This window comes from Thermobia domestica, chromosome 1 (assembly GCF_964235325.1).
Source record: "Thermobia domestica chromosome 1, izTheDome1.hap1.1, whole genome shotgun sequence".
NCBI lineage: Eukaryota > Metazoa > Arthropoda > Insecta > Zygentoma > Lepismatidae > Thermobia > Thermobia domestica.
Window position 1 is genome coordinate 289,415,461 of NC_137454.1, and position 127,101 is coordinate 289,542,561.

At 35.9% G+C, this 127,101-nt stretch overlaps 1 protein-coding gene across 1 annotated transcript; it reads left to right on the plus strand.

Moving 5' to 3' along the window:
• Positions 1-41,681: 41,681 nt before the first annotated feature.
• On the plus strand, positions 41,682-114,141 carry LOC145667665 (uncharacterized). The gene is made up of 10 exons (XM_081735125.1): positions 41,682-41,839; positions 42,172-42,223; positions 53,356-53,492; positions 60,253-60,349; positions 64,736-64,824; positions 69,663-69,698; positions 97,374-97,518; positions 104,268-104,344; positions 106,867-106,897; positions 114,005-114,141. The coding sequence occupies exons 1-10, from the start codon at positions 41,792-41,794 to the stop codon at positions 114,079-114,081; spliced, it is 789 nt and encodes a 262-aa protein (XP_081591251.1). The 5' UTR covers positions 41,682-41,791; the 3' UTR covers positions 114,082-114,141.
• The last annotated feature ends 12,960 nt before the right edge of the window (positions 114,142-127,101 follow it).

A 127,101-nucleotide genomic window follows, 5' to 3' on the forward strand; every position in this document is an offset into this window, starting at 1 on the left:
GCTAACTTTCTGTACAATATAATTTATATATACCTGTTATGTCTTACACAATTCATAGCTACATATAAGTAACAACATCTGCTTAGCAAAATGTTTGTCGTACGGCTTTTCACGTGGAAGAGTCCTAGTTCGATTCCCGGAGCGCATTCTGCTAACTTTCTGTACAATATAATTTATATATACCTGTTATGTCTTACACAATTCATAGCTACATATAAGTAACAACATCTGCTAAGCAAAATGTTTGTCGTACGACTTTTCACGTGGAAGAGTCCTGGTTCGATTCCCGGAAGCGCATTCTGCTAACTTTCTGTACAATATAATTTATATATACCGGTTATGTCATACACAATTCATAGCTATGTATAAGTAACAAGTTCGCACTGCAAGCAAAAATATTTAGCGTACGGTTCTCCACCTGGGAAAATACTACTTCGAGTCCCGGGGGCGCATTCTGCTAACTTCCTGTACAATATAATTTATATATACCTGTTATGTCATACACAATTCATAGCTATATATAAGTAACATGTTCGCACTGCAAACAAAATGATTGTCGTACGGTTCTCCACATGGGAGAATACTCATTCGACTCCCGGTGCAATCATTAATGTTGATTCCCTCCATATTACACTACACTATATCTTAGTCATGTTATAATTCCATAAAAGTACACCGAGTCATATCACTTTCAATGCCGGAAAATCCGCAATCAATTCCCGATTAAAACCAAGCAGTTCCGTCCCCTTATACTTCCAACAATTACAATATGTCCCTTTTCCATATAAAAATGAACAAGTATACTACAAGAAATCTTTCCAGAAGTTTCGAGTGTGTTCTTTCCCCTATTCCAACAATAATAAGCTTAGAAAAAAGACCTGGAAGCTTCTAGTGCTTTCTTTCACTCATTCCGACGACCAGCATCAGCTGTCGCGTTACTTGTGCTGCATATTAATGAATTACCTTGTTCTACGTGTGTGATCTGCATATTTTATTTCCGAAAAGGTCTTTTCTGTATTCTGCTTGTCCCATTAACATTTCTTTTCACCCGAAACATTTATTATATGTCATGTTACCTCCGGATACACCTGCATACATTATGTGTCATTAGTATGCGGGGAAAAAGGGTGTATCCATTTTTTAAAACGTGCATTACCAAGTGCTACCATGTCAGAAAAGTACACACTCATGAATATTCATGATTGTTTACTTTTATTTAACATACTACTGAAGTCTGCGTCCCATCTGAACGGCGCATCCACCGAGGCAACGTTTCGAATATCCCATTCTAATAGCTAAAGAAAAAATATGTGACAGACTCCATAGAGATCTTCTTGGCTAAGTGGATTAAGTCATGGTTCGATAACTAAAAGTTTCGTGGTTCGAAACCCGGATTAGAAACTGAGGATTTCATTAAATTCTTAATTCCCTACATCTTAAGACCTTTCTCTCCCTTCGCAATCATCCGATGTTCTAAAAAGAGATCTCTGTCTTAATTCGAGAACTGCTTAATGTGATTCTTGCAGTTTGGAATCTTTCCTTCTACAGTTTGACAAAGTCACAATTTTCGTCATAATACGGATGCTGTACGATAATTTTTTTCTCCGATTCTAAACTTGTATAAGTAGTAAATCACCCCTTTCCGTCGCCCTATTTAAATCTCTCTCTCTCTCTCAATGTCGAACATGAACTCATATGGCTTCGGATCAAAGTAAAAAACATGAAGAGTTACGTCCAACGATTATGGCGAGTAGGTTAAAGGAGACGGTGATGATGATCAATGGAGTAAATGGTAGAATGAAGAAAGTGGGAGGAAACGGGAGAACCCACGCACAAGATGTTTGTCACCACAAAGTTTACTTGGTGCGAACTGGGATCAAACATTTTTCATTGGTGTATTACTATACATTTGATCAAACAATATGTATTTATCAAGCTCAAAGCATGGAGCAATTACACCCTTCTGGTTTGCCCAATTGACGACAGTTGGAACATTTGCTTGCAATTACTGAAAGAAATGAATAACTCATTTTTTCAATAGTTTGTAGAGTTCTTGAAAGACAGTTCTAGAAAGGCCAAAGGTATTCAGGCCCTAGAAAGTCATTTCAGGACAAACAAATGACAGAGATGATTTTAGAGCTATAAACCTTGTAAACTGGTTTCTGTTTTTTTAATATTACTATTAGTATATTACTAATACTAATTAGTAGAGTATATTACTATGGACGCGCACGAGTCGAGACATGTCTCGAATCTAGACTCGGCTCGAATTCGAGTCGAGATTCTAGTCTAGACATACTTTGTAAAATTCGAGATGAGTCGTCGAAACAAACGTATTTCTTGAATCGAATTTTCGAGCCGAGACACGAGTCGAGCCGAGACTGCTGGTAAAAATCTCGACTCCACTCGAATGTCTTGAAAATGTTTCTATAATTTTTAATATTATTTTAAATAAAGTATTCATTCAGAAACAACCTTGAAACCAATTCTATCATTTATTACCTTAGAAAGGTAGAGAACACATAAACATAATAGCTAATCTTTTGAGATTAAGATTTAATTTTCAGCTCAATTCAGTTAATTAAAACTAATAATTAATGTCGTGATATTTGATTGTACTTCAAATATATTAATAATAATAATAAAACTATTGCGATAGAGTGAACTTCATAAATTCTCTGAATGATATAGTCTATAGTAATTTAGCATAGTTATAATTATTGTGTTTTCGTTTCCATAAACGCAATAGGGCTACATCATTTCTGGGTTATTCGCTTCCCCAACTATTTTGAGGCTCTAATGTGTTCCAGCATATCACGAGTTACGGGTAATATATATAATATACCATTTGTTGTACATCAGATATGATACGAGACTACATAGTTCTGGCTGATGTATGCGTATATTTTAACTCGTATATTTGGTCACGACTCGAATTTCGAGACGAATTCGAGCCGAGCCAAGACAAACATATTTTCGAATCGAGACACGAGTCGAGGCAGGCTTAAATTTCGACTCGACTCGACTCGTGTCTATCCCTATATATTACGTCACACACTGCTTTAGACAATGTACATGTTCACGGTGTAACTGATCTGCCACGACAAGTTGTATGTTGGATACTCACACCAACAAGTGGCCTTCGCCTTATCTGGATTCGCATTCAACTCACGGTGTGAGGGCCACAGAACTTTCTTGGTTACCTTAATTTAAAAATAACAAAAGATTTCGAAGATTTCATTGTTGAGTTTGTGAAATGTTACTTTTTAATTGCTGTAAAACATATTCTTATTAATTTCAAGATACAATTTCAAAATAAAGTTAAGATAGCAGTATTTAAGATAAAGATAAGTTATTTTCAAGTAGATGTTCCATGACATTATAGATTGCTGCTTCTCTCCTCAACAAAACACTCAGGTAGAACAAGGATCATACAGAAAACTTGGCGTAAAAATAATGGTGAGGGGCAAATAACAAGATGATTGTAGATTGTTGTCATAGTAGACGATTTTGTAGATATACTACTTGTAGATCCCTGACTACTCGAACATCATAAACACTTATTTATTCCAAGCGTGCTCCTGCGTCCAGCGTCACAGTCTGTTCGAATCAATGGCTTCTCGTGAAGTAATATTTTGGTAATTCATGAGGTTAGTACTTCAGTATTCAAAATAAACAAGACGATAAAATCAATGAACCATATATACAGGTACTTATTCCAGTATCCATGGAACCTGTACTTATTCCTAATGAAGAATACCCGTTCATAATAAATGCTCCATTTCATTCGTACATGAAATCAATTTTACTGTTCGTCTGGGCAGCCAACGTGCCAATAGCTCTTTTGAAGTATCGTCTTAACAAGTTTTTCTCTGTTAATACTATAACTAATACATTGAAATGATTAAAGCAAAATGCAGTTTCTCAAATGGCCATCGAAAATATTTACATATGATTTTCAAGTTTCGTTGTGTGCTGGAAGATCCATAAACCCTTATGTTTTTTTTTTTCTCTATGAATTCAACACCAATTTCACGACAATACACTAACGACATCTCCATTGGACTCAATACGTCTGATATTGGATGGTGTTCTCGAAAGGCTCTTGTTTCCTCCCACATTCTCATTCCACCAATTTTTCCATCATCACTTACTTACATTAATCATCCGTTTTCCTTAGCCTAAAGGGCATAAACGTGGGACGTTAAAATAAAAGATTCCATTTCATTTCATTATAATTTTCGAAACATTTGCTCTCTCGTATACTTGAATTTCCGAGTATCTTTTTCTTTAATTGTTAAGAGTATACACTCAACATGCAATGCAGCAAATTATTACGACAGTTGCATAGGTACTATAATTACGAACACGGTCCATGTGTTCTTGCATTGTTCTATGTCAGAGGTTAGACTATATAGGACGAGATTTACAGTTTAAAAGTGAGATTAATGCACTGTGTTCGATATTCTTCCACAGAGAATTAACTCCAGGATGTGTACACCAAAGACACATACTAATAACTAGACAACTGAGGGCAGCAGGACCTTTCCCGACCTCAACCAAATCACACAAAACAAGAGAGTTATATAAATCTTCGAACTCATAATGGAAACATAGAGCATGTTCAAACACTTCAAAATTTCATACAAAAACGAATGTGATTTCTTTTCTACAAGATTATTATGAATCTTAGTAGAAATGATGATATGAACCAGTTTATGATAGAATATTTGGCGTGCTTACAGGCGGGCACCCAGAAAGTTTTGTTAGGATGACTCCAAAATTTTGAGCGAGGGGCAACAGTATAGATGTAGTTCTAATACTATAAAGCATTACGTCTATATTCTGTTGACCCAGTGTAAGTCAACTTTTGAAACAAGCAATTTTTTTAAAGGAAAATGTACAAATGTACGTCAAGTTACGAAGTCTTGAGAGGAATCGGGATCTGGTGAACTAACCGCATGGGTGCGTTCCTGGTTCACACGAGTTACATCCAGCATAGTGTTAATGTTTTTCTTACAATTCTTACACTGAGAAAAAAATGTATGTGGCTTACGTAAAATCGTCTGTTACATTTGTAAATCCTGTAGCTTTTGACTTAACGTACAACAAACGTATAACTGAAAACGCATGTTTTATAATACTTTCTGTATAGGTTTTCCATCTGTATAGTAAATTTGGATGACAATCCCTGAATCCGGACATCCTAAGCTTACGATAATACTGTTCTTCGCATGTGTAATGTGGAGACTTGTTGTGATGCCTATTTGAAGCACTGTACCTTCCTACAGTTCAGTGCTGAATAGGAAGTGCAAAGAGTGTTATGCGTAGTTCCGACGGTGGTTGAAAGAAGAAGAAACAGGAAAGTGCATGCACATTTTTTGACCTGATGTAACTTTTTAGTGGAATATGTTAATGTTTTGCACAGAAGTGGTTATCAGCAAATGGTTAAGTAAGACATATATAGAAGCAAAGATCCTACTTTACTCTTTGCATATTTGAAGAACTATTACTTTGCAAGTGGCTGCTCAACGTGTGCACAAGTTTACAGCGCTCAAAACGGGTGAATCCGGAGGTTTAGGGAAGGGTGAATTCGGACACGTTTATGACGTTAAGCAGAATCCGGAAAATGTGGTTAATGAACTAAGAGGATTCAGAACAATCTCTTCTCTCTCACTTTTCACGTTTATGAGTGTAAAATAGTACGTGAGGTCTATTGCTTATATCTATTCATTTTTGCCATAAATGGACTCCGAGGAACCACCAGAAAAAGCTATTAAATTATCTTAGCATCAGAGTCCTCAGTTAAACAGTTCATATCTTTTTCTCCTGTTGCTTCTTTCAAACCCACATCCCAAAAGTCAGGTATTGCTAAAAGATTAAGTGTCACGAATTGCAGTTTGTTTTAATCTGTAGTTATCATGTTAGAATGTTAGTATAACAAGATAGTAAGCTAAAATATACCTATCATTTATATATCTTCCTTCAAAGTTTAGTGTCCGGAATCGCCAACCTACTGTCCGGATTCACCCTTCCAAATTTGCAAATCAAAAATTTTGTCAACTTTTAGAAAGTTATTTTTTATTTCTTAACATGCTATTCCAGGAAAACATTTTCAGTTGTATATGCATACCAACATATCATTAAATAATACGACGAAGTATTGGATATTTTCATTGAGCGTGGTAGTAGTAGAAGAAAGAAACATCAGAACTGTCAAGATTCAACCAAACTTACCATACTTACTTTCCGTATGAAACAATATAGGCGGTCAGGATCTCACAAACAAATGGACGTATATAACATAGAGCTGACGAAGGTAACATACATATATGCATTTAATATAAGGAAGACTGTTAGATATCAGACATCCTGGGACGGCGTGATGTAACAGTTAAGGGCAGTGCCTATGTAGCATACGGATAATGTATGCTCCATACTGATTTCTGTACCAAGAGGATGCCGTATATTTGTGCAATATACCGTTATCGGGAGAACGGATTTTTCTCAGTGTACGCTTCTTTACTTTTCAATAAAAATGTCCCAAGTACACATCTAAAATTCAACGCAATTTCCCTTCAAATAACAACCAGGGAAAGAAAACCATTGATATTTTCATTTGATAATCTATCGACCATATATTGTTTTTTAAACCAAATTTACAATTTCGACACAGTTTCACTTGCAGATGATAGTTAACTTTAGTCGATTATATCCTAACTTATTTTTAATTTTTCACAAGCCGTCAGTGCACTAAATGATATACAGTAGTTTGCAATCACTCAATAGGATTCTCTACACAATTGAACAGTGACAAGATTCTTGCTACAAGAAATCTTCCGAAAAATGCTTCCATGTCAAACAGGCCTACAGTCACTTAATATTCAGAGAGTATTTTAGGAGAACCTAATACTGTGAACCTATCAAGGATGTAATGGATGGTATACGAAGTATACCCACCTAGTATTTTTATAGTTCAGTATGCACTTACTTTAATTCAGGGATATAATTGAGGTATAAAGGTGAGTATGAGTTATATTTTTGAAAATAGTCGAACTTATACCAACCAAATTATAGCAATACATAACTGGAACCTATGGAAAAGAAATGATAAATACTAGCAAACGTTTATAAATCAATCAGTATACCACCAGACAACAAGCTTTCATTTTTGTCACTGAAATACATTGAAAGAATCATGTCTCAGCGCATCAAGTAGAATCTCCGAACTTAAGTAGGTTACTGGTACACCAGAAAAGACTAAACGTTGATGTGGCTTTATTGTTATACGAGTACCTGATTGTACGTTACTGCAAACAAAAGTAATACCCTTTTTCTATTTCGCATTAATCCGGTAGCAAAAAGACAAAATTTAAGTGAGCCTTGTGATCTGTGGAATGTTTATACATTTTCTTGTTCACGTAACCATCGAAAGTGAGAATCCGATCGACGCGACAGCTGCCACCTTGTCATCTTTGTATATACAATTTTCTGCAATGGTGATGATACTTGTACGAATAACTTTAGAAAAATCTCGAATACTGCTTCTACCATTGACAAAGAAATGATAGTGAAATTCACAATTCACGATAATACGTATTTCTTCTGAAAAATTGAAAAGTATACAGCGAAAAATAAAATGTATATTATTCACATGATCAGAAAATTCACAGGTATATAGCATAAAAGTTGAAAACTATGTAGTGGATGTGTATAGTGGACGTTCAAAATTGCATAATGATGTGTGTAGAGTAAAACTAGGAACTTCGGAAAATTTCTCTTTTCCTAGCCTTAGAAATTGCTGTTAAATCAGTTTGTAAGATACATGTATAACTTTAGAATGAAGATAAGAAAAACGTTTAACAGTCATATTGCATTCGTCCAAACTTTTTTAGATAGAATGCCAAGTTTCATTCCACTTTATTTAGTTTGCTCATGTTGGCAAAACGTAAAATAAATACGAAGCGTCTTTTAAATATCGTTCATTGGAAAATAAAGATTTTCCACTTATCAATTTTTATTGGCAACTTGGTGTACCAAATAAAACATACCAATCTTTTAAGGTACCAAATAAAACATACCAATCTTTTGATGTACTAAATAAAACATACATTTACTTAAATCAAATTAACAATCTAAAAAATATCTACACGATTTACGATTATTGTAACCGTTGGCTCATAATTTTGCAATACATGATTGAAACGCAGTTCGAGAAGAAACTAAATTCAATATTTTTTTTTTGTTAGTAGTTTTAAATATGAGTAACAATAAGCGATATCGTATTTTATATTGTTTCTCCTGCACATTTAGTGTTTTAACAAAGATTGGCCTATTAGTTTGTCAGATACAAGCATTCAAAGCCAAGACGAGCCGAGCCGGTTGACATCACTATCCGGATTAGGCTTCTGCTTGGCTCAAAAATTCGAACGTGCAGGTCTCAGTCTTGATGCTAAGAACTACATACTTATATTGGTGCTCATGACATTTGAGGCTGTCTCGTTATCAGTCTTGGGAAGTAACGTAACGCAAGTAACGTTTCCTAGTAACGCGTTACATATTTTCCAAAGTAACTGTAACGGTAACGCGTTACAAATTTTTAAGTAACGTACCTAGTTTGCGTTACTTTTACGCGTTACATTTCGGATAAGTAACTACACTAAATGTATATTTTTTTCGGAAACAAATGTTTCTTTCCTGTAAGTGAATTTCTCAGAATGGAACAATGGAGCATGAACGATGTCAGTGACCGACAATTCCTGCACTGTTCGCCTTTTCCCGTTTCGCCTTATGGCCTCTAGCAATGAAATTAGCATGTAAAACCTGTTATCACTTTTCATCTTAATGCAAGGCGGAACGGGAAATTTCGATGTGCATTTCCCCGTTTCGCCTTACGAACTTTACTTTGGTAGGCTTGCAAATACATTTATAGATACAATTTGATTTTTTTTATTTACATAACAAAATATAGGGCCACTTGCTGCTTTTGGAAGATGAGGACAGCCTCAGGGAAATCACGTGTACTGATTGCAAGCGCCTGGAAGATTTTGTCTTAGATTTTGACAGCTCCAAATCAATACATTCAAAGAGTGAACTACGAGTGCAATGGTACTGGTAGTCTATTTTACTTTGAATGATGTTTTTTATAAAGATGGAGAACGAAAATATTTTATCGTTCGAACATTTGAAAGAATACTTTTTCTTAAAAGTTGAAGATGATGGAGAACAGCAGTGGCGTATTTAGGGGTGGGTCTTCCGGGCTTAAGTCCCCCCTCCCCCGAAATCTTACTTACTACAGTAAAGTATATAAAATATCTTGCAGAATTTTCACATTTTCAGGCAAAGCCCCACCGAAACAAAATCGTAAGTATGCCACTGCTAAACAGAATTTAAAAGTAAAGTGGTGCCCCGGTGGGAAATATTTATCAACAATTAGGGTGCCATAATGAACGACATTCAGTAAGGGTGTAATATGAATAAACGGTGTTCTGATGAGCAGGCCTACTTTATTGATGTAATGTTGATGGTATGTAATATTAGGGTTCTTTTAGATCAGTTTGCATATCCTAAAGTCCCGTTGATTATAGAGTTTGGAACAACTAGCTTTAAAAAGCATGTATCGATTTTAGAGTTATTGGCAATTTTGATTCACCCCCAGTCCATGTGTTCTCATTTCGTCAGTTGTAGTGTAATGTTTCTCTATATTCTGTATTTTTAATTTTACATAGCAACATTGCTATTATTACATAATTAGTTTAGCAGAATAATAATAAGCAACCATTTTTTCTAACGCATAGGGATGGGCACGAGTCAACCTAAAACTCGACTCGAATCCAAGTCGAGTTTCGAGTCGAGTCAAAACTAATATTCTCGAGTCGAGTTCCGATCAGATTCACTGTTTTTGGCGTCGAGTTTGATAAGTGACTCGCTCGTTTCAACTCGTTTTGAAATCATGGGCTGATTACAATGGAAACGAAAGCCATGAGAAATGTAAGCTAAGCAGTAATATGGAATACTTTTAGTGTTGCTCACGAGAGGGGACACTGCTCGCATCTCGTCTCGTCTCAATAGCGAGACTACAAGAGATTTTTTATAACAAGCTTAGCTCGGCTCGGCTTAACTAAGCCGATGGCTCGAGCGGGCTCGCTTGGGGTGAACCATCGGCTCGAGCTGGCTTGGTTGGGATAAGCCATCTGCTCGGTTCGACTCAATTGAGCGAAGGGCTCTAGCCGACTCGGTTGGGTGAGTTGTTGGCTCAACTCACTTCTCGGTTTGAGTCAATAGTGAATGAGCTGTGAGCCGATCTGCTCGAGTCGTTGACAATTCTAAACCCGGGCCGAGCAGTTTTGAAGATATTTGGCCAGTGCCCTATAACTTTTAACAACGTTTGGCTCGAGCCCGAATACTCAACTTAAACCCTAAACTCAAATTCAGAAGCTCGTGAACAATGTCCTTGACTCCTCGACTTCACGACTACCAAGGTTGGCCATCAACTACTTTTTTAGTATTCATATATAAACAGCTTAATAATAATAATAATAATAATAATAATAATAATAATAATAATAATAATAATAATAATAATAATAGAAGAAGAAGAAGAAGAAGTTGTAGTAGTAGTAGTAGCCTACCATTGATAATAATTATATTGTCTATGTAAGATACTTGAAGAGAATACTCGAAACTATACACCAGATTTGACTCGACTAGACTCGAAACTCGACCCGAATTCGTGTCGAGTTGGAGGAAATTTTTCAAGCCGAGTTCTTGGGTCGAGCTCAAAGATGTCTGTTTTTAGTCTAATCGAGTTTCAAAGAAAACTTGCTCGAATTCCAAGTAAAAATTTGTCTTTGCATTTACATAACTCAAGTCAGAACGTGCAATAATAATAATAATAATAATAATAATAATAATAATAATAATAATAATAATAATAATAATAATAATAATAATAATAATAATAGCGGTACGGAAAACTGAAGTAATAAGATTTTTTCCACATATTCAATGTTTCGGACCTAAAAGTAACGCGTTAGTAACGCGTTACTTTCGAATTAAAGTAACAGTTACTTTTTTGAGGCAAGTAACGCGTTACATTTTAAGAGAAAGTAAAGTAACTTGTAACGCGTTACATTTTTACAAGTAACTTACCCAACACTGCTCGTTATAATAATCTATTATCGTCTCGTTATCGTTAGCGCGGTGGCTCAGTGGTAAAGCGTTCACCTCCGGTGCTTGGGGTCCCTGGTTCGATCCCAGCTCGCGCCGTGTGGACTTTGTGGTGGACAAACACCGTGCTCGTGGGTTTTCTCGGGGTTCTCCCGTTTCCTCCCACTTTCTTCATTCCACCATTTCACTCATCTCTCATTATCACCGTCTCCTTTAGCCTAACCGGCATAACCGTGGGACGTTAAACTTAAAGATTTCATTTCATTTCATTTTTGTAGGTACGGATTTATTAACAAAAATTTCGATTTTTTTGGCTCAAATTTAGGGCAATTTTTATGTACGTAGTTGGTAACACTGCGCGCGAGCCGGTCCAATCGATGTCATCAATTTGGTATCCATCCCAGGCATCTAGCTTACAAGTCTTAAGGAGATCTGTCTACAAGGAAATTCGACACCCAGAAGAAAAAGAAACTAATATGATAAACTATGGTCCAACCATATTTTACCCACAGAATTATCCTGATATCTTAATTGGTACCCACACAAGAGCGGATTTAAAAAGTGACACAGCCGTGTCTGCCACTTTCGCCACCTGGCTCCGAAAGGGTTAATCTACGCAACTTACACTTTCATTATCCACGTAGTAATCTATTGAAGTAAGAAGCGAATGACTGAAGACCCAAACAAAATCAACGGAATGATGTAAAGACGACAGAGTTGAAGTTTAGATTTGATACGACGAGGATGAAATTGTACGGGCTATGATTTTGAGTCTAGAAGTCCGGATCTTACCTAGTCAAGAAATGGTAATATATTTTTATTACGTTGTCTAATATCTGATAAGAATGTCCAAACATTTGAAAGAGCTTTCGTATTTGGATAAAGTTCATCGTCGCTGAAATGTCAGGCTTTCTATATATTCGTGTCGCACTTCCATTTGTGTCAGCTGACCATCGGCTATATATAAAAAATGAAGCAGAGAGAGGGCAGCTATCTCATTAGAGGAGTTATCGTAGGACCACGGAGAACGTCAGGTCTACTGTGCCTAGTAGATTAATCCTATCCTGAACATAATCGTTTCTTTTCTTAAACAAAAAAAAAAAAAATCTTTTTCATCCCCAGTAACATTACTATCTGTATCCAATTTAAATGTGTTATATATCATTTACAAAACAACTCAGATCTCGATCTCTTTGCCTTTTGCTTTACAAATTTAACTTTGTAAAATCCTGGGACGGCTTGTCAGTTCTAAATCCCCAACACCATAAGGTACTATTAGTTATCTGACAAGGAGGTTGTCCGAAGTGTAAATCTCACATTTCAAAAATGTTTGTGCAAATCGTTACGGGAGCTCATCGAATAAAGATCGGAACAACAAATTTCGGCGGAGCCCCATATTTGGATGGGGCAGTGTCCCATTTGAGATTTTCGGTTTCCATAGTAAAAATCGGATTTTTGATTTGAAAATTGACTTATTGTTGTCGACAATCGTTGTAGTTTGTCTTCATTTGCGTAAAGATACTTCAATTGTGGGTCGGGAATCTATGTGTGTGCGGAGTCCCCCTCACAAGTGTAGGGATGCGCTCGAGTCGAGACACTCGATTTTTCGAGTCGAGATACGAGTCGAGTCGAGACTGCTCGTGAAAATCTCGACTCGACTCGAATGTCTCGAAAAATCTTTCTATAATTTTTAATATTATTTTGAAGAATGTATTCACTCAGAAATAGCCTTGAAACCAACTGCAGCATTTATTACTTTAGGAAATTATAGAACGCATTATTATTATTATTATTATTATTATTATTATTATTATTATTATTATTATTATTATTATTATTATTATTATTATTATTATTATTAGATATTCTGCCTTTCGGCAGATCCTGGGACTAATGAGGGTTTTTTTACTCAATTTTAGATTTTGGCCTGGAAATGTTTCTTCCACTTTTCTCGATCTTCAGCTCAAGAATATTTTCTCCTATCTTTCAAATCTTGGATCAGCTGTATTCTTCTTCTTCCTATTCCTCGCTTCCTTTCCATCTTTCCTTCTATGGCGGTGTTAAGAAGACAATTTCTTCGCAAGATGTGTCCAATCCAATTGGCCTTTCTACGAAGAATGGTGGCTAGAAGTGTCCTTTTCTCTCCTATCCGTTTTAAAACATCTCCGTTTGTTGCTCTCTCTGTCCATTTTATCTTCCCCATCTTCTTCCAACACCACATTTCGAAGCTCTCCAAATATTTCTTCTCTAACTTCCGTAATGTCCATAATATATAATGTAACATTTGTTGTACATCACATGTTATGATACGAGACTATTTTACATGGTATATTACAATAAATGGACTGCTTGGATGCAAAGACCTAGTAGAGATAGGTACCTTTCACTTCTATAGATAGGTATTTTTTAAAAGGATTTTTTAAAACACTAAATCATAAAACAATAAACTACGTACAGTAGTTACGGTTTTGTTCTCAACATAAAAGAAACTTGGATTGTCCATGAGATATTGATCTTCAACTTTCACTCCTGGAAAATTTCAATCTTGCAGTTAGGCCACTTGGCATCAAAGCAGTTCACTGTAAGATAAATACACTCCTTACTTTACTCTAGTAACATAGTTGTTCAGGAGCCTGGGATTTCCATCCTCTCAAATGACAGCTGAACGATTGCTTGATACATAGGAGTAATAGTGTATTAAGTTTTCGAGCTTTGGTGCGTCTCTGTATTTATACACTGATATAACTTTTGATATGAATTTATTTAGCTTTCTTTTGTTATTGACTTAACACCGACTTCTCTCTGTTATCGTGGAGGTGTTCATTGGCTAGACATTGATTCTGCGCACTGCTGAAGGAGAAATGGGTTTAGTAATTTTTATTTTCCGAAATTTACGTCCGAAATGTATTTCACTTACTTACTAATCTTTTTGCAACGCTATTTGCTTTTTTTTCTTTTCATGACAGTTCCAAATAGTTTTGTTTGGTGCTGGGAGTATATTTTATATTCACCTAATTAAATTTCGGGTTCATTTTGTAATCAGTTTTAAATTTACAGAAACTATTAAGTCCACAATCAAATCGCGCTAATTGTTGAATGCATTTCAAAGGCTTTTGTTTTTATGCAGCTCATTAAGGAAAATCTATTTCATAATCGTAACATTCATTACTTTAAATACTAAGAAACTATAAAGGTAAAGGTGACTCGACCTAGCCCCGGGGCCGCTGTGACTCAGTGGCACAGCTTTCACCCTTGGTGTGTGAAGACTCTGATTCGATCCCAGCTGGTACCAAGTGGGCTTTGTGGCATAGAAACACCGTGTGTGTGGACTTTCTTGTGGTTCTTTAGTTCCCTTCCACTTACTTCATTCCACCATTTCATTCATTCTCAACATCACCGTTTTCTTTAGCTAACAAAAGACTGTTTACTTGCCCACTAGTTTTATTATTGTGAACTAAAACTCAAGTGCGCAGCTGTCTTGGATATTTCTGTCACTTTTTACTTTACAACTTGAGGTGGGATGAGGGTCAGGATAGATCTAGTGATATACCGCTGAAAGAAATGCTTCAGTACAGTGTCGGAAGCGGTATGTATTGTTTATGTTACAATGTTACTTCCCTATAAAATATAAATTCACCCTTTCTCCCCTTCCCTTATTTGAATACAGTGAACCGACTCTTTCACAGTGAAACGACTGCTGAAGAAAGATGCTAAGGGAATATTGAACTATCTTGTCTTAAAATTTTCTTTGAAGTGCAGTCTTTTGTGTTTGTAAGGTTTTGCGAGTATGTTTTCACATCGATATGAAAAGATACCGAGCCAAATGTTTAACCATGGACTCCTGCTCTGAACTGACCGTGACTAAACACCTGATCTCGCTCTGCTCATTTTCTCTCGCACACGTGAAGTGGGTTTGTTGTTTCCAAAACAAATGGAAAGACAGTTATCTGGTGCTTTTGGGTATTTTCCCCGCACACAGGCATCATCGTTATGTTTTAATGATCAGAAGAAATATCAAAACCATCCGATACACATGATACGAAAGAGCGAACAGAGGGAGGCAAATATTATAATAGACCAAGTTTTCCGCGTGGTACCGCGTGGTAACAATACTTCATATAATTTGGTGCACATCTCTATGAAGTTGTTTTCCACATAAGTATAGCTTACTTATTTTCGAAGTAGCTACTTCGTGTCACAGCTGTGTTTAGTTTTGTTTCGTGCTAGGATAAAAGGGAGAAATGCAACATTTGCTTCTCGGTGAACTTATCAGAGGCGGATCCAGGGGGCGATCGGGCCAATCGCCCCCCCAGAAGAGGAAACTTTCTTATTTTATATATATAAATAAAACCCATCCCAAAGTTTGGAGCCCTTAAAAGTAGCAGTATGACAACCCATCGCCCCCCCTCCCCGAAGTCGGTCCTGGATCCGCCCGTGGAACTTATATATATTATTAAGATGAGCGGTAATAAGCGAGGTTTAACAAAGAGTGGCTTTCGGATTTACAATTTAACGTGTAGTTGCAATCCGTGTTGAGAATCAAACCAAATCTATGTAAGGCCTGTTAACATTGAGCTTTTTTGTGGTAAAAGTAAACTTCAGAAACACACAAAAGACTTGAAACATCAAGCTAATGTAAAGGAATTGCAAAATGTACTGCATCTTTTCTGTGGCAAGGAACATGCGTGCACAGCAACACAAGAATTGTGTTAAGGCCAATATTTTTTTCTTCTTGCCGAACTTAATATCCCCTTCCACACCATAAAAGAAAATATAATGTTTGTTAAAAGAAAGTACACCTAATATTTTTAAATTTTGTATTTTTAGCACCTCTAAAGCGATATTTTTCAAACTTATTTATTGTTAGATATTGTAAATTTACGGTATCTATCTTATTGGGTGGGAAATTTTGCGTCTAATCGGAAAATTTCATGACTTCGGACAGGAATTCGCATTTACGAAATTTGCATCATTGTCTCCTGAAAGGATGTCTAGGGAAAAAAAATACTACTGGGAAATAACTGAAAACACAAGACGAATTTGATAGTCAAATTTACGTCATCTTGGTGACTCATCATTTTTCTTTAAATACTTGTATTTATTATTCGATTAGAGTTTAGTATACGTTTTAGCATCGAGGCTATAGGAGATGTGAACTTACAAATTAACTGGGATCAGAACTACAGGAGTTCCCACCGGAAATCAAACGTGGGTCTCCCGCAACAAAGACGCGTACGCTAACAATATGGACACAAGAGGGTTCAATATTTGGTACTCTGTACATAAAGTTGTGGAATTGCGCTTGTATAATGTTAGTAGTTCTACCTAGGTACTAACATAAATTTTCTACAATACTCAGCTTAATAAAGTATCTTTAAAAAGAAAATGTCACTCTTTATGTTTCAGTTTCTGGTTCGACTGAAGGATGGTACAAATTCCAATGACCTTTTTTGGGATCCTACTTTATGCAGTAGATCCATCATAAACTGGGTGTTTGATACGGATATAAACTAAAAACTTACAAATATAAATTTAAGTCACATTCAAATATCTTTAAACTAAAATTGAATGTATACATATGATGTGCCATTTACTAATTCATTTTTATCGTTTGTGTAAGTCATGTTAGTTCTTTAATACAAGTACATGAATACAGTTAGCTCCTCTTAATGAAAGTAAGTGGTGCCTGGTCTTTAAAATTAGTGTGGAAAGATAAGTAAAGAATCTGGCATAATTTAGAAAAATCTATCGTAATTCAGGCGCGTGTTTGGCATCATTGATTGTCTCAAGTGTAGTAACCCTGACTTAAAGGTTTTGCTTCGAGAAAGATGCATTCTCTGTTATATATCAGATATATAGTCTCAGTTGGAGCAGTATTCTCTATGACAGTATATTTGTTGAAATAAGTTATTTCGAGTGTATGACTGGAATTAAGAACTATTTTGAGTCAGTTCGACTTGTTTCTAGTTAAGGCTAGGTAAATCAATCCCCAGATAGAGAAATGGATTACTCTTATGTTATTTCTTAGCAGGGTGGGAAAAAATCATGATTTTTTTTAAAAAATAATTTTTGCTGATTTTTTTTATTTAAATCGATTTTTTTGATTTAAATCAAATCTTTCTCCTCGTGTAATACAAGTCGTGAACTGAAGATAAAGCATCAGGAATTAGTATTAAATGCTAATTACGCCATTTAAGTGAAAGTATTGGGGTTGAATTTTGAATTATCCCCAATCGTTAATATATATCAATCCCAAACAATGTTTTTTAACCCTTTTAAATTATGGCTCTTTTTAAAGGTAAATTATAGACTTCCAGTCAAGCAGCTACAGCATCATCCCTATTTATCCAAGGATCATGGTACATACATCACTCTCTTTAGAATAGAACAGTTTTTCAAACGGTAATATTCACATTTCCCAATCATGTCACTGAAGCGGGAAATTTTGAGAGTAATCGGAATTTTTTAATTTTTTTTTTTTAAATTGATTCCCTCTGGACTCCCCTGTGTTAATACACAGATCTCAAAATCAACTGGGAAATACTAAGGGGTGTACTAAATGTGTGTACGAAATTTCAAGCTTCTATTTTGAGTAGTAAAGGTGAGGAAACTATTTAACAATGAGCTAAGAACATTCCCACCATGCCCCAGATGACCCAGATGTAATATAAAAATTTCCTCAGACATCCCTATTTATTGTAGGATCATGATTTGTGCATTATTCTCTTCAGAATAAAACAAATTTTCAAACGGTACCCTTCACATGTCTACATTATGTATCTGGGGCGGGTAAATAACGAAAAAAGGAATTTTCTGTTAGAAATATCCTTTTTTTAAATTTTTACTTCTGTGGACCCTCCCCCTGTTTTAAGGCAAAGATCTGAAACAAATCTGAAAAATACTGAGGAGTGCACTGAATAAATGTGCAAAATTTCAATCTTGTAGGTGCAAAAGTAAGCCCGCGAAAAACAATTTTCCCCAAATACCCCAGATTTCCGTATAAAACAGGATCTCAGGGAACAGTTTCCTGAGACATCCCTATTTATCCTAGAAGCATAGTATGTACATCATTTTCTTCAGAATGGAACATCCTTTCAAGTGGTACTATTCATATGTCTCCATCTGAGGAGGGAAAATCACGAAAAAAGCTATTTTTGTTAAAAATATCTTTCTTTTTTAAACATTTTTACCCTCAGGACCTCGCTGTTTCCACGCAGAGATATGAAAACATCTGAAAATTATTAAGGGGTGCACTGAACGAGTGTCCAAAATTTCAGTCTTCTGAGTGCAAAATGTAACCCGCTAAATAATAATAATAATAATAATAATAATAATAATAATAATAATAATAATAATAATAATAATAATAATAATAATAATACGCATAACAAAAAATATCTTTTTAAATTTATGATATCACACACTATGCCTCAACGCAGAAAAGCGTGAAAGCCAGGGGTGTAGCCAGGAGGTTTGTGTAGAGGGGGCCCGTCGTTTTTGAGGGGGGTCCAGCTACAATGTACAAAGCCAAAAAAAATGTGTTGCTGCTAGTGTTTTTGAGGCCTGAAAGAAAGGAAAATTTTGGTTTCCTTCTGGAAAACTAAAAATATTATTATTATTATTATTATTATTATTATTATTATTATTATTATTATTATTATTATTATTATTATTATTATTATTATTATCCATATATTATATTCAAGATAGTTTTTATTATGCTTAATCAAGAACTACTGCCCGGGAACTACTGCCCGGACGCTATACTTTTGTGCATAACTATAAAAGGTAACCAAGAAAGTTCTGTCCCTTTTCGTGGAGGTCTGTGTTCAATTGGACCTTATACCGTGAGTTGAATGCGAGTGAAGATAAGGCGAACGTCAGTTGGTGTGGTTATATCCAACATACTACCTGGTTGTGGCAATTCGGACACACCGTGAACTTTCGTAAAGACAGAGGGAACATGGGACATCCACAGAGCGTCATAAGAGCATGTATGCTGAAAGAGTTCAAATGGAGGTCAAACGCCGCTGTAGCGGGACAGAAGATATGCCAGGCCTTTGGTGAGGGTGTCGTGACGACGCGGACATTGCAGCGATGGTTTAACAAGTTTAAGGACGATGACGAAACACCCGAAAACACCACGTACCAGAAGACCAACACATGTACAAAGAGGAACTGGGACTATAACTCAGTGTGTGCAGAAACCATTCAGCAGCACATCCATCAACTTGTGAAGCACTACAAGTTGGGTCGATGGGTCTCTCATATTTTGACTCCAGGCCAGAAGGCAACGCGGCAGTCGCCTGTGTTTATTTACTGTTTCGGAGCCATTTCTGGACAGGGCGTTGACATGTGATAAAAAGTGTGTTCTATACGACGCTCCACGGCGCCGTCATCATTGGTTAGCATCCCATGAACCGATTTCAAAACAGCCGAAACCAGCACTGTCCCAGAAGAAGGTCCTTCTGTGTGTTTGGTGCACTGTGTCGCAGCTCCAGTACGCGAGCGGAACGTACTTTATAATTTCAATTTCAGGATTAACAGTATGCGAGCGGTCACACGTGAATAAACAACAAACATATTTAGTCTCTCTTAATCTATAGCTGCAGACAGATCCGGGGGTGCAAGTACACTTTGAATAATAGAGACGAATTTTTCTTGCCCATTTATTGTTAAAAGAAAAAGTAAAGTTACAGTTGAAGTCCGTCGGTTAATTTAGATGTACAAACGCCGAAAAAGAGATTGACCGACGGACTCCCGAGCTACATAGTACGACGTGTGTCTACGAAGTTACAACAGTTTTTGGAGACACATCACCTTTATACTAAATACTAAAAACGTGACAAGTTTCTGCAACTTACGTCAGATCTTATGACTATTTTGTACTTTGGTCACCAATGTTAACTTTCCATATACACCCTTTTGTGCACCCAACACTTTAGCTGCGTGCGCACATAGACTATAAGTATTTTCCCTTTTCGTACACATTTTTTGTTATATTAAAAAAAAATGGCACATTGATATTCAGTGCTTACGTCCTCATCACGTGTAAGGCCTGGTGACCATTTCTTAACAAACATCTCCAAAAATCTTTCATATCCTGTTCTGAATTACCCCTTTGACTTTGTCTCACCCTTGAAGTCTCTTCTACGTTATACAATGTTAATCGGAATTTTCCATTGAGAATATTCTATCATTGATACTGAAGAACACACACATTGAACAGATTAAATAAACGAAACATACATATATACAATATAAACAATTGGTAACTTCTCAATTAAGAAGGGGAGATCGGCCGTCCTTTTAACATCCCATAGCATAATTAAATATAATTAACCAACAACAACAATCACATACTATTCAATTAAAGAAAAAAAGAAAAATTCAATAATAAGATGTACGGCTGTGACATCTCCCTCCCCCCTTAATTGAGGAAATTTGTTATCTATACAAATTTCCGTAGACAATATTGTTTTATTCAGGTTTAATCTTCCTTTCATATTTGATAATTTACCTTTTCAGTTTGAAATGGTGCAACCTTAATATTAAAGCATCTCACTCAGTTATATGCAGTACTTAACTTTTCGCATATGCACTGATATGCCTTAACTCATTACGAGAACTAAACTCACTTATTATGAAGGATTGCATATATATATCTATGGCAATAATCGACAATTTTTCAAACAGGACGTCATTGAGGTAAGAATAATACCATAAAATCAATCAAAATACTCCTAGCCACCAGTAGGTCACCAAAAGTGGAATAATTACCCGCGTATAGTATCTTACACTGTTGATCAGTTTCTTAATTTTTCTGTTTGTTATATTTTGGTAACTAGTAAGCTTTACGTCTAAAGCCGGATTACTATATTATGAATATATTTGTCTTTCAGTTATATTAGTATGGAATATTTGGAAACCTTCTGCACAGTAATTATTTCGAAAACTATACAATCCACATCTAATTTCAATATTCCGGTACTAACTACAATCACATAGTACTGTTCATGCGCTGTATGAACTACGATTAATTTTATGACTTTAGAAGTAACATATGACAGCTCATTATGTTTCAGAGTAAACAAAATAACTCAGTTAATCGCATTGTGTTACAACTTCGTGAATTTTCAAATTCTTTTGCAATTTAGCTTCGCAATGTGATGCAAACGTTTAACTATAAAGGAAAAATTCAAAATTCAATTTACAATCAAACCGATAATAAGTTGTAGAAACACATTATTCCTATTACTTTTAGCTAGCTCAGCAGAAGGTTGCCTCAACTGATTTCAAAACTACGTATTACTTTGAAGGTAGAATAACAAAGCAATTAAAAATAGTATAATTACATACAACAAGCTACTACCTCAAAATGCAATATCTTTAACATAAAAAATCCATAATCATATCTGGAGGCAATCTTTTACCCTTAGAACAGCTTTTAACAACTTCGTACTTTAGAAACAACTGTTTCACATACATTTTGATGGAAGAATAACATCTTTAAGTTAGTTTCCAAATTCAATTAATCTGTAATATTCTGTTTCGATTGAAATTAAAGAAATAAGCGACCTTCTCGAGACTATTTTGTTTCAAAAAATTCTCATTCTGAGCAACATTTGCAAATGATATTTAAGGTAAACAAGATAAATTTACTAGAACCACTTGTTCTTTTCTCAGTTTTTAACAATCAAACTTTTCTGGTCCTACTGTTTATTTTACTATTGTATTATTAAACATCTCCTTTATCTAGGATACCCAACAATAACTTATTCACATCTCCATTCAAACTGAACAGTTTTTCTCTTACTGCAAGTCCGTTGATACTATTAGGATTACCTCATCTTGGCAAATTTCACTTATCCATTTTGCCAACGTAATTATTTACTTGCCATATATGTTATGATTTGTTTAATTAACAAAGCTTATTTCACAAGGACGACAATTTCAGTTTAAGCACCATATATTGCACCAATTCAAACACTTGATCGAGGGCAGTAAGATTTACATAGGAGCCTTTTGAATATTTTTCTTACAATCTTAATAAATCTCTGCAAGATTGTCCTAGTTCTGTAGTTGAATTCCCCTCTTAAAATTCCTTTTTGTAGAACACACAAAAATGGCGACTATGCGAAATAGAAAGACAGTTTTCATCTACTTAAAGTACTCAAAATCTCATTAAATCATTATTATTTTTATATAATTTAAGCCTCTTAGTAGCTTTTCGCTTCTTGCCTTCTCATTGAATTACGCAGTTCAAATCCTAAGACTGCATACGGACCACGCCAAAAGATCCTAACATTTTTTAAGTACTCCATATACTATGCCATTAAAAACAATTAAGTTAAAACAGAAAATAATTACATGATCTTTCTACTGGACTAAACCAATGAGTTTCAAGCGTTAGAGTGTATTTCTTATATTTTGCTTCCTAAAATCTTAATAAAATTTCCATACGAGCAATGCTCTTCAATAAGAATTATTTGCAATAATCCTGGAATACTTACACAGGAAACAACATTTCGAGTGAATATAGGAAATGGGAGTGTGCATAATCACTCCATACACAAATACGGCATACTTTATTCATTGGTACGCCAATACTCAATGTCAAAGAAACTGAACTAAAAAGGCATAACTACATTCAAGAGCTACCCAGTCAGGTTACTTCCTGTCACCTTTACTCCCAGATTTATTTCTCCGTGTCTAGTAATTTATTACGTTTTAATTTTATTATGGTAATTTGTACTACAATTATTCAATCATTTGTTAAAGATTAGTTTTCTACATGATTTTCAAACCTCAAGCGACAGTCTCACCGTCCTCTTTAGACAAGGGAGTGACTACTACAAGAGACTACGACAAATGATTTTCCCTGTGAATAAACATGTTTCCATTAACATTGTCGGGAAGAATTCCCATTATATTTAAGATACACATTCTTTTTTTTTTTTTCAAATACCGTGGTGAAGTATCGAATATAACTATTCGCATTTTCTTATCATCAGTATTTTTATTTCACTGACAAGAATGAGAGGATTTCTTACTGTTGAATTTTTTCTTTAGTTTGTACCAAGAATTCGGGCTTTCAAGAATCGTAAATAAACTTATCCAATCTTATTATGATTTGTCTCAAACTAGAGATCATGTAAAGGGTTCATGTGAAATTCATATAAAATAGCTTTTCGTTAATCTACTTCTAATCGGCCACTTTAATATCTATGTTCTGGTGTGCAGATTATATCTTCCTTATTGTCTTTGTTTACTGGAAAACTTTTATTCAAGACACGTTTATGTGTTTATTTATTTAATTATTTAATCTGCTTTAAATACTATAATGTAATCAAGTCTATTTTATGAAAGGCAATTTCAATTTTACTAATCTAGAGAGAGAATTTTTTTAATTTTATATAGTTATGTAAGATATCTACAAGTCTCTAACCAACTTGAACGCAATATCATAATAGTGCATAGCCTAGATGTATTCACTGCAAATAGAACGGCGATTTTCTTTTTACTGTTATCAGTAGTTTTAATTCACAGTTAAATACTCTGTTAAGGTGATAGAGAGGTATTTATTATTCTTTTCTTGTGGTAATATGCCGGTTAAGTAGCATCGGTAATGACGAACGCTGTCGCGAAACTATATTGCAAACTACAATTGCAATACATATCTTAACAGTGCAGGCCTTAATAGAAGTCAGTTTTCGCTTTAAGGTAACAAAACTAATTGATGCTTATAGTTTAGATAAATTTTATCTTTTTTTTTTTTTTTCAAAGGGACCGTAATGCTATTGTAATTTTTTGTGAAACGACCATAGCAATGACGCAACTCTAAATATCGTTGCGCTTGTCTCTTCTTTAGGAAAGGGGTAGTTAGGAATTTTGTCAATTAAATGAACATTTATTTTCCACAACTCTGCTCACTCGATTCCTAAATAGAAGGCATAGTCCTATAGGTCTATAATTTATGTTATTACTATTACTTTATTTATTTTTGTGAGCCTTCCAGATTCATTAATTGAAATGAATCAATCATTTGCATTAATACTAAATGATTTTGCTTCTAACGGCTTCTTTGTTTTACTAGAAGACCAGAACTGAAATTTTCGCTAGCGTCTGCCTTGGAAATTAATACATTTCTACCGTAAAACCTTGTAAGGCATGTTCCTAAAAACTGAATCAAACAGGATTCTTTGTCGGTACAACCCAAGAGTTACTCTTGCATCAATATTATTTTATTATATAACTTTCTCTGTGTATTAAGGAATTAGTTGTCATTGAACTTAAAGGGTACAAATTCCATTTTATTTTGAAGATGCTTAACAATCAAAAATGAATTTAAGAATGTAAGAACCCGCTTTGAAAACTAACCTTCACTGCAAACAAATAAATATACATATTGGTATTTATTATACCTTAAATTGAAATCTTTTATTGGTCGGTCTGAAGGCACCTTGAAGTCAAACCGCTGACGTTAAGATAATGAACTATTGTAGTCTCCCAACTGTGTAATTACTTTCTACATGTTTACTAATGGGAACCGTATCGGAACTGAAAGTTAGATTACGGTCTAAAATTACAAGACTATACTTATCGACACTTGGCACTTCAGATTCTCATTTACAAAGAAAGAAAGAGTATTCGATACACTGGCGTGTAATTTAATTATATATACTGCTTTAATAATTATCGAACTTGTCTTTAAATATTGTTACTGTGAGTATGACAGCCTACATAAACGGTCTACTATTTCGCGTTCATGTTTGGATGAAATCTGAACAGCTTGTCTTCTGCGCAAGCTATTAATACAATTTAACTTATCGCCTAGCAGATAGTGAAACTTCAAGTCGTTAAGTTATTACTGGCAATGTTTAATTATTTTTCGCTGAGGTGTGACTGTTCTAACCTAAGTATTAAGTCTAATAAGGAAGCTTATTTACTTGCTACTGTCAGATTACCTTTGCAAAACTCCAAAATCATTTTGGAGGGACATTATCTCAATCTTCTGAAGGTACTAAGGCTAAGGGTTGAAGAATTACATATTTTTTAAGTGTATCTGTAAATTAGGACAAGGACACTGATAACTATTTGCTCCAGTGACACAATTTCCCAAACTACTCATTTTTTTAAAAAAAAGTTTGTTTATTGTTTCTTTCTCTTTTTCTTTTTTTTTTTAAATACGTAAGTTAATAAATTTCCTGTGACCTATGGACACTGACTGCCTTCTGGAAATTGACGATAGTTTCTTTTCTCTCTCTCTCTCTTTCTTCTTCTTCTTCTTCTTCTTTTTAAGACATATAACTCAACGTTTGTCTACAACACGACCGTGTACGGACGGAAGATGGGGATGTCAGAGGATATCTGTGACCTCCCCTGAACCCGAATTTTTTTTCCTAACAGTGAGAAGTAGGGATACAAACTACGAAGGAAGAAGAAGGATAGAGAAATTTAAAGACACATTGGTACGTAAAAAGGAAGTGTCTCCCTAACAACTTCGAGTTTTCGAATTTACTTTCACCTATCGATACTTTTGAACGTACCCTTACTTATTGATATTTGACATAAGAGCAATCACGTTTCGAATGGTCACTACTGCATTGGCCATTCTACTGAATTCAAAAGTTATTTTTGCTAATTTTATTTTTCTTACGTGACAACAACCCAGACCACCAATGGAGATATTTATACATGCATTTTCTTCCCAAGTAATGAAGTATCTATGCATTCATGTATAATGAACTTCTTTCTATAATAAAATGCACAAACGTTATAACTTCTCCTTTGACGAAAGAAATTGTCTGTATGTGTTTTCAACCTTTTTCTTAGCGAGGCCGTCAAGTAGTTGAGGTACTCATCTACTGTACCTACACTTTGAAACAATTTCCCGAATTATTTACTAATTTTCCTTGTATTCAAAAATAATTAGGACACTGTCTTTCCCTCCTGCATGGGATCACCATGCCCCGAGGTGGCAGTAGCCTTTCCACCCCCTTTACTCTACTTGGCAATGGCTTCCCATTTTCAACGGAATCTGGCGCCATTTTTACCTCGAGTCCTCTTGCAGACTCCTTACAATCGGACGACCCTATACATTCGTCCCCACAGATTCCGTTTTCCCAGTGAGTCCTGCCGACTCACTACTCTCGGAGACATAATCTTTGTCCCCTCTTTCTTCTCTAGGTATACCTATCTCTCAACTTACTGAGGGTTCCCTGTTCCCTCCACCTTAGTTGTCTCTCGCCAAACAACTACCGTAATCACTTCCTACCTGGCTACATTTCATGACGAGATCGTTAAGGGGCTCTTCCCTTCGACTTACGGACCTACCTCTCCGTGTAGTCACAGAAGTGATTACCAAGGGCTCTACCCTTCGACTCGTGAACCTATTTCCGAGTCAACCTGGGATTCATCTACAGAACACAACGTGCAACAACGAGCACTTACATTACCGCAACAGCATCGAGCACTACTTACATACATCTAATTGTTAACAATGTTGGTAGGAACTGAGCATCACGAATTAATTTCTAATGTTACAAGGGCCTTGCCTTTTGCCCGTTCAAATAATGGAAACAATTTAATGTTTTACCTTTGAATTTTACTTTTCCTTGTTTCTCATCAAATTTAGAAAGGTTATTTCCTACATGCTCAGTTGGCAACACTTTTGCCCTTCTTCCTACTGGCAAACATAATAGCCAACAGATAGGCTGTAGTGATAAATAATTTTAAACTGTCTAACTTCTCCAACATCTGTTGCCACACAATTAATATCTTTAACTTAGCTCGGCTCGTTATTCTAATTTTACACATTTAAAGAATTTCAATCTTATTGCTCCTCAATCGTGACTCTACCTTTGTGAACTATTACAAATTGCCCTTTCAATATTGTTCTTTAATCAGAAATAAAACGTTATTTCCCCTATATAAGGCATAAATTGTATGGATTAAAAACGCTCCCAATTTGTACACAATCTGTGATACAAATTTTTCCTCACCAATTTATACACAATCCGTGATACAAAATGGCTTCTATTGTTTCACCTGTACGTTAATACCCGGGAAGGTGAAATACAGTTCAATCTTACGGGGACACACACAGAGATTTTTTTCTAATAATAAATTGAAAAGATTGTACTCACATAACTGTCCGCTGTAGAAAGATGTACTATGGTTCTCTCCGTGGCAGGGCGCTGAGATGTTAGTCCTATAGGAATTTCCTTCCACATAAGAGAACTTTGTTGTGAAAAATCAGAACACTAACCACACTATCCAGTCTATTGCTTCGATGCACTGTGAAATAACTCACAAGGTGGGAGTTACTGTCCTGTGCTGCATGTGCCTCCTGCGTCCCATACTCTCCTCCAATTTGTAATAGTTCAGCTTCCGATCTTCAACTAATACATTGGCCTTCTAGTCTCCGTACTTGCTCGGTCCTCCGCTCGGATCTGAACCACTGGACTCCTGCATTTACGCCACAGGACTTCCATCACGATCTTCTCAGGACTGTCGGAATACTTCACAAACGAATCACAAGTTGTTCCCTGGACTACCACAACAAGCCAGTTCATAAGTGACACCACAGGCCACCCCACAAGTACACCCCACAAGTGGACCCCACAAGTGCACCCCACACCTGACACCATTATTGATCTGTCGCAGCTCCAGTACGCGAGCGGAACGTACTTTATAATTTCAATTTCAGGATTAACAGTATGCGAGCGGTCACACGTGAATAAACAACAAACATATTTAGTCTCTCTTAATCTATAGCTGCAGACAGATCCGGGGGTGCAAGTACACTTTGAATAATAGAGACGAATTTTTCTTGCCCATTTATTGTTAAAAGAAAAAGTAAAGTTACAGTTGAAGTCCGTCGGTTAATTTAGATGTACAAACGCCGAAAAAGAGATTGACCGACGGACTCCCGAGCTACATAGTACGACGTGTGTCTACGAAGTTACAACAGTTTTTGGAGACACATCACCTTTATACTAAATACTAAAAACGTGACAAGTTTCTGCAACTTACGTCAGATCTTATGACTATTTTGTACTTTGGTCACCAATGTTAACTTTCCATATACACCCTTTTGTGCACCCAACACTTTAGCTGCGTGCGCACATAGACTATAAGTATTTTCCCTTTTCGTACACATTTTTTGTTATATTAAAAAAAATGACACATTGATATTCAGTGCTTACGTCCTCATCACGTGTAAGGCCTGGTGACCATTTCTTAACAAACATCTCCAAAAATCTTTCATATCCTGTTCTGAATTACCCCTTTGACTTTGTCTCACCCTTGAAGTCTCTTCTACGTTATACAATGTTAATCGGAATTTTCCATTGAGAATATTCTATCATTGATACTGAAGAACACACACATTGAACAGATTAAATAAACGAAACATACATATATACAATATAAACAATTGGTAACTTCTCAATTAAGAAGGGGAGATCGGCCGTCCTTTTAACATCCCATAGCATAATTAAATATAATTAACCAACAACAACAATCACATACTATTCAATTAAAGAAAAAAAGAAAAATTCAATAATAAGATGTACGGCTGTGACAACTGCTACCAGCTGGTCAGAGTATCAATGCAATTGTGTAGTGTCAGCAGTTGAGCTGTGCTCAAGAAAAAACTCAAAATTCTGGAGCCATCACTTCTGAATTGCAAATGGGTCCTCGTTTACGGGACAACGCTAAATTCCACGTGGCTAGGATGACTCAGGACACCATTTTTCGCCTTGGATGGGAAACAGTATTGCAACCACTATATTCCCCGGGTATTGCACCGTCCGATTATCACCTGTTTCATTCTTTGGACAATTACCTTAGAGGACGCCAGTTCAAATCCCTAGTAAAAGTCCAAAATGCACCTGATACTTTCTTCGTTTCATGACCCACCAAGTTCTATCGTGGTGGATTCCATGGCCTTCCAGAACATATTCATAAGGTTTTCGATGCTGATGGGGACTATTTTTGATCTTCCAGGATAGGTGACATATCGATGTTCGAAGATGGTGGGTGAAAAAGCAACAAAACTTTTCTTGGTTTCCTTTGTATTTAAATTTAAGACCTTGTATACAGAACCTATCTACACAAGATTGATTTTCTTTGAAATTTCACTTAATTTCTTTACGGTTTCCTGACAAAAATATTTATTTATTATTCATGACTAAGAAAAACATAATTATTTTATTACGCTGAGTAGAAATAAAAGAGAGAGCGAATGAAATCCAAATTCAATAAAAGCATTGTTTCTCACCAAATTTTCCATCCTCTATGTCTTTTGAAACACTTGTTAAAGCATATAAAAATAAACTGTACTTACAAATCAGTTTAGTACCTTTGTTTTATGGCTGTATTTGTAGTACCTTGTTAAAACGTTTGTCTTCAAACTGTCAGATATAAATCGCAGTAAATTGTGTAATCTGCTGTCACAAAAAAAGTATCCTATTTTTCGATCGGTATAAGGAAGAGATACTATACTATTTTTCGATCGGTATAAGGAAGAGATACTATACTATTTTTCGATCGGTATGAAAAAAACAATATCTCTCCATACTATTTTACCATAAATTATTAATTGTCAATAAACTTTGTTACTTTTAAATGAATGAAGTGAGATAATTTTACTATGATGTTTTAAAAGCTGGTCATTTGGGGCGGGGGGGGGGGGCAGGAAACCATTTCACAAGGCCAGGAGTAATGGAGTGATTCGAGGAACATAGGGGCGAGTTCCAAATGATGTGCTGGCCCTCCAACTCGCCTTATCTGAACCAAATCGAACGTATCTGGGATGTGATTGAACGTGACGTTAGAGCGCATCTTCCCCTCCCCAGAATTTACGGTAATTAGGTGACCTGTGTGTGCACACCTGGTCCAATTCTCTCCAGCGACTACCAAGGATCATTGCGTGCATGCCAAAACGAGTCGCCTTTGTTATTCGTGCCAAAGGTGGACATACTGACAATTAGGTAGATAGTCATAATGTTCTGGCTGATGTGTGCGTATATTTTAACTCGTATATTTTGTCTCGACTCGAATTCGAGTCGAGTCGAGACAGAACATGTCGAGTCGAGACAGAAACATATTTTCGAGTCGAGACAGGAGTCGAGACAACATTTTCTCGAGACGAGTCGAGACAGGCTTAAATCTCGACTCGACTCGACTCGTGCGCATCCCTACACAAGTGCGATACATGTTACTCCTTCATTTTGAAGAGCTAAATTCAAATATGTCATTAAAAGTACTTTGTGGAGCACATGTGCGGCACAGATCTGTACGTAGTTTCTGGGATGCTAAATTACAAGTTGAAAGAGAACTGAAGGGCTTGAAATAGGAGTTTGGCAGAATCCGTGCTTACTTTATGGATTGTACGTTTTACAGAAATGAAACTGCTCGAAAAAGTGTTTCGTGCAAAGATTTTTGTAGCACCAATTACATTTCAGGATTGTTATTTCTTCTAACTCATCGCATATGATAGTGTCGTTTAAAGAAAATGAGAAATTCACTGGATTAACAAATTCTGGCGGCCTCGCATCTACATATCCGGATTTATACCAACTATATTTGAACACACAATGGTGCCTTAGCGATGATAGGTATTCATAAACTAACGATTGCAATTTTATAATGTTGTTACGTTAGTCATTGCGTTTTCCTTGATTATCAATTTGAGCTTCCCACCGGTAAAGTTATGACACATGCACGCAAAACCCATGTAAAATTATTATTTTATTGTCTGTATTTATTCTAACTTAAAAAGCTGGATGTGAGTTAATCTAACTTGTTAATTGTCTGTAGCTTGGTGGGTAAGTTTGGTTAGTGGGGCTTTGTGTTATTTTTTAAACATGCAACTTGGTCCTTGGCCTCGCCTGGTCGTTATCGGTTTCCAGAGGTCGCAGCTGCTCAACTTCACTCCTTTTCCTCCGGTTGTATCTTTTTAGTGCCGCTCCCTCTGCCTTACTTGCTTCTAGTAGCTATCTGTGATTTGGTTACATATACCTCCCCAGTCGTGGTTGATATGGTGTTAATGGTTAACTTAAAGATCTTTTTGTTGCTATTGTTATTGCGTCTGTAAGTATTTTCCTGCTTGCTGGTAGTGTTGTCATAGTTAATATCTATGTTACCCATGTTACTATTTGCTGTGTCGTTCTGTTTATGGCTTTCTCTATTGTTTGATTTGTTATGTGGTTGTGGGTTTCTTTTTGTCTCTCTTCTGTCTTTAATTGTTGAACATTGCTGTTTCCTGTCTCTCATAACAGCCTGAATATGTGTACTGTTCTTCAGTGATGAGCCTGGGCATGGGCACCTGAGTTGAGGTTTTTCGTCTCTCAGGACATTCACTGCTTCCTGTCCTGTGACCATTTAGTTTGCATGTTGCACAGAAGTTCCTATTTACTGACTGGCTAAATGCGTCTGTATGCATGCCACCACATCTGTGGCATACTCTCTTACTAGTGCATTGGTGCTTTCAATGTCCGTATGCGTAGCAGTTCCACCACGGTGACGGTTGGAGCTGGCTTCTGGATTGCTCCACTTTGTATGTCCTAGTTCCGGTGGGTAGGCCGTATGTAATTAGTCTATTTATTTGATCTCCGTTGGTAGAGAATAACTTTATAAGTGGAGTTGGGCCGTTCTCTGACTGGATCCTGGTAATTGCGGTGTACTGGACTTTTTGGTTGAGTAGTTCTTCTTCGAGGGTTGTTAGTTCTTTGTTAGTGGGAAATCCCTTTATGACACATGTAAACATATGTGGTTTCTTGGTCTGATTCTTCTGACTCCTCTTCGGTGATTGGTTCGATGCTCTGTCTTCAGTGGTTTCTGATTGGCTATTGTTCGTGGACTCGTTACTGGCAGATGCTGTTTTGTTTAGGTCCTGGGAAGGGCGGGATTTCTGGTCTTCACTTCTGCTGGGTTGGTTTCCACCTGAGTGGAGTTGCTCTTTCCTGTTGGTCCTCAGAAGGGCCGGGCTTTCTAGTTTTCAGCTGTGTCGGCAGTTTCCATCTGTGTGCAATTGTTTTTCACCTGTGTGCAATTGTTTTTCACCTGTGTGTGAATGGTTTTCTCCTTGTGAGATTGGCCTTTTCTTTTGGTTTGGCTTCTTCCTGTGTGAGTCGTTTTGTTGTTTTCTCTGTTGGTGCATTTTTCTTCCGGTGTTCTCTTGTTTCTCCCTCTCCTGTGGACCACTTTAAAGTTGTCGTCTTCTTGATTCAGATTCTCGCTTCTCGTCTTTGGTTTGGCCGTGGCAGCTTGGCCTTCGTGTTTATGCAAGACTCCATCCGTAAATGGTATCTCTGTTCTTATGGGATGGTGATCCTCATAAGGGCCGGCATCTTGCTGGTTTTGTGTGTGGCGATGCTGGTCCAGCCGACAGAAAAACAATGCCTATTCCTTCTAAATAGCGGTGTGTGTAGTAGAATGTTGTCAGTGGTTTTAATTTCCAAATTAACTCTCTGTAGCCTATCTTAAGAAAGACTGGCTACTTTAGTTTCTCTACTGCAACTGCTCCTTCAGTTGGTACCGTTAGGTTTCCGGAGTGTTAACTGAAGATAATATTCATCTTGATCTTGTTTTTGAAGATCTTCTATCTCTGCCACTACTGCAACTCAGCTTCTCTGTGTCAGCACTCTTGTGTCACGCGACCCTTTTTTTGTCCGTCATCCCGGTTAAAGGGTTGTGTTTTTTATTTGGGTAAGTGCATTAATTTGACTGATTGAATTGAAGGAAATGTAGGTGGTCTAAGAGGTTTCTTATTTATCATTTATTTATTCTTCATAATAATATTAATCATAGACACACAGATATATAAAAAGAAACACATACATAAACGATAATATTTTAGGTGCTATAAGTGAATATGTTAACATCGCCAGGTATTACATGAACACTAATCATGGAGGTATTTGTGAACTCAAAAAAATAAAGGTGCAAATGTAATCAATGGAATGGATGAAATGAGGTGCTCTGGACGTCACATCACTGGGTTATGTTAGTTCAGACGAATGAAGTTATCTTCTGTTCCTGGAGCGATTCAGGAAGTGATGAGAACACAGGAGGCCCTTGTTAATAGGTACTTACTGTGCGTATGATGGATAGATATGAGATGAAAGTTCATGCGGGCGATACACTGCAAAGATTTCGGGGTCCAGCATATCGTTATCTAATTGTAAATAATATAGTGTGATGAAGTGCTGAAGGGGAGTATCAAAGTAATGAGGCGTTGCATTATTATCACGGTCGTAGCGGAGAATTTCAAGCATCAGGGGATGGTGCTGAGCAATTCGTTTGCAGATAAAACGTATACGAAGTTGTTCAAGATGATTTAGTAATGGCGGAAAGTCGATCATCTCATAAAGTAATCTCGTTGGATGAAGCAGACTTATACGATATGTTAGGCGTAGAGCATGGCGCTCGAGGATAGCAACTTTTTGGTAGAATTTTAACGGTGCAGATATCCAAGCTGTATGTCCGTATGTTAACGTACTCCGCATGAATATTTTATATGTATTGATTACGGTACGTGCTCGTAGTCCCCAAGTTGTGCCAACTAGCCGTTTCAGAAGATTAAGTCGGTTTTGTGCTTGGCTAATGAGTTTGGTAAGATGTGGAGTCCAGGTAAGATGAGTATCAAAAATGACACCGAGATACGAAATAGTAGTTGACACGGGAACAGGCGTAAGATCAACCTGAAGGCGAAGTAGATTCGGATTTCGATGGATTCTAGAGCGGCGTCTAAGTGGCAAGAAAACTATGGCTTGTGTTTTGGAAGAGTTAATGTTCAACCTCCATATATGACACCAACGCACGAATGCATCAATAGCTGTTTGCATGGTTTTATTAAGAGATCGTACTGTGCGGGCAGTTGTGAAAAATGCAGTGTCGTCCGCAAACTGGAATATTGTGGTGGTATTAGGAACGACTAGATCGGCGATGTACAATAAGTATAATAAAGGAGACAGAGATGAGCCTTGCGGTACTGCAGAGTGTAAGAAGATTGGATCAGATAGCGTTCCATTGATTGAGATACAAGCTAGTCGCCCTATTAACAAGGAGTGTATGAATCGGATGTACGAGGTTGGTAGAAGGTAATTACTAAGTTTGTATAGTAAACGAGGGTGCCATCTGTCTTGTCAAAAGCTTTTTCTAGATCAAACGTTACAAGGGTAGAAGGAAAGCCTGTATTAAACTGATTATAAATGGCTGTGGTGAGACGGAATAATTGATTTAGAGTGCTAAAATGTGGTCTTAATCCAGCTTGGTGAATTGGAAGAAGGTTATGTGAGTTGAGATGGTCGTGCATGCGACGTACAAGAATTCGTTCCAAGATTTTGCAGAGACGTGAACAGGACGGTACGGTGTGACTTCTGATGGAGGATTCTTTGGTTTAGGGAAAAGAAGAATTTTGGAGTACTTCCAGTCGATCGGAAAAAAATCCAGTTCGTAGAATAAAGTTATAGATGCTGCTAAGAAAAAGGAGAAAAGAATGAGACGCCTGTCTGACGAGAACATATGTAACAGCGTCAAAGCCTGGTGCTGTATTCCGTTTGCCTATAAGTGCGTTACTGATAGTTTCGGGGTGAATTGCCAAGGTTAGAGGATTATTTGGTTCTAAAGTATGATCAGCTCATGGTCGAAAGGAAGTTTAATTTGCATCGGTATGTCGGTTGATAGCTGATTGTAAGCGGTCTGGTGTATACCAACCGGGTAGTGGGGTAAAGATGCCTTGAAAATAAGAAGCAAATATATTGGCCTTGTGTGTATCCGTAAGGAGTGCTTGATGGTGATGAACGATGGAGTATAGCGTACGAGAAACTCTACCAGTTAGTTGATGAAATTTGCGCTAATATTTTGTAGGATGTGCTTCATTAGCAAGTGTGTTCAAGTTTCGATCCTGTAACGTTTCTTAAACGCAACGATATAGTTATGAGTTATCCTTAAGTATTGGCGATGAAGACGAAGCGCTTCAAGGTTGCCCGTACTTAGATATTCACGGAAAGTTCTCCGTCAGGCTGTAATAAATGGTAAGTATTGCGGAGGTAGCTTAGGTTTATGTAACTGAACTTCAATTGTTGGAATACCAACGATTGAACGTTGTGCTGTGTCCTGAAGGGCTGTACTTAGATCAGTTATTGTCCTATCGAGTTCGTATTGTGTGCTAGGCATAGTGAATGAAGTTACTGCAGCGTCTAATTCGGAACGATATTGCTCCCAATTTGCCCTTTGGTAGCAGTAGACCTTCTGAGGAGAGGGTTTAGGCTGAGTGCTAGGAGAACAGTGAAGTTCGACTTTGATGGGAACATGGTAGCTACCTATGTAGTCTAGCACAGATATATGGATGGACTGAGAGAGAGAAGATGACGTGATGACTACATCAGGAGTAGTGCTACTGATAGGACGTGTAGGTTTCGGTAAATTATGGAATTCAGCTCCTGTTTCATTCCGAACAAAATCTAAAAAGTTGTCCTTGTCACGTTGTGAGCGACTATGAAAATTTAGGTCGGCCATGATATGTAATGTCGGAAATTGGAATCGATGAGGCGGAAGAAATCATAATTAATAGCTCCTCCTGGACGATAGTAAATGGTGACGAGGGTAACTGTGCGGCCTCGAAAATAGACCGTCGTGATGTTGTGTTCGGGAAGGTGAAGTGCAGTTGGAACCGTAACTCCATGATAAGGAAGATTGTACCGGATACCAATAGCTGTGCTCCGTAGAGACGTGGGCCTGTTGGAGCGTCGTGGCGAAGTAGATGATACTTTGATATATAACACGTTAAATGTGGTGCAAGGTAAGTTTCATTTAGTGCAAATGCGGCAATTTGTTCTTGCTGAAGGAGTTGGGTGAAGAGTACTTGATGTGTCAACAGAAATCGTATGTTAAGAAAAAGTAAGTTGTAACTAATAATGATAAAGAATATAAGTGAATAGGTTGAATTATCCATATTAAACATAAACCTCAGGTGGTTGGATTTGAAAATGCACTGTTGGTCCCGAATGAGTTGCATGTAGTTGTAAATTAAACAATAGTTTAGCTGCGTGCATTGTTTGAGTTAGAAATGGATGAATGTTCTGTAATGAAATAGTGAGAAAAGGAAGTAGATCTTCTACAGTAACTGGATGACGTAATGAATTTGCTGGTGGAGTTGGTGCTTCGACCGAACGTATAGGAACAACAAGTTCAGGCTTAGCTGGATCAGGCTGAGGCTTAGCTTTACATTTATAGCTGTATGTTGGGTGACGCTCAGAACAGCGATCACAACGTGGTGGTTCTTGAAGGTTTGGGCAGCTTTTAGTAGGATGTTCGCGGGAACAATAACCACATTTGATGTTTGTGCATTCTGCTGTTGGGTGTGAATTATACTGTTGACACTTCTCGCATCGAACAGGCAGAGGTGCTGGCGTGCGAGATGGCTCGACCTTAATCGGCGTCGATATATATAGGCGCCCTTGGAGAGAAGTTGATCAATCAACTGTTGTTGATCAGTTAGAACTCGTAAGAGATAGGTTGGCCCCTGGTTGTTCTTGATCCTAATACAACGTTTTATAGGTACCCCTTTCTGATGAAGTTCAGCAAGAATTTCGTCATCAGTAAGATCAGGTTCTACACCACGAATTACTACAGACAGCATAGGAGGTCGCCGTGGTGGTGGAGGAGTTTTGCGGGAACTCGGTTGCAAAGTAGAAATCTTTGCTTTCGTCCCAAAACTTTCATACGTTGCCTTGTTACGAATATGCGTGGCGAAATTCGGGTTACAGGATTTCAAAATGATGCCACGGCGTGTTTTAACAATTTCACGAATCTCAGGACGAGGGGCATACTTGGTTAATTGCTGGAAAACAGCACGAACAGTGTCATACTTCGAATCATAGTCTGTTAGTAAGAAGTTGTATACAGGATCTGATTGGTATGGCTGCAGTTGATTATCGGCAGAAGTGGATGTCCAATCCATAGTATGGCTAGCAGCTGGAGGTGTAGTTTGGCTAACGTTGGGAGTAATTCGTTGCTTCTTGGGATGGAGGGTTTGTTCGCCATCAGAGAGAGATCCAGAAAGAATCCGATGTCCTTTAGTTATGCAGTCAGCGTAGGTAGATGGAGAAATAGTGTTACGGTCTGAACTACATGTTCCCGTAACAATACGTGGCTGCGTTTTCTGGCGACCGTTAGGCCCCATGTTAAGAGGTAGTGATCCTAAATCCTGACCGAGATTCGAAGTTACGGTATCTTCGCCAAAGTCTGTCATCGTGATGGAAGAGCCGAGGGCCGAAACCCAAATGACAATGAATAAGATGAAAAATATGTTAGATGAAGTTCAAAAAACAAGACACCTTCCGAAAGTGAAAACTTTCGTCAGACCCCTAAGTGTTGTAATTGTGCTATGCTCGCAAGTACGTATGCTATACTTGGTTCTCGCTGGCACAGTAACTGACACAAGAGAGGTTAGGTTTCTTGGTAAGGTATTTTTGTGTCACGCGACACTCTTGTAAACAACTCATATATGAAGTATGTAAGAATTAACAGTGAGAGTTTGATTGTTACTCTTTCCTACAAGCAAAGCTGTAAAAGTTTTTCGGTATTTGTACCGTAAAGCATCGTACAACGTATTGTTTTCTGTAGTCATCACGAAATTATTGTTGCGAATGTATGAATTATTTGACTGTAGTTGCACTCTTAGAAATGCTACCATCTATTGTGATTATTTGTACTAGAATGATGTTTCTCAGAATTATTTTCATTTAAATATCAGAAAATACATAAACCTTCGTAATTTCCTTCACATTTCTCTATTAATTCATGTACAATACATATTTTAATAACAGTTTTCCTATTCCTGCGGATGTATTCACAATTGTGAAAACTTTTCGTTCTTAAAATTGCTATATATAAAATTCTAGTAATGCAATGTTACCAGTAAACAAATGCTGGAGGGTTAAGTTTACCTTGTGAGAAAATCGATTGATAACAACAGTGTTTTAAATTAAATTAACCTTCTTGAATTGGTTACCTTCTTCTAACCTACTTTATAGGTTAATAACAAATAAACACTGGATTGTTTCTTAAGTAACCTTTTTCGATTGATTACCGCAGTGACCAAGTAAAATTAACTTCGCATTCCGGATCGTCTACGGCTATGGATAATGTTAAGTATTTGGTCTAGGAATTAATTCGAGCGGTTGGTACGCACACATTGAAGCTGTAGTACAAACACAAAATACATAAATACCTTAAGAAAAATATTGTCCATCGCTAGCCACCACTTTCGCCCATCTGTCAGGCAATGTACGGATTCCGTGGCGAAAGAAGTCCTCATCCTTGGAAGCGATCCAGTCAGAGACCCATGTTTCGATATCTTCTGAAGAAGTAAACCGCTGTCCAATCAAATCGTTGTTCATGCAATCGAACAAGTAGTAGTCCGAAGGAGCAACGTCTGGTGAATACGGCGGGTGGGGTAAAACTTCCCATCCGACATTTTCTAAATAGGTTTTGACCGGTTTTGCGACATGTGGGCGAGCGTTATCATGTTAAACAATAAGTTTATCATGTCTGTTCTCCCATTCTGGTCGTGTTCTGGCCAGAGCTTGCTTCAAACACATTAATTGTCGTTGATAACGTTCTCCATTCATAGTTTCACCCGGTTGCAGCAGCTCATAGTACACCACACCTTTCATATCCCACCATATGCACAGCATAACCTTTGCACAGTGAATATCTCGTTTTGGTTGTGATGGACCTGGTTCACCTGGTTTCACCCAGGCCTTTTTTCGTTTAGGGTTCTCGTAATGGATCCACTTCTCATCACCAGTAATAATTCGATGCAGAAACCCCTTTCTGCTCTGTCGTTGAAGCAGCAATTCGCAAATGGTTTTTCGTCTTTCAACGTCTCTGTCTTTCAATTCATGTGGAACCCAATGTGACATCTTTTGAATCATTCCCATGGCTTTCAAGCGTTTGGAGACTGTTGTTTGATCAACGCCTAATGCTGCTGCAAGTTGTTCCTGCGTTTGACACGAATCCTGCTCGAGCAATGCTGTCAATTCTTCGTCTTGAAATTTTTTTGGCTGTCCAGCTCGCTCTTGGTCTGCCAAGCCGAAATCACCACTTCTAAACCGTGCAAACCACTTCTGACACGTTCGCTCAGCTAGAGCATGGTCACCATACACTTCCACCAAAATACGATGACTTTCAGTCGCACTTTTCTGCATGTTAAAGTAATGAAGCAGAACACCCCGCAAAAACACTTTATCAGGCACAAATTGCGCCATGTTCACTTAACTACATACTGGTGTTGTTGACGCTTTAATCCACTGCCCTATACTACGAACGATACGCGATGATAGGGGTTTGCAACACATGTGTGGATACACGGAACTGTGGGACGCTCCGTTCGTTGCGCCATCTCTTGTCCACCCGCACGAATTAATTCCTAGACCAAATATTTACCGATGTCGAGTTCTGCCATCTTTTTGACAACAAAAATTAGATCTTTCATATCAGATTCTAAAATATCAATGAAATATGATGCCAATTCTTTTTCCTTATCTGTAATAATTATTGCTACATATTTTCCAGAAGGAAATGCAGTTGTAAAAGTGAAATGATATTCACAGGATTCATTATGAGGCTCCACGTGTTCAAAACGTATCCAATTTACTAACACGTATGTAAACACATTGAACCTAAACGCCAGCAAAAACGCAATTCATAACGTGCCATAAGACACTGCCTTCCTAATGACAGACATTCCAGATATGACTCTATATAAAACTATAACTCGAAATAACGTCTGTCCAAGGACGCGTGCACTTCGCGAATGGAGTATACAGGTTTGCCGTGCATGGTTTAAACAGCGTCAAATAGCGCCAAATGAACTGTGAGTGTATTTAACGTTGTGCATGCAACCTTTTCGTTGTTTTAACAGCTGTTTATCCCGCCTGGGGTACTTTTCAATTTTGTTTGCACAACAATATAGAATTGATTGTGCTCTGTTTTTGAATACTAACTTTATAATTTTAAAATACTGACAAGTGCCAAATAAATGCATGTACAAAGTTTGCCCATGTCTAAATTAGTTTATGTATTGCTTATGGTCAGAGAGGCTTCGTTGAAGAAGTTGGGTAAGCAAGTGGAGAGGGGTCCTCGTTCCCGCACCCTGGGTAATCCAAAGTCATTGAATTAGCTGACGACTCTGCACTTTTCTTTCGTACTTTACTTCTTCGTTATGTACCCTATACTATTTCTATTAGTCACGAAGTGACTAACGGGCTTTCTAGTACAGGTATCAAAAGGTACATACTTGCTAATCGTTAATTACAAAATATCAAATATTAACACAATTTTAAGTGAATTTGACATCACCTACATTGTAGTATCGTTGTTGCTACTAATTCCGTACGATACAGTCCATACACAGTCCATAAGCACTGATTCTGCCAAACTCCTATTTCAAGCCCTTCAGTTTTCTTTCAACTTGTGATTCAGCATCCCAGAAACTATGTAGAGACCTGTGCTGCACATGGGCTCCACAAAGTACTTTTAGTGACATATTTGAATTCAGTTCATCAAAATGAAAGTGGAACATGAATCACACTTGTGAGGGGGACCCCCTCACACACAGGAATCCCCGACCCACAATTGAAGTATCTTTTTGACAAATGACAACTATTGTCGACAACAATAAGTCAATTTTCAAATCAAAAGGCCGAATTTTAATATCAAAGCTCAAAATCGCTAATGGGGCACTTCCCCATCCAAATATGGGATTCCGTTGAAATTTGTTGTGCCGATCTTTATTCCATGAGCCCCACTAACGATCTGCGCAAACATTTTTGAAATCTTAGATTTACACCAAGGACACCCTCCTTGTGAGTTAAAAGAAGTGACGAGACGTGATTGGATATTATGACGTCCTAATTCTCTGGCACTTTTTTTTTTATTATATGAAAGATCTTCAAAGAAAAATTTACAGTAATTTGTAACTTTAAATGTCTATTATAATATTCTTCAGTATCACTAAATTAATATTATTAAATTAAGAAAAAAATGAAAACTTGTGAGGAGAAGAGTAGTGATGCTAATTCCTTTTTTTTGAGGACCTTTTGGTTGTAGAAAAATTTCTGTTCCAATATAATGTAAAAGTAAATATTTATTTTGCCGATACTAATAAGCATAATACTCGAAAAAAATGCAATACAATTATTGGGTACTTTCACTGTTTTAATCGCATAAGAGTGTACAATTTTTAAAAGAAGTTTTATGTTCTCTAATGAAAAAATCTATTTCAATACATATATGCGTCCATTGAACAGTTGAGCAATTATTATAGATGGTATCAAAACAGGAAGGAAACCGCTTTTCTATTTCAAATGTAGGAAAGTAATAACACATATAGAATGTTATATACACAACGGACTTTCCCATGATCTCTGCGTGATACTGTCCAGGATGTTTGAATAACAGGCTAAATATTACTCACTATGGCATCTTCCGATGTTTGAAGTTTGTCGTTGGTGTGGTTGCAACATTATAATATCCACAGTTGAAAAACTATAAAATATTTTTAGTTGTAGTCTTTTGAATATAATAATATTCTTTTTCAAATATGGAGAAAATTTGTGCAGTCGTTCTAGTAGCTGCAGCAGCAATTACGGTAAGAATTACATAAAAACAAATAGTTCTTAAATTAACTATAATAATTTGTTATATTTACATACAAATATCTATTTTTTTTACATATATATCTATATGAACTAAATAAGGTGGACTAAATTCTCTCGTTTCCAATAAGACCGTGTGCCATAAGGTATTATTTGATCAAATTTAGCAAAATTCTTCACTTATCACTGTTAAATCTCGATTGCAATTACTTTATTTTGTAATGAATATTACTCATTCGCTCGAATCATAATTTTTAAAATGACAGGAATACAAGTAAAATTATTTGAAAAGTTATTAATTGCAACATCTTTTTTAAAATTTCAGTTATGCTATGGTTTGTTAGGAGGACTTTTAAGCCTGCGGGATGATCTTGAAGGTAATCAATCACTATTTCATATCACAAAAAGCAGAAGTATTGGTATTTGAAATACTTAACTTCGTAGTTAGGTAAGAAGGTAGCACATGATAGTATAATGACCAACTTTTCTATTTCTGAAGTACTGAATATGTTATTCGAGCAAAATTCTTAGATTTAAAGGCTTCTTGGTACTATATTTTTGCGGCAAGTTTAAACGATTTTTTTATTTTTCTTTCACGAAGACCAGTGATTGAAGAATATCATTCCTTATTTTTTTTAAAACTTTATATCATGTTTAACAATAAAAATTCATAGGAAGTGTCCTTCTCTAATTGGAAACTAGTGTTCTGTTTAACATATAATACTATCATTATTAAGATTCAGCGTCCTTTTTTCAGCACCAAGAAATCAGGTGTTCAAAGTTAGATTTGACAACTTTCGATTGTATAATGGACGTAATTACTTGCATGGCTACCGAACCCAAGATCACGAGCAAAGTACGCGTCTCAGCGACTCAATCATGAAGCCCTTATAGAAAACTCCGCAATTTGTGTAGAAAGTAGAGATGGTTACAAGACCGAGACTCGTCTTCGAGGCGAGACAGATACTCAAAATAATGAGACTGATTCAAGATGAGACCGAGACTGAGATAGAAACTTGTATTTCGAGATGATACAAGTTCAGTCTCTAAAGTCTCTGTCTCGGCTTAATTATTACTGAAATGGCATTTCTTACTAAAACTTCGTTGCAATGTAAGATAGGGAAAGATTGTTCTTGAATGCTCGAACTCATTGGCGTATACACAGGAGAAAAGGGGGTGAAAGACACCACTAATCATTTGGTATCTAGATATATCGAGAATATTTTAAACACAACATAATTATTGTAGTTAAGATTCAATATATTTAATTCTCTATCCAGTCATTTAATTGACTCAAAGATCATAATGCCAAAATGTCCAGAAACTTCATTTTGTTATTGAAACCTGTGTCCTTTCAATTTACCAATATTATTTTTCCTCACAGCTGAAAAAAAAATATACTGGGAAACACGAATTTAAACATTTTTTTTGTTGTTGTTTTACTGCAACTGCTTGTGTAAGTAATGTCACATACCAACTTTGTTCTGAAAATGAGGGTAAAATGTTCAAATTGTTAGAGAGTAAAAGCAGAAATTCTAGAGTAGGACTGGGTAAGATCATGGAAAGAGAAAGAGCATCAGAATAAATCAAAGAATTGGTTATAAGTATCAAAATATAAATAAAGTACGTAGTATAAATTGGTTGGTTGGCTGGATTGAAATGTAATATCCCTTTCAGCACCGAGGCTATAAGATACCTGAATTAACACTTTAAGATGGAATCCGAATTGCCGTTATTCGCTCAAATTATTCAATGCTCTCCCATAGAGCCGGATTTAGATTTTATGAGGCCCTAAGCTATTGAAGATTAATGGGATCCTTTACATGCTCAGCTACTCTTTGTCAATGACAAATTGCCTGCACTGCAGTGTACAGCTGCATGCTACATGTTGCCATGCAACCAGTTCATGAAGAACGTAGGCACTCTAGGTGCAGAAATGAGCAAACTAATGATATTTTTGGGAGCAGGCGAGCAGCAGGGACCCCATTACTTTCATCATAGAAGACTACACAACACAAAATATTGGTCTATTCTATGTACGTTTTACAATTTGCATTTATCCTATAGTTTGGAAATGTACATGAACATTTATCTGTATTTTTCTGGGAGCCCCAAGAGAGTGGGGCCCTAAGCTATAGTTTGGATAGGTTATACGTAAATCCGGCACTGCTCTCCAACTGGGAATAGACCACGGATTTCCGCGCTCCAAAAGTACATGTGCTAGCCAGTAGATTATAAAGTAATGTAAAATACTGGAATTGATTGATTGGAGTTTATTGTTCCTTTTCGATACTAAAGATAAATTAGGTGTTTAAAGCTGGATCTAAATCTTATTCAGGTTTCATTCAAGGTTTGATCTATCCAATGGGGACTGAAAGCACGAAAGGTTTGATCTATCCAATGGGGACTGAAAGCACGAACATATGTACAGAAAACACAACTATTAGCAGCTCGACTACAAACGAGTATTCAGCCTACAATTGTTCTACAGTTAAAATTGAGCAACTAAAAGAATCAATAGAGTACATGTTATGCTGTAATATTGCAACAGTTTTGAAGTTGATCATAATGCAAAGGATCATATACTCTGACTTCACATGGTATGGTTGAACCTAGACCCTTTGCAATATATAGTTTCTATTTTTAAAATAGTCTTTATGTTCTATTCTCAAAGTGAGTAAATCCATCGATTGTTAACAATACTTAGACACAGAAGCGTATTACCTAAGTTAATAGCTTTAGCTTAGACTATCTTTGGTTAAAGTAACAAGGGTTATTTCGTAAATTATCATTTCTGGAAATTCTACTTAATTCGGGAAACATTCATCTAAAAGTAGCAACAAAAACGCGCACAAACTCAAAGGAAATACTGTGTATAAAAAACAGTATAGTGCATCCGTATGTACAGGTTATGCAGTGATTTCCTCGTGAGATAGTTATTTATATGTATAGTTTTCAACAAGTAAGACATATGAGATCGCGACACTGACTTGTGAGGATGCGGCTGCAGCACCTAACCGTTTTAAGCTGGGTGTTAGATAATAGTCAAAGGTACTTTAGCCGAGGGAAAGTGGAGGTATGCGTTAAAGGGAGGAGACACTAGTAATGATGAGCTCATAATTTGTCTGACCAGTGAGTTTCAAAGAGACAAAATTGTAAGTGTGAAGTTAGTTGGCTCAAATGTGTTTAAGGTGGCCAGTGTGCGAGATGTATGGTGAGGAACAGTGGCGTCATGGCAAAGCAGATCGACGCCAACGCTTTAGTACAAACAAAATGGTGTTGAGAACATGCAAAGACGACCGCCGATGTTTAAAAATACGTAACATGGTTCGATGATTCATCTGTCACTTATTTAGAACAAAAAAAAAAAAAAAAAAAAAGTTTTAAAGCAAACGCACAAAGGAGCTTCTGCTCCGAACTGTCTTTCCCACGTACTCAAAAACATAACTACAGCTTTGTGATGGTGTGGGCTACAACTCCTTGGGTCGTATAATTACATTCATAAAACTAGTGTTGTAAATAGAAAAAAAACGTTCGTATTTTTGCAGAAATGTACGTTTTTTAAAGGAAAAAAAAACATTGCCTCTTTTTTTCTAAATTTACTTTTTTTCAGATACCATATTTTACGGACTATAAGACGCACATTTTTTAAAAATCGAAGAAAATTGCCTCCAAGATTCAGGTCCATCTTATATTCGAAATTAATATAACAATATCCAGTGTTTGATTTAAAATTCCCGCCAGTCTTAAAAATGGCCATATAGTCGATGCCGCAGGAAACCTAACTCTATTGGATTCAACCTAGCAGCAGCAGTGCACCGATGCGACGAACATGAGTTGGGGGATTTACAAGCTTGCTAACACTGTGTGTCTTTGCAATCTAACAACAAAAAAATGCTAAAAATATTACAGTTTTCTTAAAAATTGTTAAAAATTAAGGTGTACCTTATAGTCCGTAAAATACGGTAGTCATTTGTAATGTATCTAACGTCTATATAAGTAAGAGGTATTTTTATGTTGGTAATTACTATAAAATGTAACATAAATTAAATGCTATAGTTTATAATATATATGAAAATGAAATCTTTGAGTTTTAGGTCCCACGATTATGCTGGCTAGGCTAAAGGAGACGTATACAATACGTATGAGCAGCATACCTACTAATAATCCGGGTTTCAGCAGTGTTTCACTATAGTAGGGGAGACCGGGTATGGTTGTAACACGTTTTGGTTGTAACAAAGCGAGTAGTTTCTATGCTAATCACTATATGTGGTTCATGTTCCAGTCAAAACACAAGCCCTTCATGCACGTTCAGTCATTGTTTTTGTGTGAGGTAACGCGTGATCGTCTTGAAGTTGTCGCGGTTTTGGTGTTTTTTCGGCAGTTAAGTAAATTTTCTATATCCCTGAAAATATGTAATATTACAATATGTGTGCGAAACATTTAGATAATTTGAGTAAAATATTAAAAAGGATACTAATGAGTATTTGTTTACGTACGGAAACCAAACACAGAATCAACACAATTTTGCAAGTACTCTGGCAAAGATGGCTACCGCAGTATGAGGTTGGTTGTAACAAAAATAATGGGTCTGGTTGTAACGCTGTTACAACCAGCCCCCACAGAGTAAAATAATGCATATATAATTAAGTTTGTATTATTTACTTGAAAATTGTTTACCTAAATAGTGATTCTGTTACATGAACATTGTTCTCTCTCTCTCTCTCTCTCTCTCTCTCTCTCTCTTTCGTTCTTTGTAAAATATTTCAATTCTCTTATAAAAGTTATGTAGCTACTTAACGACACACAACAGCCTAATGTTTGCTAGGTATCCGCTGCTGTAAAGGATACTGGCTTTACCTTTCTATTGAAGCAGATGTAATTTTAATCTTTAATAGTGAAATATATGTTTCATCTTGTCATCTGACGAAGACGGTGATAACGCAATTTGCCTAGTTTATTGCGAATTGTTTTCCGAAAGTGCGCCAAGAGAGAAATGGATTCAATGTAATTTTGTCATGGATGGGCTCATGTTGTCTGCACCACGGTGACGATGAATACAAATATCACAACTGTGATTCAAATGATTCAATGTAGGTAAAGATAAAAGTAGACTAAGTAACTAAAAGTGTAAATTTGAGTGTCGAAGTGCATAGGGTACTAGAGTAGATGTAGATGTGCATAGGGTATAGTACTATGTTTCATATTATGGTTATTATAACAAATGATCTGTTGACATTTTTAAGTTAAAAGAAATATGTCAAGGCTAGTTAGGGTTACATTTCTTTAGGTAAACCTGATATATAAAAGGCAAAGTAAACCTCAATATATCATACAATTCTGTTCATTCATCAAACTATTAACTATTTTATTGTATGTATACTGTAAACTGCAGACCTAGCTATCCATTCGCTGCTAAGATATATTTTCAATGTGAAGAGAGAGTTAGATATATATATACATGTAAAAGAGCACAGTACTTTCATTAGTCATAAAGTTCTCAAACGTAATCTATGTCACTCTCTGAACCTGTAACAGAGGAACATATTAAATATCGATCTTATAATCTAATTTTGTGTTAATATTGTGATATATGTAATAGCAATTGTATCCACTTACCAAAGATACAGTGCGTTACAACGAACCCCAATCACTGTTACAACCAACCTCAACGTCGGGGTTGGTTGTAACATTTGGATAGTCTTTGTTTTTCCACTATATCTCAGCAAATGCTTTACATTATCTGATATTTGCTAGGTATTTTGAGAGAAGGATGTCCAAACTTCCGATCACGTGCAAAAATTCGTATTTTTCTTCAATTGGAGTCTAGTTATGGATAAAAATGTAAAAAGTGTTACAACCATACCCGGTCTCCCCTACTCGCGCCGTGTCGTGAAGCTTGACCTAGATCTACGGACTTCACCACCCATTAGAACGCGAGGGTGTGTTCCAGTGGTCAACCCCCACCCATTAAATTTTGTCAGTGTCTTCTCTCGCGCTACACGGAAAACATCTTCCGAGAGTACAGTATTGTCGGATTGGCGTCAAGTTCCGTTTTGTTATTATTATTATTATTTTTTTTTTGTTGCGTTATATTTTCGTTGTTACTATTTGTGCTATTGTTACCATTTTAGAATAGTTGTTACAGTAGTTATTGTTGTGCAGTGTTATTATTGGTAATTTTTAAATGCCTTTTTTATATACTCTTTAAGACAAATATTTTTGGTGAATTTCAGGTGTTCGACGTTTCCCCAAGTGTGCGCTCGGGAAGCGGCTCCAGGCGTCATTTACGGGGGGCAGGGAGGGACATTTGCCCCCCTGAGTTTGAGATGTATATAGATTTTATCAATAGAATAATACAGTGACAAACGCGAAATTTCACTTATATCATGGGATCTTGCCCTCCCCCCCCCCAAGCAAAATCTGAAATGACGCTCCTGCGCTCCACGAATTGTACCGAAGTTTTCCGATGTGTTGGAGCTCATGCAAAATATTTTTATGATTGGTTTAGAGCCAAAGCTTCACGACTCGGCGCGAGTACTATAATATCAAAAAAGAAATAAAAGTATAAGTGAAAATTTGTTTTTTCGCGAAAGCAGGCCTTTAATAAGTACGAAAATAATATCACGTACAGTATAAAATACAAATAACTTCTCTAAACATAAAAGCTAATACTAATTTGCCTACTAGTATTTTCCTAAATTACACATAAGTGATTTGTCAACTAGATATATGTGATATGCAGGGCAGGCTCTACCATATGTGCAACACGTGCATTCGCACGGGGCGGCAAAATCTGTCATAAGTATATTATTTAAATTAAATATTTCTTGTTGGGAACAGGTTTCATGATTATGGTAATTAAATTTACTAAGCTTATATTCTATTTGAATACTACCTTCATATATCATATTTAGGTCGCATTAGTTTAAGGTCACATGGACAGTGCTAAAGCAAATGGTCAAATAAATCCCAGCATGAATTGCTTGATTTTTGTCAAATACAAGAACTCATTTCTCAAACAGTAGCGTACATCTGTTTCGTTTAATTAGTTATCACAGTTTTGATATGAAAATTAGTTTTGTGTTTGTCACAAACAAGTTCCTTATCATTGAAGGTGGGAACAAGTTATTTATTTATATTTTTATAACAGATGTAGAGGGAAAATCAAGAAATAAAGATAAAATAGCTAGTTGCACTGGAATTGCAAACTGATATATTGAGATTGAAGCTTGATATTGAATTCTATAAATAGGGTTGCTATCTTTCAGGTGTGCTTGCTTAATCTTTCTCTTACATAATAGATTATTATTTAAAGAAAAACAGACACAAGGAGATTGTATCCGTAGTATTTGAGTCCTTCTAAGTGCAAGTGCACTTTCCCTCTCTTCGTTGTTCATGCTGAAATAGCATACTTAAAATCGCGACTTTTAAGATTTGTTCTTTCTGGAGAAAGGGGGATTCGTTAAATGATGCCATTTGCACGGGGCAGCAAATTGCCCAGGGACGGCCCTGATATGTACGTACAACACATAAATATAGGATGTCATAATTTGTGGCAATGCAGGATGTTTCAAAATGAATATTAGGATTTTGAAACTTTGTAGTATCAATTACAATTAACTTACAATTATAAATAATATCAAACGAAAGAGCAACTGAAACAGTTTTGTACACACGCATGCGCATGCACTGTTTGCTCTGTCTGCCGTTAGGAAGAGCTAGTATCAAAAATGGCTACTGGAGAGCAAAAAGCTTTTTGTGTTTTAATTCTGCAAATACTCAATCTGTAGTTACAGTGCAACCGTGTGTGTGAAGAATTTTAAGGGGACGCTTACAACTACGTCCTTATAGTTTGCAGTTGCTATACAATATCTAAAGCCTACAGACTACGGTTCACGTGCCAATTTTGTGAATGATATATTGGTGCCTGATGAACATTTTTTGGATCGTTTCGTCTTCAGTGATAAATCGCCATTTCACCTAAGTGCTATTGTGAATACTCATAATGTTCACATCTGGGGATCAGCAAATTCTGACGAAATGGTGCAGTTGCAACGATACTTCCCTAAATTGAATGTGTTTTGTGCCATATGGTGGAAAGTTTATAGGCTTTTCTCGTCTATCGACTCGATGTGTGCCGTGTGACGAATGTTGCTCACATTGAACACTTGTAGCAAAAATTGTTTGAGTTGCTCTTTTACTCGTTTTAGCTATTACCCTTTAATTCCCAAAATTCATTTTGAAACACCCTGTATTTCCCAGCAACACTATTATAACTAAAATGTAAAAGGGAGAGAAAATTTTTCTTTGAAGTTATTGTTTACAACAACGAGACTATTACTAGTCGAGAGCGAGTCTATAACTAGTAGAACAACACGAGTTACTAGTGAAGATAATGTAATCAAATGTATATACAATATTCACACAATTTTGCTCGTATAGGTACAAAGAAACAAAGGATTTGTAAGTTACGAGGGCTTTGACTCAAGTTTTGCTGATTATTTCACTTATCAGCAACATAAATCAATAAACAATAGTTATTATTTGGTCTAGGAATTAATTCGTGCGGTTGGTACGCACACATTGAAGCTGTAGTACAAACACAAAATACATAAATACCTTAAGAAAAATATTGTCCATCGCTAGCCACCACTTTCGCCCATCTGTCAGGCAATGTACGGATTCCGTGGCGAAAGAAGTCCTCATCCTTGGAAGCGATCCAGTCAGAGACCCATGTTTCGATATCTTCTGAAGAAGTAAACCGCTGTCCAATCAAATCGTTGTTCATGCAATCGAACAAGTAGTAGTCCGAAGGAGCAACGTCTGGTGAATACGGCGGGTGGGGTAAAACTTCCCATCCGACATTTTCTAAATACGTTTTGACCGGTTTTGCGACATGTGGGCGAGCGTTATCATGTTGAACAATAAGTTTATCATGTCTGTTCTCCCATTCTGGTCGTGTTCTGGCCAGAGCTTGCTTCAAACGCATTAATTGTCGTCGATAACGTTCTCCATTCATAGTTTCACCCGGTTGCAGCAGCTCATAGTACACCACACCTTTCATATCCCACCATATGCACAGCATAACCTTTGCACAGTGAATATCTCGTTTTGGTTGTGATGGACCTGGTTCACCTGGTTTCACCCAGGCCTTTTTTCGTTTAGGGTTCTCGTAATGGATCCACTTCTCATCACCCGTAATAATTCGATGCAGAAACCCCTTTCTGCTCTGTCGTTGAAGCAGCAATTCGCAAATGGTTTTTCGTCTTTCAACGTCTCTGTCTTTCAATTCATGTGGAACCCAATGTGACATCTTTTGAATCATTCCCATGGCTTTCAAGCGTTTGGAGACTGTTGTTTGATCAACGCCTAATGCTGCTGCAAGTTGTTCCTACGTTTGACACGAATCCTGCTCGAGCAATGCTGTCAATTCTTAGTCTTGAAATTTTTTTGGCTGTCCAGTTCGCTCTTGGTCTGCCAAGCCGAAATCACCACTTCTAAACCGTGCAAACCACTTCTGACACGTTCGTTCAGCTAGAGCATGGTCACCATACACTTCCACCAAAATACGATGACTTTCAGTCGCACTTTTCTACATGTTAAAGTAATGCAGCAGGACACCCCGCAAAAACACTTTATCAGGCACAAATTGCGCCATGTTCACTTAACTACAAACTGGTGTTGTTGACGCTTTAATCCACTGCCCTATACTACGAACGATACGCGATGACAGGGGTTTGCAACACATGTGTGGATACACGGAACTGTGGGACGCTCCGTTCGTTGCGCCATCTCTTGTCCACCCGCACGAATTAATTCCTAGACCAAATAGAAAAAAACAGAATTTGAAAAAAAACGAAAAAGAACGATGTTTTTTATTTAAAAAACTTCACAGAAGAAAAACTTTTTTTTTTTTTTACAACACTCATAAAACTCATAGCTAATAGTGTTTATTTATAACAGGTGTATCTTACGGTTCAGATATTATTTCCATCCAATCTGGCAATTTTCCAAGATTACAAGATCACAATGCGGTAATTGACACTGCTGTAGCTGTTGGGGTGTGGTTTCATTAACATTGTGATAAATTGAAGTACCTTCCATGGCTCTCCCAATTCCGAAAACTCAATGATCAGACTTCTCTTTTACCGTATTTCGAACATACTGACTGTGTTTACGTACGACGAATGCTCAAAGAAGTTTATACTCTTAAATATCTTCTTCCTCCCGTGAAACATGACAACAATCCTGGGAGCTGCTGTGGGCTGTAATATCCTGGAATTTCGTGGATTCTGTGATTACGCTCACTGGACACGCTATTACCAGTGATTTCAGATGTACGAGTATGTAGATATTTTACACAGCATAGTACAAACTGATCACATGTGTTAAATGGTCGAAATCCTGTTTCCGGCAAATAAGAACATTTTCTAAGATAACAATGTGCCAAATCATACTGCTGGAGCTGTTGATGCGTTGGAATGAATTATAGCACTTCCCATGGTTTCTCAAATTCCCAAACCTCAACATTATTGAATACCTGTGGAGTTCTGAGCTCAGACTCCAGGGTGAATATCTTCTCCACCCTTGTTGAAGGAACTAAATGTTGCAGTACACCAGAAATAGTACAATATTCTTTTCTCTGGACACCATTCGTGACTTTTGTTCCTCCATTCCAGAATGAACCAAGCTATTTTGCACTCTAATGGTGGTATCACATCATATTAGTCAAATATTTTTCTGCCTCCCTCCCTCCCTCTCTCTGTATATGTCTATACTGCACTTATCTAATTAGGATCAAACTTGCCATTATGTTAGATCTTGAGCTGTTATATAAATGTGTGAATATTATTGTGAGTAGGATCCTGATTCTTAAATTGTACACATTCAAAATTCTAAATCAATTCATTGGGTATAACAAAACCGTAATAAATATTGTTTAAATAGCAATAAAAGGCCAGTCTTGGGAAGAAAAAAGTTAGATGGAGGACATTTTTATAACTCTGTGTATTACAGTTGTTTGTCAATAATCTTTAAAAGATTTTATACCTTACAACGTGAATAACGTTAAGATTAGTCTTATTTTGACTTGTACTGAAACAAGAGCTACTTGATCTTTGTCTTGTTACCCAGTAGCGTAATTCTCCAAGAGATTAATATGACAAGTAGTGACAAAACAATATAGTGAGCTAAGAAGTTTAAATGTTATATACAGACAGAACATGTAATATGAAAGCACTTTTTAAAATAGATCCAAGGAGTTATTCAAGTGAAGTGGTCTTCATTAGTGTTGAGGATATTTGAAATTGCAGTGAAGAAATTTTTAAGTATTGTTGTATTAAATTGCACTCATATATCTTGTAATTATTTTGTTGTGTGGTTTCTATAGCTTTCTAATGGTGATTGTTGCTACTATACAACTTAAGTTACGTCATCATTTGGATATACAATAATAATAGCTGTTTGATTTAATCACTTTTCAATGTTATCATTGTGTTGGTTCTAGGCTATGAACGTATGAGAGAACAGAATATGGATGAAGATTCATATGAAATAATACCTGTCAGAGTGAAAAGAAGTGAAAAAAATATTAGTGAAAATAGTAGAGGGCCGGATGATTCCGAAGATATTTCTATAATAGAGGTTTGTATTCACTTAATGTGCATTTGTTTCATACTTATATAAATTTTCTCTGTAGATTAATTCATGTATAGAGAATATTTATTACGTTTGAATTTTGGTATTATAATAAAGGGCTAGTTTTTACTTTAGGCAAGGCAGTGACAGTAACCGATTCATCTGAACCGGTTTCCATAGTTACAGTTCCCAAGAACGAAAGCCAGAAAACAACGTGCCTGGTGGGACTCTAACTCGCTGACGCTCGCTCAGCAATACTGTTTGTATCAGGAAAAGCAACGACATTACTGAAAATAGCTACTAATAGCATTATAGGCGATGTGTGATTTCAAGATCTACTTAAAGATGGAACGTCACATACTTTGCCAATCAAGTAGGAACTTTTATCATTACTCAACGAACTAAAGAATGAATTGCTTTTGATCGACAAATCTAGTAACTACGGTACCCCGCTAAACTCATAGCTTTTACGCAAGAACCATCTTTTTAAATACCGTATTGCCGTTTTAAAAGTATTCACCGATTATTACTCTTTTTTAGTTCGGAATTGAAACATTACAATACATTAAGTAGAGACCTACAAACGCAATATATTTTTGACATAATAAATAAATAAAGCCGTTTAGAAACTATATCTTTTTGAAATGGAAGTTCTCATAGTTCCTCCTTTCTAGCTCGTAAACAAATCTTTTCAAAATGTTTAGTCGTTAGCCGGCAAACTATGGTGTCTTAGTTCCATCTAGAGTGACAGTAAACGTGTTAAACCTATTAGTTCTGTATGATACCGAGAGTCACCTCCAAGAATAATACACATCCTTCTTCATTCTTCTCATATTAATGAACTTGGAGTTTATAGCAAACCACATTCAGATGGTTATCAGCAGGGCCCGGATCTGGTTGAGAAATCAATCTTTTTCTGTTACGCATAGGATAAGGCAAGTTCAAATAAAAACGTTATCCATCAACTCTAGGTTCTAAAAATATTTTTTTAAGGGTCAATTTTGGTCACTTTTTGCCGTTTTGCAGTTTCAGGTTATTTTTTATTATTTTTTTAAATATTTTAAGTTAACTTGTAGGCCACTTAGGGTATTCTTTTCTTCTACATAAGTAAATCTTAAAATGAACACTGTTTACGAATGTGAAAAAGACCAAGTTAAATCATCTCTTTTCATGCTTCCTGACTATAGTGCAGTAAATGAAGCTCAAATTTTAATGAAGAGAGGAACAAATTAGTAACAAGCTGAAAATTAGTACAGATGTTGGGAATGATGTTGTAAACAACATACTAAAAGTTCCCCGAAATCTCAAGTGACCTTCGCCGTCATATTGGAAAATGGCCGCTGGAAGTGTCAAATGAACAATACCGTCATACATCACTTCAGGCTATATATATATATATATATATATATATATATATATATATATATATATATATATATATATATATATATATATATATATATATATATATATTCGCTATGGTTGAACATAAAGAGATAAACTTAGTGTCGTTTTATAGAACATATAAACATAGAATAGATAACACAACATATTTATGGCGAAACAATTTTTCATAAAACGCATACTTTTAGAAATATTTAGCTCTAAATTCTAAAATTCCGAAAATTACCATCAAACTGATTCAAAATTTTATTCAAGTAGGAAGTAATTATTGACAAGTTAAAATTTGACATAAATGTTGGTACAGATTATTTAAAGGACACACTAAAATCCCACTACTTCTCCGTTAGCCATATTGGAAAATGTCCGAAGTAGTTGAGAGATTATATTTTGTTAAATGAAATACAAAATCTGGACCTTGCGAAATATTTGAAAAACTGTAAATGCAGTCCATTCGGAATCAATTGGGATCAATGCTGATGCGAAGGGGGACACATTATGACATGTTAAAGGTTGTCGTCCGCTATCTTGGTGGCCACAATCTTTTAATTAACTTGTTTATTTTGAATGGCAACATTGTAGTGTGACATATTAAACAACATCCTCGTTCGAAGAGAAACCCAACGGCAAGATTATTTTTCCAAACTCTGCAACGGTTTTGAAGTTATGAATAGATTTAGGATATGTTGTGCGTGTAATGCTGTTAAATGTGCTGTGCGAAGTTTCGAATTGAAGGATAAAGTATATATATAAAAAAAGCTTTGTAACATCTTACATTACCTATTCTTTAATAACAAAGAAAAGAAAAGCTAACACACATAAGACAAATACAATCACATGACATGTTCAACGTGCCCACCGTTCTGTTCTATGCACATCCTTAACCGTACAACCCAGTACTTGTGCACTCTGCGAAACATAGTGGTGATATTTGTTCATATGCCGTAATGACTCTCCTTTTCAGGTAGCCAATGTCATTAATTTTACACTGGTAGACAATAGCTTTAAAGTTCCCCCAAAGATAGAAATCCAACAGAGTTAGGTCGGGGCACCTTGCTGGCCATTCAACTGGTCCATGCCGACCTATCCAGCAACCGGGAAAGTGTTCATTGAGTCACCCATTACATTATGACCATAACGTGGCTGTGCCCCATCTTATTGCCAATATTGATGAAATCACCCTTGTTGAATGAGTCTTCTTCAACAAAAGTGTTTTCAAGCATATCTCCATATTGTGCAGTTCCGAGGTCTCTTTCTCACACAGACAAACACACACACTTTATGTAAAGGAAACAAGTAAAATCTCTTTTTTTTCTTCTGCTTGTTACTGAGTGTAAATCGAATCACCAGGTCACTATGGGTTCGAATCTTCGACTCAGTGGTTGTCCATAAGTTAACTCACATCACCTGACTGATGCGATGACCCGTTTCAATTCTAGCGTGTCCATTCTATCATTGCTAATTACAATGTTATATACGCAATAGTTGAAATCGAGAGTGAATGTTTGGAACAGAAAAATGTTCAGAAATTACTAGAAAATGACCCCTTTTTGGTTATTTCAAGAGAAGATTTTATTTATGTCGGTTTGGCACAAAATTCGTTTTCATCCTTTAATTCAGTTTGCTTTATCCAAGTATGAAATGCGAAATATTCAAGATTTGCTACATCTACAAGGAACATCCAATTTTCCTTTTGAAGATTCGTAACTTTACATTTTGAAACAATATGGACTTTTAATATAGGTTCTTTCTGATAAAAATTTGGCAGTAAATAGCACGCATTCAATTTTTTCTTTCTGACTTTTCCCTTTGTTTCAGTATTTTTTGATCAGTTAACATTTGTAGTCTGGAATGAAGGCATGACCTACGCTACCTACTGGGTTTATTATAATGTATTTCGGATCAGTACGTTGAATGAACTCTACCGAATTTGCAACTGAACCACGCAGGCACAAAGTATGTGTGTTAAACTCTTGTCACTATCTGGATGTGTCTCGGAATTAAACAGTTTCAATGGAAATTGAGTATTTAATTTGACAACCAAGTTTGGTATTCAGTTTGAAAGTGAATTAAAGAATTTTTCAAGTATGTTTTATATATTTGAATAGTCCTGAAAAACATAAAAAAACGTTATTTCTATATTACTGTTCGCTTTCTGGAAACGGAATTTATAATATTATTGTCTTTTCTTACTACGTTTAAATTCGATTTTTTTAATCTGTGCTCCCTTTTCTTTTCTTTCTTCTCTTCCCTTTTCTTTTCCTTCTTCTCTTCTCTTCCCTTTTCTTTTCCTTCTTCTCTTCTCTTCCCTTCTTTCTCTCTCTTACTTCTCTACCTCTGTCTAACAGACATCGATTGGTTTTAATTTTTCATTGAGTGTGTGTTTAAGTTTCTTCCTACATGAACTTATGAAGCTTGTTTCGTCTCGCTTTTTTTCTTTCATTTTATCGATACTAATACATGTATATTTTGAAATTAGAATTGCGCTCATGTTATTAGCTGATTTTAGTATGGGAGAGAGAAGAAATGAGGAGTGAGAAGGAGTCTCTTTACCAGGCACGATTATGGGATAAGGTGCATATTGGGCGCCCTAGCTGCACGGCGTTAGCGGTAGCAATTTTTTGATGCTGAGTGTACATTATTCCTCTGGCTGCAAAAAATCCACGACTTATATGCCTCAACTCCACGACGAACTAGAAATGCAATCCACGTTGTATTAAAAAGGTGTTTTCATTACTCTGGAGAGCCCGGATCTTGTTGACCTATAATTTTCTAAAAAGTGATCTATAAAATGACACTAAAATCCCTGTAAAATCACACCAAAATTCACAAAAATTGACCTTAAAACTTACGTTTTTTAAAACTTTTGTTTCGTTAAACATTGACATTTTAAATATCTATTGAATTTTAATTAACGTTTCTCACTCATATTCAAAAAGGTTTGTTTCTGTTACTTGCAGTTGATTGATTATTTATGTCTATTGATCAGTCCATTGTATGGCATTGTGCATATTAAAAGTGTCAATTCACTCGCGAGTCGAAACTAGTTTTCAATCTTTACAATAAAAGTTTACAAGTATAGACTACATGAGAATAATAAATAAAAACTCTGTTTAAAATCTTTGTATGTCTTTTCACGTGATCACATTCTTTGTGGTCAACAACCCAAAACTATCTGTTTAGCCACCTACAAACCCCACCTTTCGTCTACCAGCTACAGTTTAGTTTCCATTAGCTTGTTAAGAATGCAGTTTTCCCACCCCAATAGCAGTGAAGTCAAATTACCAAGATGTATATTGGGTGGCCTAACTGCATGGCGTTAGCTGTCTAATTTTTTTGATGCGGAGTGTACTATTCCTCATGAACTGTACTTCCAATTCCGTCAGAAAGGATGAATAAGAATATTCGTTCCGGAGTCTCAGCTCCAGAATTGACCACAGGTATTCAATAATTTCAGTATGGTTATTGGACGAACCAAGGCAGCTGTTCAATCAAATGTTGATGAAGCCACACTAGAACATCTCCAACTCGGAACTCTCGGAACTCAACAATTTCACCGGAAATTGAATATTTAATTTGACCACCAATTTGGTATTCATTTTGAAAGTGACTTAATGAATTTTTCAAGTATCCTCTCTATATTGTAACAGTCCTGAAAAAAAAAAAAAAAAAAACTGAAGTATAGATTGACGCATTGTCGTCTTACATTAGGATTAAGATTTTTTATATTTCTGGGCTGTCGGCGTCTATAGCCATGTTAGCTCGTCATGTTTGAGGGATGACGTCCCTCGGCGAGCACATTATCCGAGGAAAGAGAAGGAAATAAGCGGCCTCGGACCTATATGTTAGGTACCATCTCGGCATTTGCCTAGTGTGAATGAGAAAAACCCAGGAAAACCTCATTCAGGATGGCTGGCCTGGAAAAGCTTTTTACATTTTTTCGACGGAGTGTCTCACCGCATTGTCGTCTTAGAAAATTGCCTAAAACGAGATCTTGACCAAAGGACGCATGTAGCTACCTAAAATATCTACATCTTTAGGTAATTGCTGGCAGTAATGCCTGCTGTGTGTATAACCACAGGATCCACATAATCCCAGGAAATTGTGGCCCACATCCCCATATTTCACTGCACGGAGGCTATAGATCGAAGCATAATCCTCTCTCAGTGTCTTCCATATATAAACACAAACTGTTTTAGGAAATAAGGTGCAAAACTACTCATCGGATCATACACGTTTCCGATCATCCCAGATTTATTTTAAGTATTCTCAACACCCTTTTGTTTGGGGTAATCCATGTTAGCTGTGTTCATTCTTTGAAAATAGACTAACAACCTGACTATGGATGTCCAGGTTATAAAATTCTCGTCAGACTTTGATTATGAGACTGTTTCAGATGCTGTTTAAGTTTCGCAATCCTTTTGGCCACATTCGTTTTACGGTTTCGGTAACAATCATCTTCAGTACTCGTTGATCCCTATCACTATGGTTTCTCTTCAGTCTATTGTTACTCTTCACCGACGTTGTTTCGTCATACCTCCGAAACTCAGAGGGGTATGCTATTTTGCATCAGCACATGTTCGTTTCAACACACGTCTTTGTTTTTCTCAACTAATGTTGCAATACAATAACCTAACATTTTACTAAGCCAGACACTACACACGTTTCTTAGTGTTAACACGTCATATATCCTCTGTTGTACTCAATAGATATTTCCATGTTTTGGTAACCATTTGTGTATGAATCAATGAATTTTCTTAACTAGATTCAACCAATTAGTGTGAATAATATTGAATAAAAAATAAATTCTTCTGATTACTACTTTTGCGTACTTGAAGTAGTAAGTAGAGTACGGACAAATAATTAATGCCATATGATGGATCGGTAATATTATATATATATATATATATATATATATATATATATATATATATATATATATATATATATATATATATATATATATATATATATATATATATATATATAACTTGTTTGGAATTCTTTTTCAAGGATGGATTTCACACAGATTAACACTTTAACCCTGGACCTGAATTCCTGCTGGAAATCAAATCGGGTATCCTTCGCTCATGATTTGATCTTTAACCATTTATCTACAAGGATTCTTTGGTCATATGTTGATAATATGGTAAAATAAATTTTGCACTTCATTTACGTTAATACTTCAAATATTTTTTTTCGGAAAGGATAATACGTGCAACAAATATAAACATATTTACTGAACAGATACCTAAAGAAAAATTGTGATGAAAACTATTTTTCTGAAAATGTTAGAAATGCATAATGCAAAGTAATTTGGGCAGGGACCTGTAGTTAACATTCATTTCTTATTTTTCTTTCCAAGTTTTGCTGTTTCATGCCAACACCTGGACGAGAAACTTACGAGAAAATGTTCGAATGTGTGAATATGTCAGCAGAAAATATGACATGGCCCGAGGAGGGTGAGTTTCATCATTTAGTAACTTTTTCTTCATTTTAGGAAATGTACTCTCAAGACATGTAAGATAAAACCTTAAAAAAGATATTAACCGACTTCAATACTACTACTACTACTACTACTACTACTACTACTACTACTACTACTACTACTACTACTACTACTACTACTAATAATAATAATAATAATAATAATAATAATAATCTAAAAAGCATAAAATAATTTATTACTCTCACACACGAAAAAAATTGAAATCCGTGCCAAGTCAATGAAACTAGTGCGTAATATAAAGTTAGTTTGGATGATAATTTTATGACGCATTAACTTGTTTGGTTTGGCTCAGACTTCATTATTTATTATAGAAAATGAGCTATTTTCTGTTTTTAAGCGATTTATCATTATTATTATTATTATTATTATTATTATTATTATTATTATTATTATTATTATTATTATTATTATTATTTTCTGCTTTTTAACGCTTTTCTTGAAATCGGATGATTTTTAATAAAAAGACTATCTTCTGGTTTTTAGTGCGTTTTAGAAGTCGGTTATTTTTCTTCTAAGTTTATTTAATTTTTCCACTTTTTCTTTATCTCAATAGTTTAGTTAGATACGTGAACTAATGATGAGATACTAATTTCCTGTAAAGTGGGTCAGTCTATGCGTTACAGAATTATACGTGAATATAAGCATGATATTGACACTATCATCTGTTGAGGAGTTTTGTGGTATAATTCCGAACATTGTAGTAAAATCCTGATAAAATTGACTGGAACGTGTGATAAAATATATATATTCTTTGAAACTTAATAATCGAAATCGATACATGAATGTTGAAATTATGCTGGAATATGCACCCAGTGAAGTCAGATAATTACGATATTAACTGTGTCGTTGAAGAGTTTCACAGTCTAGCTCCGAAAATTGTTAGGCACTTATGAAATTCAGGAAGTCATGTACAAATATAGATAGATTATTATGTTTCCTAATGATTTTCAAGTTTTTTTGGTGTGTATGTATTTGTAACAATCTATCTGTAGAATAACTGGTAGCCATGCACATGTGTTGCCACTGTCTGATATTGTGAGTGTCGATATATTACGTCATAATGCTAGAAAAGGTTTTTATTAAGACACGTCATTGTCACAGCTGTGGCATGTCTGTTTTATTATTAATTTGTCGTTGTTGTTTCAAAACTGTACATCCCTATTAATCCTACCCATTAGCATTTACATTTGTAAACAGAAATAAAGTCTCAACTGCCTTTAATTCCTGTTTTTTCACATTTCGTGAAACAAGCTTTCTTCACCTTCGCATGTTTCTGTCAGTCGTGAGTATGAACGTCGAACCCCCACCCTGCAGTTTATATATCAAAAATATCCACAAGAACAAGAATTCCCTGAGTGGGAGTTCCATTTCTTTCTCATTTATGGTTCTAAAGTTCGGTTGCGCGACTTTACGGACACTCTGTAGCTCCGACGACTATCGTTAAATCCTTATTAAGTTTACATAGGACTACAAAGAAAGAATTCTCTTTCAAACAAACAAAAAAGAGAAAGAAAGAAAAAAGAGAATCTTTAAAATCAGTCTACTTTGGTCGAATTTCACAATTATGGTATGAAGACTATCGGCCATTGAGGAGTGTCATGCTCTAACTGCGAAGACTATCTTTAGATTCTTATAAAGTTTTCGTGAGATCACAAGAAAAGAATATTTTTGTTTAAAAACGAATAATAATTAAAATCGGGGAAGTTTTATCGAATTTATGCATGTTCATATACACAATTATGTACAGGTGTCTCTGCAGGGTAAAGCGGGAGGACACCGTTCCCGTATATTTTGTAGGGGAGGAAATGCATGAAGGCTGAATATGCTTATATGAAGGACGTAAAAAAAAAGGACCAAGTTGATATCATATCTGTTATTGAGTAATACGAGGGTCATTCGGAAAGTAAAGAACGTTTTTGTATAAACACTTTAATAACTGATATACAAAGGCGAAATTTGTGTTACATACTATGTGATACTTAAGTTACTTTTTGACATGGTCGCCGTGTAAATTTAAACACTTGCATACACAGTTGCCGCCAAACTGTTGAACCAATCACTAACAGCTTCCTTAAGTTCTTGAAATTTCAGGAAAGAATTCGTGCAGCCCATCGATAGTGAATCGCCTATCCTCTTGAATTTTCCGCTCAATTCTTCCTTTGAGTTCGTCAGTCACAACAGAAGGCCGGCTCGAGCGTTCCTCATCGTGCACATTCGTCCGTCCGTCATTAAACATAATGCACCACTCACGAACTGATGCTTCATTCATTACATTTCCATACACCTCAGTGATTTGTCTATAAATTTCTATCGGACGCACTTTTCTTGCATTCAAAAATCTTATCACACTACGAACCTTACACTTGGCGGGATCAGTAATTGTATCGCACATTTTACAGTCGCACAGCGAAGCAATAACGGACCGTAGCGGATCGCAGCTGGTGCCAGACTGAGGCTAAAGCATGCCCAGGTCAATAACCCAGCGGCAGCGGGGGTGGGGGAACACGCGCACGCGCTAGCGCAAAACGTTCTTTACTTTCCGAATGACTCTCGTAGTATTACATTGTGTATCTAGGCCTACTTATATGAAACTTGTCTTTCGAGAAGTAATTAATTGTCTTCTGAGTACGGTAGTATAATGGAAGTAAAATACGAGAAGTGGGAAAAGGCTATAATTAATTGATAGTATTAAAATATATAATTGCTGTGACGAGACATAGAAGTTACCTAAATTATCTAACTACTTTTGTGCATAAAAACTTCTAAGTTTGTAGCAAGTGGTCTACTGATACAGTAGAAAATTATGATATTTCTACCATATCAGTAGAAGATACGGAATTTTAAGGAATCGGCGCCACACGTCCTCCTGTCGGTGGTGTACGTTGCAGGTCTGTCATTTCTGTCATCACCTGTCACAGTCCTTCTACAATCTGTGAATGCGTTGCACCACACAGGCACTTGTTTCTGCGACATAACACTCTCCCCCATAAACCTCCTCTCCATAGTCCTCAGATTGTTTCTGTCCTTTGCCCCATAGAAACGAATAACAGCGCGCACCTCCTTTTTGGAGTAACGTTCAAACCGATACACCATCTTTAACTAGCTTTAGGTATCAAACAGGTGTACTACTAGATGGCTATAACTGCCCTCAGACTTCCGTCGCTTTTTATATCTGCAAAGTACAAAAAATTAATTAGCTCCATAAAAACCTCTGGGTTTCAGAGACATTTTTTGATACAGCTTTATATACGTTGCTCAGCTCTTCCATTTCTGAAGTCGGTTAAAATATTAACGATGAAGTGTGTGTAAAATTAGTATGCATTATATATTTTTCTTAAGCTAATCTTAGAAACCACAATTTACATACTTCGAAGATACGTGATTAAACTTAATTTCTCATGCTTTGTTATCAGATTAACCAACTTTTATTCTTAAAGAATAAAATAAAAAGACTAAGTAAACTAGGTACAATACTCATTATTTAATGGATATTCACATCCACTCAATTATGAAACAAACTCATTTAATTATTTATCCTGTTGCCTCCATGATCCAAATATTTCACAGATGGACGAAGCTTGTAAGGCAAATCACACAAGCGACATTTGTCTATGTAAAATTTGTAAATATTAAAGTGTTTTTCGTTTGAATTAAAAGAACTAAATTTTTTAAATGTACTAGTACTATCTTTATTTCCATATTTTCAAGCTATAGAAAGCAGTTTTTAAAAGTGCGACTTCCCTTGCTAGCTGTTTCAGCTCGCAGATTGCTTGTCCCTCATGCTTAATTATAGGCAGCAACCATATTTTCACTCATTTTGAATAAGAAATGCAGATAAATTGTTTTTAATCATGGTACTTGGTGTTGATTCTGGTGACTGTTATTAGTTGGATTCTTCTTCTTCTTCTTCTTCTTCTTCTTCTTATTATTATTATTATTATTATTATTATTATTATTATTATTATTATTATTATTATTATTATTATTATATTTTATTGAATAACAGTTAAAGAATAAGCCTTTGGAATGCAAAATATTCTTTATTGCATTCATGTGATACTGGTTGTAACAACTATACTAAATACATTTTTTCTTTTAACGGATAAGAGTAAACCTATATTAAAATGCTTTGTTTAAAATTTTGAGACATATTTTTAAATTTTAAATTAAAAATTTTTACGTCTTACGAATCTCGATAATATATAATTGCCAATTGCATATGTTAAATTTTCCTAAGACATTTGACAAGTGTTATCAATATAAAAAATAATGGGCAAAATGTCTCCTTATTTGCCTTTTATATTATTTATCACTTTCTGCATTTTTTCTTAAATCATAGGCTACCAAATTCCAGTTCATAGAAGTAACAAGAATTACACATATCGAGTGTTGAATAACAAATCCTCGGATTATGAAATTGGTTCCTTGGTAAGTAATCATAGAATTCAAGTGCATTAAGATTAATTAAGAGTGTTTGTTTAGATTAGGAAAACACAACATCTAATAAGATATTGTATTTTATATCATTAAGTATAATGCAATTTTGATAATTAATAGATCCAAATACTTCCAGACAATATAATAACAAATGGAATATGTTTCGGATTCGAATTCTGTGAAAGACATGGATGAATACCGGCATCTTAGCATTGACAGAAAATTTGAAAGACCATGTTCGTTACTGGATGGTTTACATTTAAAATATATGTTTAAATTCCTATCCAAAATTTAAGACTCATTGTTAAAGACTTCTATCCCTCTTCTTATCTATACTAGAATGAAACAAACTATTTTACAGAGGAAGTGAGTGAATAATATGCGCCTTTGCACTCACATGTTCATTAACTTCTATAATCTGGTTGCTCGAAAATCTAGAGCGTATTGAATAGATGAGGTGAAGTTGCAACATTTTTTACCTTTGGTATAATAAGTGAAGTTCATACACCATCAATGCTAGATAAAACTGTCCTAGATCCCGGTAAAGTCATGGCGTTTTCACTGACAAGCTTGCCTGCTATGGCTTTGTCTGTGATTAAAATCTTTAAGTCTCAGAATATTGTCATGCATTACTCATACAACATATTAATTACTTACAAACTACTATTAGTATTAAATTGTAAATTAAAACAAAGTAAATTATACTGAGCCAAAATATATCCGGATATATTCCATAAGATATACACATTATAAAAAGTCACTTTAAAAGTATAAATTATTCAAAATATAGATTGTATCAAATAGTAACATTGGATTAGATGTGAGTTCAAAACTTTTGTACTTATCCAGAGGTCACTGTTTGTCTTGTGATCCATCATTACGCTTCTCATGTTAATTCGTTAAACGTTATTAGCTTTTCGAGTTTCATAATGTACAGGGTGTTTGAAAAAGAACTCCCTAGTTTTAAGTATAATTTTAATTGGGAAATGAATGAAAACTTGCATCAATGAGTACATATCATGAAAGAGAATTCCTTCAAGTTTTGTTTAATATTGGTAGACTTCAACGTGGGATCCATTCGTGGCCCTGCACACGTCGAGACGATATTCCACTTGAAAGCCCTCTTTCCTTGAAATACTTAAGCCAATGACGGATAGTTTTTGCTGTAGGTGGTTTACCACCATACTGACGTCTAAAATTAACACACTGCGCTTTCTGTTGCGGAGTACACATTGTTGCTGAGTTGCTCTGCACTGCACGCCTACGTGGACTGAAATGAGGAAACAGAGGAAAAAACAGCACTGGTGCCGTCTCAAGGTCAAGGAGCCCTGTCAACTGCAGAGGAGCCAAACTTAGAGAGTTTATGAATCAAACACCACAAACTAGAATAGTGTATGTTAATTTGTTCAAATTCCAGGACACATTAAAACTAGGGAGTTATCTTTCAGATACACTGTATTAAATTATGAAATACGCAAATGTGTCAATAGTACTAGGATGGTAATGGATAGAATGAGAAGTGTTCTGCAAGACCAAAAGGATGTAGGGTTGAAAGAAGATTACACATGGCTGATGCACTACACCGTGAGGCTGAACCTGTTCTTAAGTACAGTACATTTATTTACGGCTATTCCGGTGTTTATTAATGCTAAAATTATTAAATAGTTCATTATAGTAGTTAATTGTGCTTAAAATGTACATGAAAGAAAGGTATTGTTTATAAAGTTGCAATGGCATTTTTCATTGATGGAGAGTATGTTGATCAGAGTGTAGAAGTCATGCATGGTGAATACCAAATTGTACTTCGTAAAAGTGTTAATTTCTTGTACAAGCTTTGCTTTAGTAGACTTACATTCGATTCAGACTACTCGCTGAGCACAAAAATAAGTGTATTGTAAAAATTATTAACATGTAACAGCTTTGCTAATTATCCACTTGGCTTCATCAGACACTATGAGAGAGAGATAGTGTCTGATGAAGCCAAGTGGATAGTTGACGAAACTGTTAACATGTTTATAATTCCTTTTACAATAATCGTATTTTTGTGCTCAGCGAGTAGTTTGAATCGAATTTAAAAGTAATAGTGTTTGATATGAAGCAGAGAACGCGTCTATTGATTTAACCTCAGTCGGTACTTCCTGTCGAAGTTAATTCTTGAAATTGCATTAAATTCGAAGGTTCATAGTTGAATGATTTGAGTGATTTGATAAAATAGTCACAAGTAGAGTGTTCCCATTTTCTCTTTCAACTCTTATTTTGTGTATTTCCGTTTGATATTTTTCCAATGAAAATATTTCTTTAATGAGTCAATTTGTGCAACACACATCATCATAATCCTTCCTCATAGGTCTGAAATCGAAAAACCAATCAAACGTATTCCTCAATTTCTAACATCCCTCTCCCTCCTTTTCCTCTTTAATTAGCTATTATATTTGTAGCGCAGTGCGTACCATGTGCTTTATATTTCGTTAGAATTACACGTTACAACCTCTTGACATTGTAAAGATCTGTCTGCGTCTAGCTTATTATAACAAAAGGCGTATTGGATAGCATATGCGTTGATTGCTTTCATTTTTGTCCTTTGAATGTGAATTCGAAGTAGTTTCTAATTTTCTTGTATAGTATTCTTTCAATTATTTTCATTTTTGTTTCTCTAATTGATGTTTCTGTTTCTGTTTTTGTTTCTGTATTTTTGTTTATTTGCATTTTTGTTTCTGTAATATGCCCAGAAATTTGTATCTTTTCTCTTCGTCCATGCAGTTTTCTTGTTAGTTTAATATACTTGATTCTGAATGGTTTATTTTCCTTTTTCTATGTGTAGTGTTTTACATTTGTCTTTTCAAACTTATACAAAGAGCGTTCAATAAGTTTTGCACTGATGGTTATAATATTGTTATTAGTTCTAATATGATGATGAAATTTTAATGAATATACTTTGGTCCTTTGGCTGCATGACCATGTCACTCAATATAGCCTCCATCTGCTGTGATGCATCTCTTCCAACGTTCTTTCCATGCCTTGAATGCGCTTTGATCAAATTGAGGTGACTGATTTTTACACCAGTTTTACACAAGAAATGAGGACCTTCTTACTGGCGAATAGTTTTGCTCGCAGATGGGAGTTCAGACAGTCAAACAGGAAAAATCCGAAGGAGCCAAGTCCAGACTATAAGGAGGCTTTCTCTCCCATTTTCAAGATTTTTTGCTATATCACAATGACTTTGTGAGGCTTGGCGTTGTCATAATGGAGTTTGATGACCTTACCTTGCAGTTCCGTTTTCTTGATCTGAAGAGAATGTTGTACCTTATCCAGTGACAAACAGCAATGCTCGTGTTAATTGGGAACCATGTTCCAAGAAGTCTATGGAAAGATATCACACTGATCACAGCGAAAGAAAGCTATAATTTTCTGGCCTGATCTGGAAATTCTAGATTTTTTAAACCGCTGCAACCAACGTTGGATACTTGTGCGGTCCAATGTGTGATTCCTATGAACCGGAAGCAACTTCCTATGAATGGATGTTCAAGATTTATCACCAGTATTGAACAGGAATTCTATTAGCGACTGTTTCGGATCCTAATGTACATTTCAGTGTTCATTGTGGTTTACCTGTGAACAATAGAAAACACCAATTATTACCATTTTGAAGCCAAAGGTTCAAAGTATGTTCACCTTAAAATTTCATCATCATATTGCAACTAAATAAAAATATTATACACATATGTGCAAAACTTACTGAACACCCTCTATACCAGTATAATCTTGGTGCATGTCTGTGCTAGTTTCGCTAGTTTCTATACTTCCGTTTTCATAAAGATTGGGTGTATCTTTAAATCATTAATGTGGGAACGGTATGTGCCTTGTCGATTTACATATTTTTACGTTATTACTATTACTATTATTATTATTATTATTATTATTATTATTATTATTATTATTATTATTATTATTATTATTATTATTATTATTATTATTATTATTATTATTACCATTATTTTGATAGTGAATGTGTTAACATAGAGATTGGTTCTTATTCGTAATTTGTGAATAGTGGGTTTTGTTGACAGTGTTTTTTCTTCAGTTATTCAGTTTCTGCTCCTGACTTTAGAAAATGGAAGATATGTTATACAGTACAACATATACTGTAATTTCCATAAACAAGCAAATTTAAAAAGCTCAACGTATTGATAATAACTTACACAATTTATTAAAATCACCATTGTCACTATCAAATGAATATTAAAATGTAAAGAAATTTTAAGGGAATTGAGTGATAGTACATTAATGTTTATTTCTCATGTTTTTGTATAACCCTTCAGGCACCATCCTATTTACTATTTCAGAACAAATATTATATATTAGATTGGTATTTTCTAACTTCATGCTTTATAAAAACAACACAAAATGAGAAATTATTCTAAATCCAGTCACTTACTTTGTAGTCTATTTTTGGACAACTATTCTTAATGGAATATCCCTGAGATTCATAACTAACGTTAAGCAAAAGATAGTATTTCAGTTTTGTACTTTCCAATTTTGGATATACCTAGAAACATATAGATGTAAATCCATTCTCTTATATTCGTACCGAATCATATATTTTTTATATTACATACAATTGATAATGCTACTGCATTTATATTACTTGTTTCTTTGAAAGCTTCAGAAGCACATATTTTATTAGATTTAGTTGGATAACATCAGCTAAACGTTTCTTTTATGTTAATAGAAACCAAATTTTATCTTCATACATAACAAGTACGTTTGGTTGAATGAAAAAGTTTTCTATGGCTAATCTTGCTAAATTATATGTTCAAATTTATTTACAGTGTTTCGAACATTGCTTCCTAGAAAGAAATGAGGTGGTAAGTAATACTTTTCTCTGTAGTCAAAGCACAAAAGTTACTTTTATTAGTTATGTGTATTTTGACCCAAGAAATAAAAGTCAGATATTTCTAAGCACGGAAATTAATCTTAAATGATACAATATCATTGTGCATTTTTCAACGAAAAAGAAATACATATTCTAACAAGTAGAAAACAGATACCACTAGTATCTAAATATATTTAAATAGGATAGTTGTAAAAAAAAATGAAGTATTTTGATTTCAAATATATCGTTGCTTTGGTCACTCACATATTGGTGCCAAGCTGTTAGTAGTAGTACGTTAGAGTAAACTCTGTTTAATATGAAGAATAGTAGAAAGGTAGTGTGTAGTGACGGTAGTGTCTGCGGTGCTCGTAGTGCGAACGCGACGAAGTTGGAAGATTTTTAGGTCTGTCATAAAGACAACATCGAAGGTAATGATGGCGTATAAACTCACTGCAAAACAACATATGCGAAGAGAAACAATTGTTGGAATATGATCCTCAATGACAGGTTCCGGCCAGCCTTAAAACGAGTTGTTATGCTAAATCATTGTGCGACTGCGGTTATGGAGGAACTCATGTGCACCCCAATAGTTTGTATCGACAATCACAGTCCCCACGAGTTACACGACATGGACACATGGGGTCGGGTTGCACGAGCGAAACAGCTAATAAAGCACTATAACGCTTTAGCGCGATGCGAATGGTGCCGCAAACATGCAACATGGAACGCTAGTGACTGAAAACGCTCGTGAACGCTAGTGAACGTTAGTGGTTGGATGAGTTAGCATTCATCTTATTTCAACCACGAGTGCGTGTGTTATAATATTCTTTGTCATGGAAACATTCTTCCCGCCCAACAAGCCAATTGTGGGGCAGTTATTGGCGTTTACTACACCCTACTATATCGACGCTATTCTAGCCCGATACACAATCTTCTTGAGCATCTTATAATAGCATTGTATTTCACGAATATTACACTCATTACCATTTCCATCAGATCAGGAGAGCCGATTCCACTTGGTTTTCTACAGAATATATAAAACTAGAGATGCAAGGGCTCGAAAAAAAAACCGGCTTTTTTGAAAAAAAAAAACTCGGTTTTTTCTGCTTCGCTTTTTGCTTGGGAAATTTTGGGCTTTTTTCAAAATTCTGCTTTAAATTGATAAAGCAGACGTTGTTTCGCTTCTCTATAACACAAAAAGGCTGATTGATGCTGATAATAATATAAAACCTCGAAAATAAACTATGAATTTCGAAAAGATATTTCAAACAATTTTTCTTCAACATATTTACATTATGAATTCCACAGGATTAACCAATGTATATAGTAAGAATTTTTTAACCTCTTATATACAAAAGTAAGCAGAGTTGGCAAAAACCATGGTTGTTTTTTAAAATGCCAAAAATCCGTTTTTCGGGGGATGTTTAAACCAGGCTTTTTTGGTTTAAACCAGGGTTTTTTGATTTAGATTTTTTGCTTTATGTATTTATATTACATATTCACAGAAATAAGTTTCTTTCGCATTGGTGTTATTATGCAACATCGGGATTATGCCGGAAGAACTCCCATAAGCTTAAAGAAGTCCGAACAGTAAATTTCTTAAATTGAGAATCTCCCGCCCTAGCCATCGGGAAAATCCCGTCGTTACTTGGAATGTAAGACAATAACAGGAAAATCCTGTTTTTGTTTTGCATGTAAAATTTAAAGGTCAACGTATCATAATCAGTACGCTAAAACTGAGGTATTAAATTACAAATTTAGTAATCATTGAAAGTCCAATCCAAGCTAATGTTGGAAGCTACGTAGGCAATCGATAAATTTTGCCAATTTCTATCAATATATTTAAGCAATCTTGGCTTCTTTATAAAACAACAGGCATTTAGGCATGCAGAAGTGTACAATTTGGTTTCGTTTCGTATATTTAGGCTTAACATCCTTACGAAATACCGAGGTTATCAAGAAGAAGACTTTCGCTTAAACTGACATCCGAACCGCTACTTCGTTTACGCATGAAAGAAGGGTTGTGGTTCGACCGAGAATTGAACATGGGACACCTTGATTAAAAGGTGAAAGGGAAATAAAACTATTGCAGGTGGTTTGATATCTGGAAGCGTCACCATGAAGTTCACACGATTCGCATTTTTCATTCTTTTTATTTTTTTGGTTTAAACCAGTTATTAAAAAAAAGTTGGTGTAAACCAGCCAACCCTAAAAGTAAACACTTCTTTTTAAAAAATACACAAATAACTAGCAAAATAGTATGTAGTATTTTTACTTCAAAATATTCCATACCCTCTTTTTGAAACAAAATAAAATTAAAATAAAACAAGAGAAATACTTAGATTTATATGGTACAATTAAAGGCTGCACATCTAGAGCTTTTGGTTCTGTATATTCTTGAAATTCTACAGTTAAGTTTTGTATAACCACCATCACGGTTTACCCAATCCTCAAGTTTTCTGAATTTTTAACAAGAGGAATTCAACATATCATTACGGAACTTCCCCTCTCCCAAAAAAGGACTACGGAATATATTTAAGTTAAGCTAAATAGAACTGCACAACAAACATGACTGAGTGATTAGCTTTTGCGCTTCTATCGGGAAGTCCGGGATTCAACCAGCATTCGACCATTCTGACAAAGCTTTTCTTCATTCCATCTGTGAATGTAGAAATAGTGCGTGTACTGTGAGTTGGCCGACTTCCTTTCTTATTGTTTTTAAATCGTTATTATTACTAATTACCAGCAGTTACGGTTTAGCGAAGGTTAGGAGGGCGGTCTTTCGGACTGAAGCCCGTTCCCCAAAGTTACGGAATGTCTGCAACAAACGAAATATCTATTAGTTATGCCTTTACTCATAAACTTTAAGATCCTGTCAAATAAAAATTACGAATGTTTAGAAAAACTAAACATTAGTAAGAAAAACACTTCCCAAAATACTTTTCTAAATCCGCCACTGATTCTCAGTATAAAATGATTTTTAAGGTTGTATCCGGAAGATTATTGCTAAACATATAAACGAAACAAAATATTAGTTATGCCTGTACTCATGGGCGGCGATTAGGGGGGCAAAGGGGGGCAGTTGCCCCCGCACTTTTTTGAAGTAACCCATTAATGTATATAATCTTATTTAGAAAAGTAAAGTTTTTGTATGTATTTACTGGTTCACAGAAAGAAATGGTGCCATATATATTTGCCGTTCCGTGAGTATGTGTTAGTTGTCTTCCCGTGGAGTAAAGAAAACTACAGGAATTGCATTTTAATTGCCACAGATTATAACCCCAAAATTAACTTATTGGAGCACAATTTCAGCATACTTTCCTTCTTACAAGGGCTCGATATATTAGTCAGCTGCTTTGAAACTAACCAGAGAGCATTTTGCGAAAGAAAAAAAAGTCTTTCACAGGTTATTTTTTAATTGCACAAAAATTGACAGTTCCTAAAATGTCTTTTCTTCTTTCTAAAGTAAGGGGAAAAAACGTAATAAGAAACAACTTCTATTTTTTCCATTGTTTTGTAGTGCAATATATGAGTGAAGTTGTGTGTTAGGGGTGTACAAGTGTATATACAATTAATTTTAGTGAATTCAACATGATTCTAGGTTTTAGTGTTATTTTGTATAACTGGAGTATGGAGTGTTTTTAAGTATTGTTGTGTTTTGATGTGCTCCCTGAAAGTGAAAACTGCACCTAATGGCAACGAACATGTTTCGGGAAGTTGGAAAAGCAAATATTTATTTAAATGTCGTAGCATATGCTTGTAGTATTTACTGTCTTTCATTTTCTAAGAATAATAACATACATTTAATAGCATGTGAGGAATTAAAAATTAAGTTGTTCATTAATCCCTGTTTGAATATGACTTTTGCAAAACAAGCATCATTATTTATTACTATGATTAATATTATCCTTTTTATTTATTTGTTTTGCAAATTTGTTATTCAATAATCTGGTCACACAGTTTTCCAGATAGAATTTTAAGATGTTCATGAGCAAGGAATCAAATCTCTTCTTACACTTTTGTTTTTAAGAGTACAAAGGGCTACTACCTACTGGCGTTGCTCTTGTCAATTTACTTAATAAAATATGAAATACTATATACGGTATTTTAACTAAAAATATAGTATCCTATTAGCTATACAACCTTTTGTCAAACAAAATATTAGAAACAAGCAGGAAAACGAACATTTATATGCAAATATTCAGATCATGTCTTGACCCCCCACTTTTAACCTCCAACCGCCGCCACTGCCTGTACTCATAAACTTCAAGCACCTCCCAAATAAAATAAGGACTTTTTAGGAAACGAAACATCAGAAACCCCCCCCCTAAAGTACTTTTCTAAATCCCCTACTGATTATTTGTATAAATTGGTATTCAAGGTTGTGTCCGGAAAATTATTGCTAAATCACTCTTAGTACAGTATAACAGAAATGTGGAAGTACGATTTGACGGATATATTGAAAAACGTACGCTTTGACGGATAAATAGAAAAACGGGCAAGTTTAACTTTTGCGCTAGAAGCTAGAGTACTAAAAGCTCTTAGAAATGAAACACGGATGACAACTTAAAATGATATAGAGAAGAAAAAAGATGTCGATAACTCAAAATTTAAAATAAAGTTAAATAGCCTCTAAAATTGCCCTCAAATACTACATTCTTCATGTTAGCTTTAATTCGTAAAACATGTGCTCCATCCATCTTGATGGTGAATTTCAGAGCGAAATATGGCATTTAGGTCATGGAATTCTTATCTAACTATAGAATATACTATAAGAAACCTATTTAAATAGAAAAATCATGAAAATGAAAAAAGCCAAAATTTCCAAAATTCTCGTTTTTTCCTCAAAAAAGCCGGCTTTTTATGTGAAAAAACCATCGATTCAAAAAAGCCGGCTTTTTTGCATCTCTATATAAAACACATTCAAGAATTACGTCATCATTGCAGACATCAATTTTCATATCTATACAGATAACAAACGTAACACTTTCACGCAATTTGTGACTTCAAATACAACAGGAAGTCTTCATCACCATGTCACTTTGTCTCTCAGATAACTTCCGATGTAGTTACCATTCCAACACTCTTGATTCCCACTGCACCTACTGCACTTCAATACTTACCACTATACTCTTCAAATCCTAACTTTTTTCAGTAATCATGCACCTATTACGCTGACGTATCGTCTTATTCAGGCCACTCAATCTGCTAATCTACCAGTTCGGCGGCCAACTCTTCGATATTATAAAGTTGATTGGAACAAATACCACGAATATATTTCTCAGTCTTTATACAATCAATCACCACTATCCACACAGAAGCAGTTATACGATAGCATCAACATTATTATTTCGAATTTCAGTCATGCTTTTGAATTGTATGTTCCGACTACCTGCTCTACTCCATTTAAACCTATCTTCTGCCTCCATACTTATTCTTGATTCGTCTTCGTCAGTTGTATCGTGAACATCTTCATACTAGAGACCCTGAAACATTCTGCATCACATCCAAATACAACACACTACATTGACGCGTACAAACTCAGGAACTAGGTCAAGACCTTCAACGATTTCAACGAAACTAGCCACCCTACTAAGTTCTGGAAGCGATCTAATATCCCCTGTGGCAAATACACTAAGTTTCATTCTCCTTTTCTTCATAATAACGCTCCACTTCAAACTAATCAGGAGAAAGATGCCACTTTTGCAGACTACTTGCAAGATATCTTTATACCTACTATGAATATCCATTTGTTCAGTTCAGAAATTCATAAAGGTTGTTGACTAAAGTTCTTTATCGAGAAACGAACACCTGTTTTCTAGAAGTTTAATCTAGTGTGATGAGCGGAGTACGTATGTAAATGAAATGGTGGAATGATAATGATGAAGGCTACATCACACACATATAGACACATTAGTATTTATTATATATATAATTTGCATACCGAATTTTTGCTTTGCATACATGAATAATTAGCGATTTAATTAGTTTTATTTTTATTTGATTTAATATAATATATATACGCGTAATTATACAGAAGCTGAATTAATTAGTTTATGTTCATTAAATATTGTTTTGTGGTTTATTAATTATGTATTGTGACATCAATTCATCGTTTACATATAAAGAATGACTGCATAGATTATTTGAAAGCCAGAAGATATTGGGATATGGGGAGTTGAAGGAGCTGAAAAGACGTTGTGATTTGGAGTTTCGCAGAGACAGCGGAACAGAAAAAAAAAACAAGAAGAAAGCGAACTTCGACGCTCTGCCTTTGTGCGCGCAAGCTTACATGCTTTTCGCAAGCGCACTGTTACCATCTCGTTTTCAGATATAGGATCAGAGATGAACTCAAGTATAGAATGAAAGAGATCGGGTAACAGTTGCAGTGCCTTGTATTTGAGTAGGATACTCTGCGTATAGAAGACGCGAAGTCGGGAAAAGACATTGTCTCCCAAACTCAGGAAATTTTCACGTGTCCATATGAAACGTCGGATACAATACAGTGTGAATATTTCTAACTCCGCCCCTTTCTAGCGCCCTACATCGCTTGAGCTTGGCTTCCCTCAACGAATTTCAGGTTGGCGTAGTGAGCCTCTGAAATTCAAAATTTTAGCAGTCACCCTGACAGTCGATTGATTGATTGATTGATTTTGAGTTTTACGTCCCGTTCAGCAGCGAGGCTATATGAGACGTGGACCTACTGATTAACGTGGAATCCGAACCACATGAGCTCCCGCCGGGAATCGAACCCGGGTCTCCCGCGCCAAAGGTGCGTACGCTATCCCTGACAGTCGATGAACTCTGCAGGATACTCACGATAGATGTCACTCTTAGTAGTAATCGCATGACTTGAGGCCATTTTTGCCGCCCCCTAGAGCGTGGCGCCCGCCGCCGCCAAAATTTTGAGCCCCGGGCGCCCGGTGCCCATTTTTTGGGTTACGTGGCCCGGGGTCAATGACCTAGGGGTACATAGGACCACCCCTTTTAGATTTTGGTAGGGGTACCATGGCCCACCCCCTAAATTTTGGCAGGTAACCTAGGACCATCCCCCTTAAATTTTGGAAATTGCCAAATCTAAAAATTTGGTGTGGTAGCCTAGGACCATAGTATGTACCTCTATCAGTATTGGGTGTCTATGTCGTTTCCTTTCATGGGTAAAAAATTGCCAAAAATTCAAATTTAGGGGTTTTTTGACCTAATTTATCCTCTTGGATGAGGTGTTATTATCCCCCCCTTTGATGAGGTGTTATTACCCTATATGGATATATGTGCATATACAGGGTCAATTACCTTTCATAAGACATGGGTATATTTGTGCACCCCTTTAAAAATTTGGGAGGAGTACCTTGACCCACCCCTTAAATTTTGGAAATCGCCCATTTTTACATATTTGGTATAATAGTATAGGACCCTAATATAGATCACTATAAATTTGGGTGGTCTACCTCGTTCCCTTTTAGGGGCCATTTTGTTCCGCTTTAGGGGTGAACATGGATACAGTGGTCCACCTCGTTCCCTTTTAGGGGGCATTTTTGTTCCGCTTTAGGGGTGAACATGGATACCTTGGAATCGTCCCGAGTTTGATTCTTGGAAATGTTGAATTTAACGTCCCCGCGAAAACGGTGAGAAATGATAGGACGAAACATGAACTTACTTGACTGAGGATTGAAGCAGGGACCTAATACAGTAGAGACAAGCGCTAAGCGACCGTACACGTGTGTTGATTACTATGCAATGGTCCCGAGTTTGATTCTTGGTGCTAGTGTTAGGAAATTTTCACACGCTTTGAAGCTAATTGAAAGGATGACGATAAGAAATGGTGAAATGAGAAAACATCATAAACTTACTTGCTTGCGGATTGAAGCAGAGACCTCACACATCAGAAAAAAAAACGCTGAGCCACCATGCCAACTTCAGTGCGAGCAGTTTTGCGTATGAAAAAGAACATGATCAGATTATGTTACATTACACATTTCTGCTCGTTGTTAAGCATAGAAGTTTGTTATTGTGAAATTGCAGCATGTGCTTTTACGAAGAGTACTACATCAGCATTTTTCTCAGCTGACGGACTTTTAAAGCTCAACTTTACATTTATGTCAAAGACAGTTTCATAACATATCGATGAGTGTTACATTTTTTCAATCAAGTTTATGGAAAATGAATCACATTTTAGATGTGGTAATTTGAATGTCGTATTAAACTAACGAGTCAACGGTATGATGTCATGATCAAAATTGCGATACTAGATGTCGTAACGATTGATGTGTAAGGAGAAAAACGTGAATAATGTCACAACCAATCAGATTGTTTCTTACATCACGTTTTGGTTCATGATACATGATGAAAGCTGTGTTTTCATAGGTTCTCCGTGATGTCATTTATTATTTTCATCGTTTCTGATTGGCTGATAGTGTTGTCACTTTATAGTTGAACCCGTTTCAGACCTAAATAAAATTCTTAATTTCATTTTCAAATCCTACTTCCACGAAGATCTTGAATGAACGTAGGTGTACCTCTAGTGACAGCGTGACTTTACTCCGTTCCTTGAATTTGGGGTATGTATCAACCGCGTTTCTTAATATCAATGGAGCGCTTTTGCATGAGGATAACATTGTTATCACTGTTTTTTATTTTAGCATGAAATATTTAGCAAATGGAAGAATAACCCTCACTTACTTGACTGGGGATCGAATTAGGAATCCCACACATTAGAAGTAAGCACGAGAAATGATATGATTTATTGATTTTGGTTTAGCATCCCTTCAGTAGTGAGGCTAGGAATACAGCTTAATGTTGAATTTGAGCGCATACTGGGTGTTGAACCCGGGCCACATCCACACATTAGAAGTAAGCACGAGAAAATGATATCATTTGTTGATTTTGGTTTAGCGTCCTTTCAGTAGTGGGGGCCTAGGAATACAGCTTAATGTTGAATCTGAGCGCATACTGGGTGTTGAACCCGGGCCAGAGGTGCCTAACGCTAACCACTTAGCTCAGTTTCTGAAAGTTACGATTAACGTAAACAAAGAAACTACGCACGAATTTGTTCCCTACAACGTGAGACGTGGACTTGCAGTTTAATGTGGGATCTGATCTCCCGCCGAGAAACGAATTCGAGTCTTTCTTGCCTTAGCTCGAGAAAAGCAAACACATGAGATTTTGTTTTCGTTTCATGTTCGTTATACGTTTTAAAGTTCAGTGTAAGGAGAAAGAATGCTTACTACAATGATTCTCTCAGCATAGTTAGAAAAAACAATTTCATTCATTCTTTTTATCATTACAGAAAGTTAGGTCAGTTACATATTGGTCCCAGGTTTGATTTCCAGTATGACGACAATAAAAATTTTTAACAGTAGAACTGTTTGAGATAAGATAATTCTTTTAGGATTGATCGTGTAGTCATTTTGATACAGTTAAACGTGTTAGCGATTTTCTGAATTCAATTTTAATTCGTGTTTTTTTTTTCTTCTCGTTTTAGATATTTGTTTTCTTTGCCTATTCCTTTTCTGCTTACCTTACCTTTTTTCCTATTTGAATATGGCTACTTCTAGCTTTACTGTCTTGCGAGAAATCAATAGACCATTATCGGCGTTTTAATCTTGAAGGACGAATGCTGGAAATTCAAATTAATGTTCCGACTGCGCCCCGGGTGCCCGGTGCCCATTTTTTGGGTTTCGTGGCCCTGGGTCAATGACCTAGGGGTACATAGGACCACCCCTTTTAGATTTTGGTAGGGGTACCATGGCCCACCCCCCTAAATTTTGGCAGGTAACCTAGGACCATCCCCCTTAAATTTTAGAAATTGCCAAATCTAAAAATTTGGTGTGGTAGCCTAGGACCATAGTATGTACCTCTATCAGTATTGGGTGTCTATGTCGTTTCCTTTCATGGGTAAAAAATTGCCAAAAATTCAAATTTAGGGGTTTTTTGACCTAATTTATCCTCTTGGATGAGGTGTTATTATCCCCCCCTTTGATGAGGTGTTATTACCCTATATGGATATATGTGCATATACAGGGTCAATTACCTTTCATAAGACATGGGTATATTTGTGCACCCCTTTAAAAATTTGGGAGGAGTACCTTGACCCACCCCTTAAATTTTGGAAATCGCCCATTTTTACATATTTGGTATAATAGTATAGGACCCTAATATAGATCACTATAAATTTGGGTGGTCTACCTCGTTCCCTTTTAGGGGTATAAAATTGCCAAAATATAAACGTAAGCAATACGTTGTATCACGTGTTTGGTTTTTTGACCTAATTTATTCCAGTGGATGAGGTCCTATTACCTTATATGGTTATATGGTCATGTATAGGGGTCCATCCCCTATTATAAGACATAGGTACATTTGTGCACCCCTTGAAATTTTTTTTGGGGGGAATGATACCTTGGCCCACCCCTTAAGTTTAGAAATTGCCAAATTTAAACATTTGGTATCATAGTACTGGACCCTAATATATATTACTATAAATTTGGGTGGTCCACCTCGTTCCCTTTTAGGGGCCATTTTGTTCCGCTTTAGGGGTGAACATGGATACAGTGGTCCACCTCGTTCCCTTTTAGGGGGCATTTTTGTTCCGCTTTAGGGGTGAACATGGATACCTTGGAATCGTCCCGAGTTTGATTCTTGGAAATGTTGAATTTAACGTCCCCGCGAAAACGGTGAGAAATGATAGGACGAAATATGAACTTACTTGACTGAGGATTGAAGCAGGGACCTAATACAGTAGAGACAAGCGCTAAGCGACCGTACACGTGTGTTGATTACTATGCAATGATCCCGAGTTTGATTCTTGGTATTAGTTTCAGGAAATGTTAACGTCCCCTTGAAACGATGATGAGAAATGATAGGAGGAAACATGAACTTACTTCGTTGTGGATTGAAGCAGGAACCTCACACGTTACATACAAGCGCTGAGCCATCGTACTCCGTTCAGTGCGAACAGTTTCGCGTATGAAAAGAAGACGAACAGATTTAAACAGATTATGTTACATTACACATTTCAGTGCGAGCAGTTTATACTAGGTTTATGTTTTCATATAGAAAGATAGAAGATCTGTGTTGTCATCTTTTTACTTCGTGTGCGACTTTGACCTTGAAGAAAACCTTGCTGACTCAGTGCTAAGCATTGGCGTATACACATAATCTTATTGTTTAGCTGGCTGTATTTAGAGATGAATCAGACATTTAAGGATGTTGGTTCGAATCTAGTTGTGTTCGCTGTAACTCAGTGCCTAAGCGATACTTACCGAAATTTTCCAGTGTTGCCAACACTATCAGAATGAATCGATTCATTTAGTCGGAGCAGTTTCGTGACGAAAACTGATTTTTGTTTGTACACAAAATTTTTTTCTGAAACAGAATTTTGTTTGTACATAAAAATTTTTTCTGAAACAGTTTTTGTTTTGTACACAAAAAATTTCTGAAACAGAATTTTGTTTTCGTACACAAAAAATTTTTCTGTAAACATTTTTTTTCGTACACAAAAATTTTCTGAATCAGTTTTTGTTTCGTACACTAAAAATTTTCTGAAACAGAATTTTATTTTGTACACAATTTTTTTTATTTCGTACACGAAAAAAAAAGTTCTAAAAGAAAAATTTAGTTTGATTTTTTTTCATAAAGCATTTTTTAGAAATTTTATTTTATCGGTAAACTGATTCAGAAAAAAGAAATTGAAATCGCAGTACAGAAAAAGAATTTGATTTTAGGATGTGAAATAAAATACAGAATCATGTTTTTGTACATTTATTTTTAGCATGTGAAATAGAATAAGAATGTCTTTTTCTTCAAAGGAAGACGTGTCCGTGACGGGTACAAATTCTGTAAAGAGAAAATAAAACATATGAATATGCATGGTAATATTTATTTTGTTTCCTGTGAAAGAAGAAAAAACAGATTATTAACATCGAACTAACTGATCAAGAGAGAGTGAGGTGAGAAAAAGAAAAGCAAATGTGACGTACCTGAATTCTTTTTTTTCTCCACTGGTTTCTGCAAGGTGATGTCATCTGAGTTTGTCTCCGTTCGTGCATCGTTGAAGCATGTCCCGTGCACCGTCTTGATTCTTTGCCCCGTCTTTGGGAGGTGATGTTGTTGGGATTAGGGAAAAATATGGCTGTTATTCTGTTCTGGCTTTTTTATACCCATAGGGCAAGGTTTCGTATGTGTCTGGTATTAATCGGCGTTTTTTATAGTTGAAAATGTACTTCTTTTCTTCAGGTTTTGTGACAAGATGATGATCGTGGGTTCTGTAAATTTTGTGCGGCGTGCTAATGGAGATTTTTTCACTCGATTGATTTATGATCATTTGCTCCAGACTATTGAAATTTAACTTTTGACTTGCAGTATAATTGAGTGTGAATCCACGAATTTTGCATACTGGTTGATTTCGTGTCAGGATCGTAGATTTCCAAGGCGTACTGTTTTGGGCCACCAGACACGAATTTTTTAATGTATGCTTTTGGTCCAATTGATTCCAGTTCATTTGACATTGAACCAAGAAATACTTCTGGTTCTATTGTGGGCTGTGATGGTCGCTGCGTGAATATTACGGAATCTGTATCGAAATATAGTACTCTTTCTTGCAGCAATTCTAAATATTTGTAAAGTTCCAGACGAGCTTGACACGTTGTAAATGTTCCAAGGACAACATTAGCATTGTGATTTTGTACTGGAACATCATCTTCATACTGCCAATAAAGGTATAACAACGAATCATTAACAGGTAAAATTTGGTTGACTTTTATGTCTGGAGCAGTTAATTTCTGATACAGTTCTTTGGGGTCGTTAATGATGGTCGTTTGGCTGAAATTGTCTCTTATAACGAGTCGTCCCCAGAAGGCATTCAAACAGAGCTTTGCAAGATTACGACGTGATGAATTTGTCATTATATTTGTTGCATCCAAAGTTATGCCTTCACGTTGTTGTACCATTTGAATATACTGCTGCCTTTCTTCTTCGGTGACGCAATTGGCAGGCCAACCAGAAGCTTCCAGCTTCGATTTCAAAAATGTGTTAATGTATTCGCTGAATAATCCGCCAGTCTTGGTTTCTGGATCATATACGGGATGTCGTAATCCCAAATTTCGTAAATTTCAATGACTTGATACCCAAGTTCAATGGCTTTTTGAATTTCATAGGACACCCACGTTCCTGTTAGACTTGGTTCAGTGTCGGTATGTGTACATTCAGAATCTTGATTTAATGCTGTGGCACAGGCAGCACAAAGTGGAAACAACAACTTCTTATTTGAGCGAAATGGCAGCACTGCATGAAACACATTTCTGCTAGGCAAAATCTTCAACTTGACTAATCCGTTGACATCTTGAATGTCGGGCATTTCTGGATCTCCCTGTAGATATATTCGTGGATGCCCTATTGGATACCGTCCACATTTATTCACATAAGGATACAGGGAAACGATATCCAAGAATTTTATTTCTTCGCCTTCATTTTCATTTGCGACGTGATACAATTTAATGGCATTTACACGGCCACCATAGAAGCTGTCTCTTGGATTTAATGGTGTCTTATTAATATAAGGATGTGTGCTTAAAGAAGAGGCCAATGCTGGATTGGATTTTAACACTTGACGAAATTCACATTCCCACATTTCATGTACTTTATATCCCATGGATCGTAATAACTTCATTTTACGCTGTGTTCTCTCGTAGCGATAGTTCATTGTTTCTTCGGAGTTCTCATAAATGGGCTGATCATGGCCTGTAGGGACACATAGAGTACAGCCATGAATTCTGCAACCTTGAAACTCATACACGTGTTCCTCTTTAGTGTCTGGATCTTTGTAGTAACCGTCCAGATGAAAACCAGCAACATAAACTTCTTTTCCTCTCGCAGCATGTAGAATTGAATGACCCTCTTTTTCCTCCATGTAGGCAAGCCACTGCAAAGCAATCCGTGACTGATTGTTTCTGTGACGATATCCTCGTGCAGGAAGAATGCTAATAGTATTGGGTTTTAAGAAATTTCGTCGAAATACTAAATTGCACGCACTCGCCAAAGTGATAGCCTCCAGGAAAGGATTAACGTGAGTTTCTTGTTCAAAAGTGGTTATGAAAGATATACAAGCCATTTGAAGTACGTTGACGTCCTGGACACAATAGTTCACCAATTCTTCTTGGAAAATAAACGTATCGTTCTGGTGTTCGTTATACCATGTCATGAATTTTTCTCGTTCATCCACTTTCATTTCATCTGCACCATAATAATGGATGTCCGGTAATTTTCCCACATACGTTTGATTTGCAGCAGTATTAAAAAAGTGTGGAAAATATCCTTTGGTCGCTGGTAAATGAAATGCCTTGGATAATTTACTTAAAGCCATTGGCATGAAATTTAAGGAGTCAATAAACGATAAATGATTCACTTTCATGCTTAAAACCGTGTAACGTGGGTTCCTGTCACCACGGCATGGCGCGTCCTCAGGTTGCGGATCGAGGAGAAGGCCTCTAGATATAGAAGTTAGCTGCGAATATACTGAATAAGCAGTCGCGGACAGACGACTAGGAGTGGTCCTCCAGCTTGGGGGTTTGGGTAAGGCTAACACCCTCATCCTGTAAAAAAAGGTACTTGTTCAGAAACATTCACAAAAGCCTGGGACAAGGACTGATAACTTGGCACGACATCAGCAAAAGAAAATGGACATGAGATTTGGAACATGGAATATTAGAAGTCTTTATAGGGCAGGCGCGTTAAAATCTGTAACTAGTGAGTTAGAGAAATACAGGATGGACTTAGTAGGAGTTCAGGAAGTTAGGTGGGAAGGAAATGGATCTGAGAATTCCGGAAATTTTACGTTCTTTTACGGGGAAGGAAATAAAAATCACCAGTTAGGAACAGGGTTTTTCGTTCACAAACGAATATTACCAGCAATTAAACGGGTTGAATTTGTTACTGACAGACTTTCTTTTATTACTCTTAAGGGACGGTGGTGTGATATTATTGTTTTAAATGTACATGCTCCAACTGAAGATAAGGGTGACGATATAAAAGATAGTTTTTACGAAGAAGTTGAACGGATATTTGACCAACTCCCGCGATACCACATGAAGATTCTATTAGGGGATTTCAATGCGAAGGTAGGACGAGAGGATATTTTCAAACCGATTATAGGGAACGAAAGTTTGCATAAGGAAAGTAATGACAACGGTGTTAGACTCGTGAATTTTGCAACATCCAAAAACCTAATCGTGAAGTGTACAAAATTCCCACATCGCGACGTTCACAAATACACTTGGACATCACCAGACAGAAAAACACATAATCAAATTGATCACGTTTTAGTAGATAGAAGAAGACAATCTAGCATAATTGACGTCCGGTCGTTTAGAGGGGCTGATTGTGACACTGATCACTACCTGGTAGCAGCGATAATACGGGAGAGATTATCGTTGAATAAATGTAATCCTCAATGTCCGAAAACGGAGAGATTTAATTTAAAGAAATTAGAAGAGAGCAAGGTAAGAGAGGAATACCAGATTGAAGTTTCGAATAGATTCTCGGTTTTAGAAGACTCGGAGTGCACTAGTGTTGAGGATACTTGGATTGAAATTAGAGATAGCATTAAAAGTTCAGCAATAGAAAAATTGGGACACGCGGAAATACGTAGGAACAAACCATGGTTCGACCAAGAATGCATTAAACTAGTAGAGAAGAGAAAACAGGCAAAATTACGCTGGCTACAAAATCCGAATGAAACAACTACACAAAATTTCGCAGATATCAGGCGGGAAACTTCCAAAACTTTTAGAACAAAGAAACGGGATTTTTTGAAAGCTAAAATTAAGGAACTTGAAGATAATAGTAAAAATAAAAATATTCGAGACATGTATAAGGGGATCAGCGAATTTAAGAAAGGCTATCAACCTCGTGCTTATATATTAAAGAAATCTGACGGAACTGCTCTCACTGATACGGATAGCCTCTTAAATAGATGGAAAGATTTCTTTGACGATTTGCTGAACACGCAGCCAAAAACTAATGTGCGTGGAGAAAAGGAGATACACACCGCAGAACCGTATATTCCAGAACCCAATCGAATAGAAGTGGAAGCCGCTATAAAGAAATTAAAGAAACACAAATCTCCGGGTGTAGATGAAATTCCGGCTGAGTTAATTTTAGCTGGAGGCGAAAAATTGTGGAACAAGATACACAAACTCATTCTCCTTATCTGGAACAAGGAAGAATTGCCACAAGAGTGGAAAGAGTCAATCATTGTTCCAATTCACAAGAAAGGCGACAAAACTGACTGTAATAATTATCGAGGCATTTCTCTTCTGTCAACATCCTATAAAATCCTTTCAAATATTCTGTTAGCAAGATTGACCCCATACGCAGATGAAATTATTGGAGATTATCAATGCGGATTTAGAAGAAATCGATCAACTATCGACCTAATATTTACCATTCGCCAAATACTCGAAAAGAAGTGGGAATACAATACCCCGGTACATCAACTATTTATTGATTTTAGAAAGGCTTACGACTCGGTTAGGAGAGAAACATTATACAACGTTCTTACAGAGCTTGGAATACCGAGAAAGCTAATTAGATTAATTAAGATATGTTTAAGTGAATCCCAAAGTAAAGTCCGGGTAGGAAAATTTTTGTCCAGGAGCTTCCACGTCGAAAATGGCTTGAAACAAGGAGATGCGTTGTCGCCATTATTATTTAACTTTGTGCTGGAATACGCCATAAGGAAAATCAAAGATAGCAACCAGGGCCTAGAGTTGAACGGCATTCACCAGGTTATGGCATATGCTGATGATGTAAATTTAATAGGGGATGATAGGAGAACAGTAGAAATAAATGCAGAGATATTATTAAACGCTTGCAGGGACATGGGTTTACAAGTAAATGCAGAGAAAACTAAATACATGGAAGTGCGTCGTGACCGTAATACGGCAAATTGTATATGCGTTAAAATATTAAATAATACTTTTGATAAAGTGGATACTTTCAAATATTTAGGATCAATATTAACAGACGAAAATCATATTCACGAAGAAATTAAATGTCGACTGAAAGCAGGGAATTCGTGTTACTATTCGGTTCAAAATCTCTTGTCGTCGCGAATTCTGTCGAGGAATTTGAAGCTTAAAATATATAAAACGATAATCATGCCTGTTGTTCTGTATGGTTGCGAAACATGGTCGCTTACTCTGAGGGAAGAACATAGACTGAAAGTATTTGAGAACAGGATCCTGAGAAAAATATTCGGACCCAAGAGGAACGAGAATGGGGAATGGCGCAAGCTTCATAACGAGGAACTACATAGTTTATACGGTTTACCCAACATTGTTAGGGTCGTCAATCTAGGAGGCTTAGGTGGGCAGGTCATGTAGCTAGAATGGAAGAAAGTAGAAACGCTTTCAAAGTCTTGACTGGTAGACCCATAGGAAAACGACCATTAGGAAGACCTAGGCGCAGATGGGAGGATAATATCAAGATGGATCTCGCAGAGATAGGAATACAAAGTAGAAACTGGATCCAATTAGCTAAGGATAGAAGTCAGTGGAGAGCTTTTGTGAACGCGGCACTGAACCTCCGGGTTCCATAGGCCACAGAGTTAGTTAGTTAGTTAGTTCATGCTTAAAATTTTTGCTCCGTTCAAGATCAAAGTAGGTTTCAATTCATGTTCTTCAACTAAAGATTTAAGAATAAAATGACCATCATATCCCTTAGAGTTATGTGCCAAAGATACAATAAGTTTGATGTTGGGTCGTGGTTGACGTAAATACGCAAGAAAGACATTGATCGGATCATCTTGAAAAATATGTTCCCGCTGTCCACAAACTTCACACGGATGATGTATATCTTCATCTTGAACACAGTTGTAAGATACTTGTTGGGCCACCAGTAAATTGGGCTTATGAATGAATGTGTCTTCATCAAAGAAAGTATCCTGTGTGGCTTCGATATCATAGAAGACAATCACAGCCTTCTTGGCATGTAACACTGATGGAAGAGAGAAAGTTTTGACTCAGAAAAAAGTACAGAAGGATTTCAAACGAATAATACGTATACATTATCATCTGAACAATTTAACCCTAAAAATGCTTTCGATCACGGAAATAAATTCCTGCCTACGCTCCTGTAAAGCAGTAAGAATTTTAGGGACTGATCATGGGGTAATGCCTCCCTGGAGCAACGACAGTTCCCCAGAAATCACACCTCTGATAGGTCCGGATATGACACCAGTATCTGTGTATTACCACTCCTCACTCTCAGTGTATTGAAACTTAAGTCAAAGGAACTGTTCTGAAATCTTCACCGGTTCTCTCCTCTGAAACCACATGCGAATGGGGCCAACCTTGGTCATATACCACATCTGGAATATTACCGTTTATGTCAGAGATCCCGAAAAATATATATTCGAGACACAAATAAAGGATGTTTTCGATTTTATTTATTTATTTATTTAGCCTGTCAACCTCCCACTCTGACCTCCATGCCAACCAAAGCTTAACTTGAACTTAAGCAACATCGACAGCGTCACTATTCATCTGCAACCACGAAAACTAATACCATAACCATTTCGATATTAATATTGTTCATATTGAGTACTTTTACATGCCACTTCCCCTCTTATTACGGATGGCTTCAGTGTCTCGCCCCCACAACTATGGAGCAATTTCAATAAACTTACGTATAGCTATAAACCACCATCTGGAAAATAAATTTGTGGATGATCTTTTTCGGGGAGGAATTCATTAGCTACTTTTCCAATATCAATGTAGTGGCTTTTTTTGCTTTCCATGCTAAAGATTGCCAAAGAGCTCAACTGCATTTGCACCACTGTCCTATGAATATAGATTTTAATGGCATTTACTTTACTGAGTGCTTGCTTAGGTGTTACTCTCGTCACAGGAAAAGTGAGATTCTGTTATAAATGAGTAGGGGTCTTAACAAACACGGAAAACTATTAGCAATGACACTACTCGAAATGAGTTTTTGCTATATAATGGAACAGTATTTTATTCGAATGTGAAGGAAATCATTGCATAAATTGACCCTTCCCTTCCTTAGAAGTCTAAGCTATAATACGTATCTAATAATTTTGAATTAGAAATACATGCATCGAGTTTCATATCCTTAACTTTAAGGTCTCCTGAGTTAAGTAAATGAATAACTTTCCTGCTAACGAAAGAGTAAAGCTTTGCGCTTGAATGGTATCGAGAGTGTAATTATTAATTTCAGCAACCCCGAAAACTATAGAATAGACACTCCTATCTTTCAATTAAGAATTATTAAATTTTCACCCCTTCCATTAAACCTCCATGCCGATAATGCTAAACTTTGATGTGAACGATATAGAAGGTTTCATAATTCATGTACTCAAAAGCTATGGATTTAACATTAATATCGTTTATTTTCGATTATTTTTGCATGTCCCTGTGTCTCCAGGGGCGCCCATTAAGGGGGTAAGAGGAAGCGCTTGCCCCCTCTAGAGGAAATTATACTTTGCAAGATCGAAAACTCAATAAAATTGTTTGAATATTTACCCCAAAATTTGCAACTATATTTGAAATGTCGCTTATACTTGCCCCCTTTGAAAACCACAATATGGGCGCCCTAGTGTGTCTATCGTGATAGAGCTAGAGATGATACGGGTTTCGATTCCTGGCAGGAGTCGTGTGGTTCGGGTTCCACGTTAAGTCGTAGATGCACACTTTGTATAGAGTCACAGCTGAAAGACACGCTGAACTCTATATCACCTCACCTCGTGAGATATTCTATTTTTGCATAATTTCTAAACCACTTTTCTTTCTTTGAATCTCCTCCTTCCTCTTAGGACACGCATAGGTTCAAACCGAAACTTTCTTCATGGTTGGGGGACACAAGGCTACTGTACCATAGGCGTACAACCCTTATGAGACTACGGTAGTGAGTTGCGCAGTTTGAGTAGCACGTACGAATAAACCACGCTTACATTTATTATATATAATAAATAAAATCTCATATTAGGACTAACTTCGCACACCAAACTTTTTACAATGCGACTTTTTAAATTCTGTTCTTCTTCTTCTTCTTCCTCTTCTTTTTATTATTATTGTTATTATTATTGTAAAAGCTATATGAAGCAATTATCTCGGCCAATTTCGTTAATACACACCATTCAGCAACCGGTAGTTGTAGAAATCAGGCTTTTGCAACAGCAATTGTTATCTCAATCGGTAGAGCGCAGACTCTTGGATTCAAGGGTTGCGAGTTCGAATCCAGTCTAAGTCAAAAGATTTTTCTCTGATACAATTCTTGAGATGGAAATGTTTATCTCTTCACCTTTATCTCGTAATTCTGAATAGAGATGTTTGGATGTGAAAGAAAAAGTATACTAGGATATAAGAAAAGAAAGATAAATTACATGATACCTTCTGCAATTTTTAACTATATTTTCACCTCTCTAGGACGTTTCTAAAAAGTTCAGACCTCTAGACCTCCTTTTCGCTCTCTTACGTGTCCTTTAACTAATTTCTACAATTACTTAGTGAGTCACATATACATATATTACAGATGTCTTATCTCTTTCTCTTCTCTCTACATCATGTCTGAAGATGAATGTTTTGACAATAGGTTACAGACACGATTTTACAAAATAATACGATCTGCGATATCAGTGATACATATCGTGGTGTTTAACTTAACATATAAAACAATAAATAGGAAAACTGAGAATACGAATCTTTTCGTGCACTGATGCTTCAAATCTGTGTCTTTACTCCCTATACCTATGTTAATTCCCTAGTCAAAATAAAAACTCTTCAAAATTAATCAAAAATTCTTATACAACCATCCCTTCCTTGGAGTACTGCGGGGTCACATACCCGTCACTGCGATGTAAAGGCACTTCTGGCGACGAGGATACATACCCTGGTTCTATGCTACCGTACCCAATTTTTAGATTTGGCAATTTCCGAAATTTAAGGGGGTGGTCCTAGGTACCGCTGACAAAATTTAGGGGGTGGGCCATGGTACCCCTGCCAAAATTTAGAGGGGGTGGTCCTAAGTACCCCTAGTCATTGACCCCATGCCAAGGTCATGGACCTTTGACCTATTACGTGACAAAAATTTTTGATGACTCGACGCAATATACGGGGGGGGGGGGGCTACTACTCTCTTGTATTCGTTGTCATCAGCTTCTGCTATAATACCTTGTTTATATTATGTACAGTAAACTTTCGGGATGTTTCGATATATATTTTAATATTAGAGCGTTGATATGTTGTAATAAAGTAGTAATGGCTTGTACCAATGTAGGTCCAGAGAATGGTTGACGGTTCTGCAAATTTGCATGTCTGCAGAGCACATACTAAAGTTTTTTTTAAATCCCCGCAGACGAACCTGAGGAGCAAGAAGGATGCTTGCCAGGTTATTTATCCTTTTTATAAGGTTTCTAAGGTATGACAGCCCCTGAGAAGCTATATACAAAATATTCAACATATCGTCGTCGGCAATTCAAAACCTGCTATGTGCATTTTGCAGGAGAAGCGAAAAACAGTATCCTGGTTAGATTTTTCGCTTTATAAAAGTGATGTTATAAGTAATATTTGATGCTGCACGTAACTTGATATCTTGATAAAAGTGATAGAAGATATCAAGTTACGTGCAGCAACAAATATTACTTATAACATCACTTTTATAAAGCGAAAAATCTAACCAGGATACTGTTTTTCGCTTCTCCTGTAAAATGCACAGGTTTTGAATTGCCGACGACGAGTAGTTTGTTTATTTCAATCAGAGTAAACTGATAAACATTTAAAAACTATAAACTTTTGCGAAATAACTGTGTTTACTACAACCCCTCAGTCATACAGGTGAAAGTTTGGAAACGTACCACCAGATGGGAGTAAAAGACAGGAACTGTCATGCAAGTGTAGGTGGACGCAAAATTGCAATAATTTTTGTGTTTGCATTAAGATTTCTTACATAAATCTATTGTGTTATAAAGTGACATATATCAATTTAAAACTCTGTGAATGCTCTGTACGATGAATATAAACACTTACAGTATTTTGAAACGAGTGAGCAGAGACATTCTAAAAAGTAAGTAAAATTGCAAATTTAGGCAGAATGTAGGTCACCAAGCAACGTGCTCGAGAGGGTGAAAACCTTACCCCTATTTTTCAAGTGCTTGGAAAATGGTTGCGACGAGTGCGAGTCTCTGAGAGACAATGAACTTGTGTTTGTTTTAAAAACAACGCGGGTGAGAGACTCGAGGGCCGTTATCTTATAGCGCCGGTTAAGCTCACATCGAGCTTGTACGAGTTCGACGCCCGAACTGTTTGAGCGGTCAGTTGTTTAGTTGGAATAAGCACACATCGAGCATGTGTTAGTTAGACACTCAAATTATTTTAATTAGTGAAAAGTTCGCGGAACTTATAGCGCGAGTGACATTACTTGCTTGCAGTGGAAGTGAACGTTATTTTGTCAAGATATCATGAAGTTATCGGTGTGACAAACTTTGTTGACCGTTTCTTTTACGTTTCGTCGTGTACAAAGAACTGAGCTTAATAGCTTTGTACGAAAAATGTTAGTCAAAGAACGGCATCGCCACCACTTGTAAATAGTAGTATAACATGAATATATAATCACCATTCAGTGCCCTATATCTATTTAATTTGTGTGTTTAATTCAGAGCGAGACTTTTTCGTGCGACCAATGAATCGCCGTAAGACGCTCCAATCAACGTGTGGCTGTAACATGAGCAGGTATCAACATCCAGGGTGTTGACAACCGTCCCCTGCAGTCCCAGATAGAGAAAGAGTGAACAGAGGACCAGATGCCGAAGATCATCTATCGTCTGTGATCCAGAGTTCCAGGAGGAGAGAGAGTAATTTGAGCTACTCCAGAGTTCCCGGCGACAACACAGGAATCTTCAGGACCGGAAGTGGTCGAAGAACCGCAGGAAGTAACAGAGATTCGGCAATGAAGAAGATGCGAGTGAAGTTTTAAAGTAACGCGCGCACGAACGGTGAACTTAAAATAAAAATAACCCAGATCTGAGCTCAGGAAAATCGATCAGTGTTGAAATTTAAATTTTAAAATATTTTTTTCTATCTCTTGAGAGTGATGTGTACAGTGTGTTATACAATTTTGCGATCCATGATCGATATTAAAAGGATTCAGCAGCTTACTTGGAGAGTGTCTTTCATCCACCTAAGAGCAGCGAAAGATATGTGTAAACATATCACTGTAACATGTTTCTTTTCAGGCCGGATGCTATGATTTGGAAAACCCCATGAATCTGCTGGGCATATTTTATTTGTTTTGTGAGTAATTTTCTATCTCAGGTCTTGCGTTAAAACTGCGTAGGACCCTGAAAATAAGAATCTCATCGTTAAAGTAATTTTTCTAAATTTTTCATTAAAGTAAATTTAGCTCTACCGACTGATTTTAAATTCTTTGGCCTTATAACGTTCTTACCAAAGGTAATCGTTAACCTGGTTCGGCTAATAATATAAGTAGATTTCGAGTGGTAGTAATTATTCACACCTCAAAATATCTTCTGTGAGTACATTTACTTGTATTCTCACCTTTTATACTGAAATTACAAAACGGTGATACGTATTAAACAGTTTTATTCGTTGATTCTTTATGAACGAATATGCACATAGACTGCTTTCCAATCGTACATGTTTGTTAGATAACTATCAACAACTACATAGCAACGAATTATACAATAATGTAATGTTTCTTACATATATTAAAAACATTCTTCTTTTGTTATTTTTAAATTAACACTATATCAGGTATACTGCTTGTGTATGAACACTTTCTGCCCAAGGTACAGGTAATTATTAAACGATACAAATTATCTCGTTATATAAAATGTCGCCCGACGATGGGACTGAATATAAAAGTTACAAGGGAGCTTGACTTTTATATTTAAGAACCACTGGTCCGTTTACAAGAACAATATTCCATAATTACGTCTTTTACATTTTGATCGACCCTCGCATATATAACATTATTTATTTTCATTCATATAAATATATTTATAATAAATCTTTCATTTCTTTATCATTTATCCTTTATTACATTAATATATATATTTTATTATTATTAAAACGTCGTCGCTTATTTATATAACTAACGGAGGGTACGAATTCAAAATAATAAGAAGCAATTACATTTTCAAACATGAGTCACCATGATCAAGGGCGCATTATATAGTAATTACTTAAAATGATATTTTACAGTATGCATTGTATTCATTAGGCGTCAGAGTATAGAAGAATCATATTCCAGTAGCATATAAGATTGTACATGAAGACAGTCGTCGGATAATTAGCTTGATATAATGAACCTTATTCTTAACATAATCTTTGACAACAAATTCTCAACACAAATTCATATAATATAAATAACCTTTGCCTTTAATCAATTGTGGATTAAATTATAATTCTTCACATTAACAAGAGAGAATTAAAATCATTTGAAAATTGTCATTGGTTAATGAGAATTAAAGAAAATTAAATTGAATAAAAATAAAATAAATGTTCATGAAAATCTATAGCTGATATGTGTCTAACCCTTACTCCATCAATTGTAGTCAGCTTAAATTCGGATTTGCATAAGATTCTAATAAAGTACATTTTACTGCACAGTCATGATTAGGTTCCGTACTATTTTGTACATGTATTGCGTCGTGATTTTGATTTTGATACGAAGTGCCATCTCTTGATCTCCAATTACGTCTATCCACGTAGTTTGCTGTATTCCTGGAATTTCGCCATGTATTTCGTCTATTTTTAAACCTATTTTGAGTATATGGTCTTACATAAGGATTGCCACGACTAATTAGGTTAGGCGGATTCCCTACATAGCTTTGCCTATTTTGTTCGTTCTGGTTGCTTGAATTTACTCGGTTTATGTTGTGCTCCGTATCGTTCACACTACGGATATTTAGATTCCGAACAGGTACAAAATGATCTGAATTATTTTTACTTTTACCTACTCCTGCTTGTTGATTCAGAGCATGGTATTGATTTTCATAACATTGAACAAGCATTAGTAAGTGGTTGAAACTCATACACTGTGTAGAAAACAGGATCTGTTGTAACTTGAACGGTAACAAATTTCGAATTGATGCTATGATTCTAGATTCTGATTGCAATGGATTTACGACTTTTAATTCATTGTATGTATTTACAACAAACTCGACAACGGATTTGTGCAAACGAGGATTGAAATGTTGGTTTCTAATCGTGGCATCTCTATTTGCAAGCAAAAAGTCATTTTCATAATTTGCGATTAACGCTGCTTTAAACTCCTCATACGTACTAACGTGATCTCGTACTGCTTTAAACCATAAAGAACATGGTGGGAGTAATAAATTAGGGATTAATTTCATATATTGTGATCTATCTATACACATTATATTACACTCATCCTGGAATTTTTCTAGGAAAGAAGTAGCATTCTCATTACACTTACCACTGAACTTACTCATTGCACGTATTTCACTCATTTTTACGCTTAACTTTACCTTCCTTTTATCATTCCGTGTTCTTCTTGAGTGACAATTACTACCTATGGCGTGATGTGTAGTTACACCGTCTCTTTTCCGCCCATCTGAACTCCTCGGATGATTTTCTTCCAAAATAATGTCCTCATCGGATACGGGTGAAGGCGAGGTCATCCCTGGCGAACAAGGAAATTCCACACGATCATTAATCGTGTTGTTGGGGTACGTGTTGTCCTTGATCTGTAGTGTCCTAATTTCCTCTTGTAAGATAGCTATCAACTGCGTGTTTGCACGTATCTGATTGGAGTTATCCGTGATCTGGATTTTTTGTTGATGTACAGAAGATTCTATTGCTTCTAAATCCCTTTTCACACCACTGACTTCTTGGATTAGATGGCTGTGACTATCTTGACAATCCTCAGATATCCTTTTTAACTTTTCGTCAAATTGCGAGGTGATGTCATTCATCGCCTGAAGAATAAATTGTTTCGTCTCATCTGACTTCTGCTCCATCGTCTGCTTTATGGCTTCCATATCTTCTTTTCGGCTTTGTTCTTGCCGTTCCATATCTTCTTTTCGGCTTTGTTCTTGCCGTTGTAAGAGTAGTAAGATTCGGTCTTCTAGTGACATTCCTGGTGCTGTACTTTGTTCACCATTATCACTATCACTGATTTCTTTCTCCATTGTTTCCCCGTTCATATTTCTTGAGATTATTCTACCACTTCTCAGTCTTGTCAAGTTCGTAGTCATTAACTTTTTTGCAGAAGTAAATTCACCCTTACTTAACTTCGAGAATTGAATTTACAAGTTCCCGGGTGAGGTAAACCAAAATTTTATAACGTTCTTACCAAAGGTAATCGTTAACCTGGTTCGGCTAATAATATAAGTAGATTTCGAGTGGTAGTAATTATTCACACCTCAAAATATCTTCTGTGAGTACATTTACTTGTATTCTCACCTTTTATACTGAAATTACAAAACGGTGATACGTATTAAACAGTTTTACTCGTTGATTCTTTATGAACGAATATGCACATAGACTGCTTTCCAATCGTACATGTTTGTTAGATAACTATCAACAACTACATAGCAACGAATTATACAATAATGTAATGTTTCTTACATATATTAAAAACATTCTTCTTTTGTTATTTTTAAATTAACACTATATCAGGTATACTGCTTGTGTATGAACACTTTCTGCCCAAGGTACAGGTAATTATTAAACGATACAAATTATCTCGTTATAGCCTTCAGCTTGTGAGTGTATGCAGGGTCTAATTAGTTTAATCTCATTTGCATACATGTGTGTGATGTAGCCTTCAGCATTATCACTCCACCATTTCATTTACATACGTCCTCCGCTCATCACATACATTTCCCCCATCCACTAGGCTAGCACTACTCTGTAAAACTAAAATCTTTAGATTGGTTGTTAACTGAGTTCGTGTTTCAGGTTGTGACTTTCCCGCTCGATTTATAATTGGTAGTTTACAGAAACTTTGCTGATCAATTCAGAAGAATTTTGGTTCGTTAATAAACTCTTTTATGTCGGTGCCGGTCTACGCAAACGCATACCGCCGGCCCGCCACAAATATATAAATAAAAATGTAAACAAGAATTCGGTGAACGTTACACGTATACATTGAACATTCAACAACTTTTAAAATAATATAATGTCTGAAGATGATAATACCCATTAGCTCAGAACTTGTACCCTTCCATTACAATGTTCTTACATTGTCCTATCTAGATTTTTTCTTTACCACCCGTTAGCTACAACCATTCATTAAGAGAATTAATTCAATTATATCGCAAGTTCTTGACATAAGCGTATAGAAAATATCACAGTATATAAGGTGAAAGTGATATTTTGAGATAATAGAGTGTCTTTGTACAATGTATTGCTTTTACCACGCTTTTGGTTTATTCTCCTTTTCAGCTTTTCATTTTCCTTCTTTGCTACTTTGAGAATTATTTCTATTACATTCCAAAGTATGTTGATTAACTAATAACAACAGAGAAGAATATTCTTAGAGCATACTAAATAAATCATAAGTGGTAAGTTATATATCGTTTTTGTTAGCCTACAAACTGTCACTTCTTTAAAAAAAAAAGAAAAAAACTATCCTTTCAAAATTAATTTAATATCTTTTTGGTACTTTGTAGGTAGATGATAATGGTCTTCCAAACAAGTCCGAGGTATTTAATTTCGTCATGAAATCTTTAAGCAATGTGGAAGCATGGAAAACAGCTGTTGAAAATTCTATTGATAGTTGCTTCACAGAAATTGAGAGTGGCTGGAATGGCGAAGGTACTGTTTATATACTTCAAGACTTGATATGATTTAATGACAATTTTTAATATCTCCTAATACATGATTTCACAAAATCATTTTTCAAATACGAGGCAATCCAAATGAAATCGACCAATTTCCAGGTCAAAGATTGCTGACAAAATTTATTTATTTTTTATTTTTAAATTTTTTTTTTTTTTTTTTTACCTGAGATTGTACCACATTCAGGGAGTTGGAAACGGGTATTCATTTATCTTTTAGCCGCTCAGGTTTGTTTGTCGCGGCCATTTTGTATAGGTGCCAGAGCGCATTTTGCATTTTCAGAGGATTCCGTTAAACGCTGTAACTTTTTAGGTTCTAAACATAATGGGCCTTATGCAGAGACATTCTGAAGAGTGATTAGTGCCATACTAAAGAGTTCGACTAACATATGTTTGTTGCAGTAGTCAAGCCTTTAGTATGACGCTAGTCTTATGTCAAAACGACTCTGCATAAGGCGAAAAGAGTTCAAACGAAAACCATATGAAAGATAATGGAATGGACAACATTCTGTGTGCTGTGCACATTGAGACGTACTTTAGAACGTCGAGAAAGAAGCTCTGAACATTGAAGTTGGAAACCTAGAAATGGCCATTTTGGAATGTACATTTTGAAACGAAATAAAACTCACCTTGAATTCTTTGTCTACATAGAAACTAGATAGTAAACAACCTCCTAAACAAGTTTCAGATCTGAAAATCGTATACTTGATTTTATGGAAACTTTTAAACTTTGTGAATTTTCGAAAATCGTGTATTTTCACCATCAAATATCTCAGAGAGGACAGAAGTGAAAAATCCCAAATTTGCACAAAATAGACGATAGTTGCGCAGTAACGAATGAGTAAAATTGCATCACTGAGACTTGAGTAGTTTCTGAGTTACAAGTTGTTGCAGTGATATGAAATTCACGATTTTGAAAGCTGGACAGATGTGCAGGTTTTGTGTTGTAGTATCTCAGGCATACAATTTGTCCAAGTTTCATCAGAAGAAGTGCAATCAATCAGCAAGAAATTGGAAATTTGCTACTTGTAAAAGAATTATTAATACCAGATCATATAATAAATTTGTACCTCTGACGAAAACACAAATCAGACGTTATCAATACTTACAATCAGATGAATTTACTGATTGCAATACTTCTAGAACATAGCATGTTGTCATTTGCACCTAATGATACCGTAGCCGGTATTTATGTCCCAGAAATTGTGGATTGAGGGAATTGAAGACACCCGTCAGGAAAATAACGATCTTTTGATCACTTTTTTCATCCCCATGGCCCATGAAGCTCTTTTAAACTATGTACGAATGACAAAGTGTGGGTTCCCCAGAAACTCACACCTACAGAGTTCATAACTCCTACAGGTAGTCAGTGCCAAACTCTGTACACAAATTAGTCACTTGGCGTGGGAGATCCGGGTTCGGTTCCCGGAGGGAGCTCATGTGGTTCGGATTCCACGTTAATCAGTAGATCCACGTCTCATATAGCCTCACTGCTGAACGGGACGTTAGACTCAAAATCAACTCAACAAATTAGTCAACTATTTACCTCATGAATATTTTAACAGCAGCGCTATAGGCAGAAAAGAAATAACAGACAACTTTCGTTTTTTGAACAAGATTGTTCGGGCCGAAAACTGTTCGGGTTACGTGATTGTTCGGCTTAGTCGGAATAACACTAACATCGCTGTTTCAAGCGGTTGAACGGGCGTATAGTATTTCAAAACACGTTTTCTGACTACAGTGTATGTACTGTACTGGAAAAATGGTTAAAATGTTGGAAAAACTCCGCCTGGCCAAAACCTCGCCGCCCAAAACCTCGCTGGACAAAATCTCGCCTGGCCAAAACCCCGCCTGGCCAAAACCTCGCCGCCCAAAAAGCCGTGGGCGAAAATCTCGAGGGGCCAAAATTTCGCCTGGCCAAAACATCACCACCCAAAACCTCGCGCCCCAAAATATCGCCATACCCAAAATCTCGCCTGACCAAAACCTTGTTGTAATGATCTCGCGACACAGAATCTCACCTGGTCTAAATTAAGCGAGACGTAGTGTTGCCTGGGAAGAAATGTCGTCAGGATAAAACCTCTTCACGACGATTTCTTCAATGTAGAATGTTCTATATATTACTATATATATATATATATATATATATATATATATATTTAGTAATAACACATAATTACATTAAAATAATGACAAGAAAAATTCTAATGCATGCTTGGGAAATCTATATATATAAAAATTAAATGACTATGTTTGTTACATTATAACTCTTGAGGCATCCTACCGATCTCAATCAAATTTTCAACATACATGAGGTTCGAGCTTAGGATGTCTTCTATAATTTCATTTTGTCGGCAGTGGGATATGTATATATATATACAGAGCTGTAGCTAGAGATTTCGGCGCCCGGGGCGAAGTAGAATTCGGCGCCCCTACTCCCACCACACCAAGCTCTTCCTTCCTGTTTTTCTTTTTACTTATAAGAAAAGCAGCAGGTATTGTTATACTAAGCTATACTAAGCTGCAGGCGAGATTTTGGTCCACGAGGTTTTGGTGGCGAGGTTTCGGCAACGCGAGGTTTTGGGCCGGCGAGATTTTGTCCCGCGAGATTTTGGTTGGCGAGGTTTTGGCCACGCGAGATTTCGGGTGGCGAGGTTTTGGCCACGCGAGGTTTTGGCCGGCGAGATTTTGGGCGGCGATGTTTCGGCCGCGAGATTTTTTTCCGTATCCCGAATTTTGGTAGCTGGAGCTACCGTTGCCTATGAAGTTATTGCTCACACTGATGCTAAGAAGCCTTCTCAGGTCCGAATGGCATCTCACCTAACCTTCAATGAATCGTAGGCAACTCGAAAAATTTCAACAAAATATTTGTAGCTGGCAGCACGTTATCGAGAATGCAGAACACCAAGTCGAGGAAAGTTGTGAATTATAGATGTGTTTGTTAATTTCTTTTGAAAGACAAAGTATCAGTGAGATTTATTAAATGGTTGCTAGAAGTGACATCCAGGTGAGATGCCATTTGGACCTGGGGAGGTTTCCGAGCATCAGTGTTGAGCAATGAATTCATAGTCAACGATAGCTACAGCTACCAAAATTCGTCTTCAGGTCTGAAGAGGATAGCAAATTATAAATAAATTAGATCTCACTGATTTCTTATTCAATTCCATACCTTGCAAAAATGGGAAAGTGATACGTTTCTATACTCCACAAAGACTTAAAATGATCGATAGAGTGTCGTATAGTATTTCGACCTCTTGAAATTAGTGATGAAGAAATGCAAGAGTCTTGCAGGTCTTGCTTTCAAGAAATCTTGTGCTTGTAGAGACTAGGCAAATTTTACTCAGCATATAAGGGATAATAAATTCTACAATGCACCAATAGTAACGGAAATACAATGTATGTTTCTAAAAGTAAGTATAGTGTACCTTCATGTATGATAATAGTGTACAACATAGGAGATGACCTTTATTTTTTTTCAATGGGTGCTCACGGTTCACTACTTATAAATCACTACTCCACTGGTTCTCAAACTGGCGAGGCTACCCCTAGGACGCACTAAAGAAAATCAAGACGGCCCAGATTACTGAAATACCATGAACTGCAAAATTACTTTTACACTCTAAAGGTGTCAGATTTTATCTTTTCAACCACGATTAGCTAATCTTTGTATTGAACTAACTTCCAATGAAATATTGAGATTTTGTTTTACTGATTAAAATATGTACTCTATGGGGCAGAAACATGGGCATTACGCAAAAGCAGTGTCTCTCCACTTTACCTAATTCCCATTTTGCCTAACAGTTTATCAGCTGTCAACCATAGATAATAATCACATTTGCCATTTTAGGTGAAACGTCAATTCGCATGAGGCCTAATTCCCATTACGTCTAACGATCTTATCAGGACGGAGATATTCGCTATATCGAAGAACTGACAGTGTTTGCACACTTATACATAAATACATGACTTACATACAAAAGTCACATTTATTTAAAATAACTACAAAAAAATATTTCAAATATACAAAAAAAAAAAAAAAAAAAGCTTATGAATACACACACAGTCGTCCAGCAGCAGACATAACACCAGACACAACAATCCTTTGTCGAAAACACAACATCGAGTTTTCATACATGCAACACAACCATACCTCCCCCCCCAAAAAAAATTGTGCAGTGAACCTGAACTGACCTCAATTTTGTTTTATGGGCGCAAAACGTATGTCCTCCCTATCCAAAATCGCTCAAATTTTCCGCCCATATAAAATGTTGACAGGGTCCTCGTCCTGGGATTTCGAAAGCTGGATTCTGTGTAACAAAATACTTAATATACCTTGGAGTCTGCTGAACAGAACTTCACTTTTCTTTTCTTTTTCTTTCTTTCTTTTCTTTCTTTTTTTTTTTTGCATGACTGTGTTACGTGTATTCTCCCTATTAAAAATCGTTCAAGTTTTCGCCCATAAAAAATTGACACGGTCAATCGTCCTGTTTCGAAATTTGGATTCTGGGCAATAAAATACATCGAATCTATACGTTGGGGTACGATACACAGAACTACTTTTGTATAGGTGTGTAACGTGTATCCTCCCTATTCAAAATCATTCAAGTTTTTCGCCCATAAAAAATGACACGGTCGATCGTCCTCGGGTTTCGAAATTTGGTTTCTGTGCAGCAAAATACATCGAATTCATACTCTGGATCCGGTGCACAGATCTTTTATTTTTTATTTTATTATTATTTTTTTGTGTGTATGGCTGTGTAATCGTTTATATATAAGTATGGAAACACTATCAGATCTTCTATATAGGGGTATTTCCTTCCTGATAAGATCGTTAGGCATAATGGGAATTAGGCCAAATGGGAATTGGCATTTCACCAAAAAAGGCGGATGTGATTATTATCTGTGATTGACAGCTGATAAACTGTTAGGCGAAATGGGAATTAGGTCAAATGACGAGTAAATCCACAAAAGCGATGAAAATAGTTGGAGGCTTTCGAAACGTGGGCATAGAGAGAAAAAGGAGAGAATTAACTGGGTTGAATGGAAAACGAATGAGAAGGTGTTGGAAATAGGAGCAGTAGGGGAGAAAAGAAGAATTTTAGAGGAGGAAGAGGAATTGCTTGGGACATTGGCTGAGGAGGAACTGTATTATGAGGGACGTGCTAGAGGGTATGGTCGAAGGAAAGAGAGGGAGGTGGCGAAGGAGACTGTAGTTGAAGGAAGATATTAAAACAGAAAATTGCTATCTCAAGACGAAGCTGCTCAGTTGCAGCAAGTGACCTGCTAATAATGGCAGTATAGCTATGATGATGATAATGATGATATGTTTAGCAACATTGGCAAAAAAAAAAAATAAACAGAGAAAAAATTTAAAATAATAATGATTATAATCAAACCTCGCCACTGTTCGCCTCAATTGCTGCTTGAAAATCTTCACATGGGACATGTCTTGGTTTGATTTGATTTGATTCTTTTAGTTTAGCGTCCCTTTCAGCAGCGAGGCTATATGAGACGTGGACCTACTGATTAACGTGGAATCCGAACCACATGAGCTCCCGTCAGGAATCGAACCCGGGTCTCCCACGCCAAAGGCGCGTACGCTAACCGCTTAGCCACGGAGGAGCTCAGGGACATGTCTTGGTCTTCCGGCACGTGGTGCGTCTTCGAGTGTTTCGTCACCGTCCTTAAACTTGTTGAACCACCGCTGCACTGTCCGCGTAATTACGACATCCTCACCAAAAGCCCGCTGCAGCGGCATTTGACCCCAGTTTGAATTCGTACAGCATACGCTATTTGGTGGTCCCATGTTCACTCTGTCCTTACGCAAGTCCTTACCGCATTCAACTCATGGTGGGAGAGCCAATGGAACACAGCCTTTTACAAAAAACGATAGAACTTCCTTGCTTACCTTTATATATATATTAGAAATCGTATTCTTATATAACAACTTAATTTCCATTTTGACGTTGTAAATATATATCATGCTATATTCTATGATAATATCAATTAGTTTCCACTACTATATCTGACATTGCAGTAGGGTGGAGTTATATTTTAAATTTTAATACAACTTCCTCTTTCCGATTGAGCAGAACTTTATGTTTTCCTATTTAATCTTGGTCTTGCTCCAGTCCTCTTACGAGGAATCTTCATTTAAGGCATAGAATTGTATCTAAGGTGAATATATCTTGAAATCGAAATATATTTTTAATTGATTCGGCGATTGCTGTTACACTATTATTGTGCGAATACTGGATTATTCTTCCTCTTCATCAGTTTGTTTGCCCTTCCTGCCGTTGAAATATGTTGAAATTGGTTTTGCTGTTGCTGTTGGTTGTATATGTATCCAATTCCTATCTGACTATTAGTTAATAAGTTTATAAAACTAAGGAAACACAATTGTTTTCTATGACAACAAAAGTAATAATTAACTTGATGTTTGTTTATTAATTTTTCCAGTCACTAATTATGATAATTTCATTGTTGGATATTTAAGAACAATTCATAGTTTCATACAACTCTTTTAAACTATTTTTCAATTATATTCGACCTGCATTACTTTCTGAATACTGTTACTAAATACTTTAATAATATTATTTATAAATCTACCAATTATATTGTTATTAAAATTTGTTCCTCCTACAGCCAGTAAGAAAGCTACCTGACAAATTTAATATTCTATTTTTCTTGCTGTTGTTGTTAATGATTCTCTCGTAATATTTTCAGATCAACCTGATGACGCTATAGACAAGTGTAGCATTTCATTTTTGCTATTGGATTGTATTGGACAAAGACTTCAAGAGGTAAGTGAGTATTTGTGACCTTCTTGATTTGGGAGGACTTAATACAGAGTTTGTTTTGAAAGCAAGGAGACTAAATATAGAAAACAAGTATAGAAAACACACTTTATTAGACAAAATCTTTCAATACACCCAGTATTCTTGATCCAGAGTGCAAAACAATTTTCGCATTGTTTGTAGTCCCTTGGGAGTCCTTTTCTGTCATCAGCCCTTTACACGTCTTCCACGATGTTGTATTGGTGTACTTTCAACGCACTTTTCATCCTCGGAAATAGGAAGACGTCACATGGAGAGAAGTCGGGGCTGTAGGGTGGCTGGGGAAGTATGGTTATGCCTTTTCAGGTCGAAAACGGAATTTGCTCTACTTGAGCATTTGGAAATGTTCAGTTACAATTTCAGCGACTATGTTCTCTGCCGTATATTCTGAAAGACAGCTTGTCGTCTTGGCTTCTGCAGAGCAAGGAAGAAAACACTCATCAAAGTCAGATATCTGAGTCGGCAAGAGTCTGAAGACGACATAGCGCCGAACTATTGTCGTTGATGTTTTACGGCAAACTGTGTGAGGGCAGTAGAATAGCAGTGTACAATGAATTAAGCTGATGATGATAGTGAAAAATGAGCGATCTCTCTGATTTCCAAAGAGGGCAAATTGCTAGCGCTCATTAGAGTGTATCACACGGGATAACGTCTGAGGTGATGAAAGTCAACAAAATTCACGGGAAGGCAATATCATTGAAGAAGAACAGTGGTCGGTAAGAAACCTCTAGATACAAGGCCTTTCGAGCGTTGAAGAGGATTGTCACTCAAAACTGTCGTGCAACTGTGGTGCTATTGTCAGTTGACAACCACAGTCCGCCGTGTGTCACATGACATGGACATAGAAGATCGGGTTTCACTAGCGAAATCTCTCAGAAGGGACTATAACGCTTTATCACGACGGCAATGGTGCCGTGAATATGCAACATGAACCGCTGATGGCTTGAAGCGTGTGATATTATCGGATGATACATCTTTTATCTTATTTCAAACCACGGGCCGTGCTTATGTGTAGTGGAAGCTCAAAGAAGAGCTGAGTCTCCGCACAATACGAAAAAACGGAGTCTCTGTGAGATGCTATGGGCCTAAATATTTTGATTTTAAGTGTATCCTGTGCTGCCGCTTAAGGTTTGTGTCATTGACCGCGATTATGACGGCGTTTTAGGGGACCATCCACAAACTAGGTTTAAATATAGTTTTCGAGCAGTAACACCATATTTGAGGATGATAATGCGCATACTCACATAGCTAGAGCTGTTGCGGCACAGTTTGAGGATCATCGAGATGGTTTGAGGACTCCCACGCCAAATCATCAATAGCGAAACCAAAACTATCGTTGCGGAATGTGTTTATACGGACTACAAAATAGACTTCATGACACAATAAGAACATGCAGGATTACTATTAATTAACGAAACTCCTTGTGCACAGAGAAAAGATGAGTATCAATTTCAGGTTTCAACTATTCTGAGTGGTGGCTCATTAATACACTGACGTTTGACAAAGATATTTATGGGGAAGGGATTTTATGTGTACGTACTGCATTACATTTCTTTTTTGTTATTGCCGAATGCACTCTCTGTGCTAAGTATGATAGTAATTCGTGTCTGTTCTGTAGAGGTTGCTAAACCGTTGGAGGAAACGAGTATTATTTGTGTCCGTAATATTGTCCCGTAGTAACAAATATATTTTTGCCGGAACAGAAAAATCTACCAGTATTATGCAGGTGCCTGTTATTGAGGAGTGTCCGAAGAAGATTTCACTGTACTTGCTTTCGTATTTGTTTGTTTATTGTTGACGTCCTTTTCAGCATTGAGGTGTTTAATGCTTCCCCATCGAGAATCGAATCCGGGACCACATGCACCAAATTACTTGTTTTATATCTGGTAAGGAAAATGTTAGAAAAAGTCGCCTAAGAAGAGTAATTGTTTGCATAACATCACTTATGCCTAAAGCTTCCTTGGAATTTGAAACACGTTGGTTTATAAAGCTGTATAAACGAATGTAGTACTCATGTGTAGTTTAGCAGTTAAGAATGCATACTTTCTGTACACGCGGTCGGTGGTTAGATTTCAACTGCCGGCTCGTTTCTTTCAGATTACACGTTGGAGGTCCTCGTCTCGTATAACCTTGCAACTAGAAAGGGAAGTTAAATTGCAGTGTAACCAACTAATAAACCAAACAGAATATAACTGGTATTTTTGAAAACATAAAGCTTTTTCTGTAAGATAATAATTACTTGATTTGCAATATCTTTTTAGTACGAGTGATAGTTCTAAAACAATCATTAAATCTTATTTAGTTACCATGATTTGATCAGAGCCAATGGGCAGTTAAAAAGCAACTTTTAGTGTAAAACCTACATGTTATGAATATTAACAAATAAATAATTTTAGTGGTAATGAATACGTTATGAATATTAACAATTAAACAACAAAAACATTTCCAAGCATCATTCATTAAACATGTATCTTTCTTTTTCTTTTCAGAACTGCCCAGAGCAGTACAGAACTCCTTATGGTATGTATAACTGAGATTTCAAGCTGATGATAAATTGTAATTCATTTACACAAAAGTATATAAGGTTATATCCTTTGTTCTATTTACCAACCTCGCCTTCCACAAACACCCCTTATGCGTAAGGCATAACTGTAATTGTGTTCAAAACGTCCTGGTCACCTGCCCATCTTTGAGAATCCCTACATTCTTATTCATAGAGAGAACTAAATGGATTAGAAACAAATGTGAACCTTATTTAATATTTAATATTCTTTTTCCAAAACAAAACACTAAGTTTCTTTACGTATAGGTTTGAGAATAGATTTTTTTAGATCTTATATGAACCTTCTCATTGCTTGAAAGTAATTTCACCAATCACCTACATATTGGTCGCATTACCTCTTAAAACACAAAATCAGAGTTAGCTCCCAAGGAGTTACTTGTGATTCGGAAGCCGGTTTTAATCTGATTATAGCCTAGCTCACGTCAGAAAAATGAAATGCGATGAACATAACTAGTAGCACCTACGATTTTAACACTTTAAACAGGATGCTCATATATTTTATACGCACTTGATTACTTGCTGCGAGTCATTTGCATATATTGCATACATAGTTGGTATTTTCAGAAGGCCAATGAATGCTCCTCCTCCAGCATAAAACGTATAGTTACGGGCCTTGGCACTTAAAGCGTTAAGAGGGTGACCAAGGGAAAAGTTTTCACCTGGTACACATTTCCGATAGTGTTCAACGTAGGTTATTTACACTAGAAATTGGATCACTCGGTCTAACCCAAATCTGATTGACTGAGGGACATCACGTGACCGAATAATGATCATTATCAGTCATTTAGGACTGCCTCCTATAAATTTTGAAAGGGGTACCTTGAACCACTTCCAAAATTAGGGAGAAACACACAGGACCTCTCCCTCGAATATTGAAAATTGCCGAAACTAAACATTTGGTATAGTGGTATAACACCAGAGTATGTACCTTCGTAAGATTTGTGTCCCATTTCGTTTCATTTGTTCTAGGTAAAAAAAAAAAAAAAAAGACATAAAGTCAAATTTAAGAGGTTGTCACCTATTCTATCATCTTTGACAGGTGTTATTCCATTATATGTTTATAGGTCTCTTTCGTAAGACTTAGGCAGGCCTACATTGACGAACTCCTCTTAAATTTCTGGAGGGTACATTGTTCCACCCTTAAATTTGGGAATTTTGAAAAATGAATGTTGATTAATGTTCTTTAGAGGTCGGGTATACATAACAGCAAATTTGGGTGGCCATATTTGTCCTATACCAGGGGAAAAACACGCCATCAACATACTTAAGTAATACGTTTTACCACGTGGTAGGTTATAGACCTATCTTCTTTGATTAGGATTTATTATAACATGTGACCATATGAATGAAATTAGGGACTTCACATAGGTTGCATGATGATCTCTCTCTCAAAGTTTTGGAGAGGTATATAGGACCACACTTTACATTTTGGAATTGTTAAAAAAATAAAAAAAAAAAATGGTAATAAAGTTAGTTCTCTAGACAATAAATACAAATCTTTGTAAATTTTGTAAGTTTGCCCTGTACCCCTCTATGAGGTAAAAATGCTAAAATATACACATAAGTAATATTGATATTTTGACGGGAAACCCAATTTAGCTACTCTTCCTGTATGAGACAGGATTTTTTTTAAATGTTTTGCTACAAGGTCCACGACAAGGATCCTAGTTTCTTTGAACTCTAATTTTAGACTAAAATATTCAGTTTTGAATTTTAAAAAATGAAATTTTCAGTGAGTGCAAAAATGTTCAAACCAAAAGTTTTAAAACATTTTTTTTTGACGAAAGAGTTTAAGTGGGATCAAAACTTTTCTGATTAAACATTCTTAATGAGTACAAAATTTGAAACGAGAATTTAATACTCAATATTTTCAAAAATTCCTAATTAAACTTTTGAACTAAGGGACTTCCAAACAAAATATTTCAAAAATATTTTAATATCTAGTATTAATAATAATACCTAGAGATATGTTGCATCCTTGTTTTAGAAGAATATATTCTGACGTATACTTTTTGTCTTCAAAGCAAACCTTATGACACTGTTATGAATTTAAAATATTCATCTGAAAGTTGAAACATGGATCAAAACATTGGTACATGCTTGTAATCTGATGGTGGAAGTCGAGTAATTAAAACCAGTTTGTGAATCGCATAGTTACTAATCTCATAAAATTTTACGGTTAACTGCCACGACTCATTGCCTAAGGTTGTTGATGGAAGGTTATCTTTGATGCAATTTGATTGTTTGATCATGTTGATCACTGTTTTTGATTAACTGCAAATTTTGGTCTTGAGTTCCAAATTTAGAGACATCAACAGCCACGAGCCTAGCGGTTCCAGGAATTTTGGAGTGGTCATCATCTTTGATGGAAAGGTCCACTATGTAGGATAACACCGTACGATTTTACGTCAGTATTTAAGTTATTGGAAACCTTTTTTTCTTTCATTCTTAACTGTTTCGCGATAGGACGATTGACGGATACACGTTGAACTGTTGATAGATAATTTAGCTAATGTTTAATAGATCTTAGGTGCAAGTGTGGAGCGCATCTCATGCGCCTACGGGACTTGGACTAAATTGGTTGAGATGAAACGGTAGTGTGTAGTAAATTTGAAGCTTATTCTTTACCTTTTACCAGTTCCTTAAACACTCCGATCTATTTCTACTTTTATTGGAAACGAGTCAGGTTTTTGTTTCCTACAATAGTCACTCTGAATATGTCAAGTATGGAAATATACTATAAATAGAGTAGAATGTAGCTCGTAAGGTAGGCAAGTGGAAGGTAAACCAAGGACAGTAATATAGAGGTTAGAATTAAACATAGGCCTAAACATAACGAAATTGCAAATAGTTCAAGCTTGTTATGTACATGAATGAGACAAACCTTCGGAACTTCAACATTACCTGAATGAGAACGAAAGATGATTTTACCGAATAGGGATTAGTCCACCACAATCCCACTGCATGGAAAATTATTCAAAACGCTAATTACAAAACAATCATAAACTTATAAGATAAATGTCAATGGGATAGTTATGCGTGAAATAAGACATCATTTCTTTTCTATAAGAACAGCAGTAGATAGCAGTTTTTAAGGTTTTCGATGAAAGCTAAGGAATTAACGACAGGCTTGCAACTGCCACTATTGTTTTATCTTACTCATTTAGTACAAGTCCAGTAGTTACAAGATACACTCCACACTCACACTAAAGATCTATTGAAGACTAACTAAAGTATCGATCAACAGAACTAACGTATATCCATCAGTGGTCCTTTCACCAAAAAGTCAAGAATGAAAGAGCATAAAAGCTTTTAATAATGTCGAACATAACATCAAGTCGTACGAAAAATTGTTATTCCACTTGGCAAGATTTGACTGTTGGTAGAAAATTTACACTTGTTCATAGAATAATTCTGATTGCATAAAATTTAGCTTGAGATTTTTTGGTTGCAATTTCCCGTTTCAAACATTTTGTTTTAAACATTCTAGTTAAACAGATATTTATATAATTTTTCTAGTTGTAAAATTTTCAAACTAAAAACTCTCCAGTAGGTGAAAAACTTTAAACAATTCCATGTAAATATTCAAACTAAAATTTTAAAGCACAAAAAATATTTCAAGCCCAAGACATTTTGAGTGAGTGCAATACTTTGAAACAATTTTATGATGTACACTATTTTCAAAATAAAATTTTTTAGTAAGTGCAATAATTTTCAAACAAGATTTTTGAATTAAAAATTCAGTAAATAGAAAAAGTTTTCAAGCATTTCTTTTAAAAAGTCAGTGGTCACCTAATCAGATTAGACCAAAGATTACTTTCGACTAATGGCTTTAGGGTATGAGTTGTAACTAAGATTCAAAATGTGAAATTGATACATATTAACTTGTTTCAGTAATTACGTATCAGATTTCAAGTATTGCATTTATTTTTACTTCTGAAGATTAAGTTTCGAAAGGTCCTAGGCTTAAACCATGATGAAATTGATGTGTGAAACTAATTCCTAGTGACCGTGTGCGTGGGTTTCCTCGGGGTTCTCCCGTTTCCTCCCATTTTCTTCATTCCACAATTTCATTCATTTCTTATCATCACCATAGGACAATTTCATTCATTTCTCATCATCATCATCATCATATCTAGCCGGCATAAACATAGGACGTAAAACTTAAATATTTCATTTCTTTAATTTCTAGTGAAGTGAAAAATTTTAAACAAAAATCTCAAACATTTTAGAAGAAAAACTTTCAAACAGTTAGTAAACATTCGTAAGCAATACTAAACATTTTCAAACAACGAGAGAAAATATTCAGAGGGTATATACCCAAATTCTCAAATAAAAGTTTAATAAAATATTTTGAACTAAAAGTTTTAAAACAAAAATTTTCAAGCTGTGATCGAAGAAAAAGTTCCGTTAGTGACATTTTTGAACATAAAATTTTTCAAGCTATTTTTTTTACTAAAATCAGAGAGTGATTAATAAATTAAATTGTATCATAGATAAATTTTCATCAGTGATCACAATCTTTGAGTCCTAACTACAAATCATAAATTTCAAAGTGTGAACAATGATCAAACAATCAAATTTCACCCTATTCGTTTTGCATCAATAGCTTATACTATAAGTCATAACTGCAAATTTTAAAATTGAAAGAGTGAACATGGATCAATCAATCATATCTTTTCACCAATAAACTTAAACTGCGAGTAATGTTAAAGGTTCAAAATGTGAAATTATTGTTGCTATGTGAATTGGTTTTAATTATTTCCAATCAAGTTTCAACTCTAAAACTTATAAATTTTACTTTGAAGACATGAAATGTATGTCACGTCAGAACACATAATCAAATTACAAATGTGTATTGACTCTTCAAGAAATCACGGAACAGAGGCTAATATTTCTCCGCCTGAACAAATTGAAATTATTGCATTTTAAAGATATTCCACTTTGTCGTCTTCTATTATTTTTCATCTGATGACCACTGCTATTGACTATGGCTCGACATCGCAATTTCCACTGCAGTTAACTTCGTTGCAGTTGCAACAAGGTTATACTGCCTTATTCCTGCTTGCAAGGCTAAGTAAAAAACAGTAATCTATGGAACTAGTGTCTGGAGCAGTAACCATATGTTCGAATAAATTAGGTTGTGCATTAGTTGCAGCTAACATGCATCGGTAGTGTTTATATGTATTACATTGACGCTCAAAGTTTTGGTTTTTTCCCGTAAACATTCTGCAGTTTATATCCAAACTTTCTCACAGCCATTTAAGTAGATCCATGCTTCGTATAGTGCCACAACAAATTTGCATCTCTTACCAGTTAGATCTCATTTGTATAGCCTTATGTCCTTGCTCTTTCGGTCCACATATGGTGTAGGATTCTAGAATTGAGAAGGTTTAAAGTCTCACTTAGTGTTGAATTGCACGATTTACTGTTGAGTGGGCAATATACACGGATTATGGAGGAAGGTGTTTGTGGTTGACGACTAATCATTACATTGACAGTGGCGTGTCATATCACAAAGCAATTGTACCAACCATTTTCTACACGGTATTATGATGAAAATACTGAAAGTTCGCATGAGAAAGAACCATGACTACCATTACCGAATTTTTGGCGACATTTTGCTACTAGACACTTTGCTTGATATATAACAACTAAAAGATTTATATATATTTGTACACAGTTTTGTTTCTCTGTGAAACCTAGTTTGACAGGTGTCACTGTCTGCAAGTTGTTGGATTCAAATATATCAGTCTCTGTAGTTACCTTCACAAATTCCTCTGCTGCAAATGCAGCTCAACACTCTGATCATTTACAAAAAGCTACAATTCTTGGAAATAGACAATGTTATTGTACTGCTATTGTCGTAAACTCTTTGAGATATGTAACTAAGTTATACAACTTTTTACAAGCAACAATTATCTGTCTAACATATCAGTAATTGAGAGTTTAATTTCAAATGTTATATCTATTCATATAATTTTTACTATATACATAAAAAGTGTCGTTTCTCAATAATAATAAAAAAGTAATAATATGACATCATTGAGTGTGAAATTGTAATTGCAACGACTAAAAAATCAAGTTTTTAGTCTGATGGATTTAAATAGTTATATATTTTGTCTACGCCCACTCATAACTTCGTCATACGTGCACCGTTTTTGACCATTCGTTTTTTGTTTGAGATTATACCTCACTGGTTGTCCCATAAAAAATCAATTAGGATATGATTATGTTCTTCGAAGCTAGACCATGAAATATCTCAACTGTTGCAACGAAGTCGGTTTGAATGAAGGAAGTTACCATTTCAATGCTCGGAATTTGATCTTTTGTGTTTCAGTATGACAAAATCTTTCATGTTGAATGGTGTACGAATGAACATGTTAGATGTGAAAATAAGCTTTAAGTTAAATCATTTCCAGTTATGAAAAAGAAACACTCTCTAGAGTAATTTGTTTGCAATATGTATCTTTAGTCTGTGGTTCAGAGCAGTTTAACCTCAGATTGTGTATGGTATTGCATTCCTACATTTAATTGTAGTGTGATTATAATAATTCACTTTACATCTCTACAAATAATATTAACTTTCTTGATATTTTGTTATTTATGCCTATACTGTATAATAAAGTTCACATTATAAAATATACAAGATCATAAACAACTAACCTAAGACTTCTTCGATATAAAATGCTGACAAAGTGACACTGAAATAGTAATCGGTTACTGTGCGAACATTATTACATTGGTATTTTTATTCGTTTATAGTGATTGATACTACAGTTGAAAGTACTCTCATAAAAACGTCAGTTCATATCTCACGTTCAAATACCGGTATTGATCAAACGACAATTTGGTGTTTTTTTTTTTTTCATTTGACAACTCAAAACATACATAATTTCAACTTAAGTTTGTTTGTTGAAGTTTAACCTTGTTTGCTGATTGTAAAGACACGGTTTTACTAGAACTGGTAATAGAAGTCAAGGAAATATAAATACAAAATAGATAATAGAAATATAAAAGCTACTCATAATATATAAAATTTTATTCTCTGTTCTTTTCTGTAGAAGATCAAAAATGCATCGAGTACAAAGAGGAGAAAGAAGCCGAAGGAGTACAACAAGAACAAAACTTTCAGAACTAATTATTTACAAGCTTAACATTTTTCTGGATATTTTAGTGGCATTCTGTAAATTAAATATAGATCAATAAAGATTTCAATCTTGTTTCTAAAATGTTCAACTTTAGTAATTTCCTTTTTTTTTTTTTTTTTTTTTGGAAAGACACAAACTTTTATTTAAAAATTTTACTTCTTGCTGTTGTACGAGTGGATATCAAAAAGTTCGTGCAATCATATACAAGAAATCATTCTGGTTGGTATCTGATGGCTAAAGTTCCTTGATGACATCTCATGTTCGGCAAATCATTCAAGTTGAGTGTAGAGTAAGTTTTATTTAATGAAAATGTCTACTAATGAGACCAATTTTAGAGTTTTACAATATATAAGAATCTTTTGTTTTAAAAAAAATTGTTTAAATTTACTACATAAATAACTGAAAACACCATTCCAATGTTGTATTTAGTTAGAATTTGACTCTTTTTGAACTTGACTGGTGACGACTGTGTGTTGTGTGAAACACCGCAATTGAGATGTTTGATGTAATAAGAGCGTAAGCGTGTTTATGCCCTTTTTGCATCGAACGCGTTTGTGGCTTTTGTCATGCTTGTTTAGCCTCCTGGTAAAATTTAAGTTCAATACCGGAATAAAATGCTGCATATTACATTGTTTTATATATATATATATATATATATATATATATATATATATATATATATATATATATATATATATATATATATATATATATAAACACTACTTAAATTTTCAACATCGTTTCTCTACAACTGCATGTTTCAGACTTACGCCCTTATTGCATCAAACTCCTCAATTCATCATCTGTGACTAGTGCATTTGCTTTAAACATTCTTATAATGATTTTCATTACCATGCAGGTGTAAATAACTACATGTAATAATTGTATAACTGAACGTGTCAATCTTTGTCATTTGAATGAAACATGTGGAACATAACAATTATAAGTAACTCGACACATAACTATATAACATGAAATAAAACATGTTTCTTAAATACGAAACGTTTTGAAACTTATACACTTGTTGATTACTGACTCTTGAACAAGCCATTTTTTGTAGATTTAAAAGCTCATGACACATTACAATATTCGTCCTTAACCAACTGGATCCAATCTATGCTTTGTGTTCCTATTTCTGAGATATTCATCTTGACATTCTCCTCCCATCTACGCGAAAGTCTTCCTGATGTTAGTTTCTCGATTGAATTTCCAGTTAAAATTTTGAAAGCGATACTATTTTTTCCCTTTCTGGCAAAATGACTTGCTCACCTTAGCCTTATAGCGTACTCCAGAACGAAGTTAAATAATAGCTATAACACATCTCCTTGTTTCAGGCCGTTGTTGACGTGAAAGCTCGCGGACAAGAATTTTCCTACTCGGATTACTTTCGGATTCACTTAAATAGCTTCTTTGGTATTTCGAATTCTGTAAGAATGTCATACAATGTTTTCCTTGTAGCCAAGTCGTTGGTGTTTCTAAAATCAATAAACAATTGATGTACCGGAATATTGTATTCTAATTTGTTTCGACTATTTGTCGAATGGTAAATATCTTGTCGATATAGTTGATCGACTTCACCTAAATCCTCACTGATAATCTCCAATAATTTCATCTGCGTATGAGATCAAACGTGCTAATAGAATGTTTGAGAGGATTTCATAAGATGTTGACAGAAGAGACATGCCTCGATAATTATTACAATAAAATTAGTCGCTTTTCTGGTGAATTGAACTAGAGAAAAAAATAAAGTTTGTTCGTAATTGATTCCATACTTTTTCCCATTCCTGTTTCAAGAAAAAGCATAAAATTGACTCCATTGTTTGGTCTTATGGACTAACAATGGAATGAAGACATTTGGGGACGAAACCTACCAAAAGATAGAACTTTCGGAATACACTTTAAAAAATATTGACATAAAATTGTATAATCTTAAAACACTGTTTATCCAGTATACATAATTTTGTACTTGAGGTAATGATAGTCCTCTTTGGAACTACCTTCGTCAGAACTATAATTTTTTCTTGTGTATTTCAGAATTTATGGATTAAAGTTATAGTAATCAACCTTCTCAAATAACTCTTAAAGTTTACAACAGTTCTACTTATTAGACACATATTTGTGTTCACTTTTTCCAGTTTCGTGATACTTTTACGTAGTGCCACTTAAAAATAAAAGAGCACATAAGGAGTTCGCAGCACTACATTACTTACAGCATTGATGGTAATGCTTTAGGATGTCCTCCGGGGTAGAGCGCGGTGGCTCAGTGGTAGAGCGTTCACCTCCGGTGCTTGGGGTCCCTGGTTCGATCCCAGCTCCTGCCGAGTGAACTTTGTGGTGGACAAACACCGTGCTCGTGGGTTATCTCGGGGTTCTTTCGTTTCCTCCCACTTTCTTCATTCCACCATCTCACTCATTTCTCATTATCACCGTCTCCTTTAGCCTAACCGGCATAACCGTGGGACGTTAAACTCAAAGATTTCATTTTTTTTCTTTAATTGGATAGGTGAACATTCTTCATCTCCATTAGTTCATCCTTATTTTTCTTATTTTGCTTAATCTGATGATGCCTCAATAATTGATTTTCCATAACCCTCTTCTGATAACAGAGTTCTCGTATCATACACAGTAACAGCAACTATTCTGTAACTCTTAAGTATTCTTAAAACCTTGTTTCTACATGGGAATCTGAACGTTGCCTTGCCCTGTCGTAATTCAATTTAGGAAAAATTAGAACCTTGGCTTACCCTTTCATGATTGATGAAAGAAAGTTCTAGCTATTTGAAACAAGTCACCGTGTTGACCAAGCTTATTCGCAATAACACTCCCTGTCTATCCTCCTATCTTAGTTAAACATGAAAGTTTCTCCGTGTAGTTGGAAGTTTTAGTCTGCACAACTGGGAGATACGGGTAAGACATTTCGTGGTAGATCTAAAAGGTTCCAAATATAAATATACATATCTTCAACTGATGCTTAGGTTCCCCTTCCTGTCAAATATCAGACATAATTTGCCTGCTCTTACAACACGCCATTAAGGAGAAGGATCAAGAAATTAAAAACAGGTATTAGGGATGCCAGAATAGGGCAAGAAAAGACTAACTAAAAATCAGAAAGAAATTTCGGATGCGACGGAAGAGATAAACATAGAAATCTCTTTGAAGAATTCGCATAAGCTGCGAAAGTGTACGTAATGAATTCCTCTAGGAAAAGTTCCACAAGCAATGCACATGTCATCATCCAAGCCAAAGCACAAAAGAATGGATATCATGTCAGAGAGAAGATCTTGAAGACAAATATTCTAAACAAATTCAACACAGGAATTAATATTGAAATAATTTGATGTAAACTTCTCATTTAAAAGCCAGAAAGCTTTTAAAGTGAAAGGAATGTACGTAAGTAGGAGTTGCGTAACGTATGTCAACTGAAACTGAAAAACTTTTGCCATACTCAAAGAGAACGTTAATATTTCAGAAGCTAACACGGTTATCAAAAACATTTTGATGGATACAGCTATTAAGACAAAAGTATTACGAGAAAGAAGAACAAGAATATAACCTCGACATCTGATGAAGACATGGAGGATAATAGTGACAATGCGGCACCTAAAATAGAAATGAAATGAAATCTTTCAGTTTAAGTCCTATGATTATGTCCGTTATGCTAAGAGAGAATTAAAGCAAGTTAATGATAATGGAAGAATTGGTGGAGTGAGAAAGTGAGTAAAAAGGGAATGCCCTGAAAAATCCCTCGGACACGGTATTGTCCTTCACAGTTTTACTTGAACGGGAATCAAACCAGAGACCACGCACCAGAAGTTCCATCTCTGGCCCACCGTGTTCCGTCTAAATATGTGGAACTTTGCAAAGCAATACGAAATTGAATTAGACAAGACACAAGATAATTCAACAGGAACCTTTTAAGAAAATTAATTGAATACAACATGGGCCTTACAGAAGGCAAAGCAGATCCCAAGCAATGAACTGAATAGATCGAAGTGCTGAAAATAGGAGATGACATCCACTAGAAATCGTGAAGAAATTCTCTCCGAAGAAGATTTAGCCATTGAACATCAAATTATGTTCAAGCGATGAACTGGAAGTGAAAGAAAGAGAAGATAAAGAAACAGAAATACCTCAATCGTGCAAGAGGAAGTTGAATTCGACATAATGAGCATGAAACGAAAAGAGGTGTAAGGAGATGAAGTTATTAGACACAGTAAACTAAACTGAATAAGAACTGAAAAAATCCTAGCAATACTTTATACAAAATGCCTACCAAGTAATAGAGTTTTCTAGAAATGGAGAAGTGACGATCATATGCTGCATAAAAAGGACACAAATTATACCTACAAACTTATACAGCTATACATTTTCTTTCTGAGTTTAACAAAGTTTTTAAAGTTTTTTTTTTAATCGCAAATATTGAAGTTCCTATTAGACAAATTTTATCTTCACCCTATCAAGAAATCGCGCATTAGGAAGTATTACCGCACAGTAGATAATATTCAAGTGATGAAGAAACTGGTAGAAGAATCAAACAATTATAAATTATCCTTATGTACTGCGTTCATTGATTGTGAAGAAGCTTCCGATTCCGTGAAGAACTCGGCGCTATTCACACTGTTAAGGCAAGTGGTGTCGAAAAAGCTTATGTGAAAATTATATATAGTGTATATAAAAAACTACTGCAAGTATTCAACTGTTCAGCTATAGAAAGTCTATAAAGATGGAAAGAAAGATATATCAGGGTGATAATATTTCTTCCAGGCTTTTTTCACACACACACACACACAAAACTTCAGTGTGTGTTTCGATCTCTAAAACGTGAGTACGAGGAGATAAAGTAAAGGAAAACATCTGACCTCCTTCGTCTCACTGATGACATAGTGCTCTTTGCAAACAATCACAAAGACCTGCAAGATACCTGGCGACCTGGCACCCGGACGTTTTGAGCCTTGAGTCTAATATTTCCACACTTTATTCCGCTGTAGATGAGAAGCTTCTTTTCCGTACCTCAAGCTTATGTTCATCGTCCTGGTCATCCGCCCCCTCCAAACGAATCTTCTAGATCCGCTAGTGTGACAGTGTGGTGTATAACTGAAGTTGAATTTCATTGTGACATTGTTTGTGCTGTTACAAAGAATCATGTTGTTATACTTAAATATATCGTTGAAATAGTATGTTCTCACTTACTATAAAGTTTAGTGTTGCAACTTGTCTGACTATTGAAACGATGCTATTCCTAAGTAAAGTTCTTATTCAAACCATAATACAGAGCACCAAACAATATATAAAACTTATGACTCAATTTTATTGTCGAGTTCATTGTATTGATATTTATTTGTAGAGAAAACATATTTTTGAAAATGCATAAAAAGCGTATAAAAACCGTTTCAATAATACCAAGAATAATCAATATGGCACACAATGAATTTGAGAGAAAAAGTTGGTTAACACGAAAATTTAAGATTGTGCAATGCCGTGACAACCAAATTTGATTCCCAATTCTTATTGGACAATTAAGATAAAACTACAAACTGTAGTAGAGTACCACTAGAATTTCAAGCCTGACAGCCTCAACCTTTACAAGTACCTGCTATCTCGCAAACCAATTCGGTAAAATTGCTGTCATACTAGTGGTAAAACTAATGTAATTATTAAGATGGGCATACTCAAATTTCCATAAAATCGTCCAAGCACCTTTGGTAAAGGGAGCTTCATATTATTTTATCTACTTAATGATACAAGTACTGAGGAAGTGAAAATATTTCGAGATACAAGATATTATTTTTGGTTTTGTAAAGAACTTATTTGAGGAAGATACAACCTTCTTTAGAATTTGTAAGAACTAGTTACACATAAATCTCAACTTTTATATTGTTTTTAAAGGAACTACTCCTTACAAAACACAGAGGCCGTATTTCAGTTATAAAATTGTAAAATATGCACATATTACGTGCACATTTTATTGATAACAAATGTTTATCAAAACTCATTTTTTATTATTCTGCGCAATGTTTATGTGAACCATGAGCAATCACTGAGCGTTAAAACATGGAAAAATAAGGAATGACTATTGATATCTTTTAACTTAGGTTGTTTTTATTACAATTATAAAAACCAATTACTGCGATTTATAATGCGTGTGGTATAGAGATTTCTATCGACTGCTTTGCTTGTAAAAATGAATACATTGTTTATATTCGTTCAGGTGCAAATTCTTCTAATGACTGTATCACAATCTGTTAATAATTTTCAAGAAGCAGTGGCTGAACTTGAGGGATTGTTTTGGACAGAATCTGTTCTTTTATCGACACTTGAGGAGCACATCAAGGTAGAGATGAGGAAGATAGCAGAACTGAAAAAGTAAGTTACTAAAATGAAAAGGTAGTCAATATCCTTTTGTAGATAATCCGATGCAATATTTTGTAATTGCGCTAGAAACTAAATATAATCAATGTAAGGCTCGGGTGAGATTTGCTTGGTTACAGTTTGGGAAAGTTAGAGATAAAATAATTAATTAGGCAGGAACGAAAGATACATAGTTCCTATGTATAGAGAGAACTACTTACTTGTGAGTGCGACAAAATTTAAACAAACTACTTGTCGTTAATGAGACGGGGTTTAACTGCTTCCTTAAATATTTTTTCCAGTGTTTAGTTTAAGAAAATAACCTGTCTACTGGTGTAATCAGATGTATATTTTTGACTTTGCTTATTTTGGTTGATTGGTTGGAATTCGGAGAACCCTCTCAGCATGAGGTATATCAGCTTTAGACTTACAGTTTGTGGAATCTATGAAATGCATTAAAATTTCAAAATTGTCCCGCTGGGAATTGAACACGGATCCTTGTTGCAAGAAAGATGTGCGCCCAAGCCACTAGATTAGTGAGTAATGAGCAAGGTTTGACTAAACTTATTGTTATTATTAGTTTAGGATCTTACCATTATATTCCAAGGCTAAGGGGAACTGTAATGATGAGAATGAATAGGGTTGTCATTCGTCCCGAGAAATCCAGGATCGCCAGGGAATCGAGATCTGCGTCCCGGTGTCCCAAAAATATTTCTCGGGACGCTTAAATGTCCCGGATTTCAGTGAAGAAGAAAGGAAGTGAATATTATAGTTTGTTTTTTCTGACAGGATTAGGTATATAATTATTCTCTTTAACTTCTGAGTATGGCAATCAAAAGCTGAAAAAGAAACCTGAATACATAAAAGATGAATTTAATTAACATCACGATTTAACTATATTGACATTGAAAGAAGCATTCTTTTCATCCGGTCAGCGACAAAAGGTTTTACTGGTCAATCATATTGTTACCTTTAGCAATCTATTTCAATCTGCATCTTGCTTCTGAGATATTTTAATCAATAAGCCCTGACCGATATGTTTGGTAATTTTTCGCTGACCATTCAAGAGGAAAAATATATTGTTTTAACTGAACTGAACAGATAACAAATTGGAAAATGGAGTAGAACATATTGCCAATGAATTAACCGTTCTACGTTAAAAAAGAAAAATAATAAAAAAGCAACAAAGAAACGAACAAACAAAACGTGTGAAAGGAAACATCAAACCTTAAAACAGCTAAAACAGACTCTGAAAGCCACGAACCATAACAGATCGTGAGAAATTAAAAAAAAAAAATGCTTTCCAGGGGGAGGGGATACATAATCTGCTTATATTTGCTTAACTAGGGAGCAGAAGATCTATTAAAATCACTATAAATGTGATTACGTAATACTTGAACAATTCTATCTAATGGAAGAATGTACTACCATGAGCAAAATAAATGACGCGTCTCTTTATTTTGAAGTTTTTTGAAAATATCTCCGTTTTCTTTATATGTTCGAAATTTCGGAAGGTTTCCCCAGCAGGACAGGTTAATAACAAACCCGTTTTTAATATTTGTGTTAGATATTAGCTTAAAATAAAGAAATTAGAAGCAAAAAACATTAAATCGACAGAAATCTCGAGAATTACCAACTCTGCTAAAGTGGGAAATTTTCAAGAACGCGAGGGAATTCTGCAGTTCAACACGAAGCAGCGACATCTATGTCATTGAGAGAAGCGTGGATTAGATCTACAAACGAAAATTTTAACGAAATATTTCTAGTATGTCTTATTATATGCATTATCAGCAAACTCAAATATATGAATCTATGCTAAGTATTAACGTATAGATAGTGCAAATAGTGGAAATTACCTATGGAAAAAGACGAATTGTTAGCCCAATCGTAATGAAAAATCGTCTTTACTGTAGAACAGGTTCAGCTTACGTAAGAGAGCAAATAGCTCAGTTAGATAAAGCAACGAGTTTGTATACCGAAGGTAGACGGTTCTAATCCCGTGGAAGTACTGGTGTCATTTTTATCACCAAGGTTATTTTATTTATTTTTTATTTGGGAAAGAATCAAATTGTAACATATGTGTAAAACTCATGACGATACCAAAAAAAAAAAAAAAAAAAAAGAAAGAAAATATCGTCGCATTTGCATTAGTGTCTCTAATTTTTGTTTGCAAACAGATTCGTAATTATTTCCCCTGTGCTCACTGATGCATAACGAATGTTTTCCAGTAAATGTTAATTCTAATTTGGAGAATTTTATTGTTTCACAATGTTTCTCACTACATAGTCTTCTATCTACGTGTTTGGATATTTTGATAACAGATTTCCCTATTAAATGTTTAATTTTCTCTATAAATATTTGTCTTAAATTGAAATTGTTTTGAATTTACTACATAAGCAAAGTTGCCCGAAGGAGGGGAGCTCAAGTAATAGATACTCTACGTAAAAGCAACCTATTGTAGAATGATGATGCTTCTTACCTTCAGCACATAATCTTAACGTTAGAGAGTCAGAGAGAGAAAAATCCTGGTTTTTCCTCCTCTATGACCACCCATCTTAAACCTCTACATATCATTGTTCGTCTCACATAATTTCGGCTCTCCAAAGACATTCATATTTATTATTATTATTATTATTATTATTATTATTATTATTATTATTATTATTATTATTATTATTATTATTATTATTATTATTATTATACACTCTTTATTCTACATGCCATCTCTTAATTTTTCGATACAGCCCCCTTAGTACTATGAAACTCTCTTCTTCAATAGTGAAATGGAAAAAGATCATATAATTGCCACTACTTTACAAGAATATAAACCAAAAACGTCAGTAGAAAGCACATTATAAAATTTACTTTTTGAGGCTCGTTTTGGTGCACCTCTTTCTCTGGCGCCCCGGGCAGTCGCCCGGCCCTTAGTCCGCCCTTGAAAGTACGGACGCATAACTAAGGACTGCGGAGGAGAGGTTAACCTTCATGTTATGCCACTGGTTTGACGTGTTTGAAATGTTCAGTAAGTGATCAGTTGGTGAAATAATTTCGACGGTTACTGATGTTTAAAGTTTAGCTAAGACAAAGCTACCTAATCAAATACATTTGATATCGCGATGTCACAATTTGATTTTTCCTCACATAAAAAAGATAAAAACAATAGTAATAAAAACCCTTACTCGTACTGGGCTCCTAACTAACTAACAACCTAATTCTTACAGACTAGTTGCTCTGACCAACTGAGTTTCGATTTCTTACGCGAAAGAAGTCTGTTATATTAAGAGGCATGTTTTTCATTATCAAAACTGTTCGAAGTAATACGAACATGGCTTAAGAACAGAGACGGAACTGAATTACCACTCGATTGACCTTGAGGGCAAATCACCAAAGCGTAGCTATAAACGTAAGTTCATCATGCATTTCTCTGGAGTTGTGTTCAGTATTCCAATCTGCCAGTCATGCTTGTTCGTAGGAGTAATATGTTACAAACCTAACCTTTCCATAGAGCACAATGACAGAGAATCAAAATTAATGAATTCTTGCCCTTGTGAACTTGGGATACCACCATGTGCAATAAAACTGTTGCGTCTTCTGAAGTGATATTTTATCGAAAATAACTCGTTTTCCTTTATATATCCGAAGTTTTTGAGGGTTTCAAAATGAGGAAACGTTACTGACAAACAAGGACGCATTTAGGGGTGGGTCCAGGTGGTCCGGACTCCCCTCTGAAATCCGAACTTCTCTGTAAATTTAGCCTAAATTTAAGGATTATCTTTTAAATTTTATTATAATTTATCCTAATATTGAAGTCGGACTTCTCCCGAAATAAATTACTGCATACGTGCCTGCTGACAATTTTCAATATATTCCTTAAATAAGTAAAATAACTAAATTAGGAGCAAAAAGCTTCAACACGGGCTAACTTTTGTCCACTGCCAATATTGTTAGAAGGGATATTAATAGCAAAAACTGCTAGGCAATGCTGAACCTTGGAACTTCACTCCGAACAGCAAGCTTATTATTGAGAACTACATATGAAACATTTTATCAAAACTTATCTAGCTTTTACCTGGCATGAAATTATTATAGTATATATTATAGTATTTGGTCTAGGAATTCGTGCGGGTGGACAAGAGATGGCGCAACGAACGGAGCGTCCCACAGTTCCGTGTATCCACACATGTGTTGCTAACCCCTGTCATCGCGTATCGTTCGTAGTATAGGGCAGTGGATTAAAGCGTCAACAACACCAGTTTGTAGTTAAGTGAACATGGCGCAATTTGTGCATGATAAAGTGTTTTTGCGGGGTGTCCTGCTGCATTACTTTAACATGCAGAAAAGTGCGACTGAAAGTCATCGTATTTTGGTGGAAGTGTATGGTGACCATGCTCTAGCTGAGCGAACGTGTCAGAAGTGGTTTGCACGGTTTAGAAGTGGTGATTTCGGCTTGGCAGACCAAGAGCGAGCTGGACAGCCAAAAAAATTTCAAGACGAAGAATTGACAGCATTGCTCGAGCAGGATTCGTGTCAAACGCAGGAACAACTTGCAGCAGCATTAGGCGTTGATCAAACAACAGTCTCCAAACGCTTGAAAGCCATGGGAATGATTCAAAAGATGTCACATTGGGTTCCACATGAATTGAAAGACAGAGACGTTGAAAGACGAAAAACCATTTGCGAATTGTTGCTTCAACGACAGAGCAGAAAGGGGTTTCTGCATCGAATTATTACGGGTGATGAGAAGTGGATCCATTACGAGAACCCTAAACGAAAAAAGGCCTGGGTGAAACCAGGTGAACCAGGTCCATCACAACCAAAACGAGATATTCACTGTGCAAAGGTTATGCTGTGCATATGGTGGGATATGAAAGGTGTGGTGTACTATGAGCTGGTGCAACCGGGTGAAACTATGAATGGAGAACGTTATCGACGACAATTAATGCGTTTGAAGCAAGCTCTGGCCAGAACACGACCAGAATGGGAGAACAGACATGATAAACTTATTGTTCAACATGATAACGCTCGCCCACATGTCGCAAAACCGGTCAAAACCTATTTAGAAAATGTCGGATGGGAAGTTTTACCCCACCCGCCGTATTCACCAGACGTTGCTCCTTCGGACTACTACTTGTTCGATTGCATGAACAACGATTTGATTGGACAGCGGTTTACTTCTTCAGAAGATATCGAAACATGGGTCTCTGACTGGATCGCTTCCAAGGATGAGGACTTCTTTCGCCACGGAATCCGTACATTGCCTGACAGATGGGCGAAGGTGGTGGCTAGCGATGGACAATATTTTTCTTAAGGTATTTATGTATTTTGTGTTTGTACTGCAGCTTCAATGTGTGCGTACCAACCGCACGAATTAATTCCTAGACCAAATATATTATAGTATACACCAAAATTCACTCTCCTAAAATGTGTATCTAAACATTGCTCTAGGTATCTACGAAGCAATGAAAATTATTTATCGAAATATGTGAGCAGGGAATTCTAACAGCCATCCATTTTATTTAAATCGTAGTAAACCCTGTAACCGGGCGTTAACGTGAAGACAAAGCTTGGTCCATTGGTAAAGTGTTGGAAGAATATAAACTCAATGTTCGTAGGTTCGAATTTATCCACTCACCATAACATTTTGTTCTTATGTGTAACGATGAAATAAGAAAGAAAAAATGTATAACCGTTAAGACAAAACTTCAACCAAGTCTGAAGAGAACAATACTAAAATAGTAATACAATGGCGTCAACCAAAAATTATTTCATGTAGCGTTTGGACGAAATTACAGCTGTTAACAATTGCAGAAATAAAAACAGGCTGTAATGCAGTCTAGACTTCTGAATGCATTTACTTCCTGAAAACTTCCGTCTTGTCATTGGTATGCCGTTAATCATTGTAAAACCTTTCAATTGGAAGTGAAATGACACAAACTAAAACAGTTTTAAATCAATAAATGTCTATGTGTAAAAGTAGGTGTCTTTTATCTGTAGTTCTGAGTTCCTTTTACTTTGAAGTGACAAATGAGAGAAGAAAGTATGGTGTTCGAAAAAAAATCAAATTTGAGATTTCAACGAATTTACACGTATTATAGCCCCTAACACCGAAAAAGTTCTTTTTCGATACATGTCCATCAGTTCGTCCGTCCGTTCGCTACACTTTTCTGTGCACTCGCCTAGAAGCCATACCGATCAACTTATCTGCACCAAATTTTAGTTTAAGATTTTCATAGTATTTCCTATAGTTTTTTTTTATTTCCCTCCTACTCCCAAAACAAGGGTAGTTTCCTGTACGATGAAAATAAAAAAAAGATATTTTCTCATAACTGGCTCTAACGATCTTGTTTTCTTTTTTTTTTATAAATCAATATTTAATTAGCAACCCTATTTTGTGGTATAAGGCATTTATCTGAGAAAAATCTACAAGGGGTAGTTTATACTAAGGGGGTGAGTTTTTTCTCAGTGATTTTCTCAAAATGGACTCAAATGTTTTCGTTCATATTTCATAAATAAAGATTTCATTAATAACTTATCAATATGGCATAACTCGTTTGTCCTAAAAAAAATGCGAGGGGTAGTTTATTCTTGGTAGGGTGTTGTCTGGGCGATTTTCTCAAAAACGACTCAAAAGAGTTTATTCATATTTCAAAATTAAATATTTA

Coding starts and splice junctions, on each gene's coding strand:
- LOC145667665 (XM_081735125.1), top strand. CDS start 41,792: ATGGAGAAAATTTGTGCAGTCGTTCTAGTAGCTGCAGCAGCAATTACG. Junction 64,825..69,662: donor ATTATGAAATTGGTTCCTTG/GTAAGTAATCAT, acceptor ATTTATTTACAG/TGTTTCGAACATTGCTTCCT. Junction 69,699..97,373: donor TCCTAGAAAGAAATGAGGTG/GTAAGTAATACT, acceptor GGTACTTTGTAG/GTAGATGATAATGGTCTTCC.